This window comes from Balaenoptera ricei, chromosome 11 (assembly GCF_028023285.1).
Source record: "Balaenoptera ricei isolate mBalRic1 chromosome 11, mBalRic1.hap2, whole genome shotgun sequence".
NCBI lineage: Eukaryota > Metazoa > Chordata > Mammalia > Artiodactyla > Balaenopteridae > Balaenoptera > Balaenoptera ricei.
Window position 1 is genome coordinate 23627175 of NC_082649.1, and position 134981 is coordinate 23762155.

Consider the following 134981-nt stretch of genomic DNA (forward strand, 5'->3'; position numbering starts at 1 on the left):
GTGATGCGCGGGCTTCTCATTGCGGTGGCTTCTCTTGTTGTGGAGCACGGGCTCTAGGTGCATGGGCCTCAGTAGTTGTGGCACATGGGCTCAGTAGTTGTGGCTCGTGGGCTCTAGAGCACAGGCTCAGTAGTTGTAGTGCACGGGCTTAGGTGCTCCGCAGCACGTGGGATCTTCCCGGACCAGGGCTTGAACCGATGTGCCCTGCGTTGGCAGGTAGATTCTTAACAACTGCACCACTAGGGAAGTCCCAGGATTTTAGTAATGAGAAACAGGGAGCCATTTTTGGAATGTAGGAAAAGAGCAGGTCTAAGGCAGATCTAAAGAAGAAAAAACTATTTGAGAGTTAATGAGAGAACATGGCTGGTGTGGCCACTTTTCTTATTAGAATTAGATTGGAGAGATGGGTTTGGAAAGTAAAACCCAAGTGGCAAGTGGTTGGTTGGTAGTGATTTCAGGTAGTGATGGGCGAGGTGGACTTTAGAGACTTATGGGACGGGCCCCAGAACTTTCGTTATGGGGATGAGGTAATAAATCCTGAATTAGGATACGAGAGAGAGGGATAGAAGGCAAGGACAGATGGAAAGAGCCAGGTGTGGGAGTTGAAGAGAGGATGGTCAGATGTGTGCAGTTCCGGGGGAAATATGAAGAACCATTTAAGATTTACTAACTTGGGATGTCTAATTTTGGGAAGTTATTTTCTGGCCAAATAATACTGGACCTCAATTATGAGTCTTACACTAAAAGTGAAGGTTTGGTGTGAAGACGATTGCAGAGGTGCTGTTGGGTACATCTCCAAGTTAGATATAAAGGAACACCCCTCATGGAATTTGAGGGAAAAGCATCAGGGTCTTGTGCCAAGTAAGATGTTACATGTGAAAGTATTCTCCACAATTCCACGAAGTTGGTCTGTCGTAGAACAGTGGGAGCAGGCTTCAAGTCCACTACTAACGGGGTGACCTTGGACTTAGCCTCTTGGTGGTACCTGTTTCCTCATTTGTAACATGAAGGTGATAAAAAGCACCTACCTCACAAGGTTATTAAGGGATTAGATAAGTATTTGTGAAGTGCTTTAATTTTTTTTTTTTTTTTTTTTTTTTACTTTTGTTACATGTATTTCATGTACACTCTACACTTTGCACATAAATTTTTCAGTTCCCTAGTCCAGGTGAGATGTTACACAAAATAGCTGGGAATGTTGTTTATAAAATGAACACCAACATTTTGCATTTTAAGTGTTTGACCGCTGATTTCACTACAAATACTTCAGATGCTCCAAAATAACTTCCATCCATGGACACAAGTTTTATCTTTCCTCAATATATATACTATAATAATGCACTTTAAATATGGGCAAAAGAATGCCACTTCTTCAAAAAGAGCAGCATAGAAATGGAACTCGAAAGGAAAAAATTACACATTTACACAGTAGTACAGTATGTGGGTAACCCAAAGCCTGAAAAATGGAATTTAGTTAACAATTAAATATTTTTATTCACGACAGTCTTTGTCACCTACAAATCATGCACTAAATGTGGTTCATAATGAGCACCGTAGAAGTGTTTAAAAAAATTAGTTACTCTTCTCCACACCTTCCTAATGAGGAAACAGACTCAGAGACGCTGACGTGCCCATGGTCACCCAGCCTGGAAAGGAGAGTTCCTGGGCTGGGGGCCCTAGTTTTCTGATGCCAGTGCCCTGGGCGTTCTCACTCATCTGTAGAATGTGGACAGGATGACCAAAGGATGAGTCCTTGAGGGGCATGAGAGCCAAGGCAGGACTGTGTTTTAGGAACATGTGAGAGACGTTTTAGGGAAGACTGTCAGCACTACAGTGGGAAAGATGAAAGTCGGGAAGGAGCCCTGTGGCCGTACACAACTCAGAGGAGGCCTGGGAATGTGAGAAGTTGCCCTTGTGCTGCCGGTGCTGGTGCAGCAGCTGAAACGCTTGAACGGGTGGCTGCTCTAGGGCAGTGGTTCTCAGCGTGTCCTAGACCAGCGGCAGCATCACCTGGAGTTTGTTAGAAGTGCAAAGGTAGGACTCAGTGGTGCCTTTGGAGCATGTCACAGGAAACATGGTGTTAGGAAAGAAAGGGTAGGGGTCACCTTTAGCTTGAGTGATTAGGGAAGACTTCTCAGAGGAAGTGACATTAATTAAAACCAAAGCCTAGGTGGAGAAGGAACCAACTAGATGGGTGAGAAAGAGCCTTCAGGAAGGCACCAGAATGTGCAGAGGCTCAGAAGCTGAAAGGAGCTTGACTTGGTCAGGAACATGGCTTGAGCTTAGAGCTTGAGCAGCGGCCAGAACACGTGGGGTCTTATAAACGTTGATAGGGAGTTAGGATATGGTTCTAGGAGTAATAGAAGGCAGTGTGTACGCAGGAGTGTGAATTGACCTGGTTTTCATTTTCACAAAATTGCTCTGGCTGCTGAGTGAAGAGTGGTGGGTGGGAGGGAGACAAGGAGAGGAGATGCCAGGAGAGGCGAGCAGGAGGAGATATCCTCCTTCCTCTAAGAAAGGAAAGGAGATAATGTAGACCCAGATATTTTCAGGTGAAGAGAAGGGGAAATGGTGCTCACATAGGATGGGTCTCACTTTCTCAGGAGATTTGGTGCCAGAGAAGGGAGAGGAGTTAGGAGTTGCCAGGCAGCAGTGAATGTTGAGTCAGTGCTAGTAATTTGTACTGGGCCAAGATGGTAGGATTTCATGGTTTTTCAACATTATGTTTACTGCCTGGGAGCAGGAATGGGAGAAATAGAATAATGGTGATTCAGAATTGGAGATTGCACTGGTGTGCTTGGGGAAGGGTTGACAGAGAAGTCAGAAGTTAATAGGGGCTTCCCTGGTGGCGCAGTGGTTGAGAATCTGCCTGCTAATGCAGGGGACACGGGTTCGAGCCCTGGTCTGGGAGGATCCCACATGCCGTGGAGCAACTAGGCCTGTGAGCCACAACTACTGAGCCTGCGCATCTGGAGCCTGTGCTCCGCAACAAGAGAGGCCATGATAGTGAGAGGCCCGTGCACTGCGATGAAGAGTGGCCCCCGCTTGCCGCAACTAGAGAAAGCCCTCGCACAGAAACGAAGACCCAACACAGCCATAAATAAATAAATAAATAAATAGTAAGTAAGTTAATAGGTTATTTAGGGGTGGGGGTGGAAATGGAATAAGAGAGGAAGAACAGGGCTTCCCCTGGTGGCGCAGTGGTTGAGAATCTGCCTGCTGATGCAGGGGACACGGGTTCGAGCCCTGGTCTGGAAAGATCCCACGTGCCGCGGAGCAACTAGGCCTGTGAGCCACAACTACTGAGCCTGCACGCCTGGAGCCTGTGCTCCGCAACAAGAGAGGCTGCGATAGTGAGAGGCCCACGCACCGAGAGGAAGAGTGGCCCCCGCTTGCCACAACTAGAGAAAGCCCTCACACAGAAACAAAGACCCAACACAGCCAAAAATAAATTAAAAAAAAAAAAAAAAAGAAGAACAGACCAACTGAAGCAGTTGGGAGAGGTGTGCCTGCAAGGCTTGGTGAAGAAACAGAAATGGGTCAGTGGGTACAGTGAAATGGATGAGATGCTCCAACTGTCTCCCTGCCTAAAAAAAAAAAAAAGGAAAATCTAAGTAACAGGTAATTTGGATTTTCATGGAGAATTTGAAAGAAAATGGCTGAACTCATTTTTAAATTAAAATAGAAAAAAGCTCTCTGTAAAGGTTCTTGTGGCCTGTTGCAGGAGGTGGAGGGAAGAAGATGAGAAGCAGGCAGTAGATGGAACCAGAAAGAAAGAAACACAAGTTAAAGAAATTTTTTTTTTTAAATTATTTTTGGCTGCGTTGGGTCTTCGTTGTTGCGCACGGGCTTTCTCTAGTTGCGGCGAGCGGGGGCTACTCTTCGTTGCAGTGCGCGGGCTTCTCATTGTGGTGGCTTCTCACTGCCGAGCCCGGGCTCTAGGCGCGCAGGCTCAGTAGTTCTGGCTCACAGGCTTAGTTGCTCCGCGGCATGTGGGATCTTCCCAGACCAGGGCTCGATCCCGTGTCCCCTGCATTGGCAGGCGGATTCTTAACCACTGCGCCACCAGGAAGACCAAGTTAAAGAATTTTAAACTTATTTTCACTTGAGTTGTCTACTTCGTTGGTATTTCACCTCTTAGCTTGGCCCTTAGATTACATCTTTTCAGGACCTCTCCGAGTGTGAAGAGCAACAGTAGGCTGACTGAACACCCTCTTTCCAGAGAAGGGGCAAAAGGGAAGATAAAATTAGCACCACTGGCCTAAGTGTAGGTGGGGCCTGTGAGGTTTAGGAAGTTGCTCCCCTCTTGTGGCCAATCCTGGAAACAACAGCCAAGAAACGTGTTCTAGGGCCGTGTCTTTTCAGTGTTTTCCAGATCAGCAGTCAGCAACACCTGGGAACTTGTTAGATATGCAAAATCCCGGAATTCAGCCCAGACCTGATGAATCAGAAAGTTTGCTGAACCCCACCCCCAATCTCTTTTAAAAGCCCTTCAGATGATTCTGATGAATGCTGCAAGTTTGGAAACCACTATTCTCAACCTATACCCCAATATCCCTACCCTCCCTTTCCCTCTCCCCCCAAAATGTAATCTCCTAATTTCTAATTACAAGAATAGCAGAGCTTCCTATTTAAAGTTAATCCTCTCTCTCCATATTCTGGACTCCAAAACCTCCTGTCTCCCCAGGAATCTTTCTTTTTTTAAAATATATCTTGATCCTACATCTTCTAGCAGCAGGCCTATTTCTCTGTACCCTGCAGAGCCCCTTTTTGGGGGGACAAGCAGGATCCACCTGTTTTTCCTTCCTTCCCCAGAAACTGCTCTTAGATTTTTCCTTTTTCAGCCACTCTTCCCTACTCCTCCCTTCTGCCCACCCTCACCTCACGTAAATCCCTTCCCTAAGCTACTCCACGGGGCTGGTAGGATCAGCTAGAATGGATGTGCCTGCACCTTCTGCAGCTCAGGTGATCTGTGAGCTCTGCCTTCCCCAGCTATGGCATTTTATGTTCAAAGTACTCCTTCACCAGTATTTCACTTAACGCCAACAAAGGATTGAAAACCACATTCCACAAAGGTTTGTATTAATGAACTTTCAACAACAGCTGATAATGGCTTTTTTCTTTTTTCTTTTTAAACAGTCCAAGCACACCAGGGGTTAAATACTTCTCTTTCCACTGTTTATTATTAATGTACAAAATATACAAAACCAAAAGAAAAAAGAAAATACTTATCCTCAAATCCATTGTGGCTCTAACCCAAGACCCTGCACAAAACCCAACCAATCCAGTTTTCATAGAAAACAACTGATGCTGAGACAGGTGAAGGAGAGGGCTGGGAGAGGGCAGGTCATCTTATTGAATCCACCCAGGAAGGCACCTGGTGGGGATTCAGAGGTGGCTGACAGGGCAAGGGAGCTGGAGGCTTCACACCCACAAGGTTCCAGGTGGGGGCCAGGAGCGTGCTAACTCCCAGAGGCAGTGCGTGTAGTGTGACTGGCATGCCCAGCACGCCGGGCTTCAGTTGATGAAAAGCTGGTCTCACTGACGTGTTTTAATTTCCAGAATGAGCTGCAGGCAAGGGTGGACCACCACCAATGGCCTCACCTATGCCAGCTAAAACTTTTCACCGGATGTCGATGTGAATTTGCCATCATTGAACCTAGCAGACCCATGATGCAAACTTGGGTGTTCACGGAAGATTGCAACGTCTTACTTGAGAAAGGACTCAATGTAAAGCCTGTGTCAGGGGAGGAGTGGGGATGATGTGTTCCAGAACTCAAATCCAGCCTGATTGAGTCCTCTCAGTGCAGTGGGATACACAATACCCCTTTTACCATCTCCCCACCCCATGAGGAAGCATGAACTTGGCTGGGATGATTTCATAAGTGCAGTTGATCCCGTGTCAGAGTTCTGTGTGCATGTGGAGGACCCACAAGAGGAGAGTAGAGGTGTTCTCCAGGATAACCAGCTTTAGGTTCTCAGGCATAAAGGGTAATACCGGAGAGGTGCTTGGCATAAAGGGCAAATCTCCTCAAAAAGTGAAGCCAACAGGGTCTCCTCTTCGGCAGTCCAGGGTACAGAATGTGTCCAGTCTCTCTCCTCCCCAGACTGGAGGAAAATATGTACATCAATGCGCACCAGTGATCAGAAAACCCCCAGGAACCCAGGCAGGTGGGCACTGAGGGGGCCGGCTCCTCATCAGCTGGGGAAAGGGGAAAATGGGCCTCACAGAAGCCATAAAAGGGCGGAAGGAGCAAGGCTGCAGTCCACAGGGGTGTGGGCGGGGCGGGCAGGTGGTCCCTAGGGCAGGGGGGGCCCATTGACACCCGGGTGGTAGAAGGCACAGTTGTTCTCATAGCGGCAGTTACCCTTCATCATGAAATGTCGACAAACAGGGCGATTTGACATGTCTGTGGGAATGATGGTGGAATAGTTAGATAGGAAATGGCCAAGAGGTCAGTGCCACCCTCATCCCACCCGTCCAAGGCATCCTGAGACCTGTCTTTGAGAGAGACCTAGTCTTGGGGACCTGGGGGCAGGGCTAACGGAAGGAACTGCCATGCATGCTGGGAACTGGGAACGAGGCGACCTCATGTTCTGCCTGGCAGACCCGGGGTAGTGACGTTCCCCAGAAAGTTGTGTGGGACACCAAGAGCCATGTGGGGGACAGGGAGCATCCTCACCTCCTCCATGGCTGTGGCCTCCATCGTGCCCTCGGTGGCCCCCTCCGCCATGGCCAGGGCCATCATGGCCACGGTGCTCATGAGGGGGTGGCCCTCGATGGTCGTGGCCTCGGTGACCAGGGCCATCATGAGGCCGGTGGCCATGGGGCCCCCCATGTCCAGGGCCTTCGTGGGGGCGATGCCCACCACCAGCACCCATTCCTCCACCAGGGCCTTCATGAGGACGATGGCCACTGCCACCACCCATGCCGCCGCCAGGGCCTTCATGGGGGCGATGTCCCCCACCCATGCTACCACCAGGGCCTTCGTGGGGGCGATGCCCACCGCCCATGCCACTGCCAGGGCCTTCGTGGGGACGATGTCCGCTGCCACTGCTCATGCCCCCACCAGGGCCTTCATGGGGACGATGCCCACCACCTCCAACCATGCCCCCACCAGGGCCCCCTCGTCCATTTGGAGGTCCTCCTCCAGAGCGCCCTCCTCTGGCCCCTCGGAATGGAGGAGGAGGAGGAGGTGGTTCATTTCCTCCTCGGCCACCACGGCCTCTATGGTATGGCCCAGGACCCGGTCCTGGGCCCCCACGCATCGGGCCACCCCGCATGGGGTCACCTGGGCCATCCCAGAAGGGATCTCCCCCCCGGGGAGGGGGTGGGGGACCCAGGAGACGTGGACCCACTGGCCCACCAGGGCCCCCAGGGCCTCCATGGGGACCTGTTGGGGGAAAAAAAAGGGAGAGAGACAGTATCAGCTACCTGTTGCACCCAGGGACCGCCATCTCCCAACCCAAACCAACCCCCGGCTTTGGTCAATCCTGTACTGTTACCAGGCCGAAATCAAGCAGACAAGCCCATTCCGACTTCTCACTCACCACCTACCTGGCATAGGTCCGCCAGGTCCAGGGGGGAAGTGCTGCATGCCCTTGGGGCCCCCGGGGCCTCCCGGTGGGAAACCATTGGCTATGGGACCAGGGCCTAAAAGTCCATGAGGCACTGTTAATGAAAAAGGAGTGAAGCAGTCAGCAAGATGATTCTAGAAGAGCGGCATGACGTCTTCCCGCTTAGGTGTGCCCAGCTGACCCCCTCAGACCAACGTGGCAGAGCACTGCTCTCTCTGTCCAGTCTTCCCCTCCCATGTCTTGCCGTCTAGTGGCAATACCCCTGCTCCCCCAATTCCACTGCAGGCCTCCTCGCCCAGGCCCCGGGGCCGGCCCTGAGGATTACCCAGCATCTGCTTGATCTTGTCTGAATAGTCTGGTTGCTTCAGCAGTTCCTCTGAGGGATGACTGTTAGGGCTACCCTGTGAGGCAAGGTCATTAAGGGACAAGGTCAACAGAGAATAAGGGTGACACCCGGCAGAGAAGGGAGAGCCCGAGGAGAAAGCAAGCGGGAAGGTGAGCAGAACGGGAGTAAGGAGAAATGGAGACAGTGGGGAAGAAAAGGGAGGCTCGTACCATGATGGAGGTGAGGATCTCCTGCACATTGATGCCTCCTCCTCCAGGACCCTGGGGGCTCTTCCCGGCACCCATGCTTCCCATAAGATTGGCCAGAACAGGAGGTAACTTGGAACCGCCTGCCCCATCGGGTGAGCCACCGGTCCCCCCAGGCTCCAGGGTCTCAACATACGGGGTCTCATCCATGGAACATTCCTGAAAGGACAGGAGAGAACAATCAGGACCAACAAAGAGTAAAGAGACAGTCTCACATGAAAGATGCATTAATGTCAATCACAACCTCCATCACCACATAACTCACCTCATCTAGGGGGATGAGTTTTGGGGGGATAGGCTCATAGGGCTCAGGATCAGGCTCGTGAGGACTGTCAGGAATGCAGAAGGTGATAGAAAAAAAAAGAGTGACAGTCAAATTATTTATTCAAGCCCTTGATTTTCTTCCTAACCCCCACCCCACTTCTAATTACCCCAGGGCACGTTCCCCTCAAGGGCTCAATACCTCAGGAAGTGAACCCCATTCTGCTCACCTTTCCTTGTTGAGGAAAAGCTCCTGAAGGATCCCCTTCTCCCGCTCAGCCTGGATGTACCGCTCCTGGCTGTTGCTTCCAGGGGTGACGAGAGGCGAGGGCAGCACAAGGGGCCGGGGGCACACCCAGGGCACCTTCTCCTCCATGTTGTCGTGGCTCAGACGCCGGGCCGTCTCAAACGCGTGTCTGTCTGACAGTATCTCTCGCTTAGCTGCCTCGCCGAAGTCCTTGATCTTATTCACATTCACTATTGCCAAGGAGAAAAAAAGCAAGAGGGAAAGTAAGCCCAACCAAGTCCTTTTTAAACTCTCTATACCCCACCTACTATAGAGGAAACTGGATCTCTAACCTCGTTCAGTTTCATCCAGTTCAAAATAGAAATACTCTCTCAGTTTGCCCTCCTCAGGCCAGGTCACAGTTTTCCTCTTCCTGCCTTTCCGGGTCAGCTGGCTAGGATCTCCGGGACTCTCCACTGGCTTTGCATCCAGAGCTCCTGGCTCCAAAGAGGCTGTAAACAGAAGTAGTTTCAGACCAGATCCTTCCTTTCAGAAAACCCTGAAACCTGAACCAGTTTCTAGACTTACCAGTATCCATGAGCTCTGGGACTTCAACAGGGGGAACTGGGGTCCCTGGACGTTCTGTGTCCATAGCCTCAGAAGGAGGTGCTGGCTCTGGGGAAGAAGGTTTGGCTGTGCTCGGTTCTGTGCTCGTTTTCCCTTCAAATGGGCTTGGCTATTGTGAACGAAAAAGAAGTTAATGAGCTGACAGGAAAGGCAAGGTCAAGGCAAGGCAATTAGTCCAGGGTCCTTGGCAGGATCTCCTAACAGTTCCTATAAAGGAAGACTCTGTCTCTAACAGTGCTCTGCTGCCACCAGTCTACGTCTGAGACACAGCTCCTCTTGTCCTCCCCAAGCATCCTAGCTGCTGGGCCCTTCCTTCACCTGTACCTTTTCTACCTGGTCACTGGCACCTACTGCACAGCACCCATACCTTGGCAGCTGTGGGTGACAGCACCTTCTTCTTCTTCTTAATTTTGATGCCTGGAACAGGGGCTGAATTGAGCGCATCCAGAAAGCCCAGGCCCTCCATAGCTACAAAAGAAAAGAGCATAAAATGGAATCATCAGACCTCCTTAATAATCCTATTCCTATAGACAAAATCTGGGCAGAAAATTGGCCAGTAGAGACCCTGCCTCAACTCTGGACACAATAAGCTCAAGGTGACCAGGAAGCATATGTAGGAGGATTCACACAAGAAATTCTTGTCATTATTCTATCTTTCTTTCAAAGGCAGGCAAGCATGGCTTTGGATAGGAATCAGAGCTCAGGTAATTGACAAAGCCAGCCCCCATGAACATGACGGCTGGGAGCGTACCCACCAGTCACTGAACAGCACACCTCCCTACTTCATCTCTAAAATCACTCCTAAGCAATCCTACGAAGGACTCCTATGAAGGGAGTTCCAGGGGCATAAACAGTAAAGGACACCAAGAAACCAGATGAAAATGGAGGAAAACACTTCACTTCCATGAAAAGAGTTTGCTCTCAATGCAAAGCACATCCCCCCAATTTAGACTCACGCTGTGGCGGGATGATCTTCACTTTGATCTCTTTGGTGGCATTGGGTGTTGTGTTGAGTGGCTTGTATTTCTTCTCTGCAGGGGGCGCAGCATCTCCTGGGGCAGCTGCGGTACTGTTAGAAAGGGACCGGTCAACAACACCTGACTCGCCCACTCTTTTCCCCTCACGTCCACAGACCCAGCCCATTCAAAAACCAAGAACGTGGTCCATACCTCTGACGCTTGAGGGGGATGGGTTTAAGGTTGTACTTGTCAGAAACCACCACTGCACTGGCATTCTTCTTCACAGGCACCAAAGATGGGGTCTCCAGCTCTAGTCCTGGGGCAGAAGACATGGTGTTGGGGCTGGACTCACTCCACACTCTCCTGACTCTTCCTCCCTTAACGTTCATCAAGCCCTATAAACTCCCACAACGCTCCATCCACTAGTCTTCCCTCTCTCCAGATTTACCATACCATTAAGTCCAACTCTTCCACCATAAGGCCCGGGCTGTGCACCTACCCACAGACCCTCCAGAGGCCAGACGGCAGCCTTACCGGTAGAGCGGAACTTGGCGTGACTGGGCGCCGTGGTTCGGAGGGACTTGGGCTTCTCCCTCTTCTTCTCTGGGGCCTCCTCAGCCCGAGTCTCAGCCTTCACCTCAGTCAACGGTCGCTCAGGAGGGGTGGTTCGATTCTTTCCCTCTTCTTTCCGTTTCTTCTTATCTTTCTCTGTTGTGGAAAAACAGAGCAGAAAAGGATTTTATTTAGATAAAGAAAAAGACTGTCAGTCAGAGGTAGAAAGCAGGTTAGAGGCACGGAAGGCCACATCCCAGTGGGAAAGAAAGAAATACAAGGGATAAAGGGCCAAGGAACTTACCAGCAGGCTGGGTACTGCTCTGGGAGCGGATGACAGCCATCCAGTCGCTGACAAGGACTGAGGCCAATTTCCGGAGCTCTGCAGGTGAGAGAAAGGGGAAATGCCTAAATAATGTAAGAGACACTGAATCATGGAATTTTCCTCTATTCAGATAACTTTCAACCCTGATGCCACTGTAACACTGGGGGCGGGGGTGGCAAAAAGAAGGAACATTTATTAAAGTATGTTGTAAAAACTACACTAGTTGCTTTGCATACATCTCATGTAATTGTTATTACAACCTGAAAATTTTTAATCTCCCTTTATAGACACAGAAGCATGGAGATTAAAGTCACAAAACTAGAAGATGGCAGAATGAACCTAGTGCCTATGCTCTTCCCCTAACCACTTATTACAATAAAATAAGGAGAAAGGCAGAGGGGTTCAAGTATCCAAAGGGCTACCAGATTTTAAAAATTTCAAGGAGGCAGATTTAGATCCTCGTAAAAAAAGATCTTCTAGGGAAACTTTTTTCCTAGAATGTCACTAGTGATGACAGCTCTTAAAAAAAATCAAATAAGTGTTGCAAGAGTGAAAAAAGAACTTAAAAACAAACCGATTTAGGATGAAGGAAGCAGAGTTTATCTAGAGAAAAAAGATGGTCAGAGAATTTAAAGATAAAAAACAGAATTTATTTCTAAATATATGGAAAAATGCATTTGTAGCTCTTTCCTTCTGTACTTGGCAAATAATATCTCCTATCTATGGGACCTCTCTTCTTGCCAACATTTCCATTATGGGCTGATTTAATAATGAAATTGTTGTAGAATATTAAAACTTAACTTTTTAAAACAGTCACACAACTGCCAACTCCTATACCTAATGCAATATGAACCCCAATGCCCAGTGGGGGAATATCCTGAAACCTCTTCGGCGCAATCGATACTACGGTCCAGTAACACTTAACTACAGTCAATAAGGAATGTACAAATTTCAGTATCTAAAGGAAGCACAGAATAATAATTAAACCTATACTCAAAGAGAGCAACACAATTAAGCCAGCTGGAACAAGGACCAATATACCTCAGTGAAGAAACAAAAGATAGGCAATGATTTAATGGGATCTTCTGTGTTACAGTTTATCCTACAAAGCTACTCTGAGATGTCAGAAAAATAGTGAAGTGCTCATTATATAAAAGGACCTAAAAACAGAATTAATACAACTAAAAGAACGGAAAGCTAGGGAATGTTTTTCACTTAAACAATACTGTGAGTTAAAACAAAATCGTGATCCTTTATCCTGGAAAATGTTCCCAGTGTTTTCTCCTCTAGCTAAACTTTCCAAAGGGACCTAGCATACCATTCCCCATAGACAAAGAGCGGGGATCAGCTCTGCTACAATACTGCTCACTTGCGGGAAACCAGTGTCTTGTGCTCCCTGGTTTATGCCTTGGGTATAAAATTTTTGGGTTAACTCTTGGATATAAACCCTTTTCTTCTCTAAAGAAAAGCCTGTGACTTTCTGGAGCCAGGCTTTGTCTTCAAGCCAGAACTGTATGGCCCTTGCCAGGAGCTCCAAAACCCTTTGTCTTAGCAAAGGAAAGAATCTGTTGCTATCAAAGCTATGATATACTCCAGCAGTCAGGATTCTGCCCATGCCCTACAGCAGGGTGTTTATTGGTAGAACAAGCATACCTGTTGTTAGGAAAATAGACATTGAGGGTCCCAGAATATGCTCTATTTATTGATATTTAGAGAAAAAGAAGTAAATGATGACGAGGCATTCTAGGATGACACTATTTCCCCCAAAGAATTTTAAGTGTATGCCTTTTACACCAAGAGAGCTTAAGAAATGAAGGTAACTGAGTGGAAGTAACGGAAGAAGGCCCAGGACACAGAAGAAGGGACTGGCCCCTACCTTCATCCTCACTTGACTTGCTCAGCTGCTTCACCAGTTTGGCTGTGTTGTTCTACGAGAGGAAGGGAGCAGCAGGATGGTAAATGCCAGAAGGAAAAGCAGCCCACTCAGAGCTAACCACTCCCACAAACGCACAATCTCTTAACAGCCACTAACACTGAGATAGACCTTCTCTCTTACAAAGCCCTTGGAGACATTCTTACTCCTTAAAACAACCCAGTTAGGTAGGTTCAATCATTCCCATTTTACAAATGAAGAAACTGAGGCTCAGATATATAAAGTGCCCCACGTCACACACCTATTAAAGGACATAAATTTGAACCAAATCTTGATTCCAAACTCCTATTTTTTTCTACCATTCTACCTCACAGGCCCAAGACTGTAGCCACATCAGAGTCGACATGAGTTTTTCATCTGTTAGCCTAAACCAAAAAGGAAGAACCAGGATTATAAAGACTGAAGGTACCTGCTTGAGATGGTCAACAGTGAGTGGTAGGTGCTGCAGGGTCAGTAGAATTTGCTGCAAGAGGGGAATGTTGTTGGTTGTCTTTGAATATGTCAGCCAATTGTTAAGAAGCTTGTAACCACCAACGTCAATAAACCTGCAGGCAGGGAGGAGGCTCTGTGATGCCCTTCCTGGGTCTTGGGAGTATACCCCACCCTCCTAGTCCCCCATCAACAACCCAGGAACCCCGTGCCTCACCTCCCTCCGCCTTCGAAGTACCCAGCCACCCAGGTCCCCACTTACTTGACCAATATTTCTGGTGAACGGGTCTGCAGGAGAATGTTCAAGTAAGTGCACCGACTCACCATCTTTCGTGCTTCCTTCATCAGACTGTAAGAGATGAGTCAAGGTTAGAAATGTAGCAGCCCGAAAGCACCTCTTCTTTGAGCAGAAGTCTCTAATCTGCGGGAGTACCTCGAGATCCCTGATGACTTGGGACTTCGCTACTGGGTGGGGGGATCACACAGGCCCCTAGGAGGATGGGGTGGATCAGGATTGATGTGGAAACACCCAGAGGGATGGAACACAACGGAGGAGATGCACTGAAGTCTCCGATCTGAGGAGGTTAAGTGTCACTGCTTCTCTAACCCACAGGACACATTTGATTCTGCTTCCAGGTGAAGAGCCCTAGCCTTCAACTACCATCTCTTCGGACTGGCTTAGTCACTCGCTTTCTCCTGGAAAACTTGAGGATCCCTGAAGGAAAATGACATTTGGGGCATGCAGAATGCAACCCAAAACAGAACTAAGAATCCTGTCACCTGACTCCCCTGCTTGCTTCCTTCCTTCCCTTGGGACTGTGGGTCTCCAAATATCCAGATGCCATAATGACCAGGGATCAAGGGGTCATCTTTTCCTATCACTAGTTCTAACATAATTGGATTTGAATCCTATTCCACTGACTCCCATTCCTCTTAGGGAACATTTTTTGCTATCTGCCTTAATTATAGTCATATTACAACACAAAATATTCTCCACTCACAATGAATTCAAAGGGTACAGACTCACCTGAAGATCTTCGAAATCCCATCCACACTCTTGACTTCCCCATCTCGGTTAAGGAAGCTATCCAGGCCCTTGAGAAGCTCTTTGGGGTCTATGGGACCCGAACCCATGGTTGAGGTTTTCTAAGATAAGAGGATAAAACAAACCCACAGAATAAATGGGTGGCAAGGACAGCCCCAGTTGCCCTCTAATAAATTCCATCTCTGTGTTTGACAAATTATTAGTGATTATTTAATCTACATTCAACTGCACTCACCATTATCTAGATAAGAAAAATCAACACAGACCATTGTCGCTACTGAGAAAACAGCCCTGGCAAGTGAAGCACTGTGTTAATACATGACTGAAGGGGACGACAATCAGACTGGAGGACTAAGGCAGCATCTCTCCTCTCGCTCCCAGTTACATCCTTCCTAGGACAGCTGAACTTCACCAGATTGTATCAGAGCTAAGATTCACATTCCCAAAACAAACACTCAACTCTCCAAGTCATTTTTGCTTATTAGGTCCCGTTTCTCCTTAGTTGCTAATGAATCTAGCTTAAAAAAAAAACACCAAACCCATAGCTTGATAAGAACTGGGCCAATCATGGATGTTGGGCTGTCTTCCAAGAGTCAACTCCTTTCTATCTTAGCCCATGAAGAGTCAACCGCTTGGGAGATTGGGATTGACATATATACACCAATATGTATAAAATGGATAACTAATAAGAACCTGCTGTATTAAAAAAAAAAAAAAAGAGTCAACCGCCACAGGTAGCAGGATATGTTCTGCTTGCACCAGTAGACAATCGTCTAAAGTTGTAGGTGAAAGAGAAGGAAACAAAACTTGAAAACAGAACCTCTCCCCTACGGGAGTTAGCGGTGGCTCCCAGAAATAGAGACAAATGGAGCAAAGAAAATCAAGCAGGTCCTCCTAAGCCTTGAAAAAATGTCACTCATTAACCAAACACTGCATGAGTTTTTATTGTTTCAAAGTTAAGGGCAAGATTGGTTCGTGGTTTCAAAAGCAAAGATGCGAATCTGACTCCTACTCCCCACCTAAATCATAACACCACCCAAGATCCCCAAGGAGGGCCTGAAATTAGAAACCATGGAGCCAAAAAGAATGGAACAAATAAAACAAGAAGCTGGCAAAATGCCATTAAATTTTAAGTAGCTGCTTTAGACTAGGTTAGAAAATGAGTTAATTAAAAGCTGAACACAGCTGTTACGGGACAGAGACATGTGAAACAATTTCTAGGCCAGAACTGAAGTTCGAGAGAGGTAATTTAGAATCAATATGGTTCTGATTAGGATTTTTATCCACAATGCCTCTAAACATTGGCTTCTGAGAAGCAGAAAAGAAAGCCACCTTAGTAATATCGACATTTGGGAAGTAAGACGAACACTGGGTAGGAAGGAGGCAAGAAGAAAGCCTCCTGAATCCCACATCTAGTACAGAGATGAAACACATGAGCCAGGCAGAAGGGTGGGAAAAATCAGTGTTTTACAAAGATGATTATATTTTCTGCAGAAAACAGGTTCCTTATAAGATCATGTTAATTAGTTCTATTTGTTCTCAAGCCAAAAGAGAAAAACAAGCATAACACTTTCAACCTTTTAATTCTCACAGTAAAAAAGTCAATAAATTTCTACATTTACAGGTCCTAACAACCTAGGCCAAGAAGAGGCAGAGGCACGGGGGGAACTTGGTTCCTGAGATCATAACCTGTGGGCTGAATACAGGGAGAGGAGGTAAGGTAAGAAATACTGAGAGGTGAGCAAGTCTGGGTTAACTGTGCTTTGCTGCTGCCCTGGAATCTCCACGAGGACACGTAGAACCTAAGGTCAGAGGAAAAAACATTCAAGTCCAATACCAGATAAATTAGAAGTCCACAGGCCAAATCCACTTAAGTGTGGTGATTCTTATACACAGAGACAGACATGGGGATAAAGGAATTTTCCCCATGTAGTAAGACACTATAAAGTGAAATATAGACACTATTAAGGACAGAAATACAATAAAGTGATACATAAAATAGATTCCCCATTTGCTGGAGACTGGAAAAGCAATGAGCGAATCCAAAGTAATAAAATATATATCATCAGTAAAAAAAATATATATGCAATTTGACAAAAAGCTTTCAATTAAACTAACTTCACTTCCAACCAATGCCCCCTAAATACACCTGGCCCCTCAGATTCAAACCCAGTTGAATACACAGCACCTTGGAAAAGTCCCTTTTGCACACCCACCCACCAGTTAAGTCAACAGGCCTGCTCCCCCTACTTCCTTCAGAAACAAAAACTGTCACCTGAGCTCAAATGTTCCTTTGCTTAAGAGGGTAGCAGACAAGAGAGAATAACCATCTTTAGAGAGAAAAGAAACCAGTGAGTACACAGCTAAACTCTGTCCAGTGCCTTCTGCTGGGAATGGGACCCAGGGACAACTTTTTAATTCCCATTCACAACAAGCAAGAATAAAAGACATTAACAGTCAAGGAAAAGTAGAAGACAAAGCAGAAGAAATGTTAAATATTCATTTTCCACTGCAGTTTTCCTATTATTTACATTCTGGAAATATAATTAACAAAACTATAAATTTTGTCTCACAAGCACCAATCACGTGGTTTTAAAATGTAAGGGGGTTTTCTCATGACGGCTTCCTCCAGGCAGATTAGTTTTCACTCATTTAAAATTAAGGACCCCAAGTGTTTTACAACCTATTTCCTTATTTTGAAGTCATTACGTTTAGAAAGAAGTTCCAAGGCACTCAAGTGGAAAGGAATGAAGAGCCTAAATTCTCGGCACAGCCCTACAGGAGAAAAGGCAAACGACTTTACCAGGGAAAGAGGGGCAGTGACCAATTCTCATTAACATATCTGGAGCCTGGAACGAAAGCTTAAGGAAGCTTTCTGAAACCAAAAATAATCCAGGGCATGATATGTTTTAATTTCCTTGAAGGCAGAACATACGGGGTGGCCGGTGGGGAAGCAACCCCTGGCATCATCTCCACCTTGTCCTAAAGCTGGGCTCTCCTTATGGAGGATGTTGCCGGCAGACACAAGGCACTGGGGAATTTTCTTTCTTACCAGAGATAAAATTAAGTCCAGAAGTGACACCAACTCCTGCCTCCAAAATAAATAAGATGAAAAATATGTAGCTTGGCTAAAGTTACTCCATACCCATCACCAATGAAACAGAACTGAACTGGTTCAGGACAAAAATTCTAGGCGAGTTTAAAAACAATCACAACAATCTTCTAACAAAGGAGGAAGGTGTCCAAGTTTACCTTCACTTGGAGGTCTTAGCACTTCTGGAAATGAAGTGCTTTGTAGCTTACATTCCCCCCTTCCTTTCCACGGTAATTGAGGCATTTCCTAGTCTGACTCCAGAGTGGACTGAATTATGTCTCTCAGGTGATTCACAAGGTCGCACCTCTCTTCAAGTAGTAAGCCCCTCCCCCTCAAAATCATTCCAAAACCTGGTAGCACATGCCCTTCCCAAACGCTTATTTGCCTTTCAATAAGGGTGTAAAGTCACCCCCCACCCCTGCCCTCACAGGACAGGATCCCAGATAGAACTGTGGCCACAAACTACAAGGATCAGGTTCTCCGAAGTTCTCTGGATGGATGTGGTTTCCCTAGAAGACTTTTTTTCCCATCTCCCATGTTAATGCAGATCTTCTTTATTATAATCCCCTGCTCACTAGAGCTCAGGAACCCCAGTGGGTAGAATGTTCAGCTCCCAAGGAAGGTATGCTGCAGAGGCACATGGCAAACTGCTTAAAAGATAAAAAACTTGTGGTCAGTAGGACATGTGGAAGAGTCCCTCCCATCCAATCCAGAAGTAATAGTTTGAGAATCCATACCCAGTAGAAAATTAGCCCTAAAGTCTCACCAAGTCACCACAGAACAGTTGTACAAAATGGCTTTCCAATTCTGCCTAGAACCTTCACGCTTCAGGGCAGGACTTTAAAAAATGACAAGTATATGGAAGAGTCTGATAAAGATTTGACTTTGAAAAAGTTGGAAGAAGAAAGGTAAGAAAGGGACAGGACACCCAATACCACCCTCAGGTAGGGCACGGCTTTCGAACATGCACCAACTGCTACACCGCCGCACAAGTTGAAAAACGCAGAGGACATTATTTCCCCATTGTTTTTAAGGAATTTCTTTCAGAAGGGAAGGAAAAAGAAATTCAAAAAGGGTGGCTCTTTGGAAAAAAGAAATGAAGGTTGTGAAATGTAATACCAGAAAGGTTTTGCTTACCAGAAACCGTAGCTTGAATCCCCCTGCCTTGAGTTTACAACTGCCGCCTCCTTTCCTAAAGATTCACTTCTCATCCTAGTACCAATGTACAGGAGCTAAGCAACTGGAGAACGTGATACAGCACTGAACACAAAGAGCTTACCCCCAAACCCAGAGGCGGGAATAAGGGCGATTTAGAAGAAAGTCCTAAAGTACCCACTCTCCCCCAGATTCTCATCATACAAAGCCACCAAATGCAAGAGGCCCAAGGACTGATTCCTGAGCAGAAACGGCACATTTCAGTGTCATTAGGCCCCAGTTGTCTATTCCAGTTACTCATTCACAAGCCCTTGTGTCTTCCTCCAGTATCCCCCAACACACAGATAAGACACACACACGCTCACACACACTCCCCTCAAAAGCTTCCAGTCCTAGTATAGCTGTTTTGACTGGTTTCCACCCCTGGCAACTGAAGCGGGGAAAAATTCCAAGCAGTAGTGATGAAAGAGGGTGAAAATAAAAGCAACAGACTCGGGATCGTTAAATACAAAAACTAAAGCTGCCCAAGGAGACGGACAGCTTCAAGACCTAATTCCTATAAGCTTTTTTCCTTTTAAGATAATGGCTATAAAAGGTTATAAAGAAAATAAGGAAAATGGCTTTTCCTGTCTAGCAGCAGCGTGCACAAGAGTCCAGAAGGCATCTGCTCGGGGTGGAGTTTAAAGAGGGTGGAGAAAGGAGGAAGAAAGCTGATTACATCACCTTTCAATGCTGCTCCTCCCCCTTGACCAAGTTTCTAGGGCGGCCCTAAGCTCTGGATGGCAAAAGGGGGAGAAAAACAACAAAGCAGGGACGCCATCTTGTTACGGAGAAGAGGACTCAAACTTAAAAAGCTATCCCGGCTCTGCCGGTAGCTTTTTACATTAAAAAACCTTTTAGTAAAAAAAACCAAAAGACAAAAAGCAGCCCCCATCCTGAATAGTCTTTGACCTACTTTGAATAAGAGCAGTGTGAAAATAAAAGCAATTAAAATATCAAAAAGAACAATTTTCTGCGGGGAAGAACTGAATTTCCAATTGAGGTTCAACTTGCTACTGTCGACCACCCCCCATCCTCCCTATAAAGGGAAAGGGGGGAGGACTTGGACCCCTCTCAACAAATAGGGTTGAGGTGGGAGGACAGGAGAAAAATGGGTCAAGACACAACCTGCAACGCCGCTTGGAAGACAAAAGGACAAAGAAAGTCGCCATATTGAAGCAGGGAAGAAAAAAATTCCTTTTAACGACACAAATCTTTTAGAAAGCTAGCATTCAATTGCACTAAATGGCTTTTAAAATTATACTCCTGAATTCCACATTTCCCCAACCTTTCCACCCTCTACTTAACTGTATTCCCACCAAAAAGTATCAAATTAAAATGTTAATCACTTTTTTTTGCTTTTAAATAACCTACGCAATCTGCAACAATTACAAGACATTCTTTACCTCCCCAGTATCTTGTATGTATTGGCACTAAGATTATATTTTGCCCTGAATTAAGTGTCTTGCAATCTTTATTCCTAGATTGCCACCTATATTAACCACACAAATATACCCCAAACAAATTACATTAAAATTGAGAGTTAACAATCATTTAAAAAGTCATAGCCACCTATTTCTCTCTGCCCATCTCCTTACCCTGCAATCTTTATGTACAGATTGCTTATTAATCTGGCAAATTGAAAGGCGCCCTGCTTGTCTCACACACAAAGAAGTGGGACTTCTGGGCCACAAAATCCACCATCTTTTGTATGTGAGCTCATTAACCCTTTTGAAGACTGCTGCTAACGAGAGGAAGGTAACCATACCTCCTTATAAAAAGCAAACACTTATGGCTTTGGCAGTCTGGAAATTGGCTGGATTACCAAGGGTTAACCATCAAAATCTTAACTTGCGGGCCCTCCCTCCACCCTCTCCTAGCCTGCAGCAAAGCAGGGAAGAGGCAGGTGGTAGGGGAGAGAGAACACTGTTTAGACCCAAAGGCCCTTTTTAATGGAGATTAAGTGACCGGATCGGTCCTTCTCCAGTTCTCTATTTGTTCTACGGTCTCATTTCTTCCTCTCATTATTTTTGGTTTCACAAAGGGAAACGTTGATTTCTTGTTGCAAGGCTGGTTTTTGAAAATTCGACACTTACTATCCAATTTTTTTGCGACGTCAGCACCTCGGGCTCAGGGGGGGAGGGGGTTAAAATTTTGGAGAAAAAAAATAAAACCACCAACCAGGACCCAAAACTCAATTATTTGCGGGGCCTCATTGGATCAAAAAGTCTCCTTAAAAAAAATAAAGGCCAACTCAGTATTCATTTCCCCCCCACCCAACTCCATGTAGGGAGGGGGGTCGTAGAAAAAAAGTTCTGAGTGGATTAAAAAAAGTAAACGCTGGATGAGTGAATTTGGGTGGGTTTGGGAAGGGAGGGTGGTTGATTATTTTTGAAGTTATGTGGTGACGGTCCTTCGGCCACAGATTTCAAGTCCCAGGCAGCGTGGGCTGGTGGGGTGGGCAAGATAGGTGGGAAGGGGCAGAAGACACAAGTGGTTGGGCTGGTGGCTGCTGTTTTCCCTTTCCCCCCTCTCTCAGGATCCTTTCAAGGGCTTAGATGTTGCTGCGGCTTGTTTCTTTTCTCCTCGTGGCCGGCCCGTCTTTCTCCGAGAAAATTCAAACCTGGGATAAAAGGAACACAAGGGAGAAAGATATAATCAGTATGGGTTGCTCTTAAACACCCAAAAGTACAATCTCTGTTGTCCCCAAACTCCTCCATGTCCCATCCCGAACACAGCCGCTTAAAGAGAGTCACGGCTCTCAACCGAGTCCTCGCCTAACCCATTTCCTAGGCCAACTGTCCCAGCAAAATTTTACCCTCCAACCGACAAAATGCCGAGACTTACCTCTAAACGAACCCCAGAATGGCGGCTGCCCGCTCAGGCTGAGTCTTTTATATCCGGACACCGCCCAACGCGCCCAAACGTGCTAGTGAAACGCCCTTGCGGCGAGAGACTGTGCGCGGGGCGTGAATTCATTGGTCAACCAGGAAGACAACTCGCCAGCTGATTGGCTATCCCGCCTTAACCTTCGCTCAGCCCCTTCCCCCGGGTACCCTCTTCCGCCTCCTTCCTGGCCCCCGAACGCGTGCGCTTGACCTAGCGGCCTAGCACCTCCCTTTCCTCTGCTTCCACCACTTCCGCCCTCGAGATCGTTTCTCACCAAAGGTTGGTAGAATCGGACCGGCGCATGCGCAGTGAGAGGATCTCAGTCAAAATCGACTTAAAAATTGCTTAAAATACAAACTGTAAGAATGGGATCTAAGAGTCGTAGTGGCTGGTTCAGCAAAAACGCAATTTTGAGGCCGAATTCGACAGTGACGCAGTTGAAATTGGCCTCTCCCTACGGCTCCCCTTTCACGCTTCCGTCCTGACGCAGATGCGCTGCCGCCTTCCGCACTGCGGGGTCGTCCTTGGCCCTACCCTAATCTATTTCCTGGAGCATGCGCAGTCGCTTTTCCTGCTTTGTGCGTATGTCAAGATGGCTGCCTCCATATTGAACGTGTTGCTGAGGCGCCTTCCTAGCATTTCGCCCTTCAGAGGTGCCTACGGAGTTCAGGTAACTCCTTGGGGCACATTTTGTACAACCCCAAATTTGGTTGTACCTTTTCAAGGTCGTCGCTCCACTGCTGGGAATCCAGGAGCGGAGGCCTTCCCAAGTGCTTCTGCCTTGGCTGTCAAGGCAACGCTTTGCTTCCACCACCCTCCTCCTTCCCTTCTCATTCCTCAATACAGCGCACGTTTTCTAATCTCGAGTCGAGGGTAAAGAGCAAGGGTTGGATGTCCTCCTCCCAAGTTTCCATCTCGGCTGAATAATTAGGCGGTGGAATGGATTTCTTGGCCATACACAAACCAACTGTCAACTGTACAGGTGGTGTCTAAATCTTCGATGCCAGGGAGTGTTCTTGGGTCGAGGGACACTAACTTCTACCAGCCCTACTATCTTCCAGTAAAGCCAGGATACATTCTCATGACCTGGGACCAGTTACTTGGCTCTGTATCTCACTAAATCAGTTTCCTATCAAAGCATACATGAGAGCTTAACTTTGGATTGAGTTTTCCCTCCAGCCTCACATACTCACCACCCTGGAGGTTATGGGCAGGGCAGATTCTTGGTGGGGCAGGGTGAGATGGGAAGGCTTGCCCAACTGCCAGTCCCTAAAGTGGGACTGAAAAGTGGTGACGGGTCACCACAGAGTTAAGTACAGGTCTGGTAGCTTTAGAGGTAGTGTTAGGACTCAAGTTTGTTCTGCCATATGGAATGTTGACCTTCAACTTCTTAGAAGGCTGGGCAACTGAGTGATTGGATTGGATCGAGTTGGAGACTCGCATGTCCTTTGCATCCCCTTCCTGCCACACATCTTAATTCCAAGAAGATGGACATTCTCCCTTTTCCTCCAGTAGACTGAGTTCATCCCAGAAAACATGAATGCCTTATACATGCCAGGTTTTTGAGTTGTCTTTTCAAATAAATTTGCTTCCCAGTCACCTGTGCTAGTTTATCTTCTAATGTTACCTTTTCTTTCAAGATCCAGTTGGAGGTAGGGATAGTCGTTGTTGATGTAAACTTAATCTCCCACAAAATACTACCTCCCATATACAGCATGTTCCTGCTGTATTTCATTTACACAGTGGGCGTGCCTTCCCCTTTCTCCCTGAAGTGTGGGCAGCAAACCAATCAGGTCTTGTCCTTGAACTCATTGTCTCATTTCGCTTCTGCTCCTCCTTTTATAGGTTCCCCTCCAGACTCTTTGCACCAAAGCCCCCCCTGAGGACGATTCTTTGCCCCCAGTTCCTGTTTCCCCTTATAAGGATGAACCCTGGAAATATCTGGACTCAGAAGGTACTTCTAAATGGGGAAGGGGAGGGTCAAGTGAGGTCTGAAATAACTGGACAGAGACCCGCCCATCACCACCACCCAGGAATAACTTGTATGGTCTTTCATTTCAGAATACCAGAACCGCTATGGTTCTCGCCCTGTCTGGGCTGACTACCGTCGCAACCACAAAGGTGGAATACCCCCACAGCGGACTCGAAAGACATGTATTGTGAGTTTCTGAGTGTGGCACGTGGATGTGGAGTGGGGCTGGAAGCCATAGTGATAGCGGCAGCAGCACTCTTTTTTTTTTTAATTTATTATTTGTTTTATTTATTTTTATTTTTGGCTGCGTTGGGTCTTCGTTGCTGCGTGCGGGCTTTCCCTAGTTGCACGGAGCAGGGGCTACTCTTTGTTGCAGTGCATGGACTTCTCATTGCAGTGGCTTCTCTTGTTGTGGAGCACGGGCTCTAGAGCGCAGGCTCAGTAGTTGTGGTGCACGAGCTTAGTTCCTTGGCATCATGTGGGATCTTCCCAGACCAGGGCTCGAACCCGTGTCCCCCTGCATTGGCAGGCGGATTCTTAAGCACTGTGCCACCAGGGAAGTCCCCAGCAGCACTCTTTCTGACAGGGCTTTGAACAGCTTCACCTGCCAGTTTCTTCTCTCTACAGCGTGGAAATAAAATTGCTGGGAATCCCTGCCCCATCTGCCGGGATCAGAAGTTGCACGTTGACTTTAGGGTAAGGAGAATCTTTTCTCCAGGATAAAGACTTGGAGACTTTTTTGCAATGCTAAAGAGATTACCTTAGGTGCCCCGCTCTTCATATCCTGGTGCCCCTAAAGTCCATTTTGTATTGACTGTCTGGTAATATAAAAACATTCTTCCTTCTAGCCTTTTGCGCTCTACTATGGGTTTTACCAAAAAGTTTCATCTCTTGTCTATGAAATTTACAGTCTAAATTGGCAAGAGAAATGCTTGTTTCTAATGTGAGGGCAATGCCCAAAGGTTCATTTATATCAATCACAGTTGTTAGCAAGTAGATTGGACTAGTTTTTTCCTGAGATTTTCTTTATTTCGTTGTCATGTTGATGTTTGGTGGCATGCTGAGACTTGGGGCTGGAGGGCAGATACATGAAGCAAGGTATAATCTAGTTATTTTTTCAAAAAACCTTCATTGTGAGAAGGACAGAACTTGTTCCTTAAAGGATTCAAAAACCTTATAAAGATGATAATGGAAAAGTGCCCTTCCGAGCTTGCAGTATTACAAGGTATTAGGGCAGAAGCTGAATGGCTGGTCATCAGGGAAGTCAGAGGGCATTCATGTGTCAATCAATCAGCAGATGGGGGTGTCTGACTGCTCTCAGGCTCCTTCTGATACAGGTTGTAGAGGAGTCCAGAAGATACTTCTCAATTTCAGCTGTGTATAATTGGTTACCAAAAAAAGGCTATAATCATTTGTATACAGTTTATAACAAATTACATGACTAAGGGAGAGAGAAAGATTACAGATTGAAGAGTGAAGATGATTCTGCCTGCCATTCCACTCCACAGATATACCTGCTTTTTCTTTGGGAGTCTTACCACCTGTGATTAATTACTGGCTGGGAGTCATTCTAATAATTAAATCTCTAAAATTGATTTTAGTAAACATATACATTACATATACCATGCTTTTATATAAGTTAATCATTTGTAAATGTACATTGTAACACGTACTACATTTTCTGGGTGATTTCAGGGATTTTCCAACAGACTGTCCCTAATTTGTTGCATGAAGGGCTGACTTTAGAACCTAACCCCTGCAGAAGAGAATTCTATGTGAGTCTCAGTGACAAAACGCAGGATGTGTATGTGAAATGGTTGGAAGGCCAGGAAAGGGAAAAAGTTTGCAAGAATGTGTTCAGTAAAGGGATGGGGCTAAAACCAGGACCTGAAGGAAAGTAGCACCTGGAGAGATGTAGACGGGTCAAGGTCATTTGTGTGGGTGTGCAGGGATTGTGCACTTTTAGTCTCTAATCGTCTTGCTACCTTCCCTTCCCTCTCTCTTGTTTCTCCACCACTTTTTCCTACAGAACGTGAAGCTCTTGGAACAGTTTGTCTGCGCCCACACGGGTATCATCTTCCATGCTCCATATACAGGTCAGTCCATCATCCCTGTCACCACTGGAATAGCTTTTCCTTACAGCACTTCTTATATTTATTAAGACAGACAACAGGTATTTATTTGGTGGTTCCTACTAATGGCCTAAAAAATGTGATGGAACCTTTTGGAAATCTTGGCCTAATGGGGATACTCACACGCTAAAACAGTTACATGTGGACAAAAGATACAGGCGAGTACCAGTATAAGCAAACTATCTAAATGGAACTGTTAAAAGGTAAATGGTGCTGATTGTTTCCTTTCTATAGGGTCTGTTCACTTTTACGGAAGGCTTTCTCATAAATTGACCTTACTTTTATTCCATTGACAATTCAGTTAGATTCCCCAAATTTGGTGTAAGCTTACTAATTCAAGATTACATCTGTTCCCTAACTACAGTCACAGGCCAAATCTGGCTCACTGTCATGTTCATTTATTTTCATATTGTCTACAACTCCTTCCAGGCTACAATGGCAGAGTTGAGGAGCTGAGACAGACTATAACATATGCCTAAAACATATGCCACATTGCCTCCAGTATATGGCCCTGTACAGAGAACATTTTGCCAACCCCTGCTCCAAAGCAAGATAAATTTGCAAAGAATAATCGGAGTCCACCCTTTTGTGGCATGGTAGCATGATCCGTGGAGTTTGGTTTGTCAAGGAGTTTGTTTTTGTTTTGGCTTAGTTTGGTTTTTTGTGGGTTTTTTTGGCCACACCGCACGGCTTGTGGGATTTTAGTTTCCCAACCAGGGATTGAACCCCGGGCTCGCGGCAGTGAGAGCACAGAGCCCCTAACCACTGGACCGCCAGGGAGTTCCCAAGGAGTTTTAAGAACAATTCTATAGTCAAGCTGTAAAAGGCTGAAGGGACTATTTTGCTACTTTCTCAGATCGTCTTGCCCAGACCTGAAATCCATTCTTCCTTTATTGAATCTTTCTCTGTGGATTGTCCAACTCAGCCCTTTAACTAACCACACTTGCCCTTTGAATTGTGTTCTGCTCCCTGTCTTGAAACCTTTACCGTTAAGTGGCTTCTCTATAGTGGCTAGACCCTCCTAAGTCTTCATCCTGGTTCTCAGAGAGAGAGAGAAGGTTCTTCCCACTGGGCAGAAGGAGAAACCGAGCCTTGCGGAGGGGTCAGGGGAATGGGGTCATTAGGTAGAGCTAGGTCTTCCAAATCTAAGCCTCTATCACCATGTAGAAGCAGTTGTGTTCTTTATTTACTGTGACTTATAAAATGATCTCTGAGTTACCTTTTTTCACAGGGGTCTGTATGAAGCAACACAAGAAGTTGACCCAGGCCATCCAGAAAGCCAGGGATCATGGTAAGCATGAGAAGGGGCACAGGGCAGTTTTGTCAGGCATAAGGAAGGTGACTTAGGGCTGGAGGGTGGATATAAATGCTTCCACTTATCTGAGAAGGTAGCACCCATGTTCTTCCAAAGAATCTCTTCTTTCATCACTCCACTGTCCCTTGTTTCCTCTCCTGAGTCTCTTATCTTGTCATTGCCCTGTCCCCTTTTTCTTCCTCTTTCTCTGCCTTCTTATTTTATAAATGTTGTCCCAATGCCATGTCTAAATCATAGGAGGAGCTTTGTATAAATTTCTGACCCTGGGCTCCATGACACTTTTGCACAAATTAAGAAAAGGTACCCCTCTGTTAAGGGCAGATGCAGCTTCAGAGCCCTGTCACAGGCCTGCACAGCTTGCCAGGCAAGAGCCTGGGCAGCATGTCAGCCCACACTTGCCCCCTTGGCCAGTTGCTTCTGGGCAGCATACCACATGCATAAATGTACCCAGTGGCTCTGACTGGTCCCTCCCTCCCTTTATAGGTCGTTTTTCTTATTATCTGTCTTAATCTGAAGTACCTTTCCTCCCTTCCCTGGCATTCTCTTTTTTTTAATCCCCCAGGTCTCCTCAGTTACCACATTCCCCAGGTTGAACCCCGGGACCCTGACTTCAGTACCTCTCATGGAGCTGTGAGTGCCACTCCGCCAGCTCCCACTCTGGTTTCAGGTGACCCCTGGTACCCATGGTACAGCTGGAAACAGCCACCAGAGAGAGAGCTGTCCCGCCTTCGTCGGCTGTACCAGGGCCATCTCCGAGAAGAAAGTGGCCCTCCGCCTGAGTCAATGCCCAAGGCGCCCCTCACAGCCCCAGTTGAAGCCTCCTCCACTGAGCAGGCGGGCCCCCAAACTGCTCTGTAGGAGCTGTAGACTAGGAAGGGAGCCGGAGGGTCCCTTACACAGTATTTCACCCTGAAGAGCTGTCTACATTGTGGCCAGTGGCAGGCCCAGGGCCAGAGAAAGGAAATGATTGTTGGTGAAAGGGATAAATACATCCGAGGCTGAGGGAGGGCAGTACAGATGTGTATCAGAAGCCCCAGCCCCTATATGTTGTCAATAGATGGGCTATACATTCTGCTACTGTTTCAGACCTGTGCCAACTGGGTTTTTCCACAATAAAGCTGTATCCTGTCTCTGGGCTGCATTTCAGATGAATGCTATGGAGGATTGGGGGGCAGTGGGTGCTGCTGGGGGGAGAGGAGTGGTCAGGCTTGAGCCAGTCCGACCAGTGCACTCGGGACCAGAAGCCACCTGGTATGAGCAGTTGTGCCATTATGTGATGATCGCTTGTGCCCCCCTGTGCCCGATGCACAGTGTTCCCACCATACCCAGCTGTTCACTGAGGGGCTAAAGGGTTGGAGAATGAGACACTAGGCCCAAGAAAAATGCGTTGCTATGGCACCCGCTGCCGTGGGAGGCGCGGATGGGATGAGTGGCGTTGCTAAGTGACAGCTGGTCTGGCAAAAAGAACGGGGTCTCCGGGCCGGCTGCCGGGATGCTGACAGGTGGTGGGTGGGGGGCGGTGGTGGTGGAGGGGGGGGGGGGGGTGGGGCGACCCCCCTAGGGACCCGGGGGCGCGGCAGGGGAAGTAAAGATTGCGGTGGGCGGGGCGGTGGCCGAGGGGCGGAAGTGACGTCGCGTGGGGCGGGTCCGGCCGCGCACAATGGGCCATGGAGTTCCCGTTCGATGTGGACGCGCTGCTCCCGGAGCGGATCACGGTGCTAGACCAGCACCTACGGCCACCGGCCCGCCGACCCGGAACCACAACGCCGGCCCGGTGACATCTCAAACCTGCCCCCACGGCCCTTCTCTCCCGGTTCCTCTCGAAACCTGGTCCAGGCACCACGCCCCCTTCTCACTGACTAATGTCTGCTCCTTTTGATGTCCTGGCTCGCCTTTTTGGTGACCTTTGATCCTAGAACTAGTGGGGTTGATTGGGGCTTGAATCTGTCACCTTTCATCCCTTGGCCCCATGGTGGTCCCAACCAAAGGATGTGGTTGACCTGCCCTTCCTGCTTCCCCACAATAACTTCAAGGGAGGAGGGAGTGTACCACACTGAAAGGAAGTGTGGCAAAAGTTTGGGTTCCAGGAGAGTGGGGCGGGAAATCAGGTTGGAAGATTCCAAGGTAAAGGCAGAGGGCCTGAAGTACTGAACTGGGGTTGCGGTTATCGCCCAGATTCCCAGGGAGTGAGTGCCCAGGACCCTCTAATTCAGTGAGTATCTGACTCTTGATCTCTCTTTCTGTAGTGTTGATCTGCAGCAGCAAATTATGACCATTGTAGATGAACTGGGCAAGGCTTCTGCTAAGGTAATGGGGAGTCTACATGGAATAAAGGGAGGCCTCTCTGGGGACAGTTGGTAAGGGAGGCCTGGGTCCTGTGGAAGGGACTTGTAGAAAGTCTGTCTTCAAATTCCTGGCAGGCCCAGCATCTTCCTGCTCCCATCACCAGTGCATCAAGGATGCAGAGTAACCGCCACGTTATGTATATACTCAAAGATACTTCAGCTCGACTGTGAGTGCCAAATACCGTTCTACCCTATACTTAATTCCTCCCTCTCCCAGCCCCTCTCCCTATTTTGACCCTACCTCTTCCAGATAGCTGCTCATTATTGTTATTTTCCCCATCCTACAGGGCTGGAAAAGGAGCCATTGTTGGCTTCCTTAAAGTTGGATATAAGAAACTCTTTGTACTGGTGAGTGTCATTGGAAACTGAAAGTTCATATGCCTTGGCTCCTGAGAACAGAAGTGCTGGAGATTGGAAGGTGGCAATGATGTCTGGGTCCTAGAAGGTCTTTGTTGTTCTTTTACCTCTTAGGATGACCGTGAGGCTCACAATGAGGTAGAACCACTTTGCATCTTGGACTTTTACATCCATGAGTCACTTCAACGCCATGGCCATGGACGAGAACTCTTCCAGTATATGTTGCAGGTATTATTTATCTCTTCACCAGTTCATCCAAAATGGAGATCAAAGGCCCCTTGTCCTGAGTCCTTCCAGAGGCCCTGCCTCCCCACCCTCCCACCCCCCATGTTCCCATATCCTTCCCAGGTGACTGGGTTCCTGTTGGCCTGCTTTGCCCATGCCTGCTCCTACCCTGAGTTTCCTGTTCCCTGCAGAAGGAGCGAGTTGAACCACACCAACTGGCTATTGACCGACCCTCACAGAAGCTGCTGAAGTTCCTGAATAAACACTACAACCTGGAGACCACAGTCCCACAGGTTAGAGGTTTCAGAGAGTAGACCCCACTGAGCATTCCCACTGAATTTATTTATTTTTTGCAGGCAAACAAATGGCACCTTCCAAGCACTCCTTATTCCCCATTATATAGGACTTATTTTATACAGCTAAGTTCTGGGGGGCAGGGTACCATCTCTCATCCTGCAGCTGTTTCACTCTCATCTATTTTTATTCTTCATTATGGGCTGTTGTGTACACCCAAAAGTCTGTTTATGCCCCAAACATAGTCAGCTCATTTCCATCTCCTTGTTTTCACATAGACCATTACCTAGTCTATCAAGATTTAGTAAGGGCTCAGAATAATATATATTCCCTGTCCTCAGGGAGATTTGGTCTATTTTGGGCAAGGTGGTTTGTTTATAAGTAGATGCAATATAATGGTGCTAATGCTGTCCATTCATTCAACATATATTTATTAGAGTAGCTGGCACTGTTCTGGGCTCTAGAAAGACTTTATTCAATGAAACAGATAAAAGTCTCTGTTCTCACGGAGCTTATATTCTACTTGGTGAGACAGACAAACATAATAAACAAGTATATACTATGATTGATGATAAGTGCTCTAGGAAAATGAGAGCAAGTAAGAAGGCTTGGGAGTGCCATGGTGAGGATGGGAGTGTGTGGGATTGCAGGTTTAAATGGGATAAGCAGGAAAGGCCTCACTGAGAAAGTGTCACTTGAGCAATAACTTAAAGAGGTGAGACTATGAGCTAAGTAATATCTGGAGGGGGAGCATCCCAGGCAAAGGGAACAGCTAGTGCAAAGGCCACAGGTGGGAGTGCGCCTGGAAAATTGGCTGGTGTGCCTAGAGCAGCATGAGTGAGGGGGGAGTCTGGTAGATGAGATCAGAGCAGTAATGGGGGAGGAAAGACATTTAGGATTCTATAGGCTATTGCAAAGACTTTGGCCTTTACTCTAAGTGAGAAAAGGAGAGCCATCAGAGGGGTTTGGGCAGGGGGAGAATATGATGTGACTTACTTTAAACCAGAGCACTTTGCCTGTTAAGAGTAGGTAGTAGAGGGGTGAGGGTACAAGCAAGTTAGGAAGCAGCAATCCTGCTGAAAAATGGTGGTGGCTCAGTCTAAAATGGTAGCAGTAGACATGGTAAGGAGTGGTCAGATTGCAGGTATTTTGAAGTTAAAGCAAATAATTTTTCTTGATAGATTGTTTGTGAAGAAAAAAGAGGGAGTTAAGGGTGATCCCAAAGTTGTTGGCCTGAGCACTTGGAAGGATGGCATTGCATTAACTGATGGAAGGTGGAGCAGCTTTGGGGGAACGTAGTAGGAGTCCATCTTGAATATGTTAATTGGAGATGTCCGTGATGAGTCCAGGTTGGTTACTTCCCTGGAGTTCAGAGAAGAGGTTTGGGGTGGAGAGTTTTCACCACACGTAGGGTACTGAAAGCAGTGAGACAGGATGAAACCGCCATGGAGTGAGTATCTATAAAGAAGTGGTCCAAGGACTTGAGCCCTTGGGCACTCTTGGAAAGTCAGGAAGGAGAAGCAAATGCAGCTGAGGAGTGACTAGTGAAGTAGATGCAAACTTAGAAGTAAAGTGACCTGCAAGGCCAGTGAAGAAAGTGTTTGCAAAAGGAAGGAATGGCTTACTGAGTCAAGTGCTACTGATCACTGAGGTAAGAAGAGGTCTGAGAAGTGACCATTGGATTTAGCTGCCTGAAGCCACTGGTGTTCCTGACAAGCGGTTTCAGCACACTGGTGGGTGGAAGCCTGGATGGAGTGGCTTTAGGAGATTGAGAAGCTCAGAACTGGAGGCAGCAAGAATAGGCCACTCTTTTAAATGCTGCTTTAATGTGAACAGAAATAGAGCAAGAGCTAGAGGGGGTTATGGATCAAGAGAGGGTTGATTCTTTTCAGTTGCATAAAAATGAACAGCATAAGAATGACTCAGTAGAGAGAAAATCTGATGATGTCAGAGAAAGTGGGAAGAATTGCTGAAGCAATGTCGTTGAGTGGGCTTGGGACTGGGTTGACAAGCGAGCCTTGGGTAGGAGCACGGACAGTTAATTCCTTGTAACATGATTAATTGGTGTGCTTACAGAGGGGGCATAAAGTGAGTTAGGCTTATCTTAATCTTGAAAGGTGTTCGTCAGGTGCAAAGAAGTGGGCAGGCTAAGGTGCTTTTCATGTAGGAACCAGCACAAGCAAAGTCAGAGAGATATTAATCTACCTTTCATGGCACTGCAAGCAGCTTTGTTTGGCTAGAGTGCTGGGCATATGCTTGTTGGGGGAGGATGAGGGTGGGTGGGTTGGTAGACACTACAGCAGGGTGAAGGCAGGAGATAGACAGGGTCTCCTTAGAATGTGCTCCCAGAGTAGGACATCATTTTTCCATTAAGAGGCAGCAGAGAGCAACGGAAGGAACACAGTATCCAGCATCAAATGCATTACCCAGGTAACATGTAAGAGCAGGGCAGTATAGAGTGTAAATAATATTGGGTTGGCCAAAAAGTTCGTTCCAGTTTTTCTGTAACATCTGTCGGGGAAACCCGAACGAACTTTTTGGCCAACCCAATAACAACTGATGTTTCATGAGCTCTGTGTGGTATCTACATGCATTCTCTCTGTTGATCCTTGTACATGTCTTTGAGGTAGTTGCCATTATTGACCCCATTTTGGGTTTATACAGATTAGTGACTTGACCAAGTTTGCACAGCTAATAAATGGTAGAGCTTGAATTTGAACCTATAGCCCCCTCTAATGACTACACTGTATTCCTGGCTGAAATGCCTCAACTAGAATCAGGAGTCTGGGATTTGAGACCCAGTTCTGCCACTTGTAGCTACTAGACTTTGGGCAAGCCATGTCTCCAAGCACATATATTTCCAGTTTTCCTGGGTATATACCTAAGAGTAGAATTGCTGGGTCATATGGTAATCCCGTGTTTAACTTTTTGAGGAACTAAGAAACGGTTTTTCCACAATGACTGCAACATTTTACATCTCCATCAGCAATGTATGGTAGCTCTGGTATCTTGACATCCTCACCAAAATTTATTTTTCTTTTTTCTTTTTATAATAGCCATAATAATCATTGTGAAGTTGTATCTCTTTGTGTTTTGATTTGCATTTCCCTAATGACTAATGACGTTGAGCATCTTTTCAAGTGCTTATTGGCCATTTGTATATCTTCTTTGGAGAAATGTTTATTCAAGTCTTTGCCCTTTTTTTAAAAAATTAATTATTATTTTATTTTTGGCTGCACTGGGTCTTTGTTGCTGCATGTGGCTTTCTCTAGTTGCGGTGAGCGGGGGCTACTCTTCATTACGGTGTGCAGGCTTCTCATTGCGGTGGCTCCTCTTGTTGTGGAGCACAGGCTCTAGGCGCACGAGCTTCAGTAGTTGTGGCACACGGGCTCAGTAGTTGTGGCTTGCGGGCTCTGGAGCGCAGGCCCAGTAGTTGTGGCGCACGGGCTTAGTTGCTCCGTGGCATGTGGGATCTTCCTGGACCAGGACTCGAACCCATGTCTGCTGCATTGGCAGGTGGATTCTTAACCACTGTGCCACCAGGGAAGCCCTATGCCCATTTTTAAAATTATGTTTTTTGTCTGTTTGTTCTGGAAGAGTTCTTTATGTTCTGGATACAATACCCTTATTAGATATACGATTTGCAAATATTTCCCCCTATTCTTGGGTTTTCTTTTCATTTTCTTTTTTTTTTTTTAATTTATTTATTTTTATTTTTGGCTGTGTTGGGTCTTCGTTTCTGTGCGAGGGCTTTCTCTAGTTGTGGCGAGTGGGGGCCACTCTTCATCACGGTGTGCTGGCCTCTCACTGTCGCGGCCTCTCTTGTTGCGAAGCACAGGCTCCAGACGCGCAGGCTCAGTAGTTGTGGCTCACGGGCCCAGTTGCTCCGCAGCATGTGGGATCTTCCCAGACCAGGGCTCGAACCCGTGTCCCCTGCATTGGCAGGCAGATTCTCAACCACTGCACCACCAGGGAAGCCCCTCATTTTCTTGATAGTGTCTTTTGACGCACAAAAGTTTTTACTTTTGATGAAGTGTAATTTATTTTTTCCTTTCGTTGCTTATGCTTTTGGTGTCATATTTAAGAAACCATGTCCAAAGTCATCAAGATTTTCCTCAATGTTTCCTTCCAAGAGTTTCATAGTGTTAGCTCTTACATTTAGTTTTGATCCATTTTTAGCTATTTTTTGGTCCAAATTAATTATCTTGCGTGTAGATACTCAGTTATCCAAACACCAGTTGTTGAAGAAGTTATACTTTCCCTATTGAATGGCCTTAGCACCCTTATTGAAAATCAATTGACCATAGACATGGGTTTATTTCTGAACTCTATTCATTCCATTGGTCTATATGTCTATCCTGTGCCTCTACCACACTATTTTGATTACTGTAGCTTTGTAGTAAGTTTTGAAATCAGGAAGTGTGAATCCTCCCCAAATTTGTTATTCCTTTGTTAATCTTGAAGATTATTTTGGCTATTCGAGGTCCTCTGCAATTCAACTTTAGGATCAGCTTGTCAGGGTCTGAGATTTTGACTGAGTCTGTCAACAAGGACAGGAAGGCTGGCTTTTGTTCCTCCCACTGTGGTTTTTCTAGCACAGGGTTCTGTACGCAAGTATGTGCTGAGTGGCTGAATGGACAAATATATTTCACTTGTTTCATCTCACAGGTGAACAACTTCGTGATCTTTGAAGGATTCTTTGCCCATCAGCATCGTAAGTTTTCTCACCTTGTGTGTGTTGGCCAAGCAGTTGGGGTGAGGGGAAGGAAGGAGGTGGATTCTTGGTCCCATTGGACCCCTCACTGAGGGGCACCACCGCTTCCTTCCTCACAGGGCCCCCTGCTACCTCTCTGAGGGCAACTCGACACTCTTGTGCTGCTGCGGTTGATCCTATGCCTGCTGGTAAAGCTGCATTGAATGGGTGGATCTGTAGTGCTGTGATGGCTAGTCACTCTGGAGGCCACTGGGAACTCAGTGCAATCTGTGGGCAGTTTGGGAGAATTCTAAAGCAACCCAAGTCCCCAGCAGACATTACCCATGTCCTCTGCCCTCATGGGAGCTCAGTGTATTTATACTTGGCAAGACTTTCAACTAAGCAAGCTCATTGGGAGCCTGTTTGACAGTTGACATTGATGGAGCCTCTTGCTGCTTCAGGCCCATCAAAATAGGCCAGAGTCATGTTCCTTCATAAATTCCTCAGGCTTCTGTCAGCCAGTGAGGGACAGGCAAGTGCAGTCAGCCCTTCCATTTCCAGTCATAGAATAGTGACATGAATGGTCCAAAGCTTAAATACTAGTTTTAGAAGATAACACTCAGAATTTATAACATTTCCAACCAAATAATGAAATTGATCTGGAGAAACCATACCTAGGAGGTACTGAAATGCTGCCCAGGTTCCGCATTCCCTCCTCATCCACACACATGCTCCCTGCCGGGCTGAGCCCCACCCCTTTCTCCTTCTCAAGGCCGAGGGGCACAGCCTTCTGCTGGCCGAGCTGTGCGCACTTGCACAGGAGGGCCCTTTCCTGAAGGAGCTGGCTCTCTGGCTAGCTCTCTCACCTCCTCCGTGACCAGGAAACAGAGCAACCACCACCCAGACAGCAATCTGTCACCAGTGATTAGCATCTACCAGTGTCAGGCACAGAGAGGCAGTTCATATCCGTGACCGGCTCTGATTTCCAAGGCTTCCCCCATCTAGCTCCTGCTGACCAAAGCTGTGAGAGGGAGAGAGAGCCAACAAGGACGGTGAGGACCAGGTCCACACGGGAGGGGACCCTAAAGTTTAAGTGGATCCGCTGGGCAGTCTCTCATTTGCCACGCATGATGGAGAAAGAACCTCTTGAGAGGGAAAGGAAGGGGCAAGTGGTGAAGTGAGGAGGCGGGAGGCAGGGCTGGGACAGTCCATGAGCCTCCCATTTACTCTGTCTGGTAACTCCTTTACAGGTGTCTGTGTTTTTTCCTCATCCTTTTTTTCCCCTTATAAAACGTAAATCTCTTTCTATCTTTGCTCCGGAAGGGGAGGTTCTGCCCCACCCCAGCCTCCCCTGACCTCTCCAAAGCAATTCCTGATTAACCAAGGGCTTTGTCCATCTTGTCTAGAGGGACCTGGGGTCCTCGATGGCCCAGCTGGGACCATTCCACTGCCCCAGAACCCCAGGGGGGCCTGACAGCGCCCACTGACAGTAAGAGCTCGCCTCCCTTGGCTGCCCTTCTCTTGCGTCTCCCAGGCCCCACAGTCTCCCCCAGATCTTTCCCCCCAACTCTGCATTCAGCCTACTCCTTCTGGCTCTCCTCAAAATGCTCCAGCCTTCCCCCCGAATTCCCTTTTGGTGTGATGGCAGTGCCACAGAGCTGCTTCTGCGGTGGAGCTGAAGTCTCCTTTCCCCGGAGGAACTGTGGTGTCAGGGATCAGAGGTTTGGGGTTGTGGGGGTAGTGAAGGGGTGCACAGTATGCCTCCTAATGCTTACCTTGCCTGTGTCCTCTCCACTGCCAGCTCCAGCAAGGAAGCTGCCACCCAAGAGAGCAGAGGGAGACATAAAGCCATACTCCTCTAGTGACCGAGAATGTAAGACTGGGGTAGGGGGTCTGGGCCTGGGGGGGCCTTAACCCAGGGGAAAGATTTGTTTTCTCTAAAGGCTCTGATTTCTCTTTTTTCTACTCTAATCTTTGCTGTCATGACTCTCTTCCCTTTCCTTTTTCTTCTCTGTCTTGCTCTTTTTTCTCCCTCTCCCCAGTTCTGAAGGTAGCTGTGGAGCCTCCCTGGCCCTTGAACAGGGCCCCTCGCCGTGCTACACCTCCAGCCCACCCACCCCCGCGCTCCAGCAGCCTGGGAAACTCACCAGAACGGGGTCCCCTCCGCCCCTTCGTGCCAGAGCAGGAGCTGCTGCGTTCCCTGCGCCTCTGCCCCCCGCACCCCACCGCCCGCCTTCTGCTTGCTACTGACCCAGGGGGCAGCCCAGCCCAGCGTCGCCGCACCAGGTAATAGGAGCTGGAGGGTTAGGGAACGTCACGACTGTCAGACAGGGTGTTAGAAATGGCAGAGGGCAGTGTAAATCCATCAGAGACATGAAGCAATAGGACAGGAGGACTGGAGAGTCCTGAAACCTTTCAAGAAGAATATATTGGAAAATATTTATGGGAGTGGTCTGGAAATAAATTACAGTGAAGGAGCAGAATAGGACTTTATGTAGAGTCTAGGGACTCTGGTTTAAGTGAGAGCTGGGAGGAAGCGTAGGAAGAACACAGATCTGTTGGGTGGGTGACTGAGCCTCTAAGATTGGGGAAATCATGGTTCAGCATTTGCTGGGAAGGGGCAGGATCTCTGACACAGTTTGGGGAGCCACCAGCCCTGGGTCAGTGCCTTGTGTGGCAGGAGCCCATCCCAGCAGGCAGAGAATGGGCCTCTCCTTTTTTTCTCTCCCCAGCTTTCTCTTCACCTCTGACTTCTCTTTCTGTTTTTCTCTCCCCCCCATTTCCCCTCTCCCCTCCTCCTGTCCATAACATCCTTCCACAGCTCCCTTCCCCGCTCTGATGAGAGTCGATACTGACAGACAGCTAAGCCCCTCCCCTCCCTGGGAGACCTGGCGAGGGCAGAGACCCCCCTCCCTGAGAACCCCAGACCGGATCTTCCATTGTATCCCCCAACATCCAGGGGAACCTGACAGAGCCCATAGGATTCCCTCTTCCCCTTTCTTGGACAACTGGGTTGTCAGGGTCCCAGATGGCCTAATGCTTTGTAGCTTTTCTTACCATAGAAAGCACCCCCTCTCTCCTAATCGGGCTCTGAACACTCTCCCACAGACAGCCCATTTGCTGCCAGACTTCTTGGTTGGGCGGTTCCTACTAATTATCCAGAGAAGCATAGTCTTGCTTGCAGTCAGATTCTAGAACACCATGGAAGGTCCAAGGGCCTCCTCTACCAGGGAAACCTTTTAAAGAGTCTTGTCCATGGAATGAATCCTATAGTCCCACTACACTGTCTCCTGGTAGCTCTAATACTGCTTCGTGCTACTGACCACAGCTACCCTATCAGCCTGCTGACGCCAGCCAGTGAGTGAGCTCTGCTTCAGAGCAGTCCAGTCAGGTAGGACAGGGACTTACCAGCTCCCCAGGGGATCCACTCAACATTGCCAAACTCTTAATTTCCACATGCTGTGTGTATGTGTATCTGTCAGGGGACCCCCAAGCTGATGTCTGCTTTGAGGCTCTAGACTCGCCCCACTTCTACAGACACCACCACTTCCCCTGGGTCCAGGTTCTGTGAGGGAGTTTGTTTCTTGGCAGTAGATCCCAGCAACCACCCTAGGATCACTCTTAGCCAAGTTTCAGAAGCTAAGCCTGAGTCTCAAGGCTCTATTAGCTCCTGGAATACCCTCTCGCAGCCATCCCTCCCTGGTCGCTAGATACTGATAGATTCCTGTCTTGTGAGATTGTCTTGAGATGATGGGGGAACTCCTCCTCTGGCCTTCCTTTCTTCTTTCCTCCATAGCAAGAACCTTCTTCCCTGCTCCATACCCAGGGTATAGAACATCCTTCCCCCTCCCTACCCTCTGGATGTGTGCTAGTTCAGATACCCCTACTGTATTCCCCCAAACCCTTGGGAGCAGGATCTCCCTCTCTTCTGACTCACTCCTTTTTCTTCTCCCTCTCAATGTTGTCTGAATAAAGTGTGAATTCTTTTGTGTTTTTTAAATGGACATTTTCAATGATTAAAAACTACAAAAGAAAAAAAAAAACACCAAACAAACCTTAAGGTCTCAGCCTCGTTTGTGCATCACCCCTTATTTTCCTGGGATCTCAGGACCTCTGTCCCTCTCTCTCCCTCACCTCTGAGATCTGCAGATCTTCCAGCAAGGAGTCTTAGAGCTCCCCTTGCAGGATCTGGTGTCTGCCTGTCCCCATCTTCATTGTGGGATCTTCTGCGGATTGTCTCCTCTCATGTAGTCACTGGATCCCTCTGTGTAGCCTTCTACATCTACTCCTCCATTCTCTCCAGAAACCTCTAGCTCTCCCTAGTCACTTCTACCCTTTACCCCAGGCCAGCCCTTGCTGAGATGTTAAGATTTACTAACATCTCTGGGATCCACTAATTGCCTCCTGATAACAGTCCCCTAATTGTTTCCTGAATTCCTCTTCCCGCTGATTTCCTGGCCTCTCCCTCACTAAACCCTTGGATCTCTTTCTCAAGACAGTCCTTTTCCTAAATTCAGCCTTACCACTCCCTATATCCCTCTGGCTGAGGTATCCTAAAATTAAGGTAATCATGTTTTCCAAACCAAACATCAGGGCACCTGGTCCGACAAAAAAAATTTTTTTTGCATATATGTGAATCTGGTTGTGTGTGTTTGTTTTTGGCCGAACCACACGGCTTGTGGGATCTTAGTTCCCCAACCAGGCCCCAACCAGGGATCGAACCTGTGCCCCCTGCAGTGGAAGCATGGAGTCCTAACCACTGGACCGCCAGGGAATTCCCCTGAATTTGTTTTTATGACATGATTTGGAGCACATTTGGCCTTACTTTTAACACATTACCTCAACTAGGAGTAATAAAGCAGCAAGTCAGGACTGCTTCAGAAAATCTTGGGGTATAAAATGAGCTCCCTTCCCTTTTCTGGGGCACAACTTAGATTAAAATCCCATAGGAATGATAACTACCCCTCTCTCTGTTCCTGTGCTGTTCCTTTTATTATTCTCCTCTGATTCCTTCATACCCACTCATCTTTCATCCTGTAGCCTTTTCCCCATCATCTCACATTTCTTCTACAGCAGGACTCCCCCAGGGCTGGTAGCCCAAAGCTGCAGCTATAGCCGCCATGGGCGGTTGAATTCCTCATCCCCCAATACAGGTAAGTTATTCATCTCCTTATCCTCAAATCAAGTAGGCCATATTCACTACCTACTCCAGCCTTCCCATGCACATGCCTGGTATTTCCACAGGCAACCAAGAACTGAAGCAAGGGGAGCAGGAAACAGAGAATAGGTGAGGTCTGACCCCTCCCCTACCAGCCTCGCACCACCTCTGACTCCTTTCCTAACATCACTCTCAGCTACTTCCTCCTCCTAAATCTCACTCTCTGAACTGGACACCAGTTCCTCCCGCAAAGCCTTCCACCTAACACCCTACAAGCCTCTTTCCCCATAGGTTCGACTCGAGTGCTTCCCTTTGGCAGTCTCTGAGGGGTTTCAGGTTTGGACATAGCACTGATTGTTCCAGCCTCATACCCCATCATACGTCCTCTACACAAGAGCCAGTCAGCCCTTTAAGAAGCTGTGATCTTAATTCTCCCTTTAGTACCCGTGTAACCCACTCTCCATCTCCCTCCCACCTACTAGGTCTGCCAGTGAGGAGCAGGTCTTGTCACAGCATGGGTCTGGGGAGGAACCCATGCACACAGTTCCTCCACAGGCCCAGGCTCCACCAGCCCAGTCCTGGACAATGGGCGGGGACATGTTCAACGCCAGGTTCATTCGAAACTTGCAGGAACGTCGCAGCACCAGGCCTTGGTGACCGCAGCCCCCTGTCACACTTTCAAAGTCAGTATTATTTCTCTCTCACACAGGACCTAGCCAAAGCCCGCCCTCACAATGGATGTATTCATTCATTCATTCATTCGACAGGCTTTCTTATCAGTGCCAAGTCATTTGTATCTTATTTTTAAGCACAGCAATAAAGTATTTATTTTTATCACGAGAGTTACTAAAAACCGCGATTGTCATTATTTCAATCCCACCCGTCACTCTTCGCGCGCCCCGTTCAGCCCCATCATCGCCCACTTTTGCGCAAGCGCCACAGGTGAGAGCAGTGCTCGAGGCCGCTAATTTACTGCGCAAGCGCTCTAAGGCAGCCTCCGATCCGGCGAGCGCAGGCGCACTTACTGCAGACCCAGCGCCTCACCGCCTCCCTGGAACTCGCCGCAGTGCGCAAGCGCGCAACATCTCCGTTTCCCTCCCCTCAGCCCTTCACCCCCCCCTTCCTTTCCCCTTCAAGAAGCCGGCTCCGGGGCACGCTCACCCCTGTGAGGAGGCCGGACACGGGAGGCGCTCTCTCCATTCCCGGAAGATCATGTACCAGCCCAGCCGGGGGGCGGCCCGGCGCCTCGGCCCCTGCCTCCGTGCCTACCAGGCTCGTCCCCAGGTGAGAGCAGAGGGGAAGCGGGAGGGAAGGAGAGGGGGCGGGGAGAGACCCTCCCCAGAGTCGGCGTGTGGGGCGGAGCGCGCGCCCCGTTTCGCGCAGGCGCAGTGACGTCCCACCGCTCCTTCCCACCTGTGCGGGGCGGCGCGTTTAGGGGTTAGGGGTCGTGGGGATCGGAGGGCGGCACCGCCTGCCCTGTAGAGCACGGGACGTCGGTCTCCCGGGCCTGCGGGGGCAGGGGGGCTGGAAGCTGGGGCGGTGGGGCGCGTCCGCATTTCGCCCGCGTTTCCGCGGTTACCTGTGCCTGGAGGTGATTTGAAGGGCAGGGGGCGGAGAAGTTCGCGGCGCCTCCCGGGAGCCGACCAGACAGACCTGCGGGCCGCGCTCTGCAGCCCGCGCATCTTGCACCCCGGATAGCGGTCCCGGCGGGAAGGCCGGCCCGGGTGGACCCTGTTCGGGCCCCTGTGCCCGGGCGGGCAAGATGGCCACGCCCCCGGCGGAGACGGCGCCTCCGGGACACCGTTGGGGACAGAGGTACCCGCGCGGCCCGCCCGCTCTCCCGATAATGAGTCCCCTCGGGGGGGTTCGTTGGAAACGGAGGGACTCCGGTCAGGCCTGGCTTTGGGTGACCTCTCCCTCATCGCAGTTTCGACATCAGTAAACCAGGGGCATGAGGTCCAGCCTTTAACAGTCTCCTGGGCCTTTTCGTGTCATTAGAGGAGCCCGAGTGATGAGCTTACTGCTTAACAGGTCGCAAAGTTTTATTTACAATTATTATCTCATATAGTCCTCATAACAACTCAGTGTGGTTTCATCGTCCTCGTTTATAGGAGGACATTTATGGGAAACTCAGGCTGAGGGAATGAGAGTGCCTAAGGTTACATGATAGAATTGGAACTCAAAAGTCTCCTAGTTCCAGCTGGATGTTCTTTTCTCTATATAACCTCTGCTTCACACACTCGTGGAGTTGTGTTAGAGGCCACAGTACAAGACCTGTAACTTATTCATTCATTTGTTCATTCTTCAAATACACACTCTTATGATTCTTGCTGTAAGAGAGGCAGACCTGCCCCCAAACAGGTTTGGAATCTTAAACAAATCTAAAAGTATTTGTTAATGTTTGGGGGAGGTATTTGTACTTTTGTCACAGGAAAGTGTTTCCTTCTGTTTTAAGTAGAGATGGAGATGAATTTTCCCTCTAGTAGTTCCATCTCTCCTGTCAGAAGGACCAGGTGGGACTGGAAGCGTGTTAATGGGCAGTTTGGATGGCAGGGCATTAGGCAGCTGGATTCTTATCTTTTTCCCTTTTGTTCTTCCTCCTTAGGACCAGCTTTCTCCACGGGCCCTACCATTCCCACCTCTTTGGCCTCACTCCATGACAACCACTTCTCCATCTCTGCCTCTTTTCTGGTCTCCCCCACCCCCAAGCCCTCCCACCCGGCTGCTTCCCCGAGCTCCCCCACTACCTCTCCCTCAGGTCCAAGCCCTCACCTCACCATGGGTGGTTCTCCCCCCAGGAAAGGGGGAGGAGGGACCAGGACCTGAGTTACACAGCGGCTGCCTGGATGGGCTTAGGAGCCTATTTGAGGGACCTCCCTGCCCCTGTCCTGGGGCTTTGATACCTTTCCAAGCCTCTGGGACTGCCCACTCTTCCCCTGCCACTCCATCAGGAGATCCGAGTATGGAGGAGCACCTGGCTGTCATGTATGAGAGACTGAGACAAGAGGTAAGTCAGTTCAGAAGTGGCCTTTGTCCGAAATGGGAAGGGATGTAGGTAATTCTTAAAAATAGGGAGTCAGTCAACTGGATTCTTTCTGGGAACCATGAGACGGGCATAGAAATATGTTATAAACATTTCCCAAGGAAAAGATGCCCCTCAGTTTGGATTAGAGAAGTTAAACATGGGATGAGATGACCTTTCACTCATGAATAAGGAGACACTAAATATAGAAAACTGAGAAATAGGATCATCTTTTCTTTCCTCCTGGTCTGATGCCTTCTTCCACCTAGCTTCCCAGTCTCTTCCTTCACTCCCACGACTACACTCTCTACTCATCGGATGTGGAATTCATCAATGAGATCCTGAACATGCGTACCAAGTGAGAATCCACGAATGGGTAGGGCCTTGGGGAGGAAAAGGACCCAATGCTATTTTCACTTATTAGAGAATGTCCTAGGCTGCTTCTCACTGCTGCTCCCCATCCCATTGTCAGATACCAGTTTGGTTTTCTGATTCTGCCATTATGAGATTTCTTTCCCATTCCTTCCTCCCAGAGGCCGGACATGGTACATCCTGTCACTGACCCTCTGCCGCTTCCTGGCCTGGAACTATTTTGCACAGCTTCGGCTGGAGGTTCTACAGCTGACCCGCCACCCTGAGAATTGGACCCTGCAAGCCCGCTGGCGGCTTGTGGGGCTGCCCATCCACCTACTCTTTCTGCGTTTCTATAAGCGTGACAAGGAAGAGCTTTACCGGTAAGAGAAGTGAGAAAAGAAACACTACAATTTCCTAATCTTACCCTTTTGGGAATCTATGGTCTAGTCTTCTAGACAATCCTGGATCTACCCTGACTTGACCGCAGGCTCCTTGAGGGCAGGATCTTTTTTTTTGTCTACTTTAATCTAACAAAAAATAGGGACTCAGAATATATTAGGAAGCTTCTGAACTCAGTTTCTTCATGTACATTACCTGGCACATAGTAGGTACTCAAATACTTATTGAACAGGTGAAAATTCCTGTCTCATAAGTGGTGCCTCACAACCTTAGGTAAAGTACCTGGTAAATTTCTGGCACAGAGTAGAATCCCAAGAAATTCTTAGGCTCAGCCCAAACCAGTGGTTCCCAAACTTTGCTGCACAGTGGAATCATCAGGAATCTTTTTAAAATATCGGTGCCAGACATTCTGATTTAATTGGGCCAGGGAACAACCTCAGGATTTTTAAAAGATCCCCAGGTGATATAATATGTAGTAAAGTTTAGGAACTACTAAACAAATGCTTGAATTAAACTTTGGGACCAGTCCCCTTCTCCCTCAGTGAGCCTCTCTCCCTTCACCAGGACCTATGATGCCTATTCCACCTTCTACCTGAATTCCGAAGGCCTCATTTGTCGCCATCGCCTAGACAAAGTGAGTCCTAGGGCTGGGTAGGGGTGGGGTGACGGGGTAGAACATCCCACCAGCTGGCATTAACCTTTCTCCCTGCAGCTGATGCCTTCACACTCACCCCCAACGCCCGTGAAGAAGCTGCTAGTGGGAGCCCTGGTGACTCTGGGGCTGTCGGAGCCAGAACCCAACTTACACCTGTGTTCCAAGGGCTGATCAGGAACTGGGGCAGAGGCAGCACGGAAGACTTGCTACGCACAAGAGGAGGAGGTGGAGGTGGCCAAAGACCTCAGGAGCCAGCTTCCTCCCCTCTTCTCTCTTCTTCTTTACTTTCCATCTCATGCTGTGTAAAGCTGCTGTGTAATTTAACTTGTAAATAATAAAATCTAAGTGAATATATGAGATCGAATTTCCATGTCACTTTCTCTGAATCTCTAAAGTTCCCCATAGCTTTACTCTAAAAATATTTTTATTAATAGATATTAAATAATGTACAGAAGGAAAAGGAGCTGGTGTTAACGTTCTGTTTGTTCTGTTATGTTCTCTGCTCTTTACCCTAGCTCTTCTCGTGTCTTGCCTACTTTTTTGGGCATTTTCTTAGCGTGGGGATCTTCTAGCTCCTTGGCCTTGTAATAGTGCGGAGCCACCTCCAGAAGCCAGCTGCTCTCAATCTCCAATACCTGGAAGGGAAGAGAACAAAATCAGCAGGGTTCCCTTCCGTCCAACCTAGTTTCTGATGTGTGTGTGTGATTTAAATTTTATTTATTTATTTATTTATTTATGGCTGTGTTGGGTCTTCGTTTCTGTGTGAGGGCTTTTTCTAGTTGCGGCAAGTGGGGGCCACTCTTCATCGCGGTGCGCAGGCCTCTCACTATCGTGGCCTCTCCCGTTGCGGAGCACAGGCTCCAGACGCGCAGGCTCAGCAATTGTGGCTCACGGGCTTAGTCGCTCTGCGGCATGTGGGATCTTCCCAGACCAGGGCTGGAACCCGTGTCCCCTGCATTGGCAGGCAGATTCTCAACCACTGCGCCACTAGGGAAGCCCTGTGTGTGTGATTTAAAAGAAGGTTCTCTTTCCCCTTTGACTGCAGGGCTAGAGGAAAGGGTACCTGGCTCTAATACTCTGGATCCCAGGGGCAGACACACATCTCTACATGCTACTCAAGAGCACAAGTAAGCTAACCCTAAACAAAAGCCTGAACGTAAAGACTGAAATACACTCAGGATGGAGCTCATATCTGCTTTGTTCATTATCACCCCAGCACCTGAAACACTGAGACAATGGGCATTCAAATACTTAGTGAATGAATAAACAGTTCTCAGATCTTAGTAGATGCTGAGACAGCTGTTAGAAAGGATGCATTTCTATCTTATCCTACCTTAAACCAAGGTGCTTTCCTGTTTCTCTGCCAGTCCCAGCAACTTGAACCTGGGTTTTTAGCTTGCCAGGATACCATCTCCCACACAATCCACCTGCCTGGGCAGGGCAAGGTCCCCTCACCTGTCTCATGAACTCTTTGGTGGTCAAGACAAGTTCGTGGTAGAGCAGCCAGCGTGGCTGTTCCTCAAAGAGGGAAGAGTTGGGATGAATGAACACTGTCTGCTGCTGTTTCACTGTGCGGTAGCCACTGCGAGTCAACCGTGCTGTGTGGTAGAAGTAACCAGCAGTGATGGCCTACGGAGCAGGCGGGAAAGGAAGTCAGTGGGAAAGGCAGGCGTCCAGGGACCCTCAGCACTCACTGCCTTTTTAGTTCAGGCTTTGGGAGAACTAGAAAGGTAAGGGCCTTTCAGGGGTCCGGGAAGAAAGCACAGGGAGAGCACACCTTCCACAGGGGAAGGGGCATGTTCTCAGGCTGCTGGCCCCAGGGAGAAGCTTGCTCCTCGGGAGATACTGGGTGGACAGCAGCAGACTAAAGAAACGCTGACCTTTCGGACACGGATATAGTCCCCCTGGCAGGAACTGAGACCGACTTCCACGCGTTCCAGGAGCCCCTCCAGCTGTTCCCGCACATCCCGGGCTCGGCGCATCGATCTGAACTGTACAAAGTTCTCATAGCACCACTGGGAAGAGTAACCACTCTCAGCCCACTGTGAAAAGGGTTGAAAAAGAGGGGGGAAGAGGGGGTGTTAAGTATACAGCGGGACCAGAGTCCCCCACGTCCCCCTCACTCCCACTCACCCAAGCCCAGTGACCTGCGTATAAACGTTCAGCAGAACCAGGTGGTCCCCACCAGGGAGGAAGAAGTTGACACGAGCATTGTCGGCATGGACGACCTTGTCCTTGGGTCGGTAGAAGATGGAGTTGTTGACAGAGAGCATGGCAGCCACTGTCAGGATCTCCTCTGAACAGCTGTACCTGGGGCAGGAAGGGAAAGGCATGGGAGTTCAAAGCGAGACACAGCAACAGGAACAGGCGCAGTGAGGAGGGAAGGGATCGCTGTGCGGTGGATGTCCTCACGTGGGGACAGCAAGTTGGGCTAACGGCTACAAATCAGAGAGTAGATTGATTTTGGTGGCAGAGGCAGCGGTATGGGGGTCAAGGAGGTGAGGGTCGGGTTATAGATAAAATGGTAACAGGAGAGATAACCAGGGAGGCAGGGGCAGGAAGGCACCGGGGCCCTCTGAGGGTTCTGCAGTAAGAAGGTGCACATTATAGCAATCCCTTTAAGTTCACGTAATGACCTTTAACCTCAACCATAGCAGAGGAATGGCATTTAAAGGTGGTCCCTCCACAGCTGTATCTAAATGCTCTAGTCTGAAACCTTAGGAATGAGTAAGTCCCCAAACCAGCCCTCACTCAGCACTCCTCACGATGGAAAATCTTCCACTTTCATTCATGCCCCCAAATTTTCTACATGCTTGTCAATCTCACCCATTTGATAATCATAACCAAAGACAGGACAGTGTCTTACTGATCCCTCTGGGCCTCAAAAGGGGCAATAAAAGGTATCTAATAACTTGTTATTTGTTAAAGAATAATGTGGTGGAGAGAAAAAACAAGATCACAAAGATGGCCCCAGAAATAGAAAGAGGCAGGGCCAGTGTGTGTGCTGGGGGCCCGGCCGAGTCAGGGGCTTACTTCTCAGAGGCCAGGATCATTTTAGACAGCATGGGGTCCACCGGCAGCTCTGCCATCTTTCGACCAGACTAAGGAGAGGAAAGAGAGAGTTGAGGCCACTCCTCCCTCAGGTGTCCCTCCAACTCTCGAGGGGTCACCCCAGCCTTCCTCCTGCCCCAGCCTGCCGCCCTCCCACCTCACCGTGGTGAGCTCCCCAAGGTGGTTGAGGGCCCCCAGTGCATACAGCTGCTCCAAAGCCAGCAGCAGGGTCTCATATGGCGGAGGGTCCAGGAAATCAAAGTGCATTAGGTCGTGGATCCCTGGAGAAAGATGTGAGAGGGTAGAACAGAGTCCCTTCACAAGGACCAGCGAGCCCCACCCCTTCTGTCTCAGGAGGACTGGGGGACCCCAGTCACCTAAACTCTTGAGCAGCAACACGACGTTGCCCAGGCTGGTCCTCTGAATCTCGGGCACTGTGGTTTCTTCCAGCTCGTGCTGATAGGCCCAGGCGGTATACAGGCGGAAGCACTTCCCTGCAGCCACCCGACCCGCCCGACCAGCTCGCTGACTGGCTGAGGCCTGGAAAGAAAGGACAATTTTTCAGGCCCACGGACAATCTGGTGATGGAAAAGAGAAAGGGCAGTATTTCTGCAAGAAATCTGGGAGGGTGTGGACCGCTAATCCCCCTTGCTCTAAGCAGCCTCCACCGCTTCTGAGCTGGCCTGTTCTCCCCCTCGCCCCATGGAGACCCTGCTCCAGCCCAGGCCAACCTTGCTGCAGGGTGTGACAGTGAGCGATTCCATGCCCGTGCGCGGGTTGTAGCTCTTCTGCTTACAGAACCCCGGGTCCAGCACGTAAATGATGCCCTCGATGGTGAGCGAGGTCTCGGCGATGTTCGTTGCCACAACTACCTGAATGAGGGGATGTGGGATCGCCCGTAAATCCCACCCACCTAGTTACCCAGAGGAAGTAATTCTGGAAGACGTGGAGTAGACAAACAGGTGCAAAGGAGCAGGAGCTGAGGGGATTTGCGGCCAAGGTTGGGAGAGGGGGACAGGTCAGTAGAAGGGTGGGGGAGATGTGGGGATTAGCAGGGCATAAGGCGGAAAGGAATAGGAAAGGAAATGAAGGGGGTTCAGGGTTTTTTTCAGAGGTGGGAGCTGGGGGTGTCAGGTTCTGGCCCCATCTTCCCCACTGTCAATTTTTTTTTTTTTTTTAATTTGTTTTTTAGTTTTTGGCCGCACCGCACAGCATGTGGGATCTTAGTTCCCCCAACCAGGGATCAAACCCGCGCCCCCTGCAGTGGAAGCGTGGAGTCCTAACCACTGGACCTCGAGGGAAGCCCCACTGTCACTTTCATATTCACCTTTACACGTTACTTCCTAAAATAGCCCCCTGATGAGTCTCCCTGCTCTACTCCTAGCCCTGGTTACACGGCATCCAGAATGGTCCTTTTAAAATGTGAGCCTGTCACATCACTCCCCGCATCCATCAGTGGCTTCCCACCTTACCTGAGAATCACATCCAAGCCCCTTCAGGCCCCGAGTCCTCCAGGCCCTGGCTACTTTTCTGATCTCATCTCCTAGCACCAGGGCTCCTCGCTCCACCCCTGCCCACTGCTGAGCACGCCTCACGCCCATCCTCACGCCCGCCCTCCGCATACGCTATTCCCTCTACTTGGCGCGCTCTTCTCCCAGATGTCAGCCTGGCTCCTTCCCTCGCCTGGTTGAGGCCCCAGCTTCACTCTCACCTTATCAGAGAGGGAGAGGCCTTCCCTACACCCTAAGGAAAATCCCTTCCTGCCATTCCTCTCCCGACATCCCCGGAGTCAGCCTCCGTCCTCCTATGCCGCACTGTACCTCTTCAGAGCATTTGCCACAAATTGATGTTAGGTATTTATGTGTTCATTGTCTCCTAATTTATATTAGACTAAACTCCATGAGGCTAGCGACTTGTTTGACTTGTTTTGTTCATTGCTGTGTCCTCATCCCCTAGAACAGTACCTGGAACGTGGGAGGAACTCTTTAAATACTTGTTGAATGAAAAGTTACCTCTTTGCTCAAAATCCTTTGATGGCCACTCACTGGTCTAAAGTCCACACTCTTCCACCTGCCATCAAAGGCCCTCTCTAATCTCCATTCAAAGTTGTTTTTAACCTGTCTCCCACTACTTCACCATGTGAGCCTTCCACTAAGCCTGCTGGAGTACTCTGACCGCAGACACCCCTTAAGCCTTCCTCTGATATTCCCCCATCATCTTCCCTAAAGGTCCAGACCAAATCCCACCTCCTGGCACACCAAGGGCCTCCCTTCTCCTCTGCACCTCTACCATGCTCACTTTCTGGATCACGCATTTGGCTATCTCGCCATTCCCACTGTCGTCACCCTCTCTCTCCAGCTCCAGAGGCGAGGAACTGCCACCCAGCCTCGCAGCTGCAGCAGTGCCCAGGACACACCTTGCACAGGGCAGGCACACACTTTCCTTTTCACTACTAGTTGCGTGAACCACAGGGGTGAAGAATGTGGGTTTCTCCAACTGACCTTCCGTGCCCCAGGGGGCGTGGGCTGGAAGATCCGCGCCTGCATGTCGGAAGGCAGGTTGGCATAAATGGGCAGCACCAGGAGCTCCCGGATTTTGGAGCCCAGGCGGCGGCAGCGATCCTGGAGCATCTCACAGGCAGCCTCAATCTCATCCTGGATTTGGGTGGGGAGAGCTGCGTGGGACCCAGAGTCACGCGAGGCTGACCTGCCAGCCCTGTCTTCCCCTGGGATACACATATCACACCCCCTCCCCTACGTCACGCACCTGTCCTGTCAGGAACACCAGGATATCCCCAGGGGGCTGGGTCACATGAATCTGCAGCACAGACACGACACAGGCCTCCAGGTAGTCCGCCTCTGGAGCCTGGCGGGGGAGGAGGCAGGGTCACAGGAAGGCCACCTGCTCAGGCAAATCTCTTCCTCTCCTCCCAGCTCGACGTACACTTTATCCCAGTTTCCCTTTGGACTCTCCATCCCGTCCTTCCCTCCTTGGGACAATTTCCTTCAAAGGCTCCACTGCCTTTACACTTAAGCCCATCCTCCCTGAGGGGGCACCTTGGTATAGAAGATGTCAACTGGAAACCTGCGTCCTGGGATCCGGAAGACGGGGGCGTCATCAAAGAAGGTGGAAAAGCGGGCAGTGTCCAGTGTGGCTGAAGCCACCAGGACCTTGAGCTCAGGTCGGAAGCGAGCAACATCCTTGATCAACCCAAAGAGAATGTCTGTGTGCAGGGTCCGTTCGTGGGCCTCATCCACCATCACCACGCTGAGGAAGGAACGGGGGCACCAGTGAGCGAGGGGAGGTGGGTAATGCAGGAGGGGACACTGGGGTCATCAGATGAGAGGATAGGCCCACAGCCTGGCTAGGAAGGAACAGACAGACCTGAACCACCATGATGTGAACAGCCCCGAAGCTCCCGGGGTCCTCTGGGGCAGCTGCCGCACATCCCTGATTGGCCCTGATGCCTCTTTCTGGAGAGAGGGGCCAGGTGAGCCCTCCCACCCCAACCTGAGAGGACTCTGCAGGCTTCTTGGTCTCCTCGTAGCTTAGCTATATGTGTGCCACCTTCTTTCTCCTTGCTCTAGTCATTGGATTTCCTGCCAAGCCCGTAGGAGCTCATCCCCCACTTCAACCCTTTGTGCCTAACTGTGACCATGATGGTGAAGTCCTCAGCCATTTCACAAAGCAAGTTGGCGTGATGGGAAAACCCCACACCCTGAACACTCTTGCATTAGCTGGCCTTCCATGGGTTCTCAGAGGTTTTTCCAAGGGATGTGAAGGACCAAATCATATCTGTCCCATTGCTCCACTGTAATCTTCTAGGACCGGAAATCCACAGTCTCCTAGGTGCTGAAAAGGCAAGTACTGCTCAGCTGGCCTGGCTCCACCCTCATCCCATCCATGAATCACTTCTCCCCCACAAGACATGCGCATCCAACCCCTGCTTGGCCAATGCCGGCATTGAGAACTCATTATTCACAGATCAAGCCACTCCAAGACGTGGGCCAGAGGCTTAAGAGTCAGGGCGCAAGCACTCTGACAGCCCCTGCAATCTCTGCCACTCTATGGCTTCTCGGTATTGATCTGAAATCCGCCTCCCTGTAACCTCCCCCATGGCTCCTAGCTGTGCTCTCTGGGGTCACATAAAACAAGTCTGGTCCCTTTCTCATGTAATAATAGCCCTTCACATATTTAGAGGGAACCAGGATGTCTGAGTTTTCCCCTCTAAGCTGAACATTCTAAGTTTTTGCAAGTGGTCTTCACGTGGCTCCTCAAGTCCCCACAGCACCATTCTACCATCCTGATTGTTTTCTGAACTCTGGGAACAATTGGGGAGAGACAGAAAGGCTTTCTCTGTAGCCTCTTCTACCCTCCGGGCCCATCTCAGTTCTAAGACTGTTCGAACCATAAAGATTCAAAAACTGGTAGACAGGACTTCCCTGGTGGCGCAGTGGTTAAGAATCCGCCTGCCAAGGCAGGGGACACGGGTTCAGGCCCTGGTCTGGGGAGATCCCACATGCCGCGGAGCAACTAAGCCCGTGCGCCACAACTACTGAGCCCATGTGCTACAACTACTAAAGCCCATGCACCTAGAGCCCATGCTCCACAACAAGAGAAGCCACCGCAATGAGAAGCCCGCGCACCGCAACGAAGAGTAGCCCCTGCTCGCCAGAGCTAGAGAAAACCTGCGTGCAGCAATGAAGATCCAACGCAGCCAAAAATAGATAAATAAATAATTTAAGAAAAAAGAACTGGTGGATAAATCAAAAGAGAAGACAATGGCCAAACTGGCCAGGTGGGAAGAAAGGAGGGAAAAGCCAGAGATTAAAGGAGATAAAGGAAGGTACTGAAGAACAGGAGGGCAGCAGACCGGAGGGAGGCGAAGGCGGGCAGCGCCCCCTCTCGTGGGAGCTGGGGGGCCTGTGCGTACCTGTAACTCGCAAGGTCAGGCTCAGAGAGGAACTCCCGGAGAAGCATCCCGTCCGTCATGTAGCGCAGGACAGTTCGCTCTGATGTGCAGTCCTCAAAGCGGATGCTGTAGCCGACCTGTCATGTGGGCCATTAGTGATCGACAGTTGGGCTGGTGCCCCCAGAAGGGAGGGCAAAGGGACAAGGGTGAGCACCTGGACTGATGGGGGTTGAGGGGACCTGCAGGCAGCGGGGGCTGAGTCCCAGACCCTAGGGGCTCTCCTCGTCCCTCAGTCCCCACAGATCTCACCTCATTCCCAAGCTTCACACCCATCTCCCGGGCCACACGGGCAGCCACGCTCATGGCTGCCACTCTCCGGGGCTGAGTGCAGGCAATCTTCACGCCTTTCTTTGTGTAACCCTGCATGACAAGAAGAAAGAGGAGGTTTTCCCTTTGACAAATATGCAGCTGGGGCCCAGCAATTCAGAGAAGTTGGAAATGCAGGGCAGGGGGAACAGAGAAACAGACAGAAGCAGAAAACCAGACAAGAAGGGCAAACGGATAGGATGGCAGACCCAGGGCCCACAAAGGGTCCTCACCCAGCCCTAGGCAGTCCCAGCCCTTTGGGTCATCAAGTTCGGGGCTCTGCGAGATTCAAGCTGGAAAAGGACTGACCGGCTGGGCAGACCCAAAAGCAAGGGGAACAAGGGAAGGTAAAAAAGTAGGAAAAGTCTTTTCACTCCTCATCCCTTGGCCCTGCAGAGGAGCAGAGGCCGGGCTGGTGGAGCGGGGTCCATCTCACACCCGTACGCCACCATCTAACCGTCTATACCTCCTTCCAACGCTAACCTACAGAACACCTATCAGGCATGGACACCGTGGCAGGAAGTGAAAGCAGAAGCATGAAAAGGGCGTGGCCTTTATTCTCAAGAACCTCACCACTTAGCAGAAAAGACTAAAGGACTGAAGTAGAGAAGGAAAGTGACTACTCAAAATCGCACGTAAAGGAGCTGACAGGACTGTGCTGGTCAGTGCCAGCTGAGGCTGAGGCTGCCATACCTCCTCAAAGAGGTACTGTGGGATTTGGGTGGTCTTGCCCGAGCCTGTCTCGCCTTCGATGATGAGGACCTGATGATTAGCAATGGCGGCCAGGAGCTCCTCGCGGAACGGGAACACCGGGAGGCTGCGGCGGACGACCTGGATGGACTCCTTCTGCTTGGCCTGGGTTGGAGCGGGTGGGGCTGACGGCTCCTGAGAAGGAGGAGAAGGGCAGTGAGTTTCAGGGCCGGCTCCCCACGCTCCTCGGGACATCCCGCGCCCTCCCTCTCACCTCGTCACCCTGGAGCTGAGTGGCCCGGACGAACTCGATGGTCTCCTCTTCCTCCAGCACCAGCTGATACTTGGGCTCCTGAGAGGCAGCATCTCGGGCCCCAAACTTCAGGGACGCTGCCCCGAGCCGGGCCTCCTCCCAGCGCCGCTGCTCCTCCCCAGGGGCACCGGACTCCTCCTCCACTAGATCCACCGCTCGTGCTGGCTAAAGAGAGAGGGGTACGTGGAGACAGAGCTGCCCTCTCTGCCCAGCAGCCCCTCCCCAGCCGCTACCCCCGCCCATGGAGAAAGGCAAGACAAGGAAGGGGCCAGCCAAGCCACCGCCCAAACCCCGGAAGCCTTCCCTCCCCTCCGCTTGGGGACCGGGGCTGAAGCGGTGACCCCCTCGCCTCACCTGTCCTCGCGTCTCCTCGGGCATGTGGTAGCGATTGGTGGCCTCCAGCTTCTCCTGCTCCCCAGCCGCCCGGTACTCCCGGGCCAGATCTCGCACTCGCCGCTTGTATCTGAGCTCACGCCGCTCGTGTTGGCTCAGCTCCACATCCCCAAAGAGGAACTCCTCGTCCACCAGCTCGGCCTCCAGGTCCTCAAGCTTCTCGCGCTCCCGCTTGGCCAGGTATTCTCGGCGGGATTTCTTCCGCAGCTCAGGGACCTGGGTCAGCCCAGGGCAGTCAGAGCCTCCTCTCGCTGGAAGAGTGACCCTTTTCCTCACCTACCCCTAAGAGTGACAACCTCCGACAGGCCGGCAAGAGAACCTAAAGATGTGTCCTCTACCTTCCTTCCCTCTGCACTGGACAACGCGACTGACGACATGCCCAACGCTGGGCCCACACGCTGCCTTCCAGCAGGAAGACCCAGCTGGACGTCCTTCCAGGCAGCCTGACCATCTTCGCCAATATAAATTCACTAGAGCTAAGGTGATTATGTGCATATTTTATACTGTACTCTTGCTATTTTATTTGACTTAGTGGAAAGGGGAAAAACATAACAGCTGGTACCAGCATTTGGAAGCACAGGTCTCAAACTGAAAACAAGTGAGACAATTGGAAACCACTGGGTGAGCCAAAAATAGGTATTCTTCCTCCCCAATGATATGCTCCCTGGTCTTGAACCAAATGACTGCAGTTTGAGGAAAAGGGAAAAATAAATTACACACAAAAAGGCTAGAAGCATCAGAGAGTGGTTCTGTGAGGCAAAATGTAATGAGGGATGTTTAGCTCGGGGACTAACTTCTCCCCCTCAGACAATGGGTCATTTGGCTTCTACATGTTTCCTTTCGATACAGGCTTTTCAGGACACATTGTGGATGACAGAAGACTGGCCACATGCTGAAGGCCTTTCTGGACCCTAACCCTAAGCCCTCCCACTGTGGCAACACGATCTTCCCTGTGTTCCCAACAAGCTCCTCTACTGCAGTGACAAAACCCCACTGCTGCCCTCCCCTTGGGGGCCCTGATTCGATTTAATTGCTTGGTTTTTCTTGTTTGTTCTATCACGTTTTAAAATGGAGTTTATGCTCATGACCTGATCTGAGTACCACAATCAAATACTCCTTTGGCCTGATGGGTGGGGCAGATGGATGTCTTTTTAAAATATGGGCAAGAAATCAGGGCAATCTGAGCATCAAAAAGAAAAATGATATGCAATTATAAAACATTGAGAAATAAAAATTCACGAGTCCAACGTGACACGCGTACAAACAACGGGAAAAAAACTTCTGTCACCGGTGAGGTGACTATTACAGCAGACTCTTTACTCCGAAAATTAGTAATTAAAAGGGAACAGTTAAACATTTGCCCTCACTTTGAGGAAGGCACTGTAGCCCATTCCTTGTTATTGAGGAAAAGTTCTTCTTTATATAAAAAGGTTAGCCGATAAATGTAGAAGGAATGTCAGAATCCAAAAATCACCACTTTGCAATCCCCCATGACATAAGTGATTCAGGAAAGGATTAGCAGTGGTTGCTAAACCATTAGCTGAGAGGCTGTTGGTAGGAAGGATACCAGCACTAACACGCACACAGCTGGACAGTGTGTCCCCCTGATATGACGTGCACATCACCACCCAAGAGGTGTTGCTGCCACAGTTGTTTAATCTGAGTCTAAGCAAGCTGTGGACCCAATTTCCACTTTAAAGTAAGCACTGGGACAGAACTTAATACCACAAGATAAGGATCAGATAAATCCAGAATGTAGGACATGGTACAAGATGAGACAGAAAGAAAGAGAGAGAAGGGGGAAATAAAACAAACTGAAGAAACCTAACAACCAAATGCAATGCGTGAACCTTGACTGGATTCCAGTTTGGAAAAAGCAGTTATTAAAGAAATTTTGGGGTAACTGGGGAAATTTTATTATAGGCAGGTTCTTAGTTGATATATGAGAATCATCTGCCTGGGTGTGACAATGGCACTGTGGTTTTAGAGAAATGTCTTACCAGGTACATGCTGATGGGACAAAATGCCATGATGTCTAAAACTTTTAAATGGTTCAAAAAGAGAGGAAAAGAAAAAAGCCGCCATTTACATAGGCATTGCAGGGACTTCCCTGGTGGCGCAGTGGTAAGAATCTGCCGGCCAATGCAGGGGACACAGGTTCGAGCCCTGGTCCGGGAAGATCCCACATACCACAGAGCAACTAAGCCCGTGTGCCACAACTACTGAGCCTGCACTCTAGAGCCCACACGCCATAACTACTGAAGCCCGTGTGCCTAGAGCCCATGCTCCACAACAAGAGAAGCCACCACAATGAAAAGCCCGCGCGCCACAACGAAGAGTAGCTCCCGCTCGCTGCAACTAGAGAAAGCCCGCGCACAGCAACAAAGACCCAACACAGCCAAAAATAAATAAATAAAACTTTAAATAAATAAATAAATAAAAATACATAGACACTGCAAATATTGCACACAGTTATTAGCGATTTTTTAATCCAAATAGTCTGGATGAACGTTCATTATACTATTCTTTAGGGCTTCCCTGGTGGCTCAGTGGTTAAGAATCCGCCTGCCAATGCAGGGGACATGGGTTCGAGCCCTGGTCTGGGAAGATCCCACATGCTGCAGGGCAACTAAGCCCGTGCACCTAGAGCCCGTGCTCCGCAACAAGAGAAGCCACCACAATGAGAAGGCCGCGCACCGCAACGAAGAATAGCCCCCCATCTCTGCAACTAGAGAAAGCCCACGTGCAGCAACAAAGACCCAACTCAGCCAAAAATAAATAAATAAATAAATAAATTTTAAAAAAAATTGCCTTATACTATTCTTTCAATTTTCCTATTTGTTTGAAAATTTTCATAATTGAAAAAGAAAAGAAAAATTCAGGAAAGTAAAAACACTACACCAGCATCGAGAGATGTCTCAGAAGTCTCTGGCCACAGTCACTTTGTGGGGTGCGAGCTGAGATGGATATGTCAGGAGAGACCTGATGGCCACTAGACCATTTTCAGGACACCAAGAGTCTCAGAATTCTTTGGGGAAATCTAAGTGTGACTTACATGGGAAGACCAGGCCTTGGGAAAACTGCAACCCTACCTAGGCTAACCCCGTAACAAGTCCAGTTCATGAATTACAAGGGCTCTGTCCCTGTGCAGTGAGAAGACCAAATGAGGAAACCAGTGGGAGATCACAAGGCCCCGTGGGGCATGGAGGGATCAGGTGGTAAGAAGGTATGTGGAGATGCTGTACCCAAGCTCAGTGGTCAGCACATCCGTGGGCAGTAGGACTCCGCTCTGCTCCTGTCCTCCAGCCACCCCCTTGACCACCCAGCTGCCTTTGGAGTACATCTCTTTAAGTCTCAGGAACAGCGAAAGCTCACACTCCCCTCACTAACACACAGTGTGATCTGATCCTAAGGAGTCAAAGAGGGTTTCTGGGCCGTTTTCTTCCCTCTACAACTTAAGTCCACTCTCAGCAGGCTCCTGTCAACCAAGCCCCCTCCTCCAGAGACCCAACACTCCACCAGCAGCCCCACTGCACTTCCTGTGCACTCTTTCTCCCTATCCTTAACCACACTCCTTCAGTAAGTCTTTCTTTTTGTCTTCCTGGGCACTGGGACTCACCATGGCTTTCCGGTCTTCCTCAGCCATCTTGAGGCGCTTCTGAGCCTCTTCATAAGCCTAGGAGAAGAAGGCAAGAGTGGCCAAAAGTCCCCACGCCCACAGCCATTGCCCTTCTAGAATCACAGGTATCATTCTGATGTTCCCTAGCAAAAAAAATGTTCCCCAGCACAAAGAAATGTTCCCCCTTCACTGAGGAATCTCTGGGGCTGCAAGTTCAGCAGAGAGCCACCTTAGCCCGAAGACCCAAAGACATTACCAGATCACTGGAGGCAGCCCCTTGTCTTCCCAGAGATCACTATCCGCAATCACACCCAACCTCAGACTGGACCCAGGGATCTTCTGGGGACTGACGGAACGTACTGCTCCTACGCACCTTCTTGTCTGACCGCTCCAGGATGTTGCGAGTCCGGTCCTTGTCCCGCTGCCGAACCCGCTTGGCGAACGCATCGCGCTCCTCCAGGTCCTGAAGGCGCTCTCGCTCTGTCCGCTCCCACTCATCCTCTGACTCTGGCTTCTCAGTCTGCTGTTTACCCCCCCTGCAGCCCAGCCCGGAGCATTAACTAAGGGCATCCAGAGGCTTACTGTCCCATCATCCACCTGCCCCATCCTCTCTCACCCTACTTCTGACTTACTGTGTCTTCCTCTTTCCTTTCTCCGAAAACTCTTCCTCCTCTTCTTCTTCCTCTTCCTCCTGACGTTTCTTCCTGAGGTGTTTCCGTTTTTTCCGCTTCTTCCGGAGACTGCTCCCGGCCCTGCCTACAGTCTCCTCGCTGCTCTCTTCGCTGTCCTCCAGCAACCTGTATGATCGGTTCTTTTCCAGCAGGGCTCTGGCCTCTCGCTCAGCTGCCCGAGCTGGCTTTTCCACCACTGCCTTCCGTGGGACCTGTCAGAAGAGGAGAGGATAAGGGGATGTGAGCAACTCCTGATCCCTGCCCACCTACTCTGCCCTGTTCCTAATTTAAGGAGTAACTTGATCTTAAACCGGCCTTCATTCTCTCTCTCCCCCAAGGCTTCACACCATGTCCGTCAGCCTGAATGGGGCCTCTCAGCTTCTAAACTTCTTTTCAGTCGTTCATTTAACAAACATTTATCGAAGCCTGTCCTGTGCACCCACTGGTAGATACTAGGGATACAGGGATAAATAGAGACAAAAACCTGCCCTCATGGAGTTTACATTCTCATATCCAATTCTCAACTGCTCAACCTCTCTTCTTCCCAATGACTAAGTCATTCCTACCCAAGGACTGGCCAGGATTGTTGTGCAGAGGCCTGTCACAGGCCTGGCACTGTACCAGGCTCCAGGGATACACTGGTGAACAGATTAACATAAAGTTCCTACCCTCCCATCCCTTACGTTCTAACCTCATTTCTCACCAAGCATCTTATGGGATATCCACACCAGGTTATCCACCATTCTCTGAACAAGCTCAACACTTTTAGTATTACTGGATACTTTCTAAGCTCTTATTCTGCAAGGTGCAGTTAGGTGGTAGGAATACAAAGACAAGAAATACAGTCTTGTCAGACTTCCCTGGTGGTGCTGTGGTTAAGAATCCGCCTGCCAATGCAGGGGACATGGGTTTGAGCCCTGGTCTGGGAAGATCCCACATGCCGCGGAGCAACTAAGCCCCTGCACCACGACTACTGAGCCGGCGCTCTAGAGCCCACAAGCCACAACTACTGAGCCCACGTGCCACAACTACTGAAGCCTGCGCGCCTAGAGCCCATGCTCTGCACCGAGAAGCCACTGCAATGAGAATCCCGCACACCGCAACGCAGAGTAACCCCTGCTCTCCGCAACTAGAGAAAGCCCGCGTGCAGCAACGAAAACCCAACACAGCCAAAAATAAAATAAATAAATTTATTTAAAAAAATATTTCATTAAAAAAAGAAATACAGTCTTGTCTTCCAGGAGCTAACCTTTACACCTTTACTCTTCTCCCTTCTCTACCTGACAAATTCCAGAGAATCTTTGGGCCTGCTTTTCCCGATCCCAACTCCCACCCCTTCTGCCCTCCCACAGCACGGGCCTACACATCTATTCTATAGCCTCACTATTCAAAGGGTGGTCTGTGGACCACCAGCATCACCTGTAAACTTGTTAGATTTGTTAGAAATGAACAAACGAAGAATCCATCCCAGACCTACCAAATCGGAACCCGCATTTTAACAAAAGCCCTGGATGAATCCTGTACCTGTTAAAGTTTGAGAAACATGGCTCTATAGCGCTTAATCCAAAACACTTAAACCGTCCTCAATCTTCTCCACGGAAGTAGACGTCTAGCCCGTAGGCGATCACGGACAAAGAATAAATGCTGGTGAACTGAGCTTACTTAATTTTCGGTTAGACAGTTAGCCCGACCTCACCAGGACAAATAACCTGGGGGCGCCGCCCCTGCTCCACCCCCTCTCCTGCCGCTCCCACGCCCGGCCCCCCCCCACCCCGTCCCGCACCTTGTTCCAGAGTCTCAAGGCGAAGTCCCGGGCCGGCCCACTGAGGTCCAGGGTATCGGTGTCTCGCAAGCGCTGCACGAACTCCTCTGCCGAGGCGCAGCGCTGCGCGGTACCGATGAGGAACTGGGCCACATGCCGCTCGCTCAGTCCCAGCACCGAGTGCAGCTCGTCTTGCACCCAGCGCTCCAGCCCCGCCGGCGTCGCCATGGCGACTCACGCTCCCTATTCCCGGCCCTGAAAGTGTCTCGAGCAGCCTCGCTGGCGGCCGGGCGGGTCACCCGGAGGCCTGAAGCCCCGGGCCGGAGCCTCTGTCCCACAAAGAAGCTGCCTTAGGACCTAGGGGTTCGGTTTCCGACAGCCCAAAGCAATCTTCCCGGACCTCGGAGGCCGGAAGTGGCTGCACTTTTCCGGCCTAAGCACTACGGTGGCCGAGCGAAGTCAAATCTTGCGGAATTGTACTCAAAGCTTGGGAAAAAACATTTTCATTTCCTCCCCCACCGAATCTCTCTGTCGCCTTCTGTTGGTCATTCCTGGGTGTTACACTCACTCATTTCATTCAACAAATGCTGAGAGCCTAATGTGTGCTAGGCACAGTTTTAGTCCCCGGGGATATACCAAAGAACAAATCAGAAACAAATCCCTCACAGAATTTACAGTGACTTGAGGGGGGCGGAGACAAGATACATAAAAAATAAAACATGTAAGTTCTATGGAGCCAAAAATAATGCAAGGTGTGTGTGTGTGTGTGTGTGTGTGTGCGCGCGCGCGGCTGGTGGGGCAGTCTTTCAAATTAGAGGATCAAGTCCATGCTTATTACAGATTCGGCCGTGCTGATTAGAAGTGATCTTTGCTAGGACTGGTACTTTCCGCAGAAGTGAATACAGGTTAGGCTTAAAAGAGGACTCCAGGCAGGAGCAAACTTGGGATGTGGAGAAAAAATAAAGGTGCCCTCTTTTCTTGGCGCTGTCTCTGAAAGTTATTTTAAAAGATCTCCAAACTAAGGAATGTGCAAACTGTATTCAGCATTTTTTTTTTTTTTGCTAACTGCTTGAGAAACTTACTGGTGGCTGCTTAATTTTAAATAAGCAGAGTTTGTTGTTTGACTGTGCCGTCCTGTGTTTGATCCTGCTTCATACTTTTACAATTAATTGGGTTTATCAGACACTACGCTGGGAAAAGAAACATTTGTTATTCCAGTTAACAGCCACAGGTAGCTCCACATCATTGACTTCTTTCTTTCTTTTTAAAAAATTTATTTGTTTATTTATTTTTATCTTTGGCTGCGTTGGGTCTTCGTTGCTGCGCACGGGCTTTCTCTGGTTGCGGCGAGCAGGGGCGCAGGCTTGTCATTGCAGTGGCTTCTCTTACTGCGGAGCACCGGCTCTAGTCGTGCAGACTCAGTAGTTGTGGCACGTGGGCTCTAGACCGCAGGCTCAGTAGTGTGGTGCATGCCCTTAGTTGCTCGGCACATGTGGGATCTTCCTGGTCCAGGCCTCGAACCCGTGTCCCATGCATTGGCAGGTGAATTCTTAAGCACTGCACCACCAAGGAAGCCCTCATTGACTTCTTGAATGCACTGCTTTCTATTTCTGAAATGTACTGTGGACACCCCTGGCACCTCAGAGCCTCTTGCTTCTGCTTTCCTGGGTCACAACTGATTAGGATATTTACCTAATTAGCTACTAATGTAAGTATCCTGTTTCCCTCCTACCCACATCCTCTCTGAAGTGGCTCATTCTTTTGACACCTTGCTTGTTCCCTTGCTGGTAAATTAAAGACCTTTGGCATATGTTTAAGATCAATTTGTCTAATACACTTTGTTTTTAATAAAGGAGGAATCTCCTCTGACTAGTCTGAGAGGAGCATCCTCTAGTGATAGGAGGACTACAACTACTTAACCATGTCTTTATTAGCCTGGAGAACTTAAAAAAAAAAAAAAAAAACCTGATAAGTAAAATACAGATATTCTACATTTGTAGAAAATAAAAATTCATTGAAATGGGGAAACCTCCCAGAACCAACTACACTTGGGCCACAAAGCCATGAATTATCCCATTGTCTATCAGAGGAGACTCTTTTGAGGAATCTGCACTTCTGTATATACGCTATACTTGCAGCAATTTCAGGAGACTTATTATTTATGGTCCTGAGTCTTGGAGTAAAATCCCCTGGATTAGCCACTACTGATCACATACTATCTGGCTGCTTGCATTGCACTAGGCTTCTGAATACCAGAATCCTTCAATTCAGAGTGTCCTTTGCTTCCAAATTTTTAGCTCTTTTCATCTTTTCATTCATTTGTTCAGTCATTCATTCTAAAAATAAATTTTTGTATCTACTAGGTGCCAGGCGTGGGGATGCTGCAGTAAACCCAACCAACACAGTTCGTCCTCATGGTACTTCCAGTCTACTGGATGCTTCAACTGCCCTTTCTCAAACCAGCCCTAGACTAAAAAAAAAATTTAAGTTAATTAAAAAAAAAAAAGAATTAAAAAAAACCAGGGAGTTCCCTGGTGGTCCAGTGGTTTGGATTTGGCGATTTCACCGCGGAGGCCCAGGTTTAATCCCTGGTCAAGGAACTGAGATGCTGCAAACCGTGAGGCGCAGCCAAAAACAAACAAACAAACAAACAACAACAACAAAAAGCCAGTCCTTCACTTGCTAGTCCTTTGAGAAACCAGTGCCAGGCTCTCCCAGAGCCCTTTCTACATGTCATTGCTGAGTTCCTGGTTCACCTTCGTCATTCTCCCCTCCCACAGCCGTGGCTGCTTCCTCTTCACGGCTAAGAAGAAGATGGGAGGGAGAGGCCTGGAAGGAGGAGCCCAGAGCCCACCCCACCCCCAACATGCACTTTTTCTAAAGAAGAAGCAGCAGGAGAGTCGGAGAGAGCTCCACTTTATTATGGAAAGTTAAAAAAGACAAACAAAACCAAAAAACCAGGCAATTGAGAGGGAAGGAGAATTGGGGGAAGAAAGTTGAGGCGCCTCATTACTCACCCCACACCCTCGCAATTCAGTTCAATTGTGAACCACTAGGAGGAACAGAATTAAATAACTAGAGGGGGATACAGAGTTAAGGTTCCCAGCCTTCCCTCTTGGGGAAAACTGAGACAGTAATACTGAGCAAAGGTGGAGGAAGCCATACCCCCAGGTCACCCCAATGAGGTGACTTCAGGGGACAGGGGAGAGGATTCTATGTGGACACACAAGTAGATGTGGCTTGTAAACCCGGGACTTTGGCAGGTGGGGCTGGGAACTGGGGGGTTTTGTAAACCAGGCTGTGGTCAAGAGAGGAGGCAGGCGCTGTAAACAAAGGGGCAGTGACCTAAGGAACAGGAGGGAGAGGTGCCTGTAAATGCAGTGTGGGCCAGGTCTCCCAGGGACATGGGTACTTAAATCCCGAGAGCCCCAGGGGGTGGTGGGGAGTCAAGGAAGGCTGTGGAGAGTTACCCTGCCCACGGAGATGGAGAGGGTGCTCCATCCGTACCCCCACACCGCGCCCCGTGAGCTCTGTGCTCCTCCCCAGGACTTGATGGGGATCTTGGGTCACCTAGGATGCACCAGCATGTCTGATAAGGGTGGAAACTGTGCGGTTGCCTCCGCCCCCAGAAACAGGATGAGGAAAGCAAGTTGGAAGATGTTGGTTGCCCTTCCCTGCCAGGCTCATATTCAGGGTCTGTCTGCTCTGAATCTTCTGGGCTCCAGGATCTTCAGTTCTGGGAAGGAGGGAGGTATATCCCAGTGTTGGAAGAGGGTCACCTCCGACAAGACTCATCTGTGGGAGAGGAGGCAATAAGGATAGAGAATGAGTGACGGTCTCTGCTTCCTGCCTTCCCTACCCACTGCCCACACTGAAGGCCAGTTGGCATGTAGGAAATCTTATAATATCTTCCACATCCTGAGTGCCTGTTACTACTAGTAACAGCAGCCATCACTCATTTAGCCTGGATTCTGTGTCAGCCATTCTCATAACTTGCTTAATCTCACAATAACCCCAGGAGAGGTTAAGTAATTTGATGTCCAGCCGTAGTTCCTAGGTGTTCTACAAAAATTACTTAACCCTCTCAACAATTCCAAGAGGTAGTTATTATTAACCCCATTTCACAATAATGAACTGAGGCCAGAGGTCAGGTGATTTCCCTGAGGTCACACCACAATTAAGAGACAAGATGGAATTCAAACTCAGGCCTGTCTGATCCAAACCCTGTGTTTTTAACCACACTAGAGCGCTCAGAAAGAGGCCTGGTTTTGAAATATGGAGACCTCACGTGCACTTCGCTTCCCAGGACCTCCGTTTTCCCATCTGTTAAAGGAGCAGTTGGGCTAGAGGCCCTGCCAAGACCCTTCCAAGCGCCAACATTAAATCCTCCCCCTCCCTCCTGGACCGCAGTGTCCATTCCGAACACCAGGGGGCGCCGTCGGGCCGGCGGAGGCCGCACTCACCCACTATCAGGGCCTTGGTGCGCAGCCCGCCCTGGAGCTCTGGCTGCAGCAGTAGCAGTTCCTCCTCATCCTCTTCGTCGTCGGGTTGGGCCGCTGGCGGACTGGAGGCACTGGGGGCCTCAGGCTCCGGGCCCAGCTCCTCCAGCACCGAACTCTCGGAGGGGTATTGGTACGTGGTCTCCAGGGCTGTCTCGCTGAAGGAGATCTTGAGCTGAGGATGGGAGAGAAAGGGGGGAGGAGGCAAGGTCAGCAGGGGGAAGACTGCAGGGTAACAGGTGCAGGATGGAGAGTGGGGACTGGATTTGGGCACTCGCTGATTTTGTCCTCCCCAGCCACTCTGGAAGCCAGTTTTCCTTTCAGTACTCTCTCTCCAATCCCAGATTTTCCCTCTTCAATCATATCATTTCAAAAACATTGACTTTGACCTGAGCTTTGGCAGGGGACTAGGTGGCAGAAGTGAGTAACACAGGACCAAGGTTCTGCTTTTAGAGTGTGGGAGGCAGAAGGGTAAAAACAAATTAAAAACATGGAGGTAAGTCCTGTGATCAGAACTGAGTCTTTGGGCACCCTGGGAGCAATCAGGACGGCTACCCAGAGGAGGTGAGATTTGAAAAGAGCTGGAAAGAGCTGGCTGGGAGGGATTCCCACCAAAAGCAAAGACAGGCACAATGGTTTCCATAGCCTCGGCCCCTTGCTGTTCGGGGGAAACCCAGGACCCTGGTCACCAGCCCCTCCCACCCCCCTCACTCCCCTCCTCCAGCTGGAGTGGACCCACAGGAAAGGGTCTTGGGTCTGAGAGAGGAGCAGAGACCAACAGAAAAGCCCAGAGGAAATGAGACTCTCCCCAAAACACACGGAGAAGATGAGCCCGAGTGCCTGAAAGGTGCAGCTGGGGGAGGTGACAGGGGCAGAGAGGAAAGTCCGGGCAAACATGGGATGGGGGTGGAGAATGCACCAGAAGGGACGTGCAGAGACAGAGGCAAATGACCAGAAGGGATCTGGACGGGGCAGAAGATCCTTCCTAAACATACTGTCTCAAGAGCAGGCGAGCCCCAGCTGCTCTCACTACTTTTACCCTTCCCCTTTGCCCTCCTAAGAAGCTCAGGGGGAAGGGGCAGGGTGGGATTAACTCTGGGAGCCAAAGCGATTAAGGAGACATACAGGAGGATTCCATGTGAACTGCTCAGAAAGGTCCAGATGATCTCCCCAGGCCTCCTCTGGCGTCTGTTTGGGAAACTCGGGGCTGGAGCCCTGCACCCCTGAGTCTCTGCAGGGACTGGGGTATGAGAGAAACCAGGACGGTGGCTGGACAGGTGGTTGCTAACACCTGGGTCCCTGAGGGAAGCTAGAACTCAGAGACTGTGTGTGTCACTCCCTGGGTCCAAACCTGGCATTGGCCCCCACCTCACTGGGAGCAAAAGCCAGAGACTGGCCAAGGCCTACAAGGGGCTCCCAGTGTGCCTCTCCCCACTCCTCTCCAGCATCCTCCTCCACTCCAGCCACATTGGCTGTGATTTCCTCCAGCCCCACCAGGGGCACTCTTACCTCAGGGCCTTTGCCCTGGCTGTTCCCTCCGCCTGGAACACTCTTCCCCCAAATATCGCTGTGGCTCCCTCTCTCTGCATCATGCTATTATAAAGTTGTCATATTTGCTCCTCCTACCTCCTGGCCCTCTAGGTTCCACTTGTCCCTGTTCTAATGTTTTCCCATAATCACTTACCACCTTCTAACCTAACCTACCAGAGAATTTACTTATTTGTTTACTTATTTGTGTCTGCTGTCAATAGAAACGTGGAAGTTGCCACAATGGGCAAGGAAGGCTTCATCCAGACCTCAGATGTGGTCCCAACAGAGGACCAACACTGGGGGAATACTGGGGGCGGGGGTAGTCCAGTCTGTACACAGTCAACCCCCAGTCTGTGTCTGTGGAACAGCTGGCTGGTAGAATCAAGTGACAGGAACCAGACCCCTTATATCCCAGTTTCTCAAAAGGAACTACTTCTATTGCTGACAGATTTACCCAAACTTCTGGGAACCCATTTCGGTTTTCTTTTCGTATCACCTTTTGAGATAACAAGCTGCGTAGTTTATTATCTGCTCTGGAAAAGGATCCACTTTATTTGCTCTCCCTCCACGTTTGTCTCTCTCCCCCCACCCTGCTTCCCTCCTCACCACCAGCCCCAGCTTCTGACTGGGCTTCTCAGGAATGCACAGCCTGCATGGGGCGTGTGGGGTGGGGGGTACGGAGGGGGTGACTCACTCCTCTCATCAGCTATATAAGGTCACAAGGGGGCTGGAGAGGGGAGGGGCTGGTCTCCCTGCCAGAGGGGCCTCTGGGGAAGGGCACCAGCCACAGCCCAACCCCTGGGCTCCAGTGGCAGGGCTGGGATTTCTCTCCCAGTGGCAGGGATACATTTGATGGAATTAGCCTGCAAAACAGGAGTTATTTAGGGAAGGGGGGGGAGTGTTGGGTGGCAGGGTCCTCATATTCCTGATCTGGAAGCTGGGGACAGGACATGCCTGTCCCTGATGAGCAGGGTGCTGGGCGAGTGGAGAAGGCCTGAGGGAGGGCTGAGGGGAAGGTGTCTGGGCCTAGAGAACTCTGTGTTGCTTCTTCCCCACCCCCACCCCGAGCGGCTGCTTCCTTATTCTCTCACCACATCCTGAGCACAGTTCTGGCAGGCCCATGGCCCTGCATTTGCCACTCAGCCCCACCAGCCTTCCGGTCCCCCCCACAGGCTTCCTGTTTGGGCGATCTGCTTCCGGCTCCCCTGCTCCCTGACCTAGGTATGGTCACCCTCACAGGTCCTGCCCTGCGCTCAGACAGTCCCCGGGCTTTGGGTCCCCAAATTCATGCTTTCTCCTCTTTGCTTCTCCCCAGAGGCACAAGCCAACCTCTAGAGTAGGAAGTGACTTCTCTGAACACCTCGCCCTGGTCGTTCCTCACCTACTTCCTTGCATCTGCCCAGCCTGAAGGGGAAGGGGCTGGTAGCAGTCAGAGAGCTCAGGACAGACTCAGGGACCATGGCTCGGGGATGGGAGCTTAAGCTTCATGTGAAGATGAACTGGGGTCTCAAGTGACCCCGAGCTTTGGTCCCTGTGCTTTCCCACCGATACTGAGGACACAAAAAACAAGTCTGAGGATGTCACACATGAGATGAGGACTGGAGACTAGGAAGGTCTTCCCAGCCTCTGGAGAGATGAGTTAGATGCAGAGCCCTCTCTTTCCTTAGAGTTTTTCAAGCTGGAAACTGGTGTATGGGGAAGGAGTTGGGCCAGGGCCAGGGGAAGAAGTCAGCTTGGCTGTTCCCAGCTTCCCTGCGCTGCCTTCTTCTGCTGGCCTCGGCCCCCACCCCACCCCGTCCTTAACTCCCATTGTACTCCCTGCTCTCAGCTCAGTGCCTCCAAATTCACTTCTCTTTCTTTCTACCCCAAGAGGAGGGAGAGGCCGGGATGGCAGGAAGAGAGGGGAAAACCAACTGCTGAGCCAGTTCTGGGGAGGGAGGGGAAGCCCAGGGAGGAAGGACAGGGAGGGAGTGGCGAGGGGGTATTTTGGAAGAGGAGAAGGCTTTTCTTGTCCCAAGAGAGAAGGGAGTACTGTCTGAAGCAGCGGCCCAGCTGGGGGTGTGCAACCTCGAGGTCACCCACTTCAAATGGCCTCTGTGTGCGTCTCTCCCATGGGGCAGACTCGGGGTTCAAAAGCCTTCTCTCTGCTCCTCGGCCAGCCCTGTTCCACTCCCCTCCCCCTGCTATCCTAAGGTGTCCCTACTCCGCTCTGCACCCCTCTTCCTCGGGTCTGTGAGACCCTCCTCCACTCACTTCTCCCTACAAGCCCAAAGCTGCCCCCTCCACCTCCCCAGGCTTCCCACCCCGACATTCTCCCCGCTGGAAGGCTGGAAGTGCTTTTGCCCTGCGGACCCTGCCCTCATAAGCTCCAGGCTGTGGCCTCAGCTCAAGTCTCCCACCAGACGGCCTGGGTTGGGTCACAGACTCAGCAATGGAAAGAACTGGGGGGCTGGGGGCTCAGAGCCTGAGGGAAAGGAGGGTGAGCAGCCTGGGCACAGCCTGAGAGGGACACACCCAGGACAGCGCTTGGTTGTGGGGCAGGCTCCTTGGGCTGGGAAGTGAATGGATAAGAAGGGCTACGAGAAGGAAAGGTGTGTGTGCAGGGGAGGAAGAGTGGCGGCAGGAATTAACAAGAATGCATAGACCAAGACAAGAATACAGGCATATGAGACAGAGACAGGAGCCCACAGAGAGCTGACAAGGGGGCTTCTAAGGAGTCTGACTTGGCTGCTCCCTACCTGTTTGTGGTGCCTTTCAGGGGACCCCTTGACAAGGCAGCTGCGGCTGAGGCGGAGGTAGCCCCCCAGAACCAAGATCTCCTCGGCAGTTGGGTACCGCTTCTTCCCAGCCCCAGGGACTGCAGCGTCAGCTGTGGCTGGGTTGGCCGGAGTGGCAGGGGCTGCAGGGGGCACGGACCGCCGGGGGTTGACTGTGAAGGTGTGTCCGCTGCGGCGGGGGGCCCCCACCCCTGGCCCTGCCTTCACCCCATAGAACAGACGGCTCATGAGGGGATCCCCAGGGGACTGGGGGGCAGGTGGGGCTGGGGGTGGGGGAGACAGTGGGGCTGCTGGTGGGGGCCGGAGTTCCCCTGCTTCCTCTTCCTGCTGTCTAGAGCCTCTAGTCCCAGCGTCCTCTGGTGGGAGGGGGGCGGGCACAGAGCAGCGGTTCTGCAGGGCGCTCAGAGGCCTGCCCTGAGCCCCTGCCTCCTCCTTCCCAGCTTCCCCTTCTCCAGCCTCTGCAGCGAGAGGACTCAGGTGCTTCTCGGCAGACTCTGGAGGGTCTGGTTTCTGAGTTTGAGTCTCTGTGTCCCTGGGTGTCCAATCTCGAACCTTCCCAGAGTTCAGGGTCCATTTCCACCCTTCTGTCAGCCTCAAGCCCCTCTCGCCATCCTCCGCAGGGGTGGGCCTCTGTTCTGCTGCCTCCACTCCTCCAGAACTGCTGTCTGGAGCCTCCCTTGTCAGGGTCTCTGAGGACGCTGTAATCTCTTCTGGGACCATCCTTGGACTTGGCCTCTCTTCTTGTCTCCCACATTCCTCTGAGCAGTCTTTTCTTTCTTCTCCTGAGCTCAGCCTCCACTCTGATGCCTCCGGTTGTACCCAAATCTGTTCCTGAGACTCTCTGGAATCAGGCCGCCATTTATGGGCCTCTGTCAGGCCCAACTTCTGGTTGTCAGACTCCACTGGGCTCAGTCTATTTTCCACCACCTCTTTTCTCCTGGGGCTTTGTTCTTGAGGCTCTGCCAGTCTCAGACTCCGCTCTGGAGTTTCTCCAGGGCTCAGCCTCCATTTCCTCACCTCTGACAGTCTAGAGCTCCTGTCTCCAGCCTCTCCTGGGCTCTGCCTCCAGTCTCGAGCCTCCAAAGGCCTGGGGCTTGACTCTCGAGCTCCCCCTATCCCCAGCCTCCTCTCTCTGGCTTCCCTGGGACTGAGCCGCTCTTCCCTTGACTCTCTTCCCTTGGGGCTCTGATCCCGCATCTCCCCAGGGCTGGGTCTCCGCTCCCAGGCCTCTAAAGCCCCAGGCCGTCTCTCTGCAAGTAGCTCTTCACTCCGCTGCTGTTGCTGCTGCTGGCGCTCTTGCCGAATAAATCGGTTCTGGTGCACTGGCCCAATGGCCTCCAGGAGGACAGCAGACTCGTCTGGGTCTGGAGGTCCAGCCTCCGTAGTCCCAGGCGCAGGGCTAGGCTCCCCGGGAGACAGACCAAGCTTGGCCCGGCGGCGCTCCAGAAGCCCCCGCTTCCAGGCTGGCATCTGGGACAGCCGCTCCTGCTCTGCCTTCTCCCGGCCGCGAACGGCTGCCTCCTCCTGCCGGCGCCGGGCTAGCAGCTGTAGCTTCCAGTCCGGGATGGTGGCCATGGTCCCCTTGGGGAGGGTGGGGAACGCTGGGGGCAGAGAACAGGAAGGAGAGGCTCCAGAGAGGCCCAGGGGGTGAGAATGGGGGTGGGAGGGGAGGAAGTGGAGCGGAGAGGTGGGACACAGAGGAGGGCAGAGGAGCTGAGGGTGAGGACAGAGGGAAAGAGGGGGGAGCAGGGAAAGGGGAAAAACTGAGAAAGTGAAGAGGAAACTAAGAGCCAAGTTGATGGCGGTCGGGGGATGGGTTGAGAGGAAGAGTGGAGATTCAGGGCAAAGAGGCAGGAGTCAGATTTGTCAGTACAGGTTATTGGGTATCAGGGACAGTCCCCAGGATGTGAGAAGAGAGAAAAACGAGAGAAGTTGGCGCGAGGGCGAAGAGAGAAAAGAGAGGCTGGGTGTGAGAGGGACAGGGTCCAGGCGAGGTTGCCTCACCGCTACTCCAGGAGCCGTGAGAGTGGGAAGAGAGGTCAGGGAATCCCGCCGGAGAGGGGGCAGTGGGACCTGAGGGGGTGTCGGGGAGGTGGGAGGGCGGAGAGTGGAGAGGTCTAAGGGAGAAGGGGAAGTCAGGCGAGGGGCGAGGGGGTTCCGCGGCTGCAGCCCGGCGCGTCTCAGCGTGGGCCCCGGAGGTCCGGGCTCCCCTTCCAGCTCTACTCGGGCCACGCCTCTCCGGCCCCCCAGCCCCCACCCCTCCGCCCCGCACTCCGCCCCGAGGCGGGTCAGGGGAAATACCCTCCCCCGGGGACTTTCGGAACCCGGGTGTCGGAGCTGCCAGCACGTTCCCAGAACCCTGGCGTCCACCCCCACCCTAACGCGGTCCCGGCACCACCGCCTGCCTCCCCCACCGGCGGTGCCCCGAGACCCAGACGTGCGGAGCACCGGCCCTACACCTCTTTTTTCCGGAGCCTGCCAGTCCCGTGCCCGGGTCTTGGCTCTCACGGAACCCCGACATAGCCGGCCATCCCCACCCGGCTCTGACCGCACAGACAGGCAATCTCGGCACAAAGAGGAGACAGCCCAAGGTCCGGGCCGGGGACGGGAGCGGGGACGGGAGAGGAGACACCCCCTCCCCAAGTCTGAAGCCCCTCAGTCAACTCACACGCCGCGGGGCTCCCGGGGGGGGGGGTGCGAAAGAGCCTGACGTCCGGAGAGAGGAGGAGAGAGGAAGAGGAGGAGAGAGGGATCGAGGGAGATCCGGAGACAGGAGGGAGGGGAGGAGGGAGGGAGAGGAGGAGGGAAAGAGGGAGCCAAGGAGGAGGGACGGAGACAGAGACCAGGGGGCCGGGCGGGGGGAGACGGCCGCTTTGTCTGAGGACAATGGGGAGAGGGAAGGGGGCGCGGGGCGGAGCCGGGCGAGGGGGCGGAGCCTCGCTCCCTCCGACCCCGCGTGGGACTCGGCTCCGGGTCTCCTCTCTTCCCGCCGCCAGCCCTGGCGCTCCGCCGTCTGTCCCCAGGGCCTCTCACCCGGCTCCCGGATAACCCAGGTGTCCAGACCTCCGCCCCCAGCTCGCCAACCCAGGGCGGCGGCCCGTGACTCAGGCCCCTCGAGGGACTTGGGGAGGAAGCGGCAGCTGCTCCGAGCCGGGCCCGCCCTTCCCATCTCCTGCCACTCCTCCCCACGCGTTTGCCTTCCCGGGCCAGCCTTTGTTACCGTGGGGGCCGGGGCGGCCGCCGGGCTGCGGGGGACCCGTAGAGAGGGGGCGTCAGCAGGAGCGGCGCTCGGAAGCCAACGGTTTTGGAAGCTAGCTCCCTTACCGGAGCCGCTGCCCCACTCTTCCGCTTCAACCTGTCTGCCGTGGGTCCCCAGGTCTGCAGCGAGGAAACTGGGGGACTTGGAGGAAGGGGGAGCGGGTGCTCCGGGAAGGGGGGGGCGGTCCGCGGGGAGTGGCCGCCACCCAGCGGTCACCAGAGGGCGCGGCCGATGCCCAGACTCGAGTCTGGCTCGCCTGTCCTTCCCAGAGTCAGCCCTGCAGCTTGAGAGACACTGACAGACTGCATGCTACACGTAGAAAAACCAGGCTGATTTTTATTTTCCTGTAGCGCGAGTTACTCGGGAGAGCAGGGAGCCCTTAGTCCCCCGAATTAAGAGCAGGAGAATCCGCTCAACTAGGTTCATGAATCTGGAGCCCTGGGCCAGGGCCTAGGGAGCTGGAAAGGCCAGACAGTGGGGCTGGGCTGCAGCTTCAAGGTGTGGAGCCTGATGGGGCAGCCACTATCATCAAACTTGGCAGACCTTGGTCCAGCTCCTAGGAGGGGAGCTAGACGTGGAGAAGAGGATCCTTGAGGCGCAGAGGCCAGAAATAGGACCAGGGGAGTGGTCAGGCCAGACCCTTCTCCTTGTGAGGAGGTTGTTAATGGAGGGTCAAGCCCTAAACTCTGAGGAGACAGATAAGTTCCCCACTCCCTCTTCCTGGCTGGTGAGAAGTGGCCCTTGGAGTCCAATGGCTGAAACTCAGAATTTAAGATATGGAGCTGGACCCAAGGAGTGGAGGCTCAAGCAAGGGAAGGGACAGCTCCTTCAGTCCATGGATTTGGGCCTCTGGTCTGAGGCAGCCAAGGCCTGGATGTTAAGGGGATTTGGAATTGGAGGGGAAAAGGAAGTACAGGGCTTGGAACCAGGGCTAGCCCCTCACTCGGCCTCCCCGTCCTGGGGCCGGGAGAGCAGGTGGAGTTTTCTTTGCAGCTGGGCCCGGAGGTAGCGGAGATCTTGCTGGTCAAGTCCGTGAGCCAGGCCCAGGTAGAGGGTAAGGAGGAGAGCAAGGAGGAGGCGGTCAGTGCCCAGGGTGGGCACCACCCATAGCACAGTCAGCAGCTCCACACACACTGGGTGGCGCAGGTGGGAGAAGAGTCTCAGAGCCCGGGGAGACTTCAGGGCCAGAGGCTCACCCAGCCCCAGCACATGGTAGTACACCTAGGAGAGGGAGAATGGCTTAGAAATGGAGTCAAGCCCTTGTCGCAACTTAGCTGCCTCTTTCCTCCCCTTCCAGGCACCCTCCTTCTATAACGCAGGCCCAGGAACCACCCTTCTGAGGCTGGGGTCCCTGACCCTCATCTCTGGTCCATGAAACTTCCCCAGGCCCAGGAAGCCCATGGTTTCTGGCCTTTGAGGGAGGGCTGAGGGGAGACTATCTTACAAGAAAGGGAGGTGAGGGAGTCAAAAGCAAGAGGCAGGTGGAAGAGTAGGGGAGGAGGAGGGACATCCTTGGAGGGGAAAGAGGTATTCTAGAAAGGATCAGAGGTCTTGGGTAGGGATCTGGGAGCCTCACCTGTTTGAGGCCCATGAGCTCTGCGTAGTCAAAGACGAGAAGGATGCTGAAGATAAGGAGCCAGGAAATGACGTGGAGCACAAAGCAGAGGAGGGGCACCCAAGTGGCCCATGGCTCGGCCCGAGCCTCCCACAACACGGGGCCCCTGGGCACGGGCTCCCAGTACCGCATCACCAGCTGAAGGAGGATGAGGGACTGGGTATCCCAGCAGCCCACCCTTGAAAGACCTAGACCCAGAGGCTGCCCCCACCCCAGGCTGGCCTGCTGCTCTCCCCGCCTCTACCATGAGCATGTTCAACATGTGGAGGGTACTGGATGGGGTCCCAAGTATGTAAGAATGACTTGTCTCTACTCTGAGGACTTAAAAGAATGGATGAGAGTCACCAGATAGGTACACAAAGTAGCCTAGGCCAAGCACCCACTGAGAAATAGATGAGTACTAACTGGGAAGCTTTCTCTTGCGCCCTAGGGAAGTGCTTTTGAAGAAAGGATAGGACTGAAGAGGAGTTAACAAGGGAATCTCAAGCAGGACAACATGAACAAAGTTGCAACGGTGAGAATGCATATATCATGCTCGGGGAATGACAAGCAGTACACCATTCTTGATAAAAAGTAGGATATGTGCTGTGGAGGAATGGGAGCTGAGATTACAGTCCTGAACACCCTTAGTTCTCCTCCTAAACCCATGTTTTATCAGAAGCCTAAGGTCCTTGCCTCTCCAATCGATGGAATCCTTCCCACAGACTGTTTCCCTTGAGGACTCGGCTGCCAGGGCTTCATACCTGCAAGGCCAGGGCAGTGCATGCCACGTACAGTGACCTCTGAAGGACCCCAAAGTACCGGGACATCCATGACTTCACTGTCTCAGTTGCCATGAGGCTGTGCTGCCCCACAAATAGTAGCAGGAGCCCCAGATCCCAAGCCAGGGGGACAAGAATGCTTTGGTCCTGCAGGGCAGCCAGCCATCCCTGGCGGGCATCTAGCGGGAGTTGGAGAAAAGGACAAAAGATCAAGAAGACTGTGGGAAAAACTCCCTACCCTTATCTCCTCTTGGGACCCCAGACCATGTCCCTTAATGCTTTCAGGAGCCTTAATGCTTCCTCTCTAGGCTTTGCCCACCTCACTTTTCTATTCCCTGTTTCTTCCCTCTTCCCCAGGCCTCCTTCAGAGCTGGGGAAGAGGATTCATGCTGGTCAGTCACGAAAGGCATGGCTGGAGTGCCCTTCTTGTTTCGGTTCTCCAAATGCTCCCTCTTTATAACACTCTCCATAGTCCTCTTTACGAAGCCTTTCCTTAGAATACTCTGCTCATCGCCCTTTCTCTCCCCCTCAGTCCTCACTCTCCCGCCTCTCCAAACCGCTAATCCCTGAGTACCTAATTTAGCCCTCTGGTCTCGCCTGCAGCGTCTCGGCGGCTTTCACGGTTCTAGTTCCCTCTCCTGGACTTCCCCTGTCATTTGTCTCCAAGCCCCGCCCCCGCTCCCTCTGCTCCGGCTCCACCTCCCTACCCCAGAGCTCATCCTCGCTCCCTCCCGCTCACCCGGACCACCAGACTCCGAGATTCCTCCAAGAAGTGGCCGAAGGGAGGTAAAGCGCACGAACTCCACTCCAGTGCCAAAGGCCAGGATGAAAGAGGCGAGGGCAGCAGGGACGAGTAGCAGTGCAGGGGCCATGGCGAGAAATGGAGGGGTGGGGAAAGGGGCGGGTTTGGGATTCCCGCGGCCGTAGGCTCCGCCCCGACCCCGCCTCCCGCCTGGGACCCTGCCCAGGAGGGCGGGGCTCCCGCGCGCCGACGCCCAGGCTTCCGGCTGGCGCGCGCGGCTCTTTCACACCGAGCTGCAGGGCCGATCCCTGAGTGCCTTTCCCCGGTCTGCGATCTCCGCGTCACAGAAGGGAATGTTAGAATCCCAAGTGAGAGGTGAGAAGGGCAGCGGCTGTTCAGTCAGTCACGTGGTTTGAATCGCAGCTGGGCTAGTTTTCGCATCTAAAATGAAGACAGTTCCTCTCTTGCAGGGTTCTTGCAGAAACAGCATTATGATCCCACTTTCCTTTAACAGCTTTGACTAGAAAACAGCCAGAGTCAGAGGTTACAAAGCCTCAGTTAACACTTTAATAGTGAACGGTGAGAGAACGGAAGACTGTTGACCCAGGCTGAGAACCCAAAGCTCTGAATCACCCATTACAGCTTGTTAGATGAAAAAGTGACTATTTTACCACAAATTAACGCTTAGTCTGTAATTTATTATAAAGTTGAGTTGTTGCCTCTCCACTTGCTAAGGGGAGAGAACTTGTCTGTAACACTGAAAGATTTGTTCTGTTAATGCCAAAGGCTGTTACTTTGTAACCATGAGAGTAACAATATGTTAAAATATTTGTGATAGAAAACTTTATTACAGTTGTAAACTGTAGTATGTTCATTTTATCCAAGCTTGTGATAATTAACTACCTATACAACCTCATTAGTTTGACTCCACTTACTAGTCAGAAAGCACTAAGATCTTTTGTCCAAAATTTTTCCTACAGACCTGTTTGTAATACCTACAGACTAACATTCACATCTAAAAATCAAAGTAAAGTAAGGTTTTTCTCCATTAGAGTTAAAGATCATGTAGCTAAGGACCTGGTCACAGTAGCTATGACCATAGTAAGGAACTTAGAGATCATGAAGCTAATTCCCTCAGCTAATAGAAGAAACATAGGCCTAAAGAGATCAAGAAAATTTCCCAAGATAAGAATTAAGGAGCTGCCAGTCCTGTGGGCTCAGGGATGACAAAATTGCCAAACAGCATCCTACAGGCTCTACATTCCTTCTCCCTCCTGGAGGCTTAGTATTCCCATTCTCCTCTGAATCAATGCTATTTTATACTGTACCAGACATCATTATGTTTTCCCTTCTGATTCACTCTCCATCCTGCTTTCTGCCTCAGGAAGTTGTCCCGAATGGACTACATCAAAGAAAATCACAGCATTTGAGGGAAGCCTTTCTATGTAACTGTTCCCTCCTCTCAACCTTTTGGGTTTACAGGTGGCCACAACAGAGCTTTGGGTACTGGCAATATTCTTTGTGATTTCTCTACACTCTGCCTACTTCTAATTTTCACTTCATTGAACTCTCTCCAAATTATCCTAATTTGACTGTGCCATAGTTTCCTCTTAGGATCCTGACTGACAGAGACATTTATTACACAATGTGCTATGAGCTGTAGGATTCATTGGAAGTGTAAGAAAAGATCTCTCTTCTCTAGAAATTTAAATTGGGGCACTTAAATTGTACCAGTCATGGAGTGGGTGTGCACATGAGTGCTAAGTGGGGCTATAGAGACAGCAGGTGCTGTAAGGAATCCAGTGGACCTCAAGGACACAGGCAGCTTCACACAGTACAAGGCTTTGAGCAGTGCAAGGGGACTAATATTTATCTGGGTCCTACTGTGTGCCACACCCACTATGGCTATGCTTAATACATATTGTGAGATTAGGTATGTTTAAAAGCCAGCACAGTGTTTGGCAAAGCTCATGCTGTTTCTACTACACCAAAGTTTTCCAAACTTAAGTATAACTTACCTGCAGAAAACTGCCCAAAACTAATCAGTATTTTTTAAAATTGAAGTGAAATTCACATAACATGAAATTAGCCACTTTAAAGAGAACAGTCCAGTGGCATTTAGTACATTCATAATGTGTGAAACCACCACCTCTCTCTAGTTCCAAAGCATTTTCTCTTCACCCCAAAATAAAACCCTGTACCCATTAAGCGGTCATTCCCCATTTTCTCTCCCTGCCAGCCCTGGCAACCACCATCTACTGTCTCTATGGATTTACCTATCCTGCGTATTTCCTACAGGTGGAGTCATACAATGTGACCTTTTGTGTCTGGCTTCTTTTACTTAGCACAATGCTTTTGAGATTCATCCTCAAAACACTGTAGCACAATTAGTACCTCATCCCCTTTTATGGCTGAATATATTCCATAGCTTTGCGCAGTGGCAGTATCGTAGCCAATGAGGTTTATCCGAGGCGCGATTATTGCTAATTGAAAACTATTCCATTGTATGGATATGCCACAATTTGTTTATCCATTCATCTGCTGATGAACATTTGTGGTGTTTTCATCTTTCGGCTCTTGTGAAAGTGTTGATATGAACATTTGTATACAAGTATTTGTTTGAACATCTGTTTTAATTCTTTTGGGTATATACCTATGAGTAGAATTGCTGGGTCATATGGTAATTCTATAATTAACTTTTTGAGAAACTGTCAAACTGCTTATCACAGTGGATGAATCATTTTACATTCCCATGAGCAATGTAGATGGGTTCCAATTTCTCTACATCCTTGTAATCAACCAACTTCTAAAATTTACAAAATAAAACTGTACTACACCATAAGGCACATAGTGAATATTTATTTATCACAGAGGTTAAGCCTAAGCTAACTTTATAAATACTGGAAAAGCAGGCCAGAAAAAAAAAAAAGGGCAGAGATTTGCTCAACGTCAAAGCTAAAGGATGCTTCTAACGAGATAGGGCAAGGAGAGAGGAAAATATTTTAGTAGCATTCCATAACTCCACCTTCAAATTTACTCACTCCAAGCATTCTTTCAAGTTCAGGACACTAAAATTGTTTCCACTATCTTTTGCAGGATGAGTAAGAATCCCAGTAAGAAAAGAAGAAGAGAAACAAATGGTTTCCAAACAGGAGGCAGGACACTGTGCGTGCCATAGAGCAATAAGCACATCAGTCCAGCTAAATATGAGCAGCAACTTAAGATATCTGAGCATGGGATTGGCCAACTTTAAATGGCCATTTAAGAAAATCTGTGGCTCCCAATCTCCCTGTCTTTGTTTACCAACAAGCCTTTTCGGCCCCACCCGTGTTCCAAGACAAATCAGATCAGTACACCCCAATCCTTTCTAAAGCCCTAAGTTCTTTCTTCCAAATATTTCTAACACTTTATATATTGGTCTGGGAGGAAAAGCATACTGGGGTGGGGTTTTCAGGTGGATGACATTTCCAAAGTGGAGAGGACAAAGGCCTCTGGCTTGGCTTCCTGCTTTAGTACTCCTGTGAGCAAGAACTCAGGTGAGAGGATGGGCAGCCCAACCCGAAATGGAATGGCACATCGAGGGAAGTCCTGGGAACATGTGATCACAACTCTCTGAGGCTGGAAGAAAGAGAAAACAGAAAATCAGGGGTGAAAAAGAATCCTAGAAATAGGTTCGGGACCCACTAATCAGTCTTAGCAGCACAAAAACAGTACCTCCTGATGGGAAGCCGTATGACACACACTGTGTATGAAGAACTCTTGCCACAAAAGTTGAACCTGAATTTGTTCAACCTTTTAAAGTTAACTACGATTTACAGGAAATATAAAAGATAGAAAAACAAGATAAATGACACAACAAGGGAGCAAACAGAAAAATCCAGACTGTGGAACATTCTAAAGGACAAGTGACCTAGTTTCTGCAGGAAGTCAATGGCAGGAAAAAGGCTAGGTGGGTTGGGGGGTATGCCCTAGAGTAAAAGCAAATTAAGAGATACAGCGCCATTGTGGGGATACATGGACCTTGTTTGAGTCCTGATTTGAACTGTAAAAAGACATTTTCAGATGACTCGAGAAATTTGATTAATGGAGTAAGACAAAGTTACCAGGAAACAATTGTTAATTTTGTTATTGACCAATAACGGCATGTGATTATGTAAGAAATGTACATATTTCTTAGAGATGTACATTTTAAGTATGTAGGAAAAAATAATAATGACCTTTGCAGTTTCCCTTAAAAATTTCAGCAAAGAAAATGAAAGAAAAAGGAAAAAAAAAAGGGATAGAGCAAATGCAGCAAAATCTAAATTAACCTGTTGAATCTGAGTGATTGGTATATGGTGGTTCGCTGCATTATTCCCTCTCCCTTTGTGTATATTTCAAAAAATTGTAAATACAAAAATAAAAATAAGTCCATTTGGTATCAGCAGACCTCTTCCTTCTCTATCCCTCTCTATACCAGAGGTCTTCCCCCAGCCTCTCACTACTCCGTGTTCCCAACTGTACCTCCATTTTTCCTCTAACCTGTTCCCATTCCAGCCACCTCTCTAACTGCCACCTCACCAGATCCTGAACACACCACCCCTACCTTATAGGACCGGGGCATGCTGGGTAGGACGGTGCCTCCACAGCAGCTGATGATCTCTCCCATCTGAGGTGGTGGTGGCTGGACTCCTGGGGTCACGTGAATCTCATAGCCCTAGGAGGAAGAGAATGGCGGAGACAGTAGATGATGCACTGAGAGGCCGTGGACCGCTGGGAAACAGCTGAAGTGTGGGGCAGAAGATGGCCTCTCACCTCCAGCAGCCTTCGCTCCCGAGCCCGGCTCAGGGCCTCCCGAAGGCTGAAGCCAAAGTTCTTCTCCTGCTCAGGATCAGTCACCACATATTCAGCCGGGGGCAAGAAGCAACCTGCCTTGCGGGACTAAGGACGGTAACAGTATCAAAGCTCAGCCCAGCCCTTCACCCAGCTCTTCTGTCTAGCGTTTACAGGGAGCTCACGAGGTGTTTTCAGAATTAAGCCTTCTGCTTCACTAACCTCGTCTTCCTGTACCCACATTCCTCCCACCGCTTTCTAGAGCCCCATGTGAGCAGCCTTCTCCCGTCACTATCTCTACGGGTCTGTCATCATCTCCTGGCCTCCCACCTGGTGCAGCCAGTCCAGGGAGAGGATGGGGATGCCCCGCCCCAGGGCACACAGGAACTTGACTGTCCGGCGGATCCGATCCGTCACCAGGTGGGAAGCCTCAGCCACTGAGCTGGCCATACTGCCCCCCAGGGCCAGCACTGCCCGCTCTCCATGAGCATCTACCACGCCTGTGAAGAGCACCTGTGAAGGGGGTTAGCCTGAGCTGGTCACGGCAACCAGCGCCATCGTCTCCCAAATCCCCTGGGTCTCCTCCCGTCCTACCACATCTCCACCTCCCACAAAGCCCCAGGGCCCTTCTCTCCTACTTTGGGGGCCGTGGACTCTTGGATAGGTTTGGTCCGTCGCAGGCTGCGGCTCGGTATTTCCCGGGGCTCCTCCTCTGTCTGCTCTCTCTTTCTCTTGCCTGGTTCTGGAATCACTACATCCTGGGATTGAGAGAGAACTTGGTGGGAGTTTCCAAGCCCCCAAGCTCTTTCCAAACTAGGTGACTCCAGCCCCCTCCTCACCTCTATCTTCCTCAGCTTCGCTGCAGGATTTTCTTCTTCTTCCTTAAGGAATGCTGTCTTCTGGGGAACTTCTCTTTGGAGCCGTTTTTGAAGTGGAGGTGAGTCCACAGTAGCTAAAGGCCTCTTGTGATTTTGAGAGGCCTCAGGCTGGGGCTCTGGGGTGAAGCCAGATCTATCTGCTGCCTCCCCCTTTGGGATCTGGGGAGCATGAGTGGGTGCCTCGGGAAGCTGGGCAAAGGCAGGCTCAGGAATGGTGCTAAGGGACTCGGCTGCTCTCACCGCCCCTCGTCTCTGGTTCCTTGAGGACCGGGAGTTAGGTTCGGAGGGCGCAGAGTAGGGTTCATGAACGTGAGCTGTGAGAGACCCAGGTTTCCTAGTGGCCCTTGGCCTCCTGCTGCAATTGGCTTCAGGGATGGGCTCAGGGGGAATAGGCTGTTCTGTGGGGACTGGAGAGTGGAATTCAGGGGTGGTAGGAACTGGCACAGCACTTACTGTAGAAGACCTTAGTGTCCTGCTCTGACCACACTGAGCTATGACTTTGGGGGTGACAGGCTGGTCTGTGGGGGACGAAGGTTCAAGGTAAGGAGCTGTGGGTTCAGTTGGCTGGGATGTCTTGACAGAGGACCTATGTGTCCTGCCCCGAGTGGCCTGAGATGTGGGCTCAGGGGTGAGAGACTGGTCTTTAGAGGTGGAAGGCTGGGGCTCAGGAGTTATGGGGACAACTGGTTCAGGGGTCTTAGCAGAAGACCTAAGTGTCCTGCCCCGAGGGGCCTGAGATGTGGGTTTGGGGGTGACAGGCTGGTCTGTGTGGGCAGAAGGCTGGAGCTCAGGGGCTGTGGAGACACTTCGTTCAGGGGTTTTGACTGAGGACCTGAGTGCCCTGCCCCGAGTGGCCCGAGATGTGGGTTTGGGGGTGACAGGCTGGTCTGTGGAAGTGGAAGGCTGGGGCTCAGGGGCTGTGGAGATAACTGGTTCGGGAGTCTTGACAGAAGCCCTCTGTGTCCTGCCCCGAGATGTGGGTTTGGGGGTGACAGGCTGGTCTGTGTGGGCCGAAGGCTGGAGCTCAGGGGCCGTGGGGACATTTTGTTCAGGGGTTTTGACAGAGGACCTAAGTGCCCTGCCCCGAGTGGCCCGAGATGTGGGTTTGGGGGTGACAGGCTGGTCTGTGTGGGCAGAATTCTGGAGCTCAGGGGCTGTGGAGACACTTCGTTCAGGGGTTTTGACTGAGGACCTGAGTGCCCTGCCCCGAGTGGCCCGAGATGTGGGTTTGGGGGTGACAGGCTGGTCTGTGTGGGCAGAATTCTGGAGCTCAGGGGCTGTGGGGACATTTCGTTCAGGGGTTTTGACTGAGGACCTGAGTGCCCTGCCCCGAGTGGCCCGAGATGTGGGTTTGGGGGTGACAGGCTGGTCTGTGTGGGCAGAATTCTGGAGCTCAGGGGCTGTGGAGACACTTCGTTCAGGGGTTTTGACTGAGGACCTGAGTGCCCTGCCCCGAGTGGCCCGAGATGTGGGTTTGGGGGTGACAGGCTGGTCTGTGGAAGTGCAAGGCTGGGGCTCAGGGGCTGTGGAGATAACTGGTTCGGGAGTCTTGACAGAAGCCCTCTGTGTCCTGCCCCGAGTGGCCTGAGATGTGGGTTTGGGGGTGACAGGCTGGTCTGTGTGGGCAGAAGGCTGGAGCTCAGGGGCTGTGGAGACATTTCGTTCAGGGGTTTTGACAGAGGACCTAAGTGTCCTGCCCCGAGTGGCCCGAGATGTGGGCTTGGGGGTGACAGGCTGGTCTGTGGAGGGGGTAGGGTGGGGCTCAAGGGGTACAGAAGAAACTGGAGAGGACCCTTGGGGTTTGACTTTGGGTTTTGGGTGGAGAGCGTCCAGCTCTGAGGAAAAAGGAGTCTCCAGAGCTTCCTGACTCTCATTTTGTCTGGTCCTGGGAATGGGCGGTTCTGAAGGAGGTGGAGAGGGCGAAAGGAGGGACTGAGGGGCAGGACTTTTGGGGCTCTGAGAGATGAGGGGGTTCTGGAGTGGCGCGGAAGCTTCCTGCACTGCCGGAGGCCGACAAGCAGCTGGGGATTCCTGATCACCCTGGGGAGAAATGGAAGCCAGTGAGGGAGGAGGAGACAGAGAGAAGAGAGACAGGACTTGGATACTGTTCTTGATCCTTGTTTATAGAGTGTACTCGTGGCATTTCTCTTTCTGTCTGTTCCATTAGACTGGGAATTTCCTCTTTCCCAAAGACCTCTCCCCAAAATGCCAGTATAGTATTCTCCATATATGGATGATGCTAATAAAGAGGACGGTTACGAGAAAGAGGGAAGGGACTTGAAAAAAGGAGCTTTCTGAGTCAGGGAGAGGGAGACAGAACTTGGGGAACAGATACGGAAAACAACAGGTGTCAAAGTAAACGGATAGAAGCCAACTAAGGAGCCAACTAAGAAGCCAACTAAGGAGCAGTGAAAATGGAAGAAAAGTTAAAAACATGGGGAAAGGAGTAGATGAAAGCAAGGTCAGGGGAAGGGGCAGTGGAGGAGATGCAGAGATGACCTGTGGAGTGGGGAGGTGGGTACAGAAAGCAGCTCTCACCCTGGAAGTCTTCTCAGCAGGTGGCATCTTACAATTCAAGTAGCCTAGACAGAAGGGAAAGACAAGTAGCTGAGGTCTAAGCAGTCAGTCACTTAGGGGTTGATTATCATGAGGGCTGTGTACCACCTTAGGCTCCCCTCTACCTTCACTTACCTCTCTGCTGCCTCCTGGGTCTCACTGGGGCACCCCTTCCTCCACCTGACTGGCTCCCAGAAGCTATGGGGTCTGAAGCAAGTCCCTGAAGGTCTCCCGCCCCCGCTCCAGGCTCTGGTGTCGAACCTGAGGCCTGGCCTTTCTGGTCCTGGCCCCCCGCCTCTGTCTCCCCTGTCTGTGGGCCTCTGTCCAGCATCACTTTGGGTACCTTCCCTTCTAACCCACCTGCCTCACACTCTCTCTCTGCTACTGGTTTCTCTGCTTCTCTGTCAAATATTTCTCTTGTAAGAGTCTGCTTTTCTCTCTCTTTCTCTTGTATTTCCTTAGGTGTCTCAATTTCTACCTTCAAAGTCTCCATATCCCTTTCAGTACTTGCACTTTTTACTCTTTTGTCAGACTCTTGTTTCTGAGTATCCCTAGCTAACACCTGTTTTTGTTCTCTGTCCTGTATCCCCCTGGTTGATTCTTCCTCTCCCAACACATCTTCCCTCTCTCCTTCCGAGGGCAGTTTCTCAGTTTCCCTCTCCAATGGCCCTCTCTCAGGGGTCACCCTCTCTGCTGTTTCTCTTGGTGTACCCATGTCTTCCTCCACAGTCTGCATCCCTCTGCCTTGAATCCCCAGTGACTCTGCATGAACTGGACTTTCTGGATGTTGCTCTTGTGGTGCTGCCGTAGGTGGAGAGGGGCAAGGTCCATGGGCTTCAATGTGGGTGGCAATGAGCTGGGTCTCAGAGGCTTCAGACTCTCTCGGACAGAATGGCTGTGTAGCCAAGACCTCCCATGGCTCATCCAGGGAACCTGAAAGCAGAGTGAGTGAGTGAGAGAGAGAGAGAGAGAGAGAGAGAGAGAGAGAGAGAGAGAGAGGAATGTAGGTTGAAAAGGTAATAGCTTGAGAAAAGATGAAGACAAATTCATGCATAATAAATTTAAATGGGTTATTAAAGGAAAGCTGGGAATAAGAAAGATAGTCATAACATTTAACATTTGTCTCAAAAAGTAAGCCCAAACCTTCATATAAAAGCTCTCTCAGTAGCCTCTTAAAAACTTATGCTAGACTAGTTGCTCTATGGGTCTGACTTAATATGGCATTTTTTTCTGATGAGATGGAGGAACATCAGCAAAATGTCAAGGAATATAAAAGAAACGTGTAGAGGGGGAAAATAAGGATGCCAAGTTAGGGACACAGAGGAGGGGAGAGTTTCTTATACCTGTGGCCTGGAAGCTGCAACGGGAAGGGCCAGGCTCTTGGGGCAGAGTAAACAGGAAGGCCTGCGTGGGTTCATCCTCCATGCTGGGGACTGTTGCACAAGAAAGCATGGCCTGAGCACTGCTCCACAGAACTCCGGGGTCCCATTCTTAGTTTCCCACCCTGCCCGTCCCAGCTTTCACACCCTTCAAGGACTACCAGTCTGATCTCCAAGCTCCTGTTTGTACCAGTATCCACATGACACAGATGTCCTCACCTTCCAGGCTCTGATTCTCTCTCTCCACAAAGCACTGGGTAGCTTGTAGGTCCAGATCTTCAGAATCTGGTGGGGGAGGAATATAGGATAATTAAAAAATCACAGCTGACCCTTAACTCCTTCCTTTTTCTCTACTATTCTCTCCTCAGCCCCAACCCCATGCAATAGACTGAATCTCTGTGTCTCCCCCAAAATTCTTACATTGAAACCTAATTTCCAGTGTGAGGGTATTAGGAGGTGGGGCTTCTGGGAGGTGATTAGGTCATGAGGTTGGAGCCCGCGTGAATGGGATCAGTGCCCTTACAAAAGAGACTCCAGAGAGCTTCCATGGGCCCTTTTGCCATGTGAGGACATAGTGAGAAGATGGCTGCCTATGAAGAAGGAAGCGGGGCCTCCCCAGACACTGAATCTGCTGGTATCTTGGACCTCCCAGGCTTTAGAACTGTGAAAAATAAACTTCTGTTGTTTATAAGCTACCCAGTCTATGGTATTTTGTTATAGCAGCTCAAATGAACTAAGATACCCTAGAAGCATTTTTTATTGCAGGGGTTAAGGGAAGAAGGAAGGCCAGCACTAACCATCGTGGTTGTCTCCAGAGTTCATGGTCCTATCCACATGTGGTTCTCTCTCCCTTTCTGTGGGGGTCTGGGCCCCCTCTCTCTGTGGCTGGGTGGGTTCCCCTGGAGTGCCTGTGTCCACCACCAGATGTGCTATGTTATTCCTTGAGACAGGGAGAAGGTCCTGCTCCACTTGGGCCGCGGGTGACCCACCCTGGGCCCCAGCCATAAAAGCTCTGCCCTGTTCAAGAACGGCTGCAGCCCACTCTGTCCCAGTATCTTCTTCTGCATGAAGCTGGCTCTTTCTTACATCTGCCACTGCTGAGGCTGCTAAGGATGTGTTCTCCTCTGCATCTGGGCCACAGTCCCCAGCTAGAGGAGGCTGGGCTTCTTCTAGATACACCACAGGCAGCTTTGCTGGGCCTCCTTCAGCTTCCACATCTGTTTGACGTGTCCATGCTACAGGTACTTGATGCTTCTCCAGAAGTGTAACAGCTGGCCCTGGTGGGACTTCCTCCACCACTTGTGTGTTGACATGCACTGTGGCAGAGGCTCGGCTTCTCTGCAGGTGGAACCCCAGTGAGCTCTTCTCTTCCATCACCTCTGTATCACTGTCCCTGAGAGGAGGTTGACTCTTTTCCGAATATGCCTTGCCCGTGTGACCCCTGGGAACAGTTCCTGTCTTCTCCACTGGGAGCCCCTTTTCCTTCACGTCTGTGTCACTGTCTCTCCCAGCAGAGGCTTGGCTTTGCTCCAGAAGGGCCACCGGTTGGGCCCTATCCTCTTCTGCATCTGCATCTCTGTTCCACGCAACGGCCCGGCTCTCTCTTAGATGTGCCAGTGTGAGCGCTGCTGAGACTTCTTCCTTGTCATCTGTATTGCTATCGATCACGACAGAGGCTCGGCTTCTGTCCAGAGGAACGGTCAGGGGGGCCTCCCTCTCCTCTATATCTGTATCACTACCAGCCGGGCTCTCCTGCCGATGTGCCACGCCAGGTGCCCGAGGACTCTCTGTACCAACTTCATGGAAGATGTGCCTCTTCCTCACAGGAACTACTGCTGGGGTCGCAGGGATCCCCTCTTCTTCCACATCAGTATCACTGTCTATGAAGCCACAAGGCTGGGCCCTTTCCAGATGGACCCCAGTGAGCCTTCTCAGAGGCCCGCTCTCATCATCCACGTCTGTGTCACTGTCCTCCCCAGCAGGCTGGCTCCTCTCCAGAATCACTCCAACTGGAACCACCCCACTCCTCGCATTCCTCTCAACTTTCGTGTCATTGTTCTTCTCCTTCACTGAACACTGATCCTTTTCAAGCTGGATTTCAGTTGTGACAGGTTTAGGCTGTTCTGTCTCTGCAGCGGTGACTCTTCTGGCAGCTGAGGAGGGCTCCCCTGCTCCTGGTTGCTGACTTTCTTCCTCATCTGTGTCACTGTTCAAGTTGAAGGCAAAAGGTGGCCCAGGGCCATCCAGGGCAGACGAAGGTCCCTCCTCATCGCTGTGAAGGGAAGAGAAGAGAGAGTCTATAGAATCTATTTCCCCAGAAGGGATACCCCACTCAACTAGGAGCTCCTTGAGGGCAGACATGAGGTAGTATTTTCTTTTCGATCTCCAGCAATTAGTTTTCTACTTGGCACATCAGAGGTGCTCAATAAAAATTCAGTTGATTGAACAAGTATGTGTAGTTCCCCAGCCCGGACTTTCATGGTAATAAGTTCTCATAGAGATGGATCCTCCAGCCCCTGATTCCTCCTTCTTTTGAAGACTCAGGTGTCTGGCCCTTTGGCACTCACCTCTCTGGAACTACTGTTGCCAAAAAGGAGGTCCTTGGTCCTTTCACCACACACTTTTCAGAAAGAGAATCTGTCAGTTGTAGAAAGGAGTAAGTTGACAGTTTTAAACTCACAATCCCCATCTCCTCACCCGCCCTCCCAATACACAAACTTACCTACTTCTTCCTCTGAGTCCTCAGCCAACAGAAGCCTGTGGGGTTGAGTTCCTCCCTGTACCCTGGGTGTCTCCTCTACAGTTAGAGGGCCCCGGGAGACAAAGGACAGGGGGACATCCAAGCGATGGTACTGGCAGGGCAAGTCAGCAAAGAGAATCAACTCCCGGTCCCTCAAACGATGACTCACCCCAGGGCCTAGGACCTTAGGAGGCCTCAGGATTTGAGTACCATTGAGGCTCCCACAATCCCGGAGGACAGGTGCCTTGTCCCAGGCCAAGATTTCAATCACCGCATGTTGTTTGGAGATAGATGAATAGGGCAGGGCCACAGAGCAATCAGGCATTCGGCCTACCACATTCTTCCCGAGGTATAATGGGAAATCTAAGAATTAGAGAGGTAGATGGTTTCCAAGGCCAGAGTCCTGACCTGCTATTAGGAAAACGTTCCTGTTAAGTACCTCACTACTCACTCAAGGTCCCCCCATGCATCAGAAAAATAAAAGGCCCCAGGATAACTAGCTAATAAAGAATATATGCAATGCATTATTCATAATCAATACCCCATCCATCCACACTGGATTATTTTCTATTGTGGTAAAATATACATAAAATTTACCATTCAGCCAACTTTTCAGTGTACAGTTCAGTGACGTTAAGTACATTCACATTGTTGTGCAAAACATCACCACCACCCATTTCCAGACCTCACTGGATTTTTATCTGAATCCCTTCATCTTCTCCTACCAAAGTAAAATCACCCCCATTGAGTCCAGGGCACTTGCCTGGAGCAATCAGATCAAACAGCCCCCTCTTCTCCATTCCCAGTAAAACCTTTTTTCAGATCTCCCAGATGCGTATCTAAGCTTACAACCCTCCAACTACCTCCCCACAGAAATAAGAGGCCTATACCAGTACTTCAGCACCCAATAACCCCTGACCTTTTTCTGGTCCATAGGAACTACTGAAGATACGCAGTCGCCCAAGGGGCTCCGAGCTACACCCCAAAGATTCACTGGGTCTCTCTTCAACCTCCTCCTCTTCTTCAACTTCCCAGTTAATAACCTGGGTGTCTTCCATGATCTGAGAAAAAAACACATTATTATCACCTCTTTCAGTGGGTCACACACACAGCCTCAGAGAGGAGACTGCTAACTGCTGTAAACCTGGATAGCTATGGAGGCTGATGTTTCCCTTTCTGCCGATCATTCTGTTGTTATTCTTCTGAAGCACTTAAGAAATATCTTTGACCGTGATACGGAATAAGAAATAAATATTATAGAGTCCCCAGTACAGAAATATATATAAAAACACATGCTTGGGACTTCCCTGGTGGTCCAGTGGTAAAGAATCTGCCTTCCAATGCAGGGGACTCAGGTTCGATCCCTGATCAGGGAACTAAGATCCCACATGTCGCAGGGCAACTAAACCCGTGTGCCACAACTACTAAGCTCGGGCGCCTCAACTAGAGAGCCTGCGTGCCACAAACTACAGAGCCCACGTGCCCTGGAGCCTGCGCGCCACAACTAGAGAAGAGAAAACCCGCACACTACAACTAGAGAGAAGCCCCCGCACCGCAATGAAAGATCCCGCATGCCTCAACGAAGATCCCACGTGCTGCAACTAAGACCCGACACAGCCAAAATTAAATAAATAATAATAAATAAATAAATCTTTAAAAAAACAAAAAACAAAAAAACTCCACATGCTTATTTATAGATAAATGTTTTGAGAAACAATGTTAAGCCTTTATACAACACACTGATAGTTGTCATTCTGTTTTTTTTCTCTTCTCAATTTTTTAAACGCCGACTTGCAATCCACTAAATTGATTTCACTATCCACTATTGGGATAACTTTCGCCAAACATCAACTATGTATCAGGCATAGTAGCCATGAGGCAGGCGTTTAGAACACTAAGGCTAAAAATATTCAATCAGGATAACACAGCAGGTAAATGAAAAGGGTAGAAATAATTATGCTTCTGGCTGCAAAGCCCATGCTTTTTACACTTTATCAGATCATCTCAGTGTGATCAGACTAAACTGCAAAAAATCGTAACAGCCAAAAGAGAGGCTTGGTAGGTGTCAAGCACTGCTCTAATTACTTTATATTCACTGACTTATTTAATTATCACAAGAATCCTGTAAACTATTATTATTACTTTTTGTTTTTGGTTGTTTTCCTTTTGGACACGCAGCATGGCATATGGGATCTTAGTTCCCTGACCAGGGATCGAACCCCTGGCCCCTGCAGTGGAAGCACGGAGTCCTAACCACTCGACCGCCAGGGAATTCCTTATTATTACTTTCTATTTCTCAGATAAAGAAACTGCAATACAGATGGATTAAGGAATTTGTCCAGGACCACCCAGATAATGTCTCTCCTCTGTTTAATATTCTTTGATGGATTTCCATGCCCATAGGATAAAATAAAATCTAAACTCCTTAGCAAGACCCTCCACAATCAGAACCTCATATCCTCAAATGTATGTCCCACCCGCACCTCACCCAAGCCTATGATTCAGCCACATGGACCTTCTCCCCAGTCTCTGAACACACTGCTCCCGCTGTCCCTCTCATCTGCAGGCCTTAGCCAGCTCCTTAGCCCTTTGTTCATAGTTTTTTGGTCCAAATCCTACCCATCCTTTACAATTCAGTTCAAATGTCACTTCCTCAGCAAAGCCTTGCCTGGAGTCTTCTCTGCTTTCTGGTGTTCCCCATGTTCCTAAGTGTTTCACGGTGGTTGGTGGACTTGTACTTATCCTGATAGTTCTCACCATAGTGTAACTATAACATTCCATTTCTGCCTCACACCCCACCTCGAGAACTGGACCAGGCAGAAGAACTGTGTCTTTTCCCCAAGGGTCCATCATATTCATTCAACAGTTATTGCGCACCTGGTACCGCTGTAAGTATTCGGGATACATTCCTGAACCAAAAGTAAAACTAACTCTGCCCTCTTAATTAAAGAACAAATAAGATGAAAACTCAAAACGGTATGAAAGAGGCTACTCTAAAGGGAAACTGTTGACAGGTTGGGAAAGTAGGACACCTCCCTGGAGATAGTTTTAACTCCGTTCTTATGACTGGCGAACTCAGCTGGTGCCCATGACCCTCGGCTCCAATCCATGGGCCACCACCTTTGATCTCCCTCCATCCCATGGGTTCCCTCCTAGCCCAACGTCTCCCTGTGTCTTCATACCTAAGGTCAGGAAGGGGCGTCAAGTAAGGATGAGTATTATAATTCGAGAAGCAAATTTCCAAGTATCCTCCGCCCAGTCGTACCAAAGGCACGCCCCTCCCGCCCACCGGGGAAAACCAAGATGGCACCCGGGGAACCGTGGGCGAGGCCCCCTCAGAACTCACCTACTTTGAGTCCCCGCGCGCGCCACCAGTAACGGCCGCGACCGGGATGGCGCGAGTGCCTGAGCGGGGCGAGGGCCGATTCGCTGATTGGCTCCTGCCGCTGTCTTTCACAGCCCGCCTGCACGCCGACAGAGCAAGCCGCCAACTCCGAGGCACAGCCAGAGCCCCGCCCCGTCCCCGCCCCCTTACAGCTCAAAGGGGCGGCTTCTCCGGGGAGGCTGAGATCAGTTGGCTGAGGCTGTAATCAGAGGCCGCCGAAGGCGCACAGAATAGTGCACCTCGATTGGGCAGCTCCAAAGGACAACCCACCGCCGCTTCACCGCACCGCCCACTTCCCGCGCAGATTTCCAAATCGCGACCACAGAGTCTGGCCGCCAGCAACGGATAGAGGGGCTTATCATAGTCGTCGCCCCAAGCATCTAGTGCGGCCAGAGCGTCCTTCCCCGGTCCTCCCAGACATGGTGTCCGCTGACTCATGAGAAATGAAAATGGGTTGCGGGTTGTAGTCGTGGCTGAAGGCTGCAGTTTGGAAAATATCCCGTAGGCGTGGCGCTTGAGGACTCATTGCAATGGAAGTTCATTTTCTTATGAGTTAGCTCGTCTTGAAGTCATGTCATTTCCTCTCTGAGAATACATTCCTGATGAACATTTTGAGGTCATTCTCCAAGAGTAAAGATCCCTAGGCAAACAGAACTGTTTCGTTAACCATCTTGAAGGCTGACCGAGGTCTTTGAAGGGTTCAAGGATGATAAATATCATTTATTTCATTAAATGTCATACTAAGACAAGAATAATAATTTGACATGAATAATTTAGGAAGACCTTTTGCATTCTTATCTCACTTCATTCTGACTACAATAGGCAGAAATAGGTTTTATAGAAAGAATCGGAGCTCTGCCGATAACTTGCCTACAACTAATGTAAGGTAGAGACAAATTGAAACCAGTTCCCTAATTGTAAACCCTGAACTCTCTTCACTACCACAAAATACGTAATTACTTTCATTGTGATCATGCCCTAAAACATGAACATTCTATTTTAAGTGGGTAGACGGGTCTTACACAACTTGATGTTCTCTTATTTATAAAATGACTGAGAAATGTGTGTTGAATCCAATGTGAATTAACAATGATGACCTTGATATCACATGTCCTTTATCACAGTGCTTACCACACTCAATTATTGTTTATACACTTCTCACGAAATTGCAAGATCCTGGAGAACAGTGAGCTACTTCTTAATCATTTTTGTATCCCTAGCGCCTGGTTTGGTGGACACTTAGTATCTCTCAAGTTGAATTAATCCCTGAGATGAAACATGCCACTCAGACTTCAGCTCATCCAGTTTTTTCCCCATCACCTTCCTACCCCTTTTATTTCAATCCTGAGGCTCCTGGAAGGTTGCCATGGTCAGCCACCTAGTCAGTGAAATCAGTGAACTGAAAAAACACTGACTTCATCAAAGTGTCTAGAGAGGCAGGCTGGAAGACACTGAAATTCTATCAGGTATCTCACCCCATAGTTCTCCGCTGGACAATACAGTGTGTTAAACGCTGCTCTAAGGCCCAGACCCCCCACATGGACAGACACTTCTGGCATATCAACTTCTCTAAACCATTCAACTTATTCTTGAACATACCCTTCACACAATTACTTCTCTATCTTGAAAAGCCCTTGCTGCAATTTTGTTTCTAAACATTATCATTAGAAAACTCCCAAGGAAATAGCAGGAGGGCAATCCCCTCCTTCTTCCTGAGGTATCTGGGGGAGCAGCAGCTTACTGAAGTCCATGCCTTGGGTCACCAAAGGACCAGCTGTTAGATAGCAGATCAGGGTGCCGCATTTCTCCCCAGTTTTCGCTGAGCTAAGCAGTCCTGTCTTCTCAAGAGCTACCGCAGCGGGGAGCTTTCAGGGCGTGCCCCCACTCCACCTTCCAACGCCTGGCACCCCCGGGTTCCCAATTTCTGTATCCGTAAACTACTCTCTTTTTATACCAGAAAAGTCCGGCATAGAGGAAGGAACCCTTGCGCAAGGTCATTTTTCATTAAAAACTCCCAAACCAAAACCCCCATACCCAGTACCCACCCATTTGTTCTTTCATCTTGCAGCGTGGACAACAATAGAGGACTACAACTCCCAGGGAGGACTGCGCTCGTCCTGCAGAGCAGGGACCAATGGACGTCTGATACATGACCAGCACGGACTAATCAGGGCCAGCCTCGGTGAGGCTTTGTCTCCCCACCACCTCGCGGGGCTCGTTCTCCCGCCTCCCGGCCCCAGCGCACGCGCGCCCCGCCCTGCCCGCCTTTCCTCCCGCGCCCTCCCCTCTCCTTTCTCCCTCTCAGAACCTTCCTGCCGCCGAGTTCGGACCTCGCTGCTCCAGCCTCCGGGCCCCGTCCCATCCTTCCAGCCTGCGACCAGCAGCAGAGAAAAACTAATTACATATCATTTTCTTGCCCCGTACACACTTGTGAGGCGAGCAAAAAGATTACAATAAATTTTAAAAATGAGGGAAATCGTGCACATCCAGGCCGGTCAGTGTGGCAATCAGATCGGTGCCAAGGTAAGGATTTTTAACCTCTTTTGACTATATTTATTTTTGAGAAGAAAAAAATCCAGGTAAATTATGACGAATGGCTCTGGGACATTCGCATCCTCCATTCTTAGTCAGGCTTTGCTCCTTAAAAGTTGTATGTATATATAATACACGTTTGTATTATGCAAAGCTGGGATTTGCTTTTGAAAAGTGGGGAATTTTTCTTGGCAGGCTCATTTTGGGGAAGCTGTTAAAAGCACCCTTCAGGTTTAGGGGGCGGGAAAACCGAGTTTCTGTAAAATTTTACTTAAAAAGGGCATCTGCTAACGGTCCGAGGACCCGGGAGCGAGGGAGATGCGGAAACGGCCCGAGACAAAGCGAGATGAGGTTTTCCCCATGTGCATCCCCCTTGGCGGGGCTTCGGAGGGCTAAGCCGGAGGGGGAAGGGGCGAGGCTGGCGGGCAGCTGCAGAGAGGTCAGATCCAAATGTGGGGGACACGATGCGCCAGGGTGGGCTGCACTACGCGATATCCTTTACAAAAGATCAGGTGTCTCCGGGCACCCGCGATCCCCAAGGGGCGGTCCCCCGGTTTTTCGTGCATGGAAGGCTAATATGTGCTGGACTAATTTCAGTTTCTTTCATTTGCCCTTAACCGAGACCCTTTTAGGGCGTGAACAGATATGGAGAAAGAGCGAGGGGAAAGGGGGAGTGCTTTCTTTAAAAGGGCTCCTCAGGGCCAAAGAGTAGGACAAAGGAAGAAAAACCTCATTTAAAGCAAGGGGGTTAAAATTAAAAGCTAAAGAAGAAATAAAATTCCGAGGCCAAGGGGGAGGTTTTTTTTTTTTTCCTTTGCGCGCGGTTACAGTGTAGCGGGGGAGGGGCGGGGAGGAAGCGCGGCTGCTACGTTAGAGCAGAAGGGCGGGACCCTGGCGCGCTGGGACAATGCGGCCGGGCCAGCCGGCTGGGGGCGCGCGAGCCCGAGCCAAGTCCCGCCCTTACCGCGCGGAATTCGCGCTTCGGCCCCGCCCACGCGCGGCGCCTCCCTTTGTCGGCGGCTCGGCGCGCGCCTGCGCCGCGGTCACGTGCCGGGCGGGGTGGGCGCCTGCGGCAGTGGCTCCTTTCTCCGGCCCCCAGCTCTTTGTGCCCTGCGAAGGGGGGGCGGGGAGGTGCGCTTCTCCGAGCAAGTCGGCCGCCTCCATGTACCAACCTCGGTGCCTGCGATCGCCGGGACCTTCCACAGCATCTCACATCCCAAGCAGTGAAAGCTGCAGTTTTCCCGCGTGTGCAGGTGTTTAGGCGAAGGGTGTGGTAGGCAGAAGGAATGCCAGGCCCTAGGGGAGGGCCCGCCACAGGCGTATCTGGAATTAAAATGGCGGTAGAGGGCGTATAATTGGCTGGAACCTGAGCTGTTGAGGACCCATTGCTCTCCCCCGGCAGTTCTGGGAGGTGATCAGTGATGAACATGGCATCGACCCCACCGGCACCTATCATGGGGATAGCGACCTGCAGCTGGACCGCATCTCCGTGTACTACAATGAAGCCACAGGTGAGGGCAGGAGGCCGTGAATCACGGGTCCCATCACTCCCACTTTTCTGGGGTCTCTGCCTCCCTGGGAAACCCTTTATCCCCTTTGAATGAATCCATTCTCTCCCTTTGGAGGCCTTTCATTTCCCCCATCGGGGCTCAAAAGTGGCTCTGCTGCCACCTGGTGGCAGTGCCTGGAATCACTAGTTTGGGTCCCCGGCTGCCTCCCAGCCCCCAAATATTTACCTTTATGTCTGTCAGTTTTTACAATGCTACTTTATCCTCTGTAGGTGGCAAATATGTTCCTCGTGCTATCTTGGTGGATCTAGAGCCTGGGACCATGGACTCTGTTCGCTCAGGGCCTTTTGGTCAGATCTTCAGACCAGACAACTTTGTTTTTGGTGAGTTACACACACAATAGTAGATACTTATTCAAGTTATTTGGGTGCAGCAAGAGTTAGGAAATGATTGTACTGAAGAACTTATACAGGGCTGTGTTTTGAAATCTAACGGAGGATGGAGGTAGTGACTGCTTTAAATAGTAAATTGTGGGGGGGGCGACAGGTGTATCACAGGAGAGGGAGAGAAGATACATCCACGGGCATTACTCCAAAAGTTGAAAGGTAGAAATGTGGCCATGTATCTTGCACATTTTACTAACCAAGCTTGCCTTCTGACCCCATTGCAGGTCAGTCTGGGGCAGGCAACAACTGGGCCAAGGGCCACTATACAGAGGGGGCCGAGCTGGTTGACTCGGTCCTGGATGTGGTTCGGAAGGAGGCTGAGAGCTGTGACTGCCTGCAGGGCTTCCAGCTGACCCACTCACTGGGCGGGGGCACCGGCTCTGGAATGGGCACCTTGCTCATCAGCAAGATCCGTGAAGAGTATCCTGACCGCATCATGAACACCTTCAGTGTGGTGCCCTCACCCAAAGTGTCCGACACTGTGGTTGAGCCCTACAATGCCACCCTCTCCGTCCATCAGCTGGTGGAGAACACTGATGAGACCTACTGCATTGACAACGAGGCCCTTTACGACATCTGCTTCCGCACCCTCAAGCTGACCACGCCAACCTACGGGGACCTGAACCACCTCGTCTCGGCCACCATGAGTGGTGTCACCACCTGCCTTCGCTTCCCTGGCCAGCTCAATGCTGACCTCCGCAAGCTGGCAGTCAACATGGTGCCCTTCCCACGTCTCCACTTTTTCATGCCTGGCTTTGCCCCTCTAACCAGCCGTGGAAGCCAGCAGTATCGGGCCCTCACTGTGCCGGAGCTCACCCAGCAGGTCTTCGATGCCAAGAACATGATGGCTGCCTGTGACCCCCGCCATGGCCGGTACCTCACTGTGGCTGCTGTCTTCCGTGGGCGGATGTCCATGAAGGAGGTGGATGAGCAGATGCTCAACGTGCAGAACAAGAACAGCAGCTACTTCGTGGAATGGATCCCCAACAATGTCAAGACGGCTGTCTGCGACATCCCACCCCGTGGCCTCAAGATGGCGGTCACCTTCATTGGAAACAGCACAGCCATCCAGGAGCTGTTCAAGCGCATCTCAGAGCAGTTCACTGCCATGTTCCGCCGGAAGGCCTTTCTCCACTGGTACACAGGTGAGGGCATGGACGAGATGGAGTTCACCGAGGCTGAGAGCAACATGAATGACCTCGTCTCCGAGTACCAGCAGTACCAGGATGCCACCGCAGAAGAGGAGGAGGATTTCGGTGAGGAGGCCGAAGAGGAGGCCTAAGGCCGAGTCCCCATCACCTCAGGCTTCTCAGTCCCCTCCGCCTTCTTCCTCAACCGCCCCTTTCCTCTCCCTCAGAATTTGCGTTTTCTGCCTCTGTCTTTTTTTTTCTTTTTTGGGGGGGGGGTTCTAGAACAGTGCCTGGCACATAATAGGCGCTCAATAAATATCTGTTGTTTGTTGAATGTCTCCTCTCTCTTTCCACTCTGGGGAACCTAGATTTCTGCCATTCTGGGTAACCCTGTATTTCCTTCTGGTGCCCACTCCTCCCATCTGTCCAGTTAACATTTCCCTCTCTGTTTTCAAGATAAACTCTCAAGAAGCTGGGTCTCATCAAATCCCATTCAGAACCATGTGCTGATAACCCGGATAGATGACCACCATCCTAGGCCCATGTGGTAGCCCAGGGGAAAGGAAACCAAGCAGCAGGTAGAAGTCCCTACCGGGGAGGGGTGGGGTTTTGGAGAGGGGCATCCAGGCTATTGAAGTCCTAGTTTCCAGGTATCTCTCTGCTCCTCTCTCAGCTTCTGGGGAGGTGTTAACAGTATTATCTCCATTTTCAGTCTCCCTCCAAGCTCTGTCCTGGGCTCCTTCCCTCTTCCACTTTACCTCCTTCATAATGTTGGATTCCTTCCTTTCCCCTGGTCAGAAAAGGGGATCAAGAGGAGCAAGAGAGACTAGTCTCTAAGCCTCCAGAAAGCCCCTCCCCAGTCCTGCCTTTCTTACAGAAAAAAATGACTATCAGCCCTTCTGTACCTATATGGAAAGCTATGTGCTACCACCTAAATGTCATTCCCCAGAGAGGGGACAGGACACCCTCCAGCTTTTGGCAACACCTCATCTCTTACTTTTGCTACTGCCTTCCCCCCTACCCTTGGTTTTGTCCTATTCTACACTTCAGATTTCTATTGTGTTGAACTTGCTGCTTTTTTTCATATTGAAAAGATGACATTGCCCCAAGAGCCAAAAATAAACGGGAATTGAAAAAAAAAAAGTTGCGAGATGTGTGCTCATTCAGGGAAAGATCGCTGGTGGAGGCACGGGGCTCAAGTTCAGTTATATAATATATTCTACTTCCCATAAACTGATGAGAAGAATATCCTTACACCTTAATCCCTGGTACCCACCACCTGTACCTGTCTTAGTAACTGGGGTAGGTATAGGCCCAGATGCAAGATCTAGGGACAGAGAAGGGAACTGAGATGAATGTCACATGGTTGCAAGATCAGCATCCCCTTGAACAATCCTGCCCAGATGTACTGAACCAGAATGGGTTGGACCCCAGCAGTCTGTTTTTAACAGTGCTCCAGAAGAATCCCGAATGCAGACTGCATCCAGGGTTCCTTTCTGTTATGGGTAACGCTGATGTCTGTAATCCTGTGGATTTTCTCAGCCTAAGGCAAAAAATCACTAGTGAGGGATGTCACACCATGGTCCCATTCTAAACTATGTTCCATCTAATACCTCATGCTTCAAGGAGCACAATGTAATAGTCTCAAAGCTGCCCTGGAAATTTAACAAATGTAACAATTTCCCTTGGCCGTATTTTCAGTAATTCTAGGGACTAATGCAATTATTGATATTGCTTCCACTTCAGCATGCTTTGCTGACTATAAGGAACTTCAGGGTTGGGAGGGGGATTAATTCTATAACAACATACAAGTAACTACTGCCTCTCTCCCATTGTAAAAAGCCTATTGAATGCAAAGGCGAAAGCTACATTCTAGCATTCATTTTGAGTTAGTTCTGCTGTATTAACTGTTCATAAGTATCAGTACTTATTAATAGCAATTTATTTGACAAAGCTGAGAACCTGCAGACCACCCCTCAAGGCTTGGTCAAGGAAGAATTCTGGACAACAGGCTCAGACAGTAGATTAAGTTAAATAAGTTGGGGGTGGGATCATCAGAAGGCTGGCATGGGACCCCTGCGGGACTGGCAGTCTGCAGTACAGGGCTGGAAAAGGGAGCAACCCTTCCCTTCCAAGGCAAGGGACAGGCTATTTGGCAAGGAGAGACAAGCGGTGGAACTCCGCTGTCAAACGATGTGCTTGGGGAGCCAGCTGAAGTGCATGCAATATTGGGACCATTCAGGCAACTTGAGTTATGAGGCTGGGCATCGTGAAGGTCCAGGGCTCAGGCTGTTCTCAGAGGCTTGTGGTTCACCTGGCAAAAGACAACAGTGATGACTATGGGAACCAGGTGCCCTGCTCTCCCAGGCTCCCATCTGCATGAACAGGCTGCAGGGAGGACATATACTTCCGTGAGTATTCTAGTATTTTCTGGTACCCGACCTCACCCCCTTTGCCAAGCGGTCATTTGGATTCTTGTATAATAATGAATTACTTACTGCAAAGGGGTGAAGGGAGCCAGATCCCTGCTTGCACAGGCCCTCCTTAGCTCCCAATTATCCACTACAGACCTCAAGGAGACTCCAAGGAACCCAGCTCGAAGGTAACTGATTTAGTCTGGTGCTTTTATTTATATATGCATTTTTTATTTAACACACTCTTTGTTTTGTTTTTGTTGTTTTGGCTGTGCAGAATGCGGGATCTTAGTTCCCCGACCAGGGATCGAACCCACACCCCCTGCATTGGGAACGTGGAGTATTAACTACCGGACTGCCAGCGAAGTCCTTTAACACGCTTATATAGTACTTACTACATGCTAGGCACTGTTCTAAACACTGCAAATATCTACTCATTTAATCCCCTTAACAATTCAACAGGGTAGTTACTTTTATTAACCCAGTTTTAAGGTGAAGAAACAGGTGCAGAGAAGATTAACTTTTCCAAGGTCACAGCATGCATTGGGGCCAAGATTCACACCAAAACAGTCTGGCTCTAGGTCCTACTCTGATCTCTACCATAATCTACAGGTGAATAAACAGGCACCAAGAAAAGCAGTGATATGCCTTGGAATTAATTGTCAACAGGCTGCAGCTAGTTCCTTCTACTAGTGGGGTGACCAAGAGCACAGGCTCCAGAGATAGCTGGCCTGGGTTTGAAGCCCAGCTTCACCAGCTGTATGACATGGGCTAAACTGGAAGTTCAGTTTCTTTACTTTGTAAAACCCTACATACCCCAAAGGAAGTTTGATTTTAAAAAAATTTTAAACCATTTGTGTAGAAGCTTAGCACTGTGTCTGGCACACAGAAAGCAATTAATAAACGTCAGCGGCCCCCAGGCCTCCTGGGTGCTGGCCCCATGCTAGGCCCGCTGCATCACATGCCATAAGAACCTGGCGATTCGGCTCCACAGCCCCCGCCCTAGAAACCCTCACCTGGGAGATGCTGATGCCTGTGAGTCTCTCCACGCTCTCCGGCAGGCGGCTCAGGATGTCCAGCACTTCCCCGGTCACTTTGGCCGCCCCCATGGCCCCACTTCCACTGGACACCAGTGTGATCTTATTGGCCGAGGTCAAGGGACCACTGATCTCCTCTGCCACCTGGTAGGTAAGATGCCCACTCAGCACCTGCAGTCTGACCACACCCATCCTAAGACTCCTTACTCTGGGTTTTAAGATCCCTGTCCTTCACTTTTGTGAGGATCACCCTCCCTCACTCTGGTCACTGGCTTGTAATTCTCACCCCGAATTTATGGCCCCTAGCCTGGTTCTCTCCCAGCCCCTCATTTCCCCCACCCCTCATTCCCTCTTCCTGTCCCTCCGCTGCTTTTGTCCACACGACCCCCAGACCTGGGGCAGCTTCTCCAGCAGCATGTCCAACTGAGCAGCCTCCTGGTACAGCTGGAATGCCTCTGCCTTCTTGGCCATCTGCTCAGCCTCGGCCCGGGCTCGGGCCCCTACGGCAAAGGCCTCGGCTTCCCCACGCATCTGAGGAGGGTACAGGACGCCTGGGGTACTGATGGCGGTAGTTAAGGACAAGAAATCCCAGCACAATCCCAGCACAATCCCACTCCCTCCACAAGCCGGCAAGAGCCACCTGCTGACTCACCCGCACAGACTCGGCTTCTGCCTCTGCCTGCATGATCAGCTGGGACCTGGGCAGAGAAGGGAGTGGAGGGAGGAGCTGAGGAAGAGCCCTCGCTCTGGGAGAAAGACTCCACAGGAGGAGTACAGGTAAAGAAGGCCTCAGCAATTCGCCTGGGGGCGCCCAGGTGGTGAAGGAGCCGCAGGGGGCCAGGAAGGGGTGTTTACTTCTCTGCCGCTGCTAGGCGCTCCAGCTTGTAGCGCTCGGCTTCCGCCGGCTTCCGCACGCGGGCCTCCAGCTCCTTCTCCCGGCGGGCGATCTCCTGCTCCTGCACTGCCACCTGCTGGGCCCGCTCCACCACCTGCACCTGGACCCGCTGCTCCTCGATCTGCTGCTTCGTCTTGGCCACCTGGGAAGGAGGGATGCTCAGAGTCAGAGCTGAAGAGCAAGCGGCCAGGAAGCAGGCAGGGAAGCTAGGGCCGGGGCTCCAGGGCGGGATATAAAAATAGAGCAGGGGGACTTCCCTGGTGGCGCAGTGGTTAAGAATCCGCCTGCCAATGCAGGGGACACAGGTTCGATCCCTGGTCTGGGAAGATCCCACATGCTGCGGAGCAACTAAGCCCGTGCGCCACAACTACTGAGCCTGTGCTCTAGAGCCCGCGAGCCACAACTACTGAAGCCTGCGCGCCTAGGGCTCGTGCTCCACAACAAGAGAAGCCACCACAATGAGAAGCCCGTGCACTGCAACGAAGAGTGGTCCCTGCTCACCGCAACTAGAGAAAGCCCGCGTGCAGCAACGAAGACCCAACGCAGCCAAAAATTAATTAGTTAATTAATTAAAAAAAAAAAAGAAAGAGTTTGTGGGCAATAAGTTTTTTCAGATCTTGCTTCTCTGAGATTTTCACTCCACTCTTTTTTTTTAAAACTATATTCTCAATTTCTTTTTTAAAATAAATTTATTTATTTATTTATTTATTTTTGGCTGTGTTGGGTCTTCGTTTCTGTGCAAGGGCTTTCTCCAGTTGCGGCGAGCGGGGGCCACTCTTCATCGCGGTGCGTGGGCCTCTCACTGTCGTGGCCTCTCCCGTTGCAGAGCACAGGCTCCAGACGCGCAGGCTCAGTAGTTGTGGCTCACGGGCCTAGCCGCTCCGCGGCATGTGGGATCTTCCCAGACCAGGGCACGAACCTGTGTCCCCTGCATTGGCAGGCGGATTCCTAACCACTGCGCCACCAGGGAAGCCCCACTCCACTCTTCTATTTGAATGACGATTAGGCTGAGTACAGGTTACTAGGTTGTTATTAATCTTCCACCAGAATTTTTAAGGCATTGTTCCAGGGTCTTCTAGCTTCTTGAGAAATCTGAAGTCATTCTGATGCCTGACCCTTTGCTTGAGATCTGTTCATTCTCTCTGGAAACTTTTAGTTCTTTTCTTTAGTCTCAGTGTTCTGAAATTTCACAGTGATGTTCTTCAAGGTAGATGTTTTTCATTCACTGTTTTGGGCACTTGGACCATTTCAATCCAGAAAGTCAGATAAACATGTTTGAATCTTTTCACTGATGGTTTCCTTCTGATGTTTCCTTCTGTCTTGTTCTATTTTCTGGGAAATTTATTAGAATTTCTCTTCCACTGTGATTTTTTTTTTTTCAGTTCTTCCATCTTATTAATTTCTAAAAGTTTTTTGTTTTCTATGTCCTGATTTCCTAGATGTGAATTACTCTCTTATCACTGAGGATATTAATTTTTTTTTTTAAGCTTTCTTCTCCCTGCGTAGTATGTATCCTTCAAATTGCTTTGCTCTGCTTGTGGTTTTGGCCTGTCTTCCATGTTGCAGGATCCCTCATATGTCAGGGATTCCTTGCTTGTCTGCTCACAGGGAGGAAGGTCTGAAACACTGAAGGGAAACTCTGGGTATGTGGGTGAGGCTCATTGGCTTTGAGCTTCAATCTAGGCTTACCTAGGCAGTTCATCTGCTGAGGAACCTCAGATTCAGGATCTTCAAGTCATTCATCTTGGATTGGTCATGTTCCCCAGAGCAGTCTTCTGATCTCTTCTTTGGAAGATGGGGGTTCTGAGAGCCATGTGGGGTGAGTGGTTAGGGGAAGTGGTCAGTATTCAGCATTCAATAGGCAGACAGTCTCTTCATGCCTGTTACTGGTTAAGTACTTAGGCCCTCACCTGTGCCTGGCTGGCCCCAGGTCATGTCCTCTGGTCTACTCTCATCAGATAATAAACCTCCAGAAGTCTACTGGGGCAGAGAAGGGAGCATTACCCAGAGGCAGGGAGCCAGAGCGCTCTGAGAAGTCACTTTTCACCTGTTTCTCCTTATTTCAACAGTCTTCATCACAGCTCCAGAGGCCCCTGGTGCTGCCAGCTCCTGAGCCTCAGATCATTTCATTGTTTTCTCCCCTGCAGCTTTGGGCTCAGCTGTCTCAGACCTCCTTGGTCAATTACCACGGCTTTCCAGCGTCCAAAATGATGCTACGGTTTCTGTTGCTTCTGTTCCTATTCTTTCCATCTATTTTTTTTTTAATCACCTTATGTGGATTTAGTGAGGTTTTAAGAGGGAGTGCAATTAGCTGCATTTATGCAATCCATCATCTTTGAAAAACCTTCTAACTCATCTCTCTGCTTCCTCTTTTTTTTTTTAAAATTAATTTATTTAATTTATTTATTTTTGGCTGCGTTGGGTCTTCGTTGCTGTTCTAGTTGCAGCGAGCGGGGGCTATTCTTCATTGCAGTGCGCGGGCTTCTCATTGCGGTGGCTTCTCTTGTTGCGGAGCACGGGCTCTAGGCGCGCGGTCTTTAGTAGTTGTGGTTCGCGGGCTCTACAGCGCAGGCTCAGTAGTTGTGGCGCACGGACTTAGTTGCTCCACGACATGTGGGATCTTCCCGGACCAGGGCTCCAACCCGTGTGCCCTGTGTTGGCAGGCGGATTCTTAGCCACTGCGCCACCAGGGAAGCCCCCTTCTCTTCTCTTTTGACAATCAATTCTCCACGTAACAGCTGTACTGATCCTTGTAAAAATGTAAATTAGACCAGAGCACCTCCCTGCTTAAAGTTCTCCAATAGCTTCCCATTGTGCTTTGAATCTTCTAAGTCTCCATCACGGCCACCCGAACCCTAGGAGACCTGGTCCCGCCTGCCTCTCCCTACTCACAGCACACCAGCCATACTGGATCAGAAACCTCCTTTCTGTTCCTGGGACACGCCGAGCTCTTTGCTACATCAGGGTCTTTGCATGTGCCAGTCCCCTGCCTAGTCACTTGCCACATATAGCTATTTAAATCAAAATAAAAAATTTAAAAATTCAGTTCCTCAGTCACACGAGCCACATTACAAGTGCTCAACATCACAGCACAGATATAGAGCATTTCCATCATTTCAGAAAGTTCTATTTGAACAGCACTGGACTAGAATGTTCTTGGCCCACAACTCTTTACATCATTGGCTCTTTCTCATCTTCAGGGTTTATCTCATGTATCACTTCCTCACCAAAGCTTTCTCTGATCACCCCCGACCTAATAGAGTATCCCCCCAGTAAAGTACCACCCATGTATTTCCTTCATAACACTTCATGTAATTAGAGCCAGTGAAGGTTATTTGCTTACTAGTGGTTTTGTGTATTATAATGTAAAGCTCCATGAGGGCAGGAATCTTATTCTGTCTCATTCATACTTACATACTCACCTCCAAAACAATGCCTGGCACATAACAGGCATTTAACAGATACCTGTTGAGTAAATCCTTATTTCCCCAGCACCTAGCACAAAGCCTGGCTGGCACAAAATGAGGAACTAATAAAAGCTGAACAGAACCCAAACCAGCCCAGCCCTTTGATGTGCAGACAAGGAGAGCCATGTTGAGAAGAAGATTAAGGACCTTATCCTCGGGTGGGTTAAGTCCCACCCAAGCTGGTGGTTTCCACTATGTTAATGCTTCTCAAACTCCCATGTGTATCAATACATGAATCACCTAGGGATTTTGTTAAAATACAGATTCTGACTTGGTCAGCTGGGCTGGAGCCTCAGATTTTGTATTTCTAACAAGCTCCCCAGGGATACTGATGTTGCTGGGAGGCAGACCACACTTTGAGTAGCAAAGTACTATGCCACACTCAGGTACCTGTCAAGCCATCCAGGGATTTAACATCATAACTAAAGATGTGTTGCATTTCATAATTTCACCCTGTACCAACTCTTGGCAAAAATGAATTTCATAATATTGCTACCCTTTGGGTAAAGGTCTCAGAGTACAGTTGATTCTCGTTATTTATGGTAGTTCTGTTTTATAAAGTAGCCATAAACACTGAATTAACAAAACACTTATTTTGTTCCTAAGGGAAATACAGGTTTAGGTTCCTGTGAGCCTCTGGTCATAACAGATAAACAGATCAATATATATCCTTTTTTTTGGCTGAGATGTGCAGCATGTGGGATCTTAGTTCCCCGACCAGGGATTGAACCCGCACCACCTGCACCGGAAGCACGGAGTCTTAACCACTGGACCACCCGGGAAATCCTATATATCCTTGTTTTATGTGTTTCTGCTTAAAGACACCATATGTAACATATCTGTTGATTCATTAACAACGAACTCATGGCCAGCAGCACTGTAACTCATACCTAAAAGAAGCTTATCTAACACACATATCTTCTCCATCAGGCACATCACAGCCTTCTTGCACTTAGGAACACTAGACGGCACTTCAGCACTACATTTGGGGACATTTTAAACTGTGAAATCACCAAAAAAAAGCACAAAAGCGCAAAAAATGTGGCAGTGAATATACTATGAAAATGACACTGTTTACAGTATGAGCCGAAACAAGAAGGCAGAACATCTTCTTGTTCAACCTCAACTGGGAGGCACATATCAGGCAACTCAAAGTTTTCTCCACTCTGCGCATGTTTGCAAATGGTCATCAGTACAAAAAATACTGGTTCTGAGATAACCAATAAATTTTAGTGATGAGGCAAATTCTCAAATATGGGATCCACAAACGATGAGGATCGACTACACCTCCCTGCATTTTCAAGGGCCCCCATGTCTCATTTCGTGGGATTCAAAGCCCAAGTCCACGTTTTCCTTCCTCACGCACTTCTGTGATCACCAGGGCTGCTGTGGGCCCACGGAGTACCCCTGTGCAAATTAGAAAAAGGCACCCCTTCCTCTGGGTGGATGCAGACCCATTCACCCAGGCCCGATGTGGAGTATGGTTGGACCTTAGCTCTGGTTCACCCCCTCATCCAGGTGCCCTGGCACAGGGCACAACCTGCCCCAAGCCCGTGATCAGCCCTATGGAGCGCATCCTTTCTAGGCCTTTTCTTTGCTTTGCAGCTGAAACGTTTAGGTCTTTTAAATCTTCCTCATAAGGAGGAGTGGGGTCAGAAATGGAGGGCCAGAATAAGGGGATCAGAGTTAGAATATGAGAGAGAGTGGTGGCCTGAGAAGAACGGGGAGGGAGTGAAGTCCAGCCTGGCCACCGGGCCAGCATGGGGGCTCTGACCTGAAGCTGATAGGCCAGGTCAGCCTGTGCTCGGCGGGTGTTGACCTCAATGTCATATGCAGCCTTCTTGAGCTCGTAGTCCCTCTGCGCCTTGGCCATCTCGATCTCACTCAGGTACTGAGCAGACACCTTTTCCTGCTTGGCTTTGGCCTCCTGTCCATGCAGGCGGGGAGTCAGAGTAGGGAGGGGAAGGCCCCAGGGAGAGAGCCTGCTCTCCACCAAGCTCCTCTGTCTTCACCCCAGGCCCGGCCTCATTTATATCTTCTGCCAACCCTGCTCTACCAGCCCCCATGCCATCCCCTCTTCCACCAGGTGCACAATAAGCCCACGGTGACCAAGCAACCCCCAGATCTCTCACCCGGATCCCAGCGTCTCTCTTGGCCTCCGCTTCCCCAATCCGAGCATCTTTTTGGACTTGAGCTGTTCGAGCCTTCCCCAAGGAGTGCAAATAGTCCTGTGGGAGAGTTGCAGATATCACAGTCCTCGGGAAGGTTTAACAGATGGGAGCAGGAAAGCGGGGAGAAGCAACTGCCTAGGTTTACCTGATCGTCGTGAATGTCCTTCAGGGTGTAGCTGACCACGCTGATGCCCATGTTGACCAGGTCTGAGGAGGCCACTTTGAAAACCTGCTCTGAGAATTTCTGCCTGTCCTTATAGATTTCCTAGGATAACACGATGGAGGGAAGAAGGAACGTAAGCTCTCAGATCCTCTGACCACTGTCTCCTACAGACTAGCTCGGTCCTTAGGCCCCTCTCACTCTGGCATCCCTTCCAGATCTTTCCCTGCCCTCAGGCCCACCTCCACAGTCATGTGGGCCATGATAGCCCTCTGGTGGCCCTCCAGCGTCTCCAGTGCGATGTGGGCAATCTCAGCCTCCGTCTTGCCCAGGAACATCTGGCAGGCAGCTGCCAACATTTCCTTGTTCTGGCCCTGAATTTTCACCTGTAGCCAGAATAGGATTAGGGAGGGTGTGGTGAAGGTCTCATGAAGACAGGGAGGAAGCAGGGAGAGTCAAGTGCCTTGGGGATCCCTGGAGAAGCTGAGACTAGCAGAGAAATTTCTCCATAGGCAGAGGTAGGGAAGGCCATGGTCAGAAGATTCTTAATGTCTGGGGACAGAGAAGGTGATGGGGGAGTGGACTTTGGGGGAAAGGCTCTGAAAGCCTCACCTGGGCAATGCCAGTGACTGAGATGGGGACCCCATGGCGAGTGTAAACCTTTTCACTCTTGACATTGAGGGTCAGTGTGTTGAGAGAGATCCTAAGGGAAAAAGAAGGGGTGGACAGTGTGAAAAGGAGAAAAGAGAGAAAAGGGGGGTTCCCTTTCCCTAGTTCTCTTGTTACCTACCTTTGGATTTGCTGGATGCAGGGCAGGACAAAGACACGTCCTCCAGCCACCATGACTGGGGGGCTCCGGCAGAAACCTGCACGGTGAGGAGGCAATGAGCTGTGGTGGCCGGTGGCCACGGTGGAGCTGGAATGTGGAAGACAACTGGGGAAGGGAGGGGGGAGCAATCCCCACGAAGAAATCTGGGCGCTGGCAGGAGCGGCGGGCAGTGTAGGCCTTGGAAGCGTAGCGGCAGGGAGTCACCCCAAGTGGGTGGCTTGCAGCCATGGGGGTGGGGTGGGCAGAAGGTCTGGTGCTGGGGAGCTGGTGGGGAGAGGGGGAAGAGACCTCTGCGGGGACTTGGGGGTCACTGGCTGAGCAGAGAACAATACTTACCGGAGACCACCATGGCCTCGTTTGGGCCACAGGTGAAAAACATGGCTCAGGCTGGAGCTGGAGGAGGAGGAGAGAAAGCCTTTGCTGATAGCAAGGGGCACTGTGGAGTCCACAGGAGTGAACCCTTTCGCTTTCCTGTCAGTCCCGCCCCGCCTGCAGACAACGCGGCCCAGTCCCTTCCGCGCCCACGGATCCGCTAAGGCTTTACCCTGTGAAATTTCGCAGTCACCCAGCGACTCCCAGCCCCTTGCCGCGCCCCACCTTCAGTGACGACGGTTTCCCCCTTATCTGATAAAGCTCTCCCGGCCCTTGGAGACCCCCAGACCCTTGCGCCACCGTCCCTGCTCCTCCACAGCCCGACTCCATCTCCCCACCCCACCCCCACCTACCTTCCCGGACGCGGGCAGCGGCCTGGCCGGGGTCCGGGGCAGGGTTGGGACGCGCAGGGGACCTGTGAGCCGAGCAGGGGCCGCTCGCGCACAGCCTGCCTGGGAGCTGGGCCCGCGCTGGCGCCCTTGCCCCCCACCAGGCCGCACCCTGTCGCTGCGGCAGACGCGACCCCGCCTCCGCGGCGGACCAACCGCCCCCCCCCTCGGCCCGCCCCTTTCCCAGCAGGCCGCGCTCCGGTCCGCAGCCCGCCCGAGCCCCGGCTCACCCGGGCTGCCGAGCCAGCCCGGGGTCGGGTGGAGCGGCCCCCAATTCGCCGCCCTTCCGGGGTACGGAGCCCCGCCCAGACCGCTCCACGCCCCGCCCTACGGGACGTGACCTCAGCGGGTCTGGCACCCCGGGGCAAGGGAGATTGACTCACCTCGGATTTGCCCCTCGAGAACAAACTGGGAAAATCGCAGACTGGGCAACGTACGACAGCATCCGATTACCGGATGCTGGGTTCCGTGACTCGGGAAAAAGGGGCTCAGGGGCCCGGGGAGGAGCGCCCGCTGGTGACTTGGCCGCGGCTCTTCCGGCCGGGCCCAGGCGCTTGAAGGCCATGAGGAATGGGGGACCATGCCTTGCAAAGAGACACTCACATGACTGCTGACGGTAAATCAAGTTTATTTGTGTTCACAGAACATACCTGGCGACCGCATAGCCGCCCCCTGACAGCCCACCGACCCCGCAGCCACCCCTTGGGGGCAACTTCGAGGAGATCGAAGGCCAAGGACCTTATTCTCAACGGTCCGCCGAAGCCTCACACAGTAGACCCGCGAGTTGAGATGCTGGAGGGCTGAGTATGTCACCCGCTAAACCTACTACGACCCACCACCGTCCTTGACTCCTAGCCCGGGCGCCTTCTCGGACCCGGGTTTCCTCCATCCCTCTTCCCAGCCTCGCTCAGTTCTGGGCGCCGGCCTCCACCAATCCCCCAGAGCCCAATAAATACCCAGAGATCTGCATTTGCAGCAAGGAGCACGTCTCGCACTCCTGCATAAGTTAAAATAAATATTACATACACCCCTCCATCACCTAGGGGGACATACATAAATACATATAAATATTATTAGAAGCAATGAGAAATAACGACGCTCTCCTTCCCCACCCGGCCTAGCCCCGGCATGTCGGTGCCTGTCTCTCCCAGGCTCGGGCTGGCATCTCCGCTGTAGTGTTCTGAGTGCGAATTGCCTTGGGAGTCCCAGTTTGGGATACGCTCTCTCTCGCACCAGGTACACCCAGTGTTTCTTGGTTTTTCAGATTCTTCTGGGGGTGTAGGGAGTCCGGCTAGAAGGCGGCCGGGTGTTGCTGGAGAAAAGTGCTTAAGTCCAAAGCGTAGTCCGAGGGCTCCGAGGTCAGATTAAGGGGTTCGAGGACCGGGGGCGCAACGGTGGGCGCGGGGGACTGCGCGCTGGGGGTGTCCTCCGGGACCAGGGGTGTCGACACACCCTCTTCAGCCATCAGGATCTGGCAGAAGATGATGGTGAGCAGGAGAAAGAGCAGCCTTTTGGCAGGGTTCGGATCCTCGACTGGCAGCTGACGCCGGACCTGTGGGGAGATAACAAAGGCAACAGGTCAGGTCGGGGCCCCGGCGTCCGGCGGTTCACCCTGCTCTTCCCCCGGGCTGTCCACTTCGGCGACACTCACCACTCGTGGGTAGAGGACCCTACGGCTGCGCTTTCGGTGCCCGCGGGAGGCGCTGGGGCGCGCAGCGGGGGCCACCGCAGTCTCCGGGAGAGGGTCGAAGGTGAAGATCTCGGGACCGGAGCCCCGTTGGGGTCCCGGGCTGGTGGAGGGGACCGGTGTCGGAGCCCGCAGGACGGTCATGGTGGGAAGGGAGCTTCGAGAGTGACACATTGTGCTCTGAGCTGAAGGACAAGTGGCCGCGCAGTCCTGCAGAGCTAGTTTTGTACCCCGAGAACTGGGCGGGCCCTTCTCAACTCCACCCGCTGCTGGGAGCGGTTGGCCGGTCGGCTGGAAATTCCGAAGTTTAAGCAAAGGAAGGGGGTGGAGACTTGGCCAGTGCAACCGTAGGCACCCAAGTGTGTGTCGTGAGTGTGTGAGTTGTGAGTGGAGGCGGGTAAAATTCCGGACTGCGGGCACATGTCGGGACATGTGGCAGCTGGAGAGGGGCTCACAGACAGTTTGAGAAGGTTCAGCCACAAGCCCCATCTCTGGAGAGGCAGGAAGGGTTACATAAGGAAGTCTGCCCATCCTACTACAATACTGACCCAGCAAAGTCAAGGAACCACAGTTACAGGTGCACATTCACAAGTTTGTAGGAACACAGAAAACACACAGCCTAGGAGGGAAGTCACTACAGAAATAGCCAAGATGCCTAAGAGAAGTGAACACACTAGCACACACAGACGGACACAACCCTGCCTGCTTTAGCACACACACACACACACACACACACACACACACACACCACATTGTAGAGGCGGAAAAATTTCTCCTTTCCTTCTAGTTTCTTTGGCTGGTCTAATAATTAGACATAAGACAGATTAACAGGAGAAAACAAATTTAATTGCGTACTTACAGGAGCCCATGAAGACTTGAGACTCAAAGGCAGTCAGGCAATTGAGGCTTACATGCCATCTTGAGCTAAGGAATGGGAAAGAGGCCTGGGGCTTGAAGGGGAGGTGGGTAATTCACAGGAAGATGATAAAAGCTGATGTTTGCTAATTAGATGTTTGCCCTGCTAAGCAGGTAAGTCTTTCAGATGCAAGCTATCTCTGGGCCAGGCCCCATGCCTAAATTATTTAGGCAGTTGTCTGCGGGGGTCTTGATTTCCTTCAGCTCCAAATAATCCACATGCCAAAGTGGCACATTTTGGGGTGGCATATTCTGCTCCCCTTCAATATGCACATCACACACACACAGAACAAAGGTGCAGAGACTGCACAGGGGCAACCCAGCAATGTGCAGAAATGTTCATACATGGCTAGAGCAGAGGACCACAAAATACAAAGGTGAGAAGTTAGCAGCCATCTGGATTTAAGTTTATGTGAAGAACATTTAAACTGTGAGACATTATGCAAATGTTGTGGTAATGATAATTACACAAGAGAGAATTGACACATTTTCATAACTGCCTTAGAGAAAGCTGCTCATGGACACAGAATTTAACATCTTTTGAGCACTCAACAGGGCCAGACACCCTGTTAAAAGGTACTGTTGAGTACTGGGGTAGGTTTCAGCATGTATGCTGCTAAGCGAGCCAAGTGCTTTATCTAAAGCAAGCACATCAGGTTCCAAGAAAATGGAAGACTAAGTATAAGGGGAACCCAATAGAGCTGCTGTTCCTGTCTGTCTAATCAATCACATGAGGCATCAGGGAAGAATGGCATTTGAGATGACCTTAAATGGTGGGTGGGATACCACAGAGTCAGATGTGGAAGATGACTGAGAAAGAGAATGGAATCAGCAAAGGCCTTGAGCTGGAAAAGTACAGGATGTGTTTGGGGAATCACAAGAAAAACAAATCTCAGGACAAGTTTCCCGTAATGGAGTAGTGTTGAAACCCAGCAGGACCCTGTGGGGCCCTCCTGGGTACCAAAGCCTTTCCATGTCCCCCCTAGACCTTCCCTGGGTTCCAAAGGACAGATTCAAACAGTTGCTGATTAGGGAAGGAAGGGAATGCAGAAACAGGAGGAGTAGTCAAGAAACAATAGTGCAGGACTTCCTTGGTGGTCCAGTGGTTAAGACTGAGCTTCTACTGCAGGGGGCGTGGGTTTGATCCCTAGTCCGGGCCAAAACTTTTTAAAAAAAGGAATGTTGCAGATAAAGCAGGGGCCTGGTTCCTCCTCAAGGGATATACATAACAATATATCTTTGAGTTCTTCTCCAGAAACTAAGGCCCTCACTCAATTGGAGGATGGTAACTTCAGGCTGAGTACAAGATTCCTGGAGCACCACCCTGTTACCTCACCACCAACCAATCAGAAGAAAGTCACACACCCTGCAGCCCACACCCCAAATTTTACCTATAGAATCTTTTCCCCAAAAAACTGTCAGGGAGTTTGGGGTTTTTTGAGCACAAGCCACCCATTCTCCTTGCTTGGCCCTGCAATAAACCTTTCTCCGACGTTTCAGTTTATTTGGCCTCACTGTGCATTGGGCACATGAACTTGTTCCATAACAGTATCTTCAAAATCTCATTTCTTCCTCTCCAAACTCATTTTTACCCCTCTTCTCCTCTTGTGCTGTGCTCCAGCCACCCAGGGCCTCCTCCTTTCAGTTCCCAGGACTTGCCAAGCTCTTTCTCACCTTAGGTCCTCTGCTTAAATTGCTCTGCCCTGGCACTTGCAGTTTTTGGCAACTTCTCATCCTCATCATAAACAGGAGGGAAGGGGGCAGGGCACAACCTTTAAAAGAATGACATAGCCCTTGAGGATCCAAATTTTGCCTTTAAAAACTCTTCCCTGAAAACCATCAGGGAGTTTGGGGTTTTTGAGCAAGAGCCACCTGTTCTTTTTGCTTGGTGCTTGCAATAAACCTTTCTCTGCCCCAAACCCAATGTTTCAGTTTGTTTGGCCTCACTGTGCATCAGGCACACAAATCTGGGTTCGACAACAGTGGGAAGTGATGATAGCTGGAAAGGAATTAGGCAGTGAGGAGAGCTTAGCTGTCAGGCAGGGGACTGGGTTTGAGCTTGTGGGTCATGGAATGACATCAAAGGAGGGCAAGTTCAAAGCTGGGAACTGAGTGGGACAAGGAGTATGCTCTGGATGGGGAAACACTGAGGCAGAGACAGGATACTATTGGAGAGGCTTGGGTAGGAGGAAAGGGCCTGAAATGGGCTATGACATAGGGAACACAAGGAGGGGTGGCTTTAAGAGACATTCTTAGCGTAAGATTACCAGAATTTAGTGACAAGACAGGTAGCATTAGAGTCAGGGAGCATGAAGGGACCAAAGCTGTCTCCATGGATTTGAAATGCATCTGCCACAGAGATTTGTACCAGATCATATTATGCCTGGTGCAGAGGATGAGAACATGTATGAGCTCTTTCATTAAAGGCTGTGTCACACATGTCTTTGTGTCTTCCACAGAGCCTAGCAGGGTGCCTTGCATGTACTAGTTGTTCAATAATCTTGATAAATGGAAGATGAAAATGCAGAACTAAAAAATGCACATATAGTATACATACACTGGCTGGATCACCCCAAGATTTTGAGACAGGCATACACTCCTTCAAATCCCACATATGAATTTATAACCTCTTAAGAAAAGTTGGGACAAGTCTTACACAGACACCAAACAAAGAACACCTAAGGGCATTTCTCAGCCAAGGATGTGCGGGGTTGCAAATAAGGGGACAGCCCACAATTGGGCTATAAATAGAGACATTATTGCAGTATATACTATTGCTTCCTGGGCTTATATGTTGCTTTATTTTACACCCACCACTCCTGTTTAAGCACACTAGAAACTTTCAGCATTACACACTTCTTCCTGATGAGGCATAAAACACACCTCCTCTACAAACAAAGGCACATCCTTTTCCCACACCTGCCTTTCACATCTGCCATCATCGTTACATTTACACCCAAGCACAGTGAGCCTACCCACCCACCTACACCCTCATTCCAAGGCAACCTGCACACTACACAATGATCAACATAAATACATGACAATTTACATGTGCTCACACAGACATAAACTGGGGATGGGAGAGATAGTGATGATGGAAGAAAACTGCTTGGTGGGAGAAGGGGAGAGTCACCCAAGGTTAGGAATGCATAACTTGTTTATGATGGAAAATTTCTCCAGGGCATTAGGCGGGGAGGGGAAATGAAGGGGACGTCAGGATCCTGTTTCACACTACCTCCTATATCTGGAATCCGGGCCCCAGCTGGACCTAGTTATCCTCACTGTCCTCCTGGCACAGAGAGACCTTTCTTTGTGGCAAAGTCAGAATGGGACCAAGAGAAGAACCAGAGAACCCAGACGGCTCACCATTCCTTCTCAACCAATCCCATCCCGATTCTGGGACTCTCAGAGAGCCAGGGCTCTGCCCCACCCCCTCCCTGCCGCACAGGAAGCTGGGGAAGGTTGAGAGTGAATCATTAAGTCAATGACAGGGTGCAGGGGTGACAGCTGGGGGATGAGTTAAGGCCAGAAAGGGCCAGGGGCTGAGACCAGCAGCTGCACGGGTTCTCACTGCCCTAATACTGGGGAAAGGCCTTTGCCCCTTTCCATTTCCAGCTCTCCTCATATCATCCCTATCTGCCCAAGATCACCAAGTTCCTTCATTCCCCTTCTTTGACCTGTGTTCTTGACCTCCCACTAACCTCTTTCTTAGCCCCTTGTTTGTTTTCTTGTTAATGCTCACCACGGTAGGGAGTCATTTTACGTATGTGTTTACTTTTTGTTGTTGTGTCTCTCCCCCACTGGAATATCATCTCCTCGAGCATACAGGACCACATCCTCCCTTTTTCCTCATGGTATCTCTGTGGTTTCTCTAGTACTTGGCCTTTCACCCAGTAGGGGCTTAATAAATATATATTTTTAATTGAAGTATAGTTTTTTTACAATATTATATTAGTTTCAGGTGTACAACATAGTGATTCAATATTTTATAGATTGTACTCCATTTAAAGTTATTACAAAATAATGGCTGTATTTCCCTGTGCTGTACAATACATCCTTGTCGCTTATCTTTTTTTTTTTTTTTTTAATTTTATTTATTTATTTATTATTTATTTTTGGCTGTGTTGGGTCTTCATTTCTGTGTGAGGGCTTTCTCTAGCTGCGGCAAGCGGGGGCCACTCTTCATCGCGGTGTGTGGGCCTCTCACTGTCGCGGCCTCTCTTGTTGCGGAGCACAGGCTCCAGACGCGCAGGCTCAGCAATTGTGGCTCACGGGCCTAGTTGCTCAGCGGCATGTGGGATCCTCCCAGACCAGGGCTCGAACCCGTGTCCCCTGCATTGGCAGGCGGATTCCCAACCACTGCGCCACCAGGGAAGCCCGCTTATCTTTTTTTATACCTAGTAGTTTGTATCTCTTAATCCTATACCCCTATCTTGCCCCTCCCCCTTTCCCTCTCCCTATTGGTAACCACTAGTTTGTTCTCAACATCTATGATTTGGTTTCTGTTTTGTTATATACATTAGTTTTATTTTTTAGATTCCACATATAAATGATAACAGAGTATTTGCCTTTCTCCGTCTGACTTATTTCACTAAGCATGATACTCTCTAGGTCCATCCACGTTGCTGCAAATGGCAAAATTTCATTCTTTTTTATGGCCGAGTAACATTCCATTGTGTGTGTGTGTGTGTGTGTGTGTGTATATATATATATATACACCACATCTTTATCCTTTCATCTATTGATGGACATTTAGGTTGCTTCCACGTCTTGACTATTGTAAATAATGCTGCTCTGAACATGTAGGTGCATGTATCTTTTCAAATTAGTGTTTTTGTTTTCTTCAGATATGTACCCAGAGGTGGAATTGCTGGATTATATGGTAGTTCTAGTTTCAGTTTTTTGAGGAACCTGCATACTGTTTTCCATAGTGGCTGCACCAATTAACATTCCCACCAACAGTGTACAAGAGTTCCCTTAATAAATACTCTTAAATTCATCTCCTCTGAGGAGCTACCCCTCACCCCCAGAGGTGTCTGTTTATACAGCTGTGTCTCCTCAGAGGCCTCTACGTTTCCTCTTCAAAGGGGATACTCAACTGTGGCTCAGGGTGACCTGCCATTGAGTCAAGAATAACTGTGCAGTTGATGGATGGCAAAGCCCTGGCTCTTACCCTTTATAAGTAACATAAGAGTGAGTCATGCCTACTACCCCACCTGGAATACTGCTGCATTGCTAACCACAGGCTAGAATGGGGGACAGAGGTAATGGGAAGGAGGCAGAATCGGCAGAGGAGAGGGAGACAGATATTTGGAAGTGGGCGCTTCTGAGAAAGGGAAGCAGGGATAGAGGGATGGAGCCAGGGCCTTGGGGTCAGGGAATGAAAATTGAAAACTCTCAGCTGCACCTGGCATTTAGTAGATGCTCAATAACTATTTATTGACTTGAGGTGGGTTTGAGATAGAAGGGAAACATGGGGTAGCAAAAAGAGTATATTATCATCTAGTGGCATTAGAGGAAAGTGGGTTTAAATTCCAGCTCTGGTACTTATCAACCACAAGGTATTGGGCCAGCTACTTAACTTCTCTGAAAATGTTTCCTTAATTGAAATATGGGCCAACTGGCCTTAAGGTTGTTGTGAGGATTAAGAATATGAATAGGCACAATGTGGGTGTTTTTCCCATAGTGGCCATTATTATAATTATGGGAAGAGGGGCTGCTTTGGAGCAGATGTGGACAGTAGTGAACTAACCCAGGAGTAGGAGACCAGGATGATAAAATAGCCTCCAAGTGCTAAGATCATCAGGGGATACAATTTCTCTCTTTTCATCCTCCCTTCTCTCCCTCTCCATTTCAGGTAGGTTTTGTGGCTTTTTCTTTTCTCCAGAGAAGCAGAGACTTCTGCATTCCTAGTTCTTGTTCAGCCAATGAGAATGACTGTAAACAACTTTCCCCTGGCCCCCATATACACACACATTCTAGCCAGAACACTTCTTGCCAGAGGCATGGGGGGGGGTGGTGGCGGTGGTGAGTTCTAGGCAGCAAGTTAATAAATGACCCCCAAAGACTTTCATCTGGGCCTTAGGAGGGCCAAGATCAGGCCCTGGCAGTTTTCCCTGACGCAAAAGGATGGCAAGGGTGCCTGGAGGCCCAAGGCAAGGTCACAAAAGAACATGATATCCCCTGCCCTGGATTCAGCCCAGCCTGGCCTGGCCCAGCCCAGTCCAACTCAGCCAAACTTCCCCAGAGGCTGCTGAGAGTGGGGAGCTGAGAAAAGAACCCAGCATCCCTGTTCTGGTCCAACACTGGCTTCCTAGGACCCCAGGGTTGTGGCTCCTCCCTCTGGCCTCAGTTTCCTTCTCACCAGATTATAACTCCTTGAAAGCAGGACTTTATCCATCTTGTTCATCGTTCTATTTTCAGTGTCTAGAGCATACAGACTGCCTGAAAAGGCTAGAAACATAGGGCTCTTTAACTCATTAATATTAGAGGTGTTCGTGTGGGAGTCTCTCTGTAGATTGCTCCAATGTCAGCATTGGAGAATATGACTGCGATTTAATTCAAAGCGTAATGTGGGGGGTGGGCAGGAAGGGCAACAAATAAAGCATTTCCCCTTTTGTCCTGCCTTTTCAGACACCCTGTATTTACTGAATGAGTTGATCTGTAAAGTCAAGGGCTTAGATTAAAGGCTCTCGAATGGGCCTCCCTCCCCGGCAGCTCCTTGATTCAGCAGCGTCTCCCCTGTGTGTTCAAAAGTTAGCCAGTGCCTCCCTCCTACCTCCAAAGCCGCTGCCTGCATAGGCCCTTTTCTTTGAAGGTTGGGAGGGGCCCAGCCTCCGCCCAGAGAGGCCTCGGGGGCGGGGCGGGTGCTCCCGGCTGGCCCGCCTCCAGCGGGAATGGGGATCGCGTGTTAGGACTGGAGCTTGATCGGCTGCCCCGGGGTGAAACCTAAGGCGGTCTTCTGGGAAGGGTAGATGCCCTGTGTGACTCAGAACCAAGTTAGGGAAAAAACAAGCTCAGTCAATCGTTGGCACCCTCCCGGTCTGGCCTGGCTTTGACCATGAGCTCATGAAAGAGGAAGCTGGGCTGGGCTGGCCAATAGCCCTGCTTTCCCTCAAGTTCTCTCTCCATCACTCATGGATTCCCTAGAGTGTCTGGGCCCCATGCTACCGTCATCCTGGCTTGGGCGGCCCTGGCCCTTTTATGACACTCTCTCTTCCCAGACCATTGGTCAGTTGTTTCCCCAGGTTGGAAATACCACCCGACACTGAAGGGGATTGCTCACAAGGGGAGGCTGGAAATATCATGTGTCCCTTGGCTCTGATGATCTTCTCCACTGCCAACCATGACCATTTGGGTTTGCTCCTGTGACTGCTGCATCTCCCACACAGACCAACTGGTGGTAACCCTGGGAGCCCGAATGAAGAGGTTGCTTGAGAGCTAGGGTTCCCCAGTTCAGGAAAGAGACAGAGGGTCCCAAAGTACTGGGCAGCTGAGCCACCTTCGGGGCTGATGTATCCTAGTTGAGACCTACTTACCTAATACTTTTGGTATTCAGAACAATACACCACCAGAAAGGCACATTTGATTTCAATGGAAACAATGACAAGGATGGGACACAGAGAACCTTCCTAACTCTTCTCCCTCCATTCCATCTTCTATCTTCTATGCCTTCCCCAGAGCTTTCTTTTTTTTTCTTTTTTCTTTTTTTTGGCCGCGCTGCGTGGCATGCAGGATCTTGTTCCCCTGAACCCGTGCCCCCTGCAGTGGAAGCGTGGAGTCCTAACCACTGGACCACCAGGGAATTCCCTCCCCAGAGCTTTCTTGTTAAAAGATGGACTTGACCAAGTCAGTGTCTGGGTTGGTAACTTCAGTGCCTCTAAACTCTCTAGTGGGGCTGACACTGGCCTCCCAACCCGAATCAGGCAACTTTACAGGCTTCTCTTTCAACTCCCTGACTGCTTTTCCTGCTCCCTGAGCTAGGGTACCATATACGATTTTGTACTTTTTCTCATTCATGCCAAACTCTTACCCGTTAGACTCTTCACATGCTGTTTTCTCTCCAGCCTCCTGGGGAAACCGTGCCCGTGACTCCTCCATGTAGAATTAGTCCATCTACTTTGTACGTAAATCTCTTGAGGCACCAAACACAGTATTTTATAGATATTTGTCTGTTGATCTTTCTGATTGCTTAGAAGTGCACATGGCATTGTGATGCAGCCATTTTGATGCCAGGGACCTTTTGACAAGGCCCCCTAAAGTTATTAAATTGTCAGCATTTAGAGACTTCTCTACCAGTCCAGTGGTTAATGGACTTTGTGGGCACGGGTTTGATCCCTGGTTGGGAAATGAAGATCCTGCATGCCGCAGGGAGGAGCCAAAAAAACAAAAACAAAGGAAGAGAAATGTACAAACCAGATACTCTCAGCCCATCCCTGTGGGTTGTGCTCATCCTGTCTCTCTCTGACTCCCATGCTTTCACATAGAATTTGGTAGTGCTTGGTGATATTACATTTTTTTTTTAAGCCAGGTATATTGGGGAATTCCCTGGCAGTCCAGTGGTTAGGACTCCGCGCTTTCACTGCTGAGGGCCCAGGTTCGATCCCTGGTCGGGGAACTAAGATCCCACAAGCCTTGCGGCACAGGCAAAAAAAGCCAGGTATATTGAAGTATAGCTTATATACAGTAAAATCCATCCTTTTTAGGAGTACAGTTTGATGAGTTTTTACAAATTCATATAGTTGTATAAATGCCACTGCAATCATGATATAGAATATTTCTGTTGCTCCAGAAAGTTCCTTATGCCCCTTTGGAATCAATACCCTCTCTTCGCTCCTAGCCCCTAGTGACCACTGACCTGATTTCTGTTCCTGTAGTTTTGCCTATTCTAGAATGTCATATAAATAATACTACAGTAGACACTCTTTTGTGTCTGGATTCTTTTGCTCAGTATAATATTTCTGTGATTCATCCATATTCTTGCATGAATCAGTAGTTCTTTCCTTTTGATTTCTGAATAGTATTTCATTGTATAAATATGATACAGTTGGCTTATTCATTCACCATTGAAGGACATTTGTGTTTTTTTCTTGATTTTGGCTATTATGAATAAAACTGCTGTGAAGAGTCATATACAACTTTTTTTGTGGACGTGTGTTTTTCTCTTGAGTAAATATCTAGGAGTAGTATAACTCAGAATATATTTAACTTTATAAGAAATGGCCGTGGTTTACCATTTTACACTCTGACAGGACTGTTCTAAGGAGGCTGCATCAAAATGTCCCTGTTGTAAGTTCCTGCATCAAATCTGTCAAGTCAAAATGTTTTCCTTGTCAGAGAACAGGTTGACATGCAGGTTACCTCAGGGGACAGGGATAGGCTGGAATCCAGCAATCTGCACCCTGCAGAACTGGCATGTCATGTCTGCAGGAGGCCATAGCGGTCTCAAGCCACCCTGCTGTTCAAGCAGCTCCAGGAGCACACCTCACCTCCTGGCCCACCCAGCCCACCCTGTGGCTCAGTATCTCTCCGTCTGCCGCTCTCCCCAGCCTCAGTGTCTGCCGCGTGGCCCTGCATGGGCCCCGGTGCATAGTGTGAAGTAACACAGGCCCACGCTGCTTGGGCACACACAGTGCCCTGTAGGCACTATCCTGAGCACTACCCAGGAATCAATCCATTAAACCTTCACAAACCTCCATTGTCATCATTGTCTGTATCTTCATTTTACCAAAGAGGAAAATGAGAAGTTCCATGAGGCAGCTCACTTTCTCAAGATTACATAGCGGGAGTTAGATTCGAACCCTAGTCTACCTCATCCCAAATCCAGCAGTGTACCACATCGGTCAGAGAGTGGACGCTGGAACCAGCTCACTCTGGTTCAATTCCATGTTCTATTCATCTAATTTTCGTGGTAAGTCTCTGAGAAGAAGGCCTTTACAACACCCCTTTCACGGGTGAGGATACAGCACAGAAACTTTGCATGGCACCAAGGGCTAGAGCTGGGATTGAATTCCAGGAAGTTTGGCTCCAGAGACAAAGCAACCAACCTCTATGCTTCGCTGCCTCTTAACAATCCTCATTATTAACATTATCATTTGGCTCACTGCCCTAGCTCGTTGCCTTTGGGGTTTTGTGCTGCTCTGATATTTGCGTCCTTGCTCGTGTCTCACTTTCAAACTCTGAATGGGTTATGCACACATGCCCCAGGGTAGAATAACCTTGTTGGGCAGCCCTGTTGGGCATTCTTTCCTCTGGTCATATCGCTGGACACTTGCCAGCCCTTGGGAGCTGCCTCTAGCTCAGGCAAGGATCCTAATCCAGCAGGGGAAGTCGGGGAGGTTAAGGACATCTGCAGGGTGACCCATGCCTAAGAAATCTCCAGCTACTTTTTTCAAGAGGACATGGTATAGTCAGAAGACAAATGAAGGTCTTGAGGTCATCTCAAAATATCATTTGTTTCCTCAAACAATTTTTTTTTTTTTTTTTTTTGGCCACGCCACATGTGGGATCTTAGTTCCCTGACCAGGGATCAAACCCATGCCCCCTGCACTGGGAGCACAGAGACTTAACCACTGGACCACCAGGGAAGTCCCTTCCTCAAAGAAATTTTGAGCTCTTTCAGATGAGAGACTAACCATTGAACCCCCTGTCAGGGCTGAGTACTGTGCCTAACTTATATTAGGTACTCAGTAGGTTTTGATTGAATGATAAATGAATGAATTAACAAAAAGACCCAGATTCTCTAAAGTTAGCTCTGTGCTGTCGCATATGGTAGCATGTGGCTATTTAAATTTTAATTGATTAAAATTAAATACAATTTAAAATTCAGTTCCTCGGGACTTCCCTGGTGGCGCAGTGGTTAAGAATCCGCCTGCCAATGCAGGGGACACGGGGTTTGAGCCCTGGTCCGGGAAGATCCCACATGCCGCGGAGCAACTAAGCCTGCGTGCCACAACTAGAGAAAGCCCGCGCACAGCACCAAAGACCCAACGCAGCCAAAAATAAACAAATGAATAAATTTATTTTAAAAAAAAAGAAATAATAATTTTAAAAAATTCAGTTCCTCATTCGCATCAGCCACATTTTAAGTGTACAAAAACCTCATGTAGTCGGTGGTTACTATATTGGAAAGCGCAGGTATAGTGCATTTCTGTCATCACAGAAAGTTCTATTGGACAGCACCGGGCTAGATCATGAGTGGGGTGAGAGAAGGAAAACTGCTGCATTGTGAAAACATTCACTGTGAGCTGATGGCTTTCATTTGCTTTCAACACTTTTAAAGCAGTCAAGATCAGTCTGCTCTAGTTGGATGAGGTCTCCTACCTCCCATTCAGAGGTCTAGAAACAACTTCTTCAGAAATCTATTACTGAAAAAGGGAAACGTGTTTCTGATCATATCCATGACCCAAACTTCTGTGAAAAGGAAGACAAGAGGTTGAAGGGGGAACTAAGAGAGTGTTTTCTGTCATAGGCCACACGGAACCAACCAATCCAGGGTGCTCTGCACCCATTATCTCATACAGTCCTCCTAGCAGCCCTGTAGGACACGGGAGGGCAGTGGAGATAAGTGGCTGAAAGACATAGAAATGATGGAGGCTAGTCCCTGCACTCAAATCATCAGTAGATTGACTGTCAAATGTGTTCCAACTATGATCAGTGGAAGGTAGAAAGATGGATAAATGGGCCTCAAGAAGTTTATAACCTAGTTAAGGGAAAATAAGAGACATATAATAACTATATAACTGTAACTGTACATACATATACACATATATGTACAATTATATGTATATATTTTATACATGTACACACTAATATATGCACATACACAATCACATAATAACTAACATTTGTTTGGTATGTTAGAGCTTAGCAAGTACTTTTCCTCATATGAAGACCCAGCAAATCACCGTATTGAATGTCAAATGAATGGAATGTTGAGACAGAAAGCGAGCATTTTAGGAATTCAGAGCAGGGTGAGATCACTGCAGGAAGGGGTGATGGGGAAAATTTTGGCTGAGGCATAGAACTAGCAGAAATGCTGGGCAGTCACACAAACCCGAATACAACTCCTGGCTTCCCTACTAGAAACCTGCCAGGCTCTCTACTGCTAATAGTTTTAAAGGAGATAATTGTAAATGCATCTTACTTTCTAGAAGATAAAATGCTAACTAAGAGTGCTTAGTGGTCTGAGTTTTCTCTCTGGTCCTCCATCCAAATGATCAATATAAAATACAATAAAAAAAAAATACTCCCATCTGTTTCATAGTGATTCTAAAAACACAGGGTAACCTGGGTACTTTAGATGTGAAATGGTTTGAGTTGCCTTTACTTAATAACCCTGTGATTATTAACCCAGGGCACTTCCCTGGTGGTCCAGTGGTTAAGACTCTGCACTCCCAATGCAGGGGGCCCAGTTCAATCCCTGGTTGGGGAACTAAGCCCTCATGCTGCAACTACTGAGCCCACGAGCTGCAACTAGAGAAGCCTGTGCGTCAAAACAAAGAGCCCAAGTGCAGGAACGAAGACCCAGCACAGCCTAAATAAATAAATAAATAAATTTACAAAAAAAAAAAGCTTAAAAAAAATAATAACCCTGTGATGAGCATCTGATGGTACAGCTCAAACACCTTATTAACACCCGGAGTTATATAAGGTTAGCTCTGCCCATAATTTCTGCAGTGAAATGCATGAAAATCCAGCCCTGAATTTTGAATGGGCTTTCCTAGGTTCTCCTTACATTATTGTAGCCATTTCTCTGCCAGTAGTGATTTAGAAATGCCTTTCTAAAGCCCTCTGCATTTGCCTCAGCTTCCTTTAATTTTTCTAAAACTTTTACCTTCCTTTCTTAGCATTTGGATTTCTTTGGTTTCAAGCCACAGAAACTCATTATGGCTAACTTAGAAAAGCTGAGCATTGGGAGGATATTGGAGCGCTCACAGCCTCAAAGGAAGGCTAGAGAGCTAGGCTCAGGGAACACAGGAACCAGGGCAGCTCTGGGGACTCCATAGCAGGAATCAAGTCTTGCCCTCACTACCTGCTGAAATGAATGAATGATAGCTAGTTTTTTTCCATCCCTCACATTCATGTTCATCATTCAAAGCTCCAGCAGAGAGAGTCTAATTAGTCTGGTTTAGGTAGGGTCCTGGGGAAGAAAGGACATCTTAACTGAAAGCTTGATAGGACTGCATACAGGTAATTCCCCAAAGAATCCAATGACTATTGTCAGAGGAGGAGGAGAGAGTCATTGCTGCATTGTCAAAACCCAGATAATATCCACTATACCCTATTTTTCCTTCCTAACCTCCATTTCCTACTTTTTCTAATTATCCATAATAGGAATGACCAACACATCTTCCAGGGTTGTGGAGAAGATATATAAATATAAATCCACATGTATTGGGATTTTCCCCCAAAAGATTAATGGTTGGGGAAGTTTGGCCTTACCCCTCAGTGTTGCGTGAAAGGATTAAGGAAGATAATATATGCAAAATGGCTCTCACAGTGCCTGGCACCTAGTGAGGTTCATTACATGCATTGCTATTTCAGCCCTCCTCACCGCCCCCTTTTGTGCTGGAGCCAGCTCATACCAGCTCAAACCAGCTCATGAGAGCAGATTGTGATACTTTCAGGAATTTTGTGAGCCAACTGACATAACATCGATAGCTTGAAGTTGACCTTGTAGGGAATATTTACACCACGGAAACTGGAAATGCAGCTAATTAGACTCCCCCCAACCTCCAGGGAGTTGTTAAATATTTCTCAGCTCAGCACTGCATCCACTTCTTTCTTTCCTTCACAAGATGTGAGCGGAACCAAAGTACAACTCAACCACCTTATTAACACTCAAGAGTTATATTAGATCTGCTCTGCCCATAATTTCTGCAGTATACAATGCATGAAAATCCAGCCCTGCATTTTGCCTGGGCTTGCCTAGTTTCTCCTTACATAATTGTAGTCACTTCCCTGCCAGTAATAATTTAGAAATGTCTTTCTAAAGTCCTGTGCACTTTGCCTCAGCTTCCTTTAATTTTTCTAAAGCTTTTACCTTCCTTCCTTAGCATTTGGTTTCCTTTGGTTTTGAGCCACAGAAGCTCATTATGGCTAACAAACAGAAAAGTTGAGTATGTGTGTCAGGATTAGATTCAGTATGTGTGTCAGGATTAGATTTTTGTCTGTGAGAGACAAAAAATTAGAATAGTGGTTTACTAGATATAAATTTATTCTCTCTGATAGAAAGTCTGGATCAAGGCTGGCAGTTCAGGCTTGGCTAGAAGCTCACTTTGTTGCCTCACATCCTCAGTACGTGGTGTTTACTTCATGATCTAAGATGACTGTCCAAGTTGCACATTCCAGCCAGTAGGACAGAGAAGGGCAAAGAAACACATCCTTTCCTCTTAATCCATTGACAGAAGTAATGCACAGCATTTCTGCTTACATGAAATAGGCTGAAGTGAAGTCATTTAACCATATCCAGCTGCAAGGGAGGCTGGGATATGTGTTATTTACTCCAGGCACCCCTGTGCCCAGCTGGAAACTGAGAAGAAGGGAAGGGTGGATACTGGGAGACAACTGGGTGGCCCTCCCACTGATGGGCAGGGTTTAGGAAAGTGTAGGAAAGAGGGGAAAGTGGGGCTGGTGTGATGGGAATAAGTGTGCTTTGTGGAATTTTGAAGGAGCTGTCTGGAATAGAAAATTAGAAATACTGGAAAATGAGGTTAAGTAAACAAGGTGAAAGCCAGATCTCAGTGAGGGTCCAGGAAAGCAGACAAAAGAATCTTTATCTAGTGCCATTAGGAACAGGAGGCATTAAACTTTTGGGTAGGGGAGCTGTATGATCAAAGGCATTAAAGAGATTTTAATCTGGCGTTTACGTGCGAGTCATGTTGGGTGGGGGGAAGGAAAAACAGGAAAGGGCAGTGAGGTTGGAGAGGAGACCGATTTCACAATCCAGGTGTGAGGTGATTATGTGGGGGCAATGGGAACAAGGAGGAAGAAATAAATCTGAGAGGCATTTGCTAGAAAATATGTTAGGATTGATGGCTGGCCTGATAGGGAGTTTCAGGTTGGAGTGGCCAAGAAACAAGTAAACAAACGCCTTGATAGGTGTTTTAGGTTGGGTCACCTAGAGGCAGAGCCTGGCACAGAACTTTTGTCTAAGGGATTGATGCGGGGAGGAGAAGAAGAGCGAGGGGAACAAGATGGCAAAGCCAAGAAGCTAAGCAAGGATGTGGGCTAAGCTGTAATCCGAGTCCACAGGGAGATTCTCAGCGCAAATCACACCAGAGTCAGCTCCACCTCGAGGGAAGGGGGCTGGTGTTTTACAGCTGCGCATCAGGCAGTCAATGGCCGAGATCTGTCCAAAGTGTGTGTTGTGGGGATGGCTTGTCTCCCATTCGGTCCAGGCCAATTCTCCAGAAAAGGGGACAGCTGTGTGTGGTTATCAGACAACATGCCTGGTACCTGGGGGATGAGTAAACCAGCTGGTAAAGAGGATCTGGGTGAGGCCCAGATAGCATCCATTACAGTGGGTCCATTTTGGATGTGTTGGACTTGAGGTGGCAAAGAAATAAGGTATTGGCACATGACTAGAGGGAAATTGGAAATACAAGATAGTAGTTCATGTCGATGAACAGGACTGGTTATGGAGGTATTGGAGTGGGAGACTCTGTACACAGGTGATAGTTTCATCAAGAAGGAGTGAGCCCGGGACTTCCCTGGTGGTCCAGTGGTTAAGACTCCGTGCTCCCAATGCAGGGGCCCTGAGTTCAATCCCTGGTCAGGGAGCTAGAGCCCGCACGCCACAACTAAAGAGCCTTCATGCCACAAGGAAGATCCCACACGGCAGCAACAAAGATCCTGTGTGCCGCAACTAAGAACAGGTGCAGCCAAATAAATAAATATTAAAAGAAGAAGAAGAAGAAGAAGAAGAAGAAGAAGAAGAAGTGAGCTCTTTGAGGGCCATGGATAGAGAGAGGGGAGCAAGACTTTGGAAAGTAAGTTGGTTACGGTCTAGTGGGAAGGTGGGAGGGAGAAGAGGAACCAATGAGTAAAGCAAAGCAGAGACCAGTAGAGAAGCATGTCCTTGTGGTAGTTGACCTTATATTATGACTGGAAGTCAAGGAAAGAAGTTGACGGAGAATGAGTATGGAGAAAAGGGTGAGGTGTTTTTGACTTTAGTCAGTTGGGAGGTTGTTGGTGGTCTTTGAGGGAACAATTTCACAGCAGGACAAGGTTAGAAAGCACGTGGTCGAGGCTAGTAACGCTTTCCACGTTTAATGTCATTCTATCTGACTAACTCAACTCGTCTAGGGCACTTTCTCCTTCAGTTTCTATGCTGCTCATTCTTGCTCCTCCTAAGGTCACTCTATGTCCTGGTTATCTAATGTTGCCTAAAAGATTACCCCAAGACTTAGTGGGCATGACACTCTTTGTTACCTTTATGGGTTCTGTGGATCAGGAGTTTGGATGGAGTGCAGTGGGGATGGAGATGGCTTGCCTCTGCTCCATGATGTCTGGGGTCGAAGCTGGAAGACTCGAAAGCTGGAGACTGGAACCATCCGTCTGCAGGATCCTTCATTCATACGTCTGGCAGTGGATGCTGGCTATTGGCTGGGGGCCTCGGTTCCTCTCCTTTGATCTAGATTGGGCCTCTCTTGCATGGTGTCTGGGTTACTGAGAAAGAGAACCAGGCATGAACTATATACTTTTTGTGACCTCACTTTTTTATGATCTACATTGCTTTCCCCCTACTCCATTGGTCACGGCAGTCACAGCCCCACCCAGATTCAAGGGGAAGGAACACGATCCCACCCTGGCGTGTCAGTCACGGGATAAGAAGAGTATCGGAGGAGGATACCCATCTTTGGAAAATATAGCCTTTCATCCTCTGTCAGAACTCTCCATTTGCTTCTTATGAGTGGCCCCATTTATTCAACAGTCATCAGTAATAACAGCAACTGGAGGAACTTCCTGAGGGCAGGGGTCTGGCCTGTTACGATTGTCTTCTTTATCTTTATATCCTGAACATTCTGAGCAGTGATAGGCTCACAATAGATTCCTGTGGAAGGAAGAACTCCTTTCAAGTCTATTTTTCTCAGACACTGCATCGTTTGATCCTAAACTAGCTATCATGACCATTTCACAGTTGGAGAAACTAAGGGGCTTAGAGGGGTAAGTGGGCTACCCTTCAGATGACTTAGCTAACAAGAGCTCAGCTATGACATGAACCCAGGTCTTCTGGGTTGAAGTTACTTTTATTAAGAACTTGATGCCTCCAAACAGCGGGACTGTTCCTTCAGTGCCCCTGTCTCCTCCATCCTCACAGTAGCCCAGGGCCAATTCCGGGGCAATGGACAGTGATCCCTCAGCTGCTAACTGACCAATCCTGCACTTGATACACTGATTTAACATGGTGATTTAATATCATCATTTAATATGATTTTGCCTCTGTTTTCTCAAGAGAGCAGGAGAGGGCTAGGGCACAGACGCTCGTGCTGCACTCCGCTTCCGGGCTGGGTAGAAGGCCAGGACGAAGTTGGTCCTCATCTCTCTGAGTGGGCAGCACCCATGTCAGGAGTGTGGGGTGAGAGGAGATGCCAAGAAGAGTTCTCTTGGGGCAATCAGATGGTGATCTGAGGGAACCACATGGGAAGAGGGGGGAAAAGCCTAGAAGGGAAGTGGCTGAGGTAGTTCCTGTAGGTTCAGCTCAGCGGGGAGAGGGGAGCCAATTTCCGCCCCCTCCCCAACTCACATCACAGCCCTAAAAATGCTTCACAGCCTCAGGAGGAAATCCTGGCCAAGTCTCCAGTGTGGGTGGCAGGGGTGCTTATCTAGATCAGGAGTGGGTGGGAGGAGATCTTAGAACTTATATCAGGCCCCAATTTTCCAAATCCTGCCTGTGCCCTGCCACCTCTGCCCCCGCAAACCAATTTTTGACTTTATCTCTTTAGAAATGTCCCCAGGCTAGCAGTTTATTTCTCAGGAAGGACCTTCAGAAACCACAATTTCCACTTCCACTGTGGGGCAGAAAGCATAGGGCAGCCTAAGCCCTTGATGCCCGGGAAGTAACAAAGGACCAACTACTCCGTGTTGTAGGACTACTGGCCTTAACAGGTCCCCGCTCTCCCCCACCAGCCCCGAAGGGACCTCTTAGAGTCCTTCTCTCTCTGGTTTCTCCCCATCCTGCTCCCCTTTGCTAAAATGCTTACTCTCCCTGCTCAGGCCCTTTGAAAGTAGCTCACTATGACTTTTCATATCACCTCCAACTCTTCAGCCTCACCTTCATGGACCTTGGCGGCCCAGCTTCAACTGTATCATTCATGAGTCACCCCTGCTCCTTTGTTCTAGCCCCATCAACATGCTTGTTGCTCTCCCCCACGTAGGGATTACTCACCGCTTAAGTCACCAGTCCCTCTGGAATGTGCCCCTTCCTCCATGACACCCATTCTCCCCACATCCTTTATTATTTTGTTTAAACTAACAAAGTTTCCCCCCCCGCCCCAATGATTAAAATAATGTGTGTTTGTTGTGGAAAATCTGTGAAATGCAAAATGTATACAAACAAAAGAAAATAAAAAGTACCCAAAATTCCACAATCCCAATGTAGCTAACGTTACCATTCCAGCGGATTTCCTTCCAGTATTCTCATCAGAACTCCGTCCTGCTTCAGGCCTTCATGCATGCTTATTATTCCTTTTTATTATTCCTTATTATTCCTAAAAGTCTCTCCCTCTGTCCCCCTCTCTTTCTCTCTTCCCTTCCTAGTTCTGTGAGTCAATCAACTCATCCTTATTATAATAAAGGTCACTCTCTCAGTTAGGTCTCCCTATTACACATTCACAATACCCAGTACTTTTTCTTGTAGCACTTGCCACAACTAGAAATAAACCATAATTTTTGTCCTCGTGTGTTTAACGTCTGTCTTGGCCACTTGACTTGACGTAAGGTCCATGACTGGCTTTCTTGTTTATTCAGATGACCCTAGCATCCACCACAGTGCCCTGGATACAGAAAAAACACAATACATGGCACCAAGATGCCTTCTTGAATAACTGTGTGTCTGTCCTCTCAGCACTTTAAAATAGTCAATTTCAGAAATACAGTGAATCAATTACCATATGCCTGACCTGGTTCCAGGTACAGGATACCCAGTTCTTGCCCTCAAGGAGCACTTAGCCTTCTGAAGGAGACAGACCAGTAAATGCAACATTTGAATACATCTTTAAGTATATGATGATCAATGGTATTGAGTAACACATAGAGGAAGGGTCCCTAAACCTTGGGGGGAGGTGACACCATTGTTTTATTTTGTCCTTGGTGATGCATTTACTTTGTAGAATCAGAGGATAGTAGAATTGAGTGGTACCATAAGATCAACAGGCTTTATCTCGTCCTACAAGATGATGAAACGAAAGCAGTGAAGGGCAGTAAAGTGACTTGGCCAAAGCCATTGGGTAGTTGATTGGTGGTTGATCTGGAATTAGACCTCGATCTTGAGATTCCCAGCCCAGTGCTCTTTTCCACTGTGCCTTGGGGGCCTCTGGAGCACCCCCTTCCTTCATCAGCCCCCAAGTCCCATTAATTTTCCCTTGTAAAGATCTCTCCAGTCTGTCCATTTTCCCTCACCTCCCTGTCACCACGCTCCAAGTCTCCATCACCTCCAGCATGCGTGCCTACCCCACCTCCTACCTTATCTCACTGCCTCCAGTCTTGCCCTGCTCAGATCCCTTCTCCGAGTTGCAGCCAGAGTGAGCCTTCCCAGATCTGAGTGTGAGCATGTCTATCCCTGGCTTAAAGCCCCAGAGGCTTGCCACCAAGCTTTTAGGAATATGTTCAAAAGTCTTCTCTTTTTCTCTTCCATTTTATTGAAATATAATTGACACACAGCACTGTATAAGCTTAAGGTGTACAACATAATGATTTGACTTATGTACGACATGAAATGATTACAATAGGTTTAGTGAATATCCATCATCTCATATAGATACATTAAAGGAATGGAGAAAAAAATTTTTTCCTTGTGATGAGAACTCTTAGGACTTTTACTCTCTAACAACTTTCATATATAATGTACCATAGTGTTAACTGTATTTATCATGCTGTACATTACATCCCTAGAACTTATAACTGGAAGTTTATCCCTTTTGACTGCCTTCATCTGATTCCCCCTCCCTCCCACTCCCTGCCTCTGGTAACTGCAAATCCGATCTCTTTTTTCTATAAGTGAGTTTGTTTGGTTTTGACCTATAACTGACCTATAACACTATGTTAATTCCTGATGCAAAGCATAGTGATTTGATATTTCTATACATTTCAAAATGATCACCATGATAAGTCTAGTTGTCATCTGTCACCATACAAAGATATTACGTAATTATTAACTATAATCTTCACGCTGCACATTTATACCTGTGACTCATTTATTTTGTAACTGAAAGTTTGTACTTTTCATACCTCTTAGTCTCTGTCACCTATTCCTCTTATTCTCCCACCCACCTCTCCTCTGGCACCTGCTTGTTCTCTGCATCTATGACTCTGTTTCTGTTCAGTTCTGTTTGTTCATTTGTTTTGTTTTTTAGATTCCACATATAAGTAAAATCATACAGTATTCGTTTTTCTCTGACTTATTTCGCTTAGCATAACATACTCTAGGTCCATCCATGTTGTTGCAAATGGCAAGATTTCATTCTTTTTTATAGCTGAGTAATATTCCATTGTGTATATATATATATATATATATATATATATATAAAAAAAAAATATATATATATATATATATATATATATATATATATATATATAAAACACATCTTCTTTATCCATTCATCTATTGATGGGCACTTAGGTTACTTCCATATCTTGGCTATTGTCAATAATTTCTGCAATGAACATATGGGTACATATATCTTTTCAAATTAATGTTTTTGTTTTCTTTGGATAAATTCCCAGAAGTAGGATTGCTGGATCATATGATGGTTCTACTTTTAACTTTCTGAGGAATCCACACTGCTCTCCATAGTGGCTGCACCAATCTATATTCCCATCAACAGAGCACTAGGGTTCCCTTTTCTTTACATCTTGGCCAACACTTGCTATTTGTGGTCTTTTTGATAATAGTTATTCTGACAGGTATGAGGTGACTGTGGTTTTGATATGCATTTCCCTGATCAGCAATGTTGAACATCCTTTCACGTGCCTCTTGGACATCTGTATATCTTCTTTGGAAAAATGTCTATTGGATTCTCTGCCCATTAAAAAAAAATTTTTTTTTGATGTTGAGTTCAAAATTCTTAATATGGTATATTAATCTGCTCAGGCAACATAACAACATACCACAGACTAGGTGGCTTAAACAACAAAAATTTATTTCTCATAGTCCTGGAGGCTGGAAGCCCAAGATCAAGGTGCCAGCAAGGTAGGTCTAATTCTGAGGCATATTCTCTTGACTTGTAGGTGGCCACCATCTCCCTGTGTGCTCATATGGCCTCTTTCTTCTCTGTGCACACATGGGCAGAGAGAGCTCTCTTATGTCTTTTATAAGGACACCCATCCCATCAGATTAGGGCCCCACCCTTAGGACCTCATTTAACCTTAATTACCTCCTAGAGACCCTATCTTCAAATATAGTCACTTGGGGTTTAGGGCTTCAACATATGAATTTTGAGGAGCACAATTCAGTCCATAGCATATGGCCTACCAGGTCTTTCTTGATTAGCCCATCTCACCAGCATCCTCTAAGCCCCACTCTTCTCTCTGCCCCCATGCTTCTGTAACTTGAATTTCTCTTGGTTCCTCAAACTTGTCCAGATCTCTTGCAAATCTAACCCCTCCATCACCTTCCTTTCGTCCTCTGCCTGCCCCACTGCTATTGGGTCTTTGTAAGAAAAAAATCTATCTAGCTTTAGAAGAAGCAGACATGGTTTTGCCCCCTTTTGACTCGAGTCCATCGAGGCATCACAGTACCTGTCTTGGACCTCTTTGAGAATCACCTACTCTTTTGAGAAATGAGAACTGAGAACTGAAGATGGTAGAGTGTACAACCCCCTTTGTGAGCCAGAGACCAGAACTCAATTCCTGCTTTATTGGTGAGCTTCCTCCTTTTGGATCTATATTTTGGCCTTTCAGTTTCTTCTTAGGGAGACCCACTGGACTCATTTCTTGAGGGACATGGCTCTCCCTTGCCTGTTAAGCAATAAACTCAGCTTCCCCTCCCCCAGCCCTGATGTCTTTCTATTTTGGTTTGTCACTTGCAAGTCTCAGTTTAAAGGTCTGTCTCCGAGGGAGGTCTTCCCTGATACCCCATCCTGTGTTTAGTTCTCTGGCTCTGCATTCCTATGGCAGCCAGTACTCTCCCTTTTTTAAGAGTTACCACCTCGTTTCTATATGTTTCATGTCTGTCCTTATGAGCTCTGTAGGGCAGGAAGCATCTCCATCTGGTTGGTTGTGGTATCCCGAGGGCTAGTACGGTGCCTGGCACCTAGTAGGCTATCAGCAAATATTACCTTTTATTAGTAGATGCTCCATAAGTATCCATTGGCCTGCATTGTCCTCAAAGAGTTTCTCAGATAGTGTATGCATTTTGTTTTCTAAAGTGGACTAAAATTTCTCAGAAGAATCTTCTTTTCCTTTCTTTAAATCTCCCACACTATGACCATTATGGGTTTCTTCATCCAAGAAACATTTCATCAATGATTATTAATTGATCTCCCTACAATAACTTTCCCAACGGGCATCATATTTGAAGAAATAAGAAAATTTAAACAATATGTTATATAGCAGGACCATTTATTATGAATTTATTGTAACAATAATCTATTGAGAATTAACAAGGAATAAAGGAATTCTTCTCTTCCTCTTCTGCGTAGTCAGGACTTTGTGTCCTTGAAGTTGTGGGTTTCCTGACCCTTGAGCAGTTTGGCTTTTTTGTGTGTTTTAGAAAGAAAGGTAAGAATCAGACTGGGTGGGGGTTTATAGGAAGCCCACACCAACGTAGGCCTTGGTTTTGGAAGGTGCTGGATGTCTGGACTGAAAGGGAAGGATGAAGAGGCAGGCAGTAACCTACCTCTTGGATGGCGCTTGGACCTCTGGGGACTCAGAGAAAAAAGAGGGGATCCAGTTTCTCCAGGACGTGTGGAGAGGTGGGCCTTTTCAAGAGCAGCCTCTCGGATGGGATTGGCTGCCAGCATCCGTGAGAACTGCGCCCAGGTGCTCTGTACTGGGTATTTTCAGAACTTCAACAACTGCCCCCAGGTAAGGCCAGATCAAGACTATAGAGAAAAACAGAAAATGTTATGTTGCCTCCCCAGTGTAATTAAAAATAAAAGAACTACATAAAACCAAAAACAGCTTTAAGGATGTACTATAGATTTGTGATTTTTCCTAGATGCCTGACTACTTTGATGCCCTCCTGCTCTCTCCATCTCCTCCTCCTCTTTCTTCTTCTTCTTGAACATCAAATTTCCAAAGTTGATGTTTTTTTTTCCTCTCTCCTAGCTTTGCTGATGCTATGCTTGGGCGATTAGGAATTGCCCACGCCAGCCTAGTGGTCTGTTTCTGTTGGATCCCCGAGGCCTGGATGAGGAGCAAGGCAATGCTGACCAGGTGGTCAGAGGAGCAGACTCTCATCTGTTTCTTCAGGACTGCAGAAGCCTCGACTTCCTTGTTTGATCCAAGGGAGGGAGTCTGAAAACTGTCAGAC

General features: G+C 49.5%; 11 protein-coding genes and 1 pseudogene across 31 annotated transcripts; 5 read left to right on the forward strand and 7 right to left on the reverse strand.

The window, feature by feature from the left end:
• Positions 1-5161: 5161 nt before the first annotated feature.
• On the reverse strand, positions 5162-42009 carry PPP1R10 (protein phosphatase 1 regulatory subunit 10). 4 transcript variants are annotated; one of them, XM_059938260.1, is made up of 20 exons: positions 41774-42009; positions 20911-21437; positions 14509-14627; positions 13744-13830; positions 13462-13597; positions 12996-13047; positions 11099-11176; positions 10777-10950; positions 10453-10558; positions 10240-10352; positions 9651-9751; positions 9245-9392; positions 9010-9168; positions 8661-8907; positions 8435-8498; positions 8134-8328; positions 7904-7979; positions 7559-7672; positions 6684-7394; positions 5162-6410 (listed from the first exon to the last, which is right to left on the reverse strand). In XM_059938260.1, exons 3-20 carry the CDS (start codon positions 14613-14615, stop codon positions 6301-6303), a joined length of 2778 nt encoding a protein of 925 aa, XP_059794243.1. In that variant the 5' UTR covers positions 14616-14627; positions 20911-21437; positions 41774-42009; the 3' UTR covers positions 5162-6300. The 4 variants fall into 4 exon arrangements, with proteins under 4 accessions (XP_059794243.1, XP_059794245.1, XP_059794246.1 ...); XM_059938262.1 differs by lacking the exon at positions 41774-42009 and adding an exon at positions 21662-21734; XM_059938263.1 differs by lacking the exons at positions 20911-21437; positions 41774-42009 and adding an exon at positions 18758-19211.
• Positions 22267-28252, forward strand: MRPS18B (mitochondrial ribosomal protein S18B). Its single transcript, XM_059938278.1, has 7 exons — positions 22267-22373; positions 23549-23657; positions 23765-23862; positions 24303-24371; positions 25705-25771; positions 27039-27098; positions 27685-28252. The coding sequence occupies exons 1-7, from the start codon at positions 22296-22298 to the stop codon at positions 27978-27980; spliced, it is 777 nt and encodes a 258-aa protein (XP_059794261.1). The 5' UTR covers positions 22267-22295; the 3' UTR covers positions 27981-28252.
• ATAT1 (alpha tubulin acetyltransferase 1) lies at positions 28768-41034 on the forward strand. 9 transcript variants are annotated; one of them, XM_059938265.1, is made up of 13 exons: positions 28768-28896; positions 29369-29429; positions 29543-29634; positions 29755-29815; positions 29939-30052; positions 30241-30342; positions 35012-35057; positions 35177-35245; positions 36838-36909; positions 37079-37322; positions 40077-40189; positions 40281-40323; positions 40677-41034. In XM_059938265.1, the coding sequence occupies exons 1-13, from the start codon at positions 28790-28792 to the stop codon at positions 40849-40851; spliced, it is 1299 nt and encodes a 432-aa protein (XP_059794248.1). In that variant the 5' UTR covers positions 28768-28789; the 3' UTR covers positions 40852-41034. The 9 variants fall into 9 exon arrangements, with proteins under 9 accessions (XP_059794248.1, XP_059794249.1, XP_059794250.1 ...); XM_059938266.1 differs by having other exon boundaries at positions 40110-40189; XM_059938267.1 differs by having other exon boundaries at positions 40113-40189.
• Positions 41290-44981, forward strand: C11H6orf136 (chromosome 11 C6orf136 homolog). 3 transcript variants are annotated; one of them, XM_059938275.1, is made up of 6 exons: positions 41290-41478; positions 42800-43201; positions 43486-43574; positions 43750-43950; positions 44534-44603; positions 44682-44981. In XM_059938275.1, the coding sequence occupies exons 1-6, from the start codon at positions 41407-41409 to the stop codon at positions 44793-44795; spliced, it is 948 nt and encodes a 315-aa protein (XP_059794258.1). In that variant the 5' UTR covers positions 41290-41406; the 3' UTR covers positions 44796-44981. The 3 variants fall into 3 exon arrangements, with proteins under 3 accessions (XP_059794258.1, XP_059794260.1, XP_059794259.1); XM_059938277.1 differs by having other exon boundaries at positions 41404-41478; positions 42993-43201; XM_059938276.1 differs by lacking the exon at positions 41290-41478 and adding an exon at positions 41714-42009.
• A 49-nt stretch (positions 44982-45030) lies between these two features.
• Positions 45031-60819, reverse strand: DHX16 (DEAH-box helicase 16). Its single transcript, XM_059938259.1, has 20 exons — positions 60423-60819; positions 58601-58851; positions 58342-58504; positions 57969-58025; positions 54311-54565; positions 53918-54121; positions 53647-53838; positions 52897-53007; positions 52609-52724; positions 50732-50942; positions 50442-50540; positions 50177-50329; positions 48407-48547; positions 48053-48215; positions 47838-47956; positions 47658-47725; positions 46772-46934; positions 46505-46666; positions 46080-46253; positions 45031-45259 (listed from the first exon to the last, which is right to left on the reverse strand). Exons 1-20 carry the CDS (start codon positions 60627-60629, stop codon positions 45131-45133), a joined length of 3138 nt encoding a protein of 1045 aa, XP_059794242.1. The 5' UTR covers positions 60630-60819; the 3' UTR covers positions 45031-45130.
• Positions 60820-63301: 2482 nt separating this feature from the next.
• On the reverse strand, positions 63302-72595 carry PPP1R18 (protein phosphatase 1 regulatory subunit 18). 3 transcript variants are annotated; one of them, XM_059938282.1, is made up of 4 exons: positions 72532-72595; positions 69169-70808; positions 64865-65075; positions 63302-64196 (listed from the first exon to the last, which is right to left on the reverse strand). In XM_059938282.1, the coding sequence occupies exons 2-4, from the start codon at positions 70780-70782 to the stop codon at positions 64177-64179; spliced, it is 1845 nt and encodes a 614-aa protein (XP_059794265.1). In that variant the 5' UTR covers positions 70783-70808; positions 72532-72595; the 3' UTR covers positions 63302-64176. The 3 variants fall into 3 exon arrangements, with proteins under 3 accessions (XP_059794265.1, XP_059794266.1, XP_059794267.1); XM_059938283.1 differs by lacking the exon at positions 72532-72595 and adding an exon at positions 72428-72523; XM_059938284.1 differs by lacking the exon at positions 72532-72595 and adding an exon at positions 71876-72222.
• Positions 72596-72776: 181 nt separating this feature from the next.
• NRM (nurim) lies at positions 72777-75795 on the reverse strand. 3 transcript variants are annotated; one of them, XM_059938286.1, is made up of 4 exons: positions 75582-75795; positions 74825-75021; positions 74043-74237; positions 72777-73687 (listed from the first exon to the last, which is right to left on the reverse strand). In XM_059938286.1, the coding sequence occupies exons 1-4, from the start codon at positions 75712-75714 to the stop codon at positions 73406-73408; spliced, it is 807 nt and encodes a 268-aa protein (XP_059794269.1). In that variant the 5' UTR covers positions 75715-75795; the 3' UTR covers positions 72777-73405. The 3 variants fall into 3 exon arrangements, with proteins under 3 accessions (XP_059794269.1, XP_059794270.1, XP_059794271.1); XM_059938287.1 differs by having other exon boundaries at positions 74043-74219; positions 75582-75792; XM_059938288.1 differs by lacking the exon at positions 74043-74237 and having other exon boundaries at positions 75582-75793.
• A 2215-nt stretch (positions 75796-78010) lies between these two features.
• Positions 78011-78171, forward strand: LOC132375508 (U4 spliceosomal RNA; annotated as a pseudogene).
• Positions 78172-78423: 252 nt separating this feature from the next.
• Positions 78424-91974, reverse strand: MDC1 (mediator of DNA damage checkpoint 1). 3 transcript variants are annotated; one of them, XM_059938281.1, is made up of 15 exons: positions 91296-91974; positions 88869-89010; positions 87932-88312; positions 87777-87846; positions 86007-87481; positions 85429-85494; positions 85174-85263; positions 84542-84763; positions 83813-83856; positions 81236-83314; positions 81035-81154; positions 80727-80909; positions 80379-80504; positions 80170-80280; positions 78424-79202 (listed from the first exon to the last, which is right to left on the reverse strand). In XM_059938281.1, the coding sequence occupies exons 2-15, from the start codon at positions 89005-89007 to the stop codon at positions 79035-79037; spliced, it is 5274 nt and encodes a 1757-aa protein (XP_059794264.1). In that variant the 5' UTR covers positions 89008-89010; positions 91296-91974; the 3' UTR covers positions 78424-79034. The 3 variants fall into 3 exon arrangements, with proteins under 3 accessions (XP_059794264.1, XP_059794262.1, XP_059794263.1); XM_059938279.1 differs by having other exon boundaries at positions 83966-84763; XM_059938280.1 differs by lacking the exons at positions 78424-79202; positions 80170-80280; positions 80379-80504 and having other exon boundaries at positions 80801-80926; positions 83966-84763.
• Positions 91975-93625: 1651 nt separating this feature from the next.
• TUBB (tubulin beta class I) lies at positions 93626-97284 on the forward strand. Its single transcript, XM_059938289.1, has 4 exons — positions 93626-93857; positions 95269-95377; positions 95647-95757; positions 96045-97284. Exons 1-4 carry the CDS (start codon positions 93801-93803, stop codon positions 97100-97102), a joined length of 1335 nt encoding a protein of 444 aa, XP_059794272.1. The 5' UTR covers positions 93626-93800; the 3' UTR covers positions 97103-97284.
• A 1590-nt stretch (positions 97285-98874) lies between these two features.
• On the reverse strand, positions 98875-108843 carry FLOT1 (flotillin 1). Of its 2 annotated transcripts, XM_059938290.1 has the most exons (13): positions 108649-108840; positions 108260-108316; positions 107885-107960; positions 107707-107797; positions 107337-107480; positions 107080-107199; positions 106896-106991; positions 106538-106690; positions 101257-101438; positions 101054-101099; positions 100795-100932; positions 100381-100545; positions 98875-99264 (listed from the first exon to the last, which is right to left on the reverse strand). In XM_059938290.1, the coding sequence occupies exons 2-13, from the start codon at positions 108300-108302 to the stop codon at positions 99235-99237; spliced, it is 1284 nt and encodes a 427-aa protein (XP_059794273.1). In that variant the 5' UTR covers positions 108303-108316; positions 108649-108840; the 3' UTR covers positions 98875-99234. The 2 variants fall into 2 exon arrangements, with proteins under 2 accessions (XP_059794273.1, XP_059794274.1); XM_059938291.1 differs by lacking the exons at positions 98875-99264; positions 100381-100545 and having other exon boundaries at positions 100798-100960; positions 108649-108843.
• Positions 108844-109295: 452 nt separating this feature from the next.
• IER3 (immediate early response 3) lies at positions 109296-110593 on the reverse strand. Its single transcript, XM_059938292.1, has 2 exons — positions 110336-110593; positions 109296-110236 (listed from the first exon to the last, which is right to left on the reverse strand). The coding sequence occupies exons 1-2, from the start codon at positions 110543-110545 to the stop codon at positions 109976-109978; spliced, it is 471 nt and encodes a 156-aa protein (XP_059794275.1). The 5' UTR covers positions 110546-110593; the 3' UTR covers positions 109296-109975.
• Positions 110594-134981: the final 24388 nt, after the last annotated feature.

Coding starts and splice junctions, on each gene's coding strand:
- PPP1R10 (XM_059938260.1), bottom strand. CDS start 14,615: ATGGGTTCGGGTCCCATAGACCCCAAAGAGCTTCTCAAGGGCCTGGAT. Junction 9,752..10,239: donor GAAGATCATCCCGCCACAGC/GTGAGTCTAAAT, acceptor TTTCTTTTGTAG/CTATGGAGGGCCTGGGCTTT. Junction 7,395..7,558: donor ACCTGGCGGACCTATGCCAG/GTAGGTGGTGAG, acceptor TTCCCCCAACAG/GTCCCCATGGAGGCCCTGGG.
- MRPS18B (XM_059938278.1), top strand. CDS start 22,296: ATGGCTGCCTCCATATTGAACGTGTTGCTGAGGCGCCTTCCTAGCATT. Junction 22,374..23,548: donor GAGGTGCCTACGGAGTTCAG/GTAACTCCTTGG, acceptor CTCCTTTTATAG/GTTCCCCTCCAGACTCTTTG. Junction 23,658..23,764: donor GAAATATCTGGACTCAGAAG/GTACTTCTAAAT, acceptor CTTTCATTTCAG/AATACCAGAACCGCTATGGT.
- ATAT1 (XM_059938273.1), top strand. CDS start 29,001: ATGTCCTGGCTCGCCTTTTTGGTGACCTTTGATCCTAGAACTAGTGGG. Junction 29,430..29,542: donor TGGGCAAGGCTTCTGCTAAG/GTAATGGGGAGT, acceptor AATTCCTGGCAG/GCCCAGCATCTTCCTGCTCC. Junction 40,190..40,280: donor TTCCTCATCCCCCAATACAG/GTAAGTTATTCA, acceptor GTATTTCCACAG/GCAACCAAGAACTGAAGCAA.
- C11H6orf136 (XM_059938275.1), top strand. CDS start 41,407: ATGTACCAGCCCAGCCGGGGGGCGGCCCGGCGCCTCGGCCCCTGCCTC. Junction 43,951..44,533: donor GACAAGGAAGAGCTTTACCG/GTAAGAGAAGTG, acceptor TCCCTTCACCAG/GACCTATGATGCCTATTCCA. Junction 44,604..44,681: donor GTCGCCATCGCCTAGACAAA/GTGAGTCCTAGG, acceptor TTCTCCCTGCAG/CTGATGCCTTCACACTCACC.
- DHX16 (XM_059938259.1), bottom strand. CDS start 60,629: ATGGCGACGCCGGCGGGGCTGGAGCGCTGGGTGCAAGACGAGCTGCAC. Junction 58,852..60,422: donor CCTTGAGACTCTGGAACAAG/GTGCGGGACGGG, acceptor CTCTTCTGACAG/GTCCCACGGAAGGCAGTGGT. Junction 50,943..52,608: donor CCTGACCTTGCGAGTTACAG/GTACGCACAGGC, acceptor TTCCTTCCTCAG/CGTGGTGATGGTGGATGAGG.
- PPP1R18 (XM_059938282.1), bottom strand. CDS start 70,782: ATGGCCACCATCCCGGACTGGAAGCTACAGCTGCTAGCCCGGCGCCGG. Junction 65,076..69,168: donor CTGAAAGGCACCACAAACAG/GTAGGGAGCAGC, acceptor TCCCATCCTCAG/CTCAAGATCTCCTTCAGCGA. Junction 64,197..64,864: donor CACCAAGGCCCTGATAGTGG/GTGAGTGCGGCC, acceptor CCTCTCCCACAG/ATGAGTCTTGTCGGAGGTGA.
- NRM (XM_059938286.1), bottom strand. CDS start 75,714: ATGGCCCCTGCACTGCTACTCGTCCCTGCTGCCCTCGCCTCTTTCATC. Junction 74,238..74,824: donor GCACTGCCCTGGCCTTGCAG/GTATGAAGCCCT, acceptor TGGGATACCCAG/TCCCTCATCCTCCTTCAGCT. Junction 73,688..74,042: donor AGCTCATGGGCCTCAAACAG/GTGAGGCTCCCA, acceptor TCCCTCTCCTAG/GTGTACTACCATGTGCTGGG.
- MDC1 (XM_059938279.1), bottom strand. CDS start 89,007: ATGGAAGACACCCAGGTTATTAACTGGGAAGTTGAAGAAGAGGAGGAG. Junction 88,313..88,868: donor TTCCTATGGACCAGAAAAAG/GTCAGGGGTTAT, acceptor TCTAATTCTTAG/ATTTCCCATTATACCTCGGG. Junction 87,847..87,931: donor GGACTCAGAGGAAGAAGTAG/GTAAGTTTGTGT, acceptor TACAACTGACAG/ATTCTCTTTCTGAAAAGTGT.
- TUBB (XM_059938289.1), top strand. CDS start 93,801: ATGAGGGAAATCGTGCACATCCAGGCCGGTCAGTGTGGCAATCAGATC. Junction 93,858..95,268: donor GCAATCAGATCGGTGCCAAG/GTAAGGATTTTT, acceptor CTCCCCCGGCAG/TTCTGGGAGGTGATCAGTGA. Junction 95,378..95,646: donor GTACTACAATGAAGCCACAG/GTGAGGGCAGGA, acceptor TATCCTCTGTAG/GTGGCAAATATGTTCCTCGT.
- FLOT1 (XM_059938290.1), bottom strand. CDS start 108,302: ATGTTTTTCACCTGTGGCCCAAACGAGGCCATGGTGGTCTCCG. Junction 107,200..107,336: donor TGGCCCACATGACTGTGGAG/GTGGGCCTGAGG, acceptor GTGTTATCCTAG/GAAATCTATAAGGACAGGCA. Junction 100,933..101,053: donor CAGAAGCCGAGTCTGTGCGG/GTGAGTCAGCAG, acceptor TACCCTCCTCAG/ATGCGTGGGGAAGCCGAGGC.
- IER3 (XM_059938292.1), bottom strand. CDS start 110,545: ATGTGTCACTCTCGAAGCTCCCTTCCCACCATGACCGTCCTGCGGGCT. Junction 110,237..110,335: donor GGGTCCTCTACCCACGAGTG/GTGAGTGTCGCC, acceptor ATCTCCCCACAG/GTCCGGCGTCAGCTGCCAGT.